The sequence below is a fragment of the Pantherophis guttatus genome, chromosome 8 (genome assembly GCF_059756535.1).
Source record: "Pantherophis guttatus breed Tessera chromosome 8, ASM5975653v1, whole genome shotgun sequence".
NCBI classification, from domain to species: Eukaryota; Metazoa; Chordata; class Lepidosauria; order Squamata; family Colubridae; genus Pantherophis; species Pantherophis guttatus.
Genome location: NC_142070.1, coordinates 36,960,296 through 37,104,474, shown reverse-complemented (window position 1 = coordinate 37,104,474; position 144,179 = coordinate 36,960,296). Strand labels below are relative to the sequence as shown.

At 35.1% G+C, this 144,179-nt stretch overlaps 2 long non-coding RNA genes across 3 annotated transcripts; one reads left to right on the top strand and one right to left on the bottom strand.

The window, feature by feature from the left end:
- The first annotated feature begins 39,575 nt into the window (after window positions 1–39,575).
- LOC117680254 (uncharacterized) lies at window positions 39,576–75,230 on the top strand. 2 transcript variants are annotated; one of them, XR_015729197.1, is made up of 3 exons: window positions 39,576–39,811; window positions 66,006–66,172; window positions 72,211–75,230. It is a non-coding gene; the product is annotated as an uncharacterized LOC117680254 (long non-coding RNA). The 2 variants fall into 2 exon arrangements; XR_004595600.3 differs by lacking the exon at window positions 39,576–39,811 and adding an exon at window positions 49,368–49,739.
- On the bottom strand, window positions 61,531–134,268 carry LOC148112587 (uncharacterized). Its single transcript, XR_015729198.1, has 2 exons — window positions 134,226–134,268; window positions 61,531–61,831 (listed from the first exon to the last, which is right to left on the bottom strand). It is a non-coding gene; the product is annotated as an uncharacterized LOC148112587 (long non-coding RNA).
- Between the last annotated feature and the right edge of the window lie 9,911 nt (window positions 134,269–144,179).

Sequence of the window (144,179 nt, the reverse complement as noted above, 5' to 3'; positions counted from 1 at the left end):
GTGAAGTAAGTCCATCTCTACATACAGATGCATTGAAATGCAACAGCTTGCAAGCAGGGGTAACCATATGTGGTGAAATGTTTAGCAGAATCTTAACAGAGGAGCGAAAAGGAACATTAATGCAGGAGACATGAAAAATATGAGAAAGAGACCTAGATTAATCCTGCCTTAAATACACTAGGTATAAATCTAGGTGGAGAATTGCAGGCTTCTGAAATTATGTTATACTATCTATTAGCAGTAACAGCTATTCCAGAAATCCAGGTGTTTTTGTTACCTGTTTGATAGTTTTGCAGGGTTTATATTATCTGATTACAAATTGAGATATATTCTCTGCCGATATTATTTGAGAAAAATGTGTTGATGTATGCTGATTTAATTTAATAAATTAAGAAATGCATTAAAGAGGTAACTATATTCAATAAATGAGGTAACCTGATTCAATAAATCTATGCAATTGTACTGTGTGTGCAATCACATGTTGATTAAGTCCACTGGGAACGAAGACCCTGAGAAGGAAGAGAAAAATCTCTCTACATTTTCCCCTTCTCAAAACTAAAGCTTCATGCAGAAATTACAGCTTCTTCATAATGTATTTCATATAACCATGTTTACTTATAAATCCTTAAAATATTCAAATCCCTGGCACAAGGGCAATGGAGCTGGCTTCATATCATAAATTGTTTATGTTGAAAAGGGAAAATACAAATATAATCACAAGGAGTATGTCTGGGAACAAGTTCTGTTTTGCACAGAATTATCGTACGAACATTTAGTCATACAGAAGTTTGGACGCTGATTCATTACAAGTGCTTTTTTGAGCAACATAACTAATGAAATATCACAGAGGCTTCCAGTGGGAAATCTGTCTGTTTGCCTTGAGGAAAAAATATTTATTGCTGGATTCATTGGCTCTGAGCCAAAAAAATCTGCTATGAAATCATACTAGTGATATATACACAGAATGTTCGGGATAACATTTTCCCAATTTAAAGTCGAACCTCAGTTGTCTTAGAACTTTTTATAGTCCTATGTCATCTACATTTAACTCCATCATTATACATTTCCATAGATGTATAAGTATGGAATAGAGGCAGAAGGAAAAAGAATTTAACTCTCTGCAAAAGTTTCCTCCACCCCCATCATAATGTAGCTATTGGCTCAGAAAAAGTAGGAGTTAAGAGCAGAGGACAAAAAGCATTTTTCTTTATTTGACTATAAGGACAGTTGAGATTTACAGAGAGAGTAGCATTGCTTAAGTTTCAGTTTATCTAAACTTATAGATCATACAGCAAGGACACGGTTTAAAGCCTCTGGCAAAATGAATGTTCAACTCTGATTCTAGAGAATATGATAGATTCCTTAGCGTAAAAGAGAGAGAAAAGGCAATTTGGTTCAAAGATGAGCAGAAACACAATATTTTCTCTGGTCTTTCTTCTTCCATGTTTATTCCTGCCTTAATTCCTTTGTTCCTTCCTTCTTTCCCTCTTTCCCTCCTTCTCTTCTTTCTCCTGCTCCTCCTCCTCCATCCCTTTGTTCCCTGTTTCCCTTCCTTCTTTCCCTCCTTTCTTTCTTCTTTCTTCTTTCCTCCATAACTCCATCTTCTTCCCTCCCATTGCTTGCTTGCTTCCTTTCTCCTTCAGAAGCACATCCTTCAAGCCATGCCCACCAAGGCATACCCACAGTGTGTGTGGGAGAGAGGGAGGGAGGGAGGGAGGGAGGGAGGGAGAGAGAGAGAGAGAGAGAGAGAGAGAGAGAGAGAGAGAGAGAGAGAGAGAGAGAATTATGATGGCGGTTATTGTCCATGCTGTCATTTTAAATGGTTGTTTTTAATAATCTTAAATTATATATTGTATGCTGTAAACCACCCACAATCTTTTGCAGTGGAGGAACTATAACAAATCTTTCCTTCCTTCCTTCCTTCCTTCCTTCCTTCCTTCCTTCCTTCCTTCCTTCCTTCCTTCCTTCCTCTCCTTCAAATTAGCAGCCCATCAGCTAATCTGGCCTAATCTCTCTAATGACTCTGGTAATTTTGAAAAGAACAGTGAAACAGCCATTTTACCACTCTAATTTTCATGGCTGGGCCCAAACATTAGCTCTTTGTTTGGTTTGGTTTGATTAACTCTTTTATTTCCTCCAACAGCATTTAGTTATTTCCTAATTTGTCTCATCTCTCAGTGCGCCTTCATTATCAGGCGCATCCCTAGATTAGCAAACTGGAAAAGTTTGCTCAAGCATATTCCTGTCCAAAGTCATTATCACTTTCCAATCCAGCAACCCGTCACAGTCAACCTGTTCTAGCATCTTCTATATCAGAAAATGAACTTAGAATATTGTATATTTTCTATACAACTATTTGGGCAGCAGAAAAGCCAACTGATTCTGTTTATAAATTTGTGAAAGGCATTTTAATTAAGACATCAAATCAAAGCATGTTTTCAAAGCTTTACAAATATAAATAGGTCAAACATGAGGCTTCTGGAGCTTTATAAATATATAGAAATATATAGATAGAAAGAGAAGCTTGTTTGGTCTCATCAGTTCAAATGGATTTTTTAGCACCACATCTCCCACCTGGCTCCAGTCCCCAGGAATTGTTTGTGCTTATATCTTTTGGTCTGGCAACCCTGTTCCAATATTGTTATATTGTCTAATTTATATTGTCTAATTGTCTATGATGTATAAGTTAATTACAGTTAATAAAAACTCCATAGTTTTTATTATTCATTTTAGTTATGACAAAATGCAATGTTCTGAAAAAAACAACAACACTATTTGTGGAATTAGATTCTACTTTACTGTGTTTACAGTTAGATCCCTGAAATTTTGGTAGCTACTAATTTCACTTTATTCATGGTTGAAACATCTTAAAATGTGAGATGCAATTAGGTTATTTAATTGCAAATTATGTAGTGTTTTCAATGTTACCTTAAATTTAAAATCCTTATCTGCGTCATAATCCAATCAACTCTACTCAGTCTCACTGACAACATTAGAAGTCACTTTGGTTTATATGATTTTCATTAACAATAGATTACCCAGTTGTTATTATAGGAAATGACCACTTTGTGAGCATAAAAGCTATGTTGCCATCCTAGCATAGTATTTGTTAGATTAAGTGTTAAGAATCTGAGATCATAAAACTCCTGTAAATGGCATCTTCCTCTGCCTGTATTTATTTAGTTAGTGAGATTAATTCTAAAATCACTCATTTGTCTGGGCTCTGCATGCCAAACCATTATGTAGTTTCAGTTTTATATTCCTTCAGTAATTGCCTCTTTGTAAGAAATCTTTCTAGTTAAATAGGTGATGACTTAACATAGGAAGGATTCAAATTTTGCAGGAGTTCAAAGTCTTTAAGGAGGTTTTTAGAAATGTTTTATGCCTGGTTTTAGCAACATGGTGTTTGTATTTAGCAAGAATAAGCTAATAAAAGGGAAGCTTTAATGTCATAATACTCTACAGCTCATTAGTTTAGGACTGTGGTGAAATCCTTTTTACTACCGGTTCTGTGGGCATGGCTTGGTGGGTCTGGTGTAGGTTGGTAGCTGTGGCTTGGTGGGCGTGCAGGGGAAGGATACTGCAAAATCTCGATTCCCACCCCACTCCAAGGGACATATACTGCAAAATCTACATTAACACCCCGCTCCAGAGGAAGGATACTGCACAATTTATATTAACACCCCACTCCAGGGGAAGGATACTGCAAAATCCCCATTCCCTCCCCATTCCTGGGGGAAGGATAGTGCAAAATCTCCATTCCCACCCCACTCTGGGGCCAGCCAGAGGTGGTATTTGCCGATTCTCCGAACTACTCAAAATTTCAGCTAGCAGTTCTCTGAACTGCTAAAAATTTCTGCTACTGTTTCTCCAGAACTTGTTAGAACCTGCTGGATTTCACCCCTGGAACTTGCCCAACACATATTACTATCTGTCCTTAATGGAGTTTCAGCAGCCCTTTTGTATTTTATATCGGGATAAACAGCATGTAAGGCAATGCCTATCATGGTTGCAACTAAAAGAAAAATCTCAGATAGATAGATAGATAGATAGATAGATAGATAGATAGATAGATAGATAGATATAGATATAATGTGTATATACAAATATATATATATATATACATACATACACATACACACATACATACATATATATATATATATAGTGTGTGTGTGTGTGTGTGGTTGAAGTGATTCATTTTATTGTTTGAATATAACATATTAAATCTCATTTGTAGAGAAGTCAACTCTCAACTCATGCGTGGCATTCATGGCAATTTGTTCCATTGCCTTGTAATTAAAATAGATTGATCTCAAATAGTAACATGAATTTTGGGTAAATCCTAAAGTTATGATTTAAATTAACATCTTATGGAAATTAACTGGAAAAAAATCAGTCCAATTTTTACATGTATTTTCCACCAGGAGTAGTCCTCACTTACCAGCTGCTCGTTCAGCAACTGTTTAGTGTTCTGATTATACCAAAGAAGGATACTTACAACTAGTCCTTGAAATTATAGCTGTCATGTTATCCCCATGATTACATGATTGCAAATCAAGAACTTGGCAACCAAAACACATTTTCAATAGCTGCAGCATCCCATGGTCACATGACCATCACTTGCAACCTTCACAGCTGGCTTCTGACAAATGAAATCAATGGGGAAACCAGCAGGAAATAACAAGTTATAGTCATGTCACATTAGACTTCACAACCAGAGCCAGAATTACTGTCATAAGTAGATATAGTGATATAGTAGATATTATGGGACATTTTGCTTTATTGCTTTACAAGTAGGTTGCCTGTTCCAGTTGAAGTTGGTGAGGACTACCAATATTTATTTATTATTTAAATTTATTTAGCCACCCACCTGAAATTAATGAGTTTAGGACTGGTAGTTTTATCTGGATTGGAAATCTTTTTTATTCCTATTGTATATTGTCCAATTATTCATTTTGACCATTTACTGCTAAAAACTGGATGGAATAATGCTTTGAGGCACAGCTGATGGGGAAGGGAAGATAGTGAGGGGATCAATGGTATGGGCCAGTGTAAGGACAAATGCACTAAAACAGTGGAACCAGTGGCAACTTCTTTCTCCTAACCAGGCTCTAGCTCAAATTAATGCTTTCTTGATGCAGAACAATGGAGGGGGAAAAGTTCTTTAACATTTCCTAAAGCTGTTGCTGACATTGATAGCCATCAAAGCACCATCTTCATAAACCTTTTTCTTCTTTCTTACATTTGTTACATTTTCTCTGTAGTTACCCACAGGAAAGGGAAAGGGAAAAATTATAATCAATTTTCTTCATTCCCTGTAAACAAAATCGATCCTAATTACTTCACTTAGGGCTCCAGTATTGCAGATTTGGGCAGGGAAGCCGGAAAGGTAAAAACACGACTTTCTTGTTTAAGTCTTTTCATTCCTGGTTGATTAATGTAGTCAAATGCAGACTGGCTTCATTGTTAAGGGAGATGGTCTTCCTTGAGCAAAAGCTATTTTCTTATATGGGTGAAGTAGGAGGTGGAGGTTTTGTAAGATTTCCAAATCTTGGATAGATGACTCTTATCAAACATTAGATGGGAAAATAATGTCACTATTATGTCTATGGAAAGTCTTCAAGGGAAAACAAAGGAAGTCCAGTTGCCTTTTGAAAAAGCACCTTTGAGACAATGGCACTATTACCATATTTTTTGGACTATAAGACGCATCAGAGTATAAGACGTACCTTAGTTTTGGGGAAGGAAAATAAGAAAAAAGCTGATTGGGGAGTGGATCGGCCTCCCGGTAAAGAGGTCAACTTTACCAACAGATTTGTTGGTTGTGAGCTCTGCACCTTGCTTTTTTTTCAGCCTCTGAAACTTCTGTTTCAGAGGCTGGGCGGGGCTAAATTCAGTGTTTAAGGCGCACCCAAATTTTCACCCCCCTTTAGGGGGAAAAAGGTGTGTCTTATACTCTGAAAAATATGGTAGTTTTCAACTTTTCAACTTTTGATACCATAAACCTGGAACCAATATGGCAAGATTAAGCCTCAAACTATACCATTGACTAAATATTAGTATAGTATTATGCTAGTAAAAGATAAAGGTAAAGGTTCCTCTCACACATATGTGTTAGTCATTCTCAACTCTAAGGGGCAGTGCTCATCTCCATTTCAAAGCCAAAGAAACAGCACTGTCCGAAGACATCTCCATGGTCACGTGGCTGGCATGACTAAATGCCAAAGGTGCACGGAACGCTGTTACCTTCCCACCAAAGGTGGTCCCTATTTTTCTGTTTGCATTTTTTATGTGCTTTCGAACTGCTAGGTTGGCAGAAGCTGGGACAAGTAACAGGAGCTCACCCCGTTACGCAGAACTAGGGATTCGAACCTCTGAACTGCCAACCTTTTGATCAACAAGCTCAGCATCTTAGCCACTGAGCCACCTCATCCCTCATTATACTAGTATACTAGTATAAATACTAGTATAGTAAAATATGGTGGCTGGACTGTAAACCAGCATAAAGTACAGGAATCATATTATGTCTGTACTAAAGGATTTGTCCTGCTCACTGCTTCAAATTTAGAGATTAATTAAAAAATGTTCTCCTACATGATCACTGGCTACGTAAGCACTTCCAAATGTATTCCCTTAAGAAGAATGTTAAGTTCTCACTTTTTAATATTTAGGAAAATAATAGCCTTCTAATAATAAATTAAATATCTTAATTAAGAACTGCTTGTTGTTATTTTAATTATTGATTTTTATTTTAAGTATATTAATTTTGCTTTATCTTAACTTCATATTTTTCTATTATTGTAAGCTGCCTTAAGAGGTGGAATAAGAGAAAATCAGAATATAAAATCAGTAATGCATGAAAAAAAAGAATAAACTTGTAATTATAGAAGCAGCACCCTTTGTTCCTTTTAGTATTTATTTATTTATTTATTTATTTATTTATTTATTTATTTATTTAAATTTGTATACCGCCCTTCTCCTGCTGGACTCAGGGTGGTGCACAGCCAAAATAAAAAACATCCCAATACAAAATTTAAAATTTGTTAAAAGAATTACCCAACTTTGGTCCAAAATTTAAAACATCCCAACTAAAACCCATATACAATTAAAAATCTAACATCTCAAAAAGGGGGGAGGTTACGCTATTCCTGCTTGGTGGAAAAGAAAAGTTTTTAGGGCACGACGAAAAGCCCAGAGATCTGGTATCATGCGTATCTCCGGGGGCAAATCATTCCAGAGGGCAGGTGCTGCCACAGAGAAGGCCCTCCCCCTGGGGGTCTCCAGCCGACACTGCCTGGCTGACGGCACCCTGAGGAGTCCTTCTCTGTGGGAGCATACTGGCTGGTGAGAGGCCAGAACGGTGCCCCCCACTCCCAACCCCTCCAACCGGCGCAGCATGATACCATGGTCAATGGTATCAAAAGCCACTGAGAGATCTAATAGGACCAGGATAGAGGAACAGCCCCTATCCCAAGCCCTCCAGAGATCATCCACCAACATGACCAATACCATTTCCGTGCTGTACCCAGGCCTGAAGCTGGACTGGAGTGGATCCAGATAGACAACTTCATCCAGGTACCCAGGAAGCTGTCGTGCCACCACACTCTCAACAACCTTCGTCACGAAGGGAAGGTTGGAGACCGGATGATAGTTAGCCGGATCCAGAGCGGGTTTCTTGAGGAGGGGCCTCACCACCGCCTCTTTCAAGGTGGGTGGCAAGACACCCTCACTCAAGGAAGCGTTAATAATCCTCTGGAGCCAGCCTCGCGTAACCTCCCGGGAGGCCAGCACCAATCAGGAGGGACATAGTCTATAAAATGTGATCTTAAAAAGCAAGCATCTTTTTTCATTGTATTCAATAATATTACCAAGGTTGGCTATCTCTTCTAGACAGAAAAACTTCTGAACATTTATTTTAGAGCTCGCCAATTTACAAAAAACTACAGATGTACTTCAGACTAATTAGCAATATGAAGATGATACAGAAATACTTTAAAAGGAAGGACACAGAGACAAATACATATACACCAGATGAATTCAGAAGTTGAGAATAACAACTTCTCTAAATTTGACCATCACCATCACTGGAGCTAAATATCGTGGGTTTTTTTTTCTTATTCCATTTTTCATTTCTTTCTTTAAAATGAACTAGTTTGATATATTACCTTCTTCTAAAGGCTATTAATGATGTTTGTTTGTTGCCGTGAGGATGGACATTTTTGTCTGGCATGTACATTTTTAATTTTGAAAGCAGGCTTCAGGCAGTTTCCAGAAACAGATGCCTTGTGGGAGATATTGTCTATTCAAACATAGATGCTATAATATGTGTAGCATTTGTAAAATAACTATTTATCAGACTGCAAACTGATGAGATTACAGTTTACCAGCCCTCTAAATCCAGAAAATAGTCTTTACCATTCCAATTTACTATTAGCATGAGTGCCAGGACAGATGTAGCTCTTGGCATTAGGATACTAAGCATTCCTTGGTATTTGGCAAATTTCATGGAACCTAACACAGAGACTTTGTTGTTTTCTGCTCTCTGCTTGTCAGAATTCTTTACTGCGGTGTTACAGTGAAACCAGAAGTAGCTCTGGATCTTTTCTCTGTGCTGATTTTGCCACAATACAATACTAGCTTGTGGTTGACTTCAAATGAAGTCAAAATGCAGTCTGTGGTTTTGTATGTTATACAAACAAGTCAGTGTAATTTTTAAACCATGGTTTATAGTTCAATGTATGGTATGAACTAAACCAAGTATTCTTTAGTCCATAATCATAATTAAACAAATTTTGGTTCAACAACATCAATGTTCACTTAAAGTGGGAAGTTTGAAAACACATGCATCTGCATAATCTTCATTGCTACTAGAAAGGAATGGAGAATACAATAAGTTTGAAAAGAACAAAATCAGTTAATAGAGAGGTGGAATTGTAATATATGTTAAAAAGAATATGTTCTGTTCAGAATTTTGAGTGAATAAAATTTCCATGCTGTAGACAGTATTTAAAAATAAGTGGCAGAAAAAGAGAAAGTTGTTTGAATGTCCTGTTCCCTGTTCATCCAAGAAGACATGGACCATTTTCCTAAAAGCAAAAGGCATGGCATAGTAGCAATAATGAAGTCTTAACGTAGTTGTGGAAAACAAATTCTTAATCATGTTTTTTGTTCAGCATTTTTTTAATGATGGAAGAATGTGCAATGGATAGCTATCTTTGGTGGTTCTAATGAACAGAAATGACTTTTTTGTGATCAGCTGAAAACAAACAAAAGAACCCATATAGAGATACACATATACATACATACATACATACATACATACATACATACATACATACATAATGATTGATGTATTTTTGTTACAAATAAAAGGTAAAATTACTTATTTTGGCTCAATTTATTTGAGAAGAACATATGTGTTCTCTCAACCCTTGTGAAGAATAGCACTTACACTTGTACTAATAGAAACCTGATAAGGGGGCTGCTATTTACCTTGAATGAAATGAACTATCTAGGATAGTCTCTACCCATCCAATTTGATCTAGTAGAATCTACCAGAAGATGGACCTTTTCTGCAGTGACCTCTGGTCTGTGGAATAGTGTCCCCCCAGGGATTGGAATGGCTTCAACCCTGCTGGTCTTTTGTAAGGTTTTAAATACTTGTCTGTGTACCGAGGTCTATTTATTTATTTATTTATTAAATTTATATACCGCCCTACTCCCGAAGGACTCAGGGCGGTGAACACCAAAAGATAAAATACACATAGTACAAACGTTAAAAAACCATTTAAAAATACATTAAATACTTTGGCCCAAAACAGATTTAAAACACCCCAATTTATAAAACAAATTTAAAAGCAATTTAAAAGGGAGGTTAGGCCAGACCAGCCTGCTGGAATAAGAATGTTTTGAGGGCACGGCGGAAAGTGCACAAATCCGGGATCCTCCGTATCTCCGGGGGGAGCTCATTCCAGATGACAGGTGTCCCCACAGAGAAGGCTCTACCCCTGGGGGCTGCCAGTCAACATTGTTTGACCGACGGCACCCTGAGAAGACCCTCGCTATGGGAGCGCAGTGGTCGGTGAGAGGCTACTGGTGGCAGAAGGTTGTCTTGTAAGTACCCCAGTCCTAAGCCATGGAGCGCTCTAAAGGTGGTAACCAAAACCTTGAAGCGCACCCGGAAGACCACCGGGAGCCAGTGCAGCTCGCGCAGGAGGGGAGTCACATGGGAGCGCCATGTCGCTCCCGTAACCACCTGTGCGGCCGCATTCTGGACCAGTTGGAGCTTCCGGGTGCTCCTCAAGGGGAGCCCCATGTAGAGAGCATTACAGTAGTCCAGGCAGGAAGTGGCAAGGGCATGAGTGACTGTACGTAATGAGTCCAGATCCAGAAAGGGCCGCAACTGGCGAATCAGGCGAACCTGATAAAAAGTCCTCCCAGCCACAGCCATCAAATGATCTTCTAAAGACAGCCGGGAGTCCAGGAAGACACCCAAGTTGCGAGCCCTCTCCGTGGGGACCAACGACTCACCCCCAATAGTCAGTGATGGCACCAACTGACTATATTGGGACGTCGGAAACCACAGCCACTTGGTCTTGGATGGGTTGAGCCTGAGTCTGTTTTTCCCCATCCAGATCCGTACAGCCTCCAGGCACCAGGACATCACTTCAAGGACATCATTGGGGTGATCCGGGGTGGAGATGTACAGTGAGTGTCATCAGCATACTGATGGTACTTCACCCCGAAACCACGGATGATCTCACCCAGCGGCTTCACATAAATGATGAACAGAAGGGGCGAGATAACCGACCCCTATGGCACCCCACATACAAGGGGCTTCGGGGTCGACCTCTGCCCCCCCTGTCAACACAGACTGCGACCAGTCGGAGAGAAAGGAGGAGAACCACCGCAACACGGTGCCCCCCACCCCTAACTCTTCCAACTGGTGCAGCATGATACCATGATCGATGAGAGGTCTAATAGGACCAGGACAGAGGAACAACCCCTGTCCCGAGCCCTCCAGAGATCATCAACCAATGCGACTAATGCTGTTTCCGTGCTGTATCCAGGCCTGAAGCCCAACGGGAACGGATCTAGATAAGCCGATTCATCCAGATACTGAGGAAACTGTCGCATTACCACACTCTCAACAACCTTTGCAACAAAGCGAAGATTGGAGACTGGACAATAATTAGCCAACACTGCCGGGTCCAGGGAAGGCTTGTTCTATAAAAGTGTTACAGGGCTATATCGTGGCCTTAGTATTAATTGATTATCTTGGCTGCAGTATATATTTATTTTGGAAATTGGAAATTTATTTACGGAAATTGAATGAATAGCAATAACAATAGCACTTAGACTTATATACTGCTTCCCAGTGCTTTACATCCCTCTCTAATCTGTTTACAGAGTCAGCATATTGCCCCCAACATGTGGCACTTGTCAAATTCCAGTTTACATAATGTGTCCTATTCAGAAAAGAGCAATGAGAATAACTTAAGAGACTGCAAAAAATATCCTATGAAGAAAGATTTAAATATATGACATCTTAGTCTTGACAAGAAAAATGAGTAGGATCTAACACTCTTCAAAAACTTGAAAGGATGCAGCAGAAAAGAACACTGAGATCTGTTTTTTGTTAGTCCAAACTTCTGGAAAGAGAAAACTGGGTTTAAACTACAGGAAGCCAGATATATATATATATATAGTACATGAGGGAAAATGTACAATGCAGCAAGAGCAGAGGAACTAATTACTCAGAAAAGTGCTGGAGTTTCCTTTACCGTTATAGTAAATATTAGGCAGCCATTTCTTCAGGATTGAATTAAATGGTCCCTTAGAACAGTATTTCTCAACCATGGAAACTTTAAGATGCGTGGACTTCAAATCCCAGAATGCTGATTCTGGAAATTTGAAAACTGAAGGCTGCACATCTTAGAACTAGCAAAATTTAGAAACATTGCCTTAGAAATCTTTGAAATAGGAAGATGTGCGTCTAGCTTCTGAGCATGTTAGAAACAAATAATTTGCTATCCGACAAACAGTTCGGCTTTAGGAAAAAACTTGTCCTGTAATTTACAACTTTTGCACTGTAAAAGCATCTGGACTACATGTCTTGATCAAGGTAAAGCTGTTGATGCAATTTACATAGATTTTTGTAAGGCTTTTGATACAGTAGTCCATGATAAACTGCTGTTGAAATTAAACTCATACAGCATTTCTGAACCTTTGCACAAGTGGATTGCTGCTTTCCTGTCTAATAGACTGCAGAAAGTCAAAATAGGGAACTCATTGTCTAATGCTGCATCAGTTAACAGTGGTGTTCCACAAGGCAGCGTTTTAGGTCCCACACTTTTTTTTTTTCTCTATATCAACTATTTACATGATCAACTTAAAAGTAATTGCATTCTTTTTGTTGATGACGCAAAATTATTCAATTCTACAGATAATTCTGTTGTTTTGCAAAATGATCTCGACTGTGTGTCTGAATGGTCATTTATTTGCAACTTCAAATTTCGATTAATAAATGCTGTCTTACATATTGGTAAACATAATCAGAATGTCAAGTATAAGCTAGGTAGCATTGATCTAGCAGATGACCCTCACTTTGTTAAGGACCTAGGTGTACTTATCTCTGACTATGCTCCAAAGCTCACTGTAACAGTGTTGCTAAAAAAGCATTAAGAGTTGTAAACATAATTTTGCAAAGCTATTTTTCTGGAAAAAAATTGTATTGCTAATTAGAGCTTATAAAACTTATACTAGACCAATTTTAGAATATTGTTCAACTGTTTGGAATCGCCACCATATATCTGACATCAGTACAATTGAGCGGGTTCAGAAGTACTCCACAAGAAAAGTCTTGCACTCTTCTGTACACAATAGAAATTCCTTATGCTACTAGGCTCAACATTCTCAGTTTGGATAACTTAGAACTGTGTCGCTTGCCTAGATATTGCATACAAAATTATACATAGTAATGTTTTACCTGTAAATGACTTTTTCTGTTTTAATCGCAATAATACATGCACGAACAACCGCTTTAAACTCAATGTAAATAGTTTTAAACTTGACTGTAAAATATATGATTTCTGCAACAGAATTGTCAAAATCTGGAATGCCCTACATCTCTCAACTACAAATTTTCACAGTTTCAGTCACAAATTGACTTCCGTGGACCTTACTTCATACTTAAGTGGTCAGTAGAGGGGGTGTGCATAAGTGCACTAATGCGCCTATTGTCCCTGTCATTGTATTTTTATTCTTTTATTCTTGTTCTCTATTTTGTTTGACAAATTCAAATAAATAAATAAATAAATAAATGTTAATTTTATTTTCAACTGGCAATGGGCAGATTTCTAACTATGGCTATTAACTATAAAAGCAAGATTTTTAGGAACAAATCAGTGAGGTGAGCTTTTACATCTAGTATGTAATATTTATTAAATATCTTATTTACTAAACTGTTTTATCTAATGTCATATTAGAGAAGATTTCTAACTTGATTTTGTACATATTGACCATAAATAAAATTGAAGCTTTATCTCAATGCATGCATTGCAGTTTTTAAAAATGACGTTTTAAAATTTTTGGAAAAACAAAAATTAGTATAGATTTTACAAACAGAGCATACGTATATATTCTTACTCACTCCAAAAACAAACAAAAAAAAAGTTTTAATCTACACAAGAATGTTCAAGCTAAACCTCTTACACCAGACTCTCTATGCTTTTTTACAATGTCAGACAACAACTACATTCAGTGGGGCTAAAATAATTACAGGGCTCCAGGAGATTCCCAGAAGTTTTCTTCAGAGTTTTTGTTTGTTTGTCCAATGTAAGGCAGCTATGCAAGCTACAATCAAGATCAAGCAATAGCAAAAGGCTTAGCATGAGAAGGAAATGAGTAGATTTTGTAATGAGAACAACCTGTAAGGAAAGAGGTTTTTTTCAAAAAAAATCTTTGTCTTTACCCTCCTTCATATAAATATTTGATTGGCTCCTTGCCCTGGGTACCTAAAGGTTTTATTTTTTAACCTGCAATAGGAATATATGCTTCTTTGAGAAAAGGAAACTCTGTTCAAGCAACTGTCAGATCTGTGGATTTTCCATTTATAACTACATAGAAATTTTCATAAATCTGGATCTCATAAGGAAAATTAGCTTAGCTACCAAATGCTGAAACCACTGAATTTTTCCTCTGCAGAATCAAGGATAGCTGTTCAGGATATATGGCAAAGAACTGTAGCATAATTCAGCCAGTAAGCACAACAATTCCTAAGGAGACAAGTATATTAAACGTTGCCATCTCCTACCACCTAGACACATGCAGCCTTGTCTAGTAACTTGGAAGGCTTCCAACTAAGACTTTGAAAGCACAGCATTGCACAATTGCTCTTCCTTATTTATGGAATTTTACAGAGTTCCAGATGACCTCTGTAAAAGGAGATATATATATATATATATATATATATATATATATATATATATATATATATATATATATATATATATATGTGTGTGTGTGTGTGTGTGTGTGTGTGTGTGTGTGTGTGTGTGTGTGTGTATAATATCCAAATTTTTATATCTCTTTTCTTTAAACAGGCAAAATTAGGAATAAAAAGGCGAAGTAGTTGCAACAAAGTTAGCAGATTTGATTAAAGGCCTGCAGAAATGATCTCACTTGATTAATGTTTTAATGACCTGTCAAGCACTTAGCAGCAGGGGTGGGCTTCAAAAATTTTAGCAAGGGGTTCTCTGCCTGGTTACTTGGTGGGCGTGGTCATGGTTGGCGTGGCCTAGTTGGCCTCCTGCACCATGGCAGGGCTGTGTTTTTGCCCTCCCCAGGCTCCGCAGTTATTGTTTATTAGGGAATGTCATCTGGTGGAATTTAGGAAGCCAATTTTCTATATGGCTGAATTGTCTATGTGAATATGACTTCGTTCTTGTTTGAAATAAAGATATTACTTGATCTAAATTGTGTTGGTTTTCTACCAAACAAACCAATTCTGGAACAAGGAAATAAAATTTACAACTGAGCCTGGTGTGAAACCTGACAGCTAGATATGCCACTCGTCACTATGCTAGCAGACCCTTTTTAAAAAGGAACTTTTGGACCATGAAGGAAGTTTTTTTGCACAGGTACCATTTATTAAATCTGACCAACAAAAATTGCAAATTAGAAGGAAGTTGAGAACAAGTTTCAGGACAGGTGGGTATAATGTTTCTTCTCACTGCAACTTTCACATTTTTTAAATATTCTTTCATTGTAGAAAAAACAGACTACCTTACATGAGCCAGACTATTTCTTCCCCGTGATCCTCCTATTTTCAGCAATTTTCCCTTACCCTGTCCTAACCGTGAGCTCTTGAAACTCTCTAACTGAATTAGAAATATGTTATGAATTATAAGATGGTGCTTTCTCTCAACATCCCTGTGAGTAAAAAAAAAAAAAACCTACATTGTAAATGGATTTTAAAATCAGCTGAACGGAGCGTCTTATTTTACTTCTGTACTTTATAGAACATTAGATAGTAGCGATGTAGAAAAGATGTAGAGACTCTAGAGTGCAGAGAAGAGCAACAAAGATGACTGGAGGCTAAAACATATGAAGAACGACTGCAGGACCTGGGTATGTCTGGTTTAATGAAAAGAAGGACCAAGGATGGCATGATAGCAGTGTTCCAATATCTCAGGACCTGCCACAAAGAAGAGGGAGTCAAGCTATTCTCCAAAGCACCTGAGGGCAGGACAAGAAGCAATGGGTAGAAACTAATCAAGGAGAGAAGCAACCTAGAACTAAGGAGAAATTTCCTGGCAGTTAGAACAATTAATCAGTGGAACAACTTCCGTCCAGAAGTTGTGAATGCTCCAACACTGGAAGTTTTTAATAAGATATTGGATAACCATTTGTCTGAAGTGGTGTAGTCCTGCCTAGGCAGGAGGCTGGACTAGAAGACCTCCAAGATCCTTTCCAACTCTATTATTCTGTTGTGCTCTTTCTTGGAGGCCACAAAAGGTATTTAAAGGGGATTCATGGTGAAGAAAATGTTGAGAATCACTCCCTTAGCATAAGGTGTGAACTCCATCCGTTTCCCTTAATGTGAACATGGCTGTTCCAATTGGATCAAAAAAGGAGGATTTAAAGTCTACGCTTAGCACCACATGTGAATTCATTCATTGCCTAAATATCTTAACTATGGCAATAAGCAAAACTATGAAAAACATACAGACTTATGCTGATGTTTGGAATTGTCCTTCTTAAACTGGTTAAAGCCTTTCTGGATCCTATATACAGATTTAACTTTGATATAGTGAGTACATAGATGAAGACCTCCAAGGTCCCTTCCAACTTTGTTATTCTGTATTCTATTCCTCCACCACCATCATCACTGGCTTACAAAATATGCTATTTATACTGTTCACATTGTTTCTATTATATTTATTTTATTTATTTATTTATTTAATTTGATTTATATGCCGCCCTTCTCTGGAGAATCAGGGCGGCTTACAATGCGCTAAGCAATAGCCTTCATTCTTTTGTATATTTATACAAAGTCAGCTTATTGCCCCCACAACTGGGTACTCAATTTACCTACCTTAGAAAGGATGGAAGGCTGAGTCAACCTTGAGCCTTGGCGAGATTCGAACCTGCAGTAATTGCAGGCAGCTGGTCTTAATAACCAGCTTAATAACAGGGTGCCTTAGACCACTATTATAGCATATATTTATTTATTTTATTCATTTATTTTATTTTATTTCGAATTTATATACCGCACCTTCTCCCAAAGGACTCAGGACGGTGTACAGCCAGATAAAAACATACAATACAAACATTAAAAACAATTAAAAGGATATATATTAATTTGGCCCCAATTTAAGATAACAAACCAATTAAAAATATGTTAAAAATATGTTAAAAAATATATTAAACCAGCCCGGCTTGCTGAAAAAAGAAAGTTTTAAGGGCACGGCGGAAGGCACCGAGGTCTTGGATTCTCCTTATGTCTGGGGGCAGCTGATTCCAGAGGGTAGGTGCCCCCACAGAGAAGGCCCTTCCCCTGAGGGTCACCAGCCTACATTGTTTGGCTGATGGCACCCCGAGGAGACCCTCTCTGTGGGAGCGCACAGGTCGGTGGGAGGTCATCGGTAGCAGCAGGCGGTCTCGAAGATAATTAGGTCCTATGCCATGGAGCGCTTTAAAGGTGGTAACCAACACCTTGAAGCGCACCCGGAAGACCACTGGGAGCCAGTGCAGCTCACGCAGGAGCGGTGTTATGTGGGAGCGCCAGGCGGCTCCCGTGATTACCCACGCGGCTGCATTCTGGACCAGTTGGAGCCTCCGGGTGCTTCTCAAGGGAAGCCCCATGTAGAGAGCGTTGCAGTAGTCCAGGCGCGAGGTGACAAGGACGTGGGTGAATGTGCACAGGGAATCCCGATCAAGAAAGGGCCACAACTCGCGGATCAGGTGAACCTGACAGAAGGTCCCCCTGGCTACAGCTGTCAGATGTTCCTCCAAGGGCAGCTGCGTATCCAGGAGGACTCCCAGATTGCGCGCCCTGTCCGCGGGGCCAAAGACTCGCCCCCGATAGTCAGTGATGGAGTCAACTGACTATATCAGGATGCCAGGATGTTGTAAGCCCATAATGATATGCACATCAGGGGTGAAATGCTACTGGTTCGGACTGGTTCAGATGAACCGGTAGTAATAAAAGTTACCGGTTCAGGCGAACTGGTATTTCTGATGATCAGCTGTACTGCGTTATTTATATTTTCTAAAAAGCAGGAAATCCTGCTTTATAGCGAATCTAAATTGCGTGGCACAGCTGATCCCCCCCTCGCTGTTCTACTTACCTTGGAAAAGGCATCTTAAGCCTTCTTTTTCAGTGCTGCGCAGTAGCGCCTGCAATGCGCAGGTGCACAAAACGTGCATTTGGCATGCACCACATGTGCGCGGGCAGCAAACTGGTAGCAGACCTTGGAGAATTTCACCACTGATACACATGCATGAGAATAATGTACAAATATGTGAAATAATGGCACAAGAGTTTAAAATCAATGCTTTCTTTACAGTGAAATTATAGTGAGGTTATCTATAAATTTGTAACATTGATATTTCTTTGATGGTTCATATTCTGTTCTTAAACATCTGGCAATACTCCTTTTTTATCTCCTAAGCCCCTAACTGCAAAGCATTTAGAGTGATTCTGAGATCGCCAATTGATATCAGAGAAATATAGCCATTATGGCTTTGAAAAATGGGATAGTATTGGCTTAAATACTGCCTACAATTCTCTAGCTATCACAATTCTCAAAAATATTAACTAGAAAGATAAAACAGGCTCAGTATCAAGTGACATTCCCTTGTATCTGATTTGCTGAATCAACCACATGGCATCTTAGTCCCTTAATCTATTTGAAGAAAACTGTAAACTACATTGTATTGCCCAATTCAACAATAATGTTTATTGATCAACATAAATGATCATGCCTTAAATGCTTTACTTTTTTTTAATACTAAGGTTGCATCTTTTAAAAAAGAATATGAAATGTATTGTTTTCCAATATGCAACATCTTAACTTTATTGTGGAAAGATAAAAGTATAAAATCATATTTTACAACCGCACCTTTCCAGATGATGAGATAATGGGGTTATGGCAAGCACAGCAAGAAAGATTTCCCGATAGCATAAAACTTGACACGCTGGCCAAGGATGAGCAAAAGCTGCTTTGCAGAGTCTTCCAGATAAATTGTTTGCTCTTTAAAACAGCATGAGTATAAGAGCTTTTTCCCCCAGTGCTTTGCTTTCTGTAAGAAATCTCCATTGTTGAATAATAATTGATCCCAGCATTCCATCTGAAGAAAGCAAAATTCCTGGGGCCTTCCCTGCTTGAAATTAATTGCAGACCAAGCAGAGCTGAAAGTCCAATTGTCCAGGATATTTTATTACAAAAACATGCTGCAATGGTTTCATATTCCAGTTTTTGACAGGCTGGCTAAGCAAATGGAAATCTATCATCATGTTTATCTGTTTTTGAATCCTTGTTGTAAATTCTTGCAAAAATAAATGCCAGAATCTTAGCACTGATGACCAAAAACTCTATCCATATTGTAGAAAAGCAGTAAAAGTACTGTGACTGAAAACCCCAAGGGTATTTCTATAATTATTTGCTTATAACAAATTGTTTAATTGAATAGCCAGGATAAAAAACAAACTTCAATTTAGGTTGAGTTGCTAAGGTTTACTTTTTGTTGCTCTTGCAGCTTGAGAAAATATTGCAAGAGTTTATGAACGCTCTGAATTATCTGAACACATGCTTTGCCATTTCGGCCAGGAAGTGTCTAAAGGGCATCTGGAAAGCCAATGTAAATGAAGGTACCAAAAGCAACCTTTAGAAAAAAGTCAGACGAAGCATGCAAGAAAGGGACAATTCCCCTGAATATTATATCATACAGAATAAGGGTTCTGCCCAGTGCTGGAAGCTATGATCTTGTTCCAGGAAAGCACTTAAGAACATAATCAACTTTAATCAAATGCCTAGTTCCATTTGGTACACTTTTCAAAAACCATATGGCTCTGATATTTAAAAGCATTCTTACAGCTTCCTTTCAATAGGATCTCGACTGGAGCACTTTGAGGGCACTAGTTTGTTTGTGATGTAAGAGTCCATGTGTGACTAATTTTTGGCAGGATTTAGAATTATGCTTAAACTATGTTTTGATGGAGAGGGTAAAGCCTGATTACCCAAGTTCTTTAGTCCTTATGCTTGAAAGGAATGTGCAAGTAAGAAAACAAAAATAGAACTAACAGAGGCCAAAATTAAGGTCAAAGATTTTGAACTACCCAACCTTCCACAATCACAATGAAATACATTCTTATGGCTGAACTCCTGCTTTGCAAAAGAAATACATTCTTATAGCTTAGCTCCTGCTTTGCAAAGGGAAAACGGCACTAGGCTTATCAAGGTTGAGAAACACATGTTTAGGGAACAGGGATGCTAAATATTATCACCAAATATTTTAAATCTATGCAGCCTTCAACCTTATATTTCCTGCAGCCTTCAGAAATATATCTTCTCTTTGTATTCCCTGCTTCTTAGCATATTATCTATTATGCCGCTTCCTCTTCAGAAGACTTATCTCTGAATTATATATTCTTTTTGACTTCATGTATTCTGAATATTCTATACCACTTCCTTTTTCAATGAATAATAAATATAACAATTATTAAATCCAGGGTGGAATTTTTCCATCGCTAACTTACTTTCTAATTTCATAACCTAACAGCTTCCTGTTATATAGCTGATAGTTTCCCCTTGGTCCTGGATATTACAAGATAACAGTTACCAGCTATTTGTTCTGTAGGTTTTAATTCCCAGATCAATTCACTTTGAGGTTTGAATGGTTTGAAGAAGAACTTGTTTTTTCACCAACCTAGTTCTTCCTCATTTCTTATTTCTTTTAATAACTAGGGTTTTTTTTAGTATGACCATATATCCTCTATTTTTTACATTAAAAGATGCTCAGGTATTAATATATTTACCTTAGTTTGAGGATTTTATCAGAAGCAGAGAAAGGAAAATCACAAATCATCCCCATAACCTATAATTTAGGGGGATTTGTAGATCATGGAGACAGTGTTTTCAATTAATGTTTTATGGAAAAAATGTCACAATAACCACATTGCTTATTCAGTTGCATACTATTCTAGCTGTAAATGTCTACTGCAAAACAGCATGTGACACCAATATCCAGATGTGGAATTTAACTACCACAGGAACTATTTCAAATAAGTGTGGTATCAACATCTTTAAAATTCCAAAGCTATATCCAAGATACTGATTGCTTCTGACACATGATGTGAAAGCCATAGAAACCATTTTACAGAATGTTAGCTATTCATTATCATTATTTTTCTGGGTTTTTTTGTTTTTTTTTTAGGTGAAGACATATATTTGCTACTGTTTTTTAAATCCCTTGGCTGTGCTGGAGTATGTTGAAAAATATATAAAGTATTCAGTTTAAGAGAATGACACTTTTACATGATTAAACACAATGAGATTACCACTGGAACCTGTTCAAAAAAATCATTGCTATAGTATACCCATCAACTAACTTAGAAAGTCAACAAGTAGAAATAAAATTAAGTGTCATATTATGGTGGCATTTACCATCTTAAGTAACATTCAAGTCTGATGAAATCAAGTAACCTGCCAGCAGTAAAAGCAAAAGAAAAATCTAAATCAAAAATTAATTTTCATAAAGAAATACGCACTAGGACTATGCTTTAAATATCCTAGTACTTTATCCTTTAGGGATGTAAAACAAATCCCAGCATAGATTATTGTCTAATAGTTGATTGTATAATTGTCCTGACTGGTGTTTCTCACTTTGCCCAATTCTAGATACAGAAGTCAACTGATGAGAATAAGAGTTTAATTTTAATTCAATGCTGGCTCAGTGGTGTCTCTCATGCATCAACACACAATTCTTCAATGATTTTATTACCCCTTATCTGCCAAAACAGCTGGTCCATTCTGCCCAAAGTAGAGATCAATCTTGCTCTAACATTAATTAATTGCTTGATTATTAATTAATCTCACCTTTCCTGCAGAAGCAAACTGCAAGTGTACTCTCCCTTCCTCTATTTTTACACAAAACAATCTTGAAGGATAGGTTGAGCTTGAGACAATGGGTTGCCAAAGTTGTACATGTTGGAGGATGCATTATAAGTTCCAGCTTTCCAAGTCTAACCTAATCACTAAGCCTCACAGGTATACGTGTAAACTATATCTGTCTAAAAAGAATAGAAGTGATCCCAAATCTCAGAATGTATTTTTTAAAAATATGGCAAATTTTTGTTAAAATATTGTGCCATTAACTCTTTATTTAATGAAGTATATCCCATCTTCTTGTCCTATTTTTCTAATTATGGATATAATTATTTTTGTGGAACAAATCAGGACTCAAGGGCAATAAAAGATTTTCATTTTTTATATACAAATTAAAGATTTAATGTGGTGCAGCTCTGGAATATGACTGGTTCATGTGTAACTTATTAGATTTGTTCTGCATATCATTTATTTAAATTTTTAAATACTTGGATGCAAGTAATTGGCAGAAGCAAAAGCATGAAGATATGGAACGTTCACCAATAAAAATTATTTTACTGTATGTGTGTATATGTGTGCATGTATTGCATACATGCCATATTATAAACTTTGATGGTACAATTTGTACTATATTTCATTTGTTTATAAAATGGCCAATTTATTTATTTTATTTATTTATTTTACTTCAAATTTATATACTGCTCTTCTCCCTGGGGACTCAGGGCGGTGTACAGCCAGATAAAAACACATAATACAAACATTAAGAACAGATTAAAAGGAAATATCTCAATTTGGCCCAAAATTTAAAAGACATACGAATTTAAAAACCATTTAAAAGGATTTGTTAGGCCAGCCGGCTTGTTGGAAAAGGAAAGTTTTAAGGGCATGGCAGAAGGCACGGAGGTCTTGGATTCTCCTTATCTCTGGGGGCAGCTGATTCCAGAGGGTGGGTGCCCCCACAGAGAAGGCCTTCCCCCTGGGGGTCACCAGCCTGCATTGCTTGGCTGATGGCACCGCAAGGAGGCCCTCTCTGTGGGAGCGCACGGGTCGATGGGAGGTCGTCGGTGGCAGAAGGTGGTCTCGAAGATAACTAGGTCCTATGCCATGGAGCGCTTTAAAGGTGGTAACCAACACCTTGAAGCGCACCCGGAAGACCACTGGGAGCCAGTGCAGCTCGCGCAGGAGCGGTGTTATGCGGGAGCACCATGCAGCTCCGTAATTACCCACGCGGCTGCATTCTGGACCAGTTGGAGCCTCCGAGTGCTCCTCAAGGGGAGCCCCATGTAGAGAATTTAGACATTACATTGTCTATCTAAGCAAACTGGCCCTGATCATTTGCCTGGGATTTCAGCTATAATCAATAATTGATCACAGTTATAGACTTTAAGATTATAACAATTTGATAAAAATGTTATTATCATCCAGATCGTGGAATTATAAAATGCCAAATACCTTGTGTAGGGAGTAAACATCAAGTTTTACGCTCTAATGACTTCAATTATACAAGACAGAAGCTAATTTATTTAGTAAAAATAAAAAATCCAAATGGAAAGGAATTCCACTTTTTTGTGGATTCCAACATGAACTCATCTGATCTGCTTCTTTAATATTAATGTGAATATTTTAATTATTATTCTAATTTTTATAGCTTTTATTGTTATTACAATAATAATTTGCTATTTGATATTGCAATTCTGTATGCTTGGTGTTATAGGTAGATAGTTTGTTTTTGGTATGGTTTGTTTCTGGTATCAATGGTTAAGATATTGAAGCAGAACTGGGAAGGAACCTTCAGTTTGGCCAGGCCAATTATCTCACAGGGTAGATATTATGAAGGACAACTAGATAGATAATATTGTGTGTCTAGGCAGAAGTAGATTTCTGCTGTTTTCACAAATCTTGCATTGCCTGAATCCCTATCATAAAATCTATTTCAGAGCCATTGAATAAGACTCTATAGGAATATAAGAAGTTGCCGATCTACACATTACAAAAAAGATGTTGAGACTTTGGAAAAAGTGCAAAGAAGAGCAACTAAGATGATTAAAGGCCTGGAGACTAAATATATAAATATATATAAATAAAATATATGAAGAACAATTGCAGGGTTTCAGTTTGGCTGGCTAGAGAAAATAATGACTAGGGTTGACATGATAGCAGTATTCCAGTATTTGTGAGGATGCAACAAAGAGGAGGGAGTCAACTTATTTACCAACAGTATCTACCTTATATAAAAGACATTCCAAAATAAATTATAACCTTGCTTAATCACAGAAATTAAGCAAAGTTACATGTAGTTGGATGAGGGACAACCTGGAAATATAAAGATTATTGGCTAAATTGGAAAATCAACAACCATCTAGGAGAAGCCAATAATAAACTATTCAATTAATGAAGTCACCAGGATCCCTCTGACATTATAGACCTTCATCTTTCAACAACATACAAGTCATTTATTTAGAGAGCTGGCATGGTCACAGTACTATCAACCTGCCCTTGTGAGAGGCTATCCATCAGTGCAGTCTCTGTTTAATAGCCAGGCTTGAAAGGAGTCTAGGAAATCTGTTTCATCCAAGATTCTCTGAAGCTGCCAAGTCATTGTCTATATCCATAGATGCTTCTGACAAAAAGCTGGTATTTTCAAGAATCAGTTTCTTTTGTTTCTAGTGTAGTACTGTATTTCCAAATAGCAAATGGTGTTATTTAGCCTGGTAACAAAATGTTCGGAAACCAACCCACAACCTTGGAGAACTAACCTTCACCTTCATCCTACACCCGAGCTACAGATATTAGCCAATATGTATTTATTTATGTATATACTATATGTCAGGGGTGAAATCCAAATTATTTCCCTACTGGTTCTGTGGGCGTGGCTTGGTGGGCGTGGCAGGGGAAGGATATTGCAAAATTTCCATTCCCATCCCCCTCCAGGGGAAGGATACTGCAAAATCTCCATTACCTCCCTTCCTGGGGGAAGGTTATTGCAAAATCTTCATTCCCATCCAACTCTGGGGCCAGCCAGAGGTGGTATTTGCTGGTTCTCCGAACTACTCAAAATTTCTGCTACTGGTTCTCCAGAACCTGTTAGAACCTGCTGGATTTCAGCCCTGCTATATACGTATGTGTGTCTGTGTCTGTGTGGGAGGGAGGGAGGGAGGGAGGGAGGGAGGGAGGGAGGGAGGGAGGTAGTAATGTTTTTATAAACATTATCACGTTATGAAGACCTGAAGTTTCAAGATATATTGCAAGTAAAAGCAAGATTTTAAAAAATGACAAATTGCAAGAAATGAGCAAACAAAACAGTTGTACTTAATATTTACTAGATTAAATCATTGTTTTGAAAGTTGTTTTTAGAACAAAAAGACTGCAATTTCATTAAGGATTGATAACCCATACTGAAAATAAAAATTGTAGCTGAATGAGTAGCAATCCATTTTATATCATGAAAAGTTATAAAGGAGAACAGCATTTTTATTTTAGTCTGTAACAATGTATCAGCAAGCAATCAATCCTGAACCTTCTATAGGAGCCAAGCAGACAGAGACCAAATTTAATATAGCTACATGCAAGGAAATTGAGAAACAAAATGACAGTGGATCACTTCCAAAAATGATCAGTATCTGGGATTAGAAGACAAACATCAATTTTAAATTCCAGACGTCATTTTAATAAAAATGGCCTAAACTTTTCTGCTTTCCATGTGCCTTTTAAACTTTGCCTCCTCCCTGCAGTGCTTTGGAAATGGCTAGCTTATAGCACAAATAAACATCAACTTTCTCTGAAGTTATTGCCATGAAAACCTCCAAATGGCTGGGATACCTTCTTTGCAGATCACAAAGCAGCATGTATCTCTCTTGGCGCTTGTTTCCATATAGCTTTGAGTGCCTTTTTTTTCTCTGCTACTTGTTCTTGAAACATGAACAAGAAACAAGTACTGTATTTTATTTTTTTTATCCACATGTAGTAATGCTATTTTGACACCTCTCTCTCTCTCTCTCTCTCTCTCTCTCTCTCTGACACACACACACACACACACACACACACACACAGATCAGTTGCATATCAGTAGGCAACCTTATTTTATTGGTACTTAATTGGTGCTAGTATAACCCTTGATATATTAACTAGTTTTTGTCTGAAAAGAGTACGTCCAGAGTACGTCCAGAGATATATGCATAAAATTGAAAAGAATAAAATAACTGTACAAGAAAATAGTGAAGAAAAAGTTTTTTAAAAAGTGTTTTCTTGCAAGAATAGTCAATTTTCAGTTCAAGATATGTCTAGAAAAACTTGGCAGATTGCATTATATGTCTTCAGCTAAACTCACCTATAGTGTATGATGAGTTGGATGGCCTGGTCCAGCACTAGGCCCCACATGTTCTTCCCCACTCTGAGATACTTCATGTACATTTAATGACCTGTGCATTCAATTAACAAATGCATTGGGAAAGCAGGAGTGATCACGTTCATTTAACATGATTCAATCAAACAAATTGTCGTGTTACGAATGTAATTGGCAGGCTCTATTACATTCGTAACTCAAGGATTTTCTGTATAATGAGAGTGAGGGTGGGTCTCAGGGAAGTTCTGCCTTAACACTTTGCCACCACAGGTGCTCCTCCACATGAGTCCCATATCATGTCCTCATGGCCATGCCCAGCCAAGCCTCATGCCGCCGCCCACCCGGCCTCCAAGGTCAAATACCTTGATAGTACAGTGGTCTAAGCACCCTGTTATTAACACAGCTGCCTGCAATTACTGCTGGTTCAAATCTCTCCAAGGGTCAAGGTTGACTCAGCCTTCCATCCTTTCTAAGGTAGGTGAAATGAGGACCCAGTTTGTGGGGGCAATAAGCTGACTTTGTATAAATATACAAAAGGATAAAGGCTATTGCTTAACGCATTGTAAGCCGCCCTGAGTCTCTGGAGAAGGGTGGCATATAAATCAAATTTTTTAAAAAAACACACACAATCCTGATATGGCCCTCAATGAAATCAAGTTTGACACCTCTGGGCTAGACCATGTATGCAATAATGTATTCATTTTGAGTTGCCACAGTAATTGCATCTGTCTTTCCCAACATTTCTTTTTTTCTGATTTTTTTTTTAAATTTAAATTTTAAATTAGGTAAAACAAACTTACATATGCTGAACATACATACAATAAACCACATTAAAGCAAAGTTGAAACGGGCCTGGTGGCTCAGCAGACTGATAGCATTGTGATTAACACCAGCTGTCTGCAATTACTGTAAGTTCAAATCTCACCAGGCTCAAGGTTGACTCAACCTTCCATCCTTTCTAAGGCCCCCAGTTTGTGGGGGCAATAAGCTGACTTTGTATAAATGTACAAAAGTATGAAGGCTATTGCTTAACGCATTTTAAGCTGCCCTGAGTCTCTGGAGAAGGGCGGCATATAAATCAAATTTTTAAAAAATGAAAGTATTGATTTTGAGCGTGTATTTCAAATTTTCCTATCTTTTTTCAATGTCCTTTCTTTTTTTTATTGTTCTTTATTTTTCCACTGATTTCCAAATATATTAAGGCATTCTTGAGATCCTTTTCTATAATTGACTTGTCTTTGTACATTGTTAACATTTCTATTAGACTGTCATCATCCCTTTTTTCTTATTAAATAATTTATATTAATAGTAAATGTATTAAAAATTAAACTTACAATAATAAAAAACTAATACAAACAAAAATAAAATAATAAATATTTTAAAATAGGTATAGAAAAAATAAAATAAAACAAAAACAAAAATATTATCAAGAAAAGAAAAGAAATATATAAATAAATAACTTCTCTTTATCACAAATATGAACAATATTATTAACTTATCACCTTCTCTTCAATACAATACAAGTGAACTCTTTTTCCCATACCCCATCTCTTATCTATAAACAAATCTTTAAAACTCATAATTTCAACCCTGATAAGCACTGATTAAGTCCATTAAGAGTTACTAGAGCTAACAACATATTTATTTTAACCTTGATCAGTAAATCAACTTTATATTCCTTCTTTTACATTTGTTTATTTGTTTGTTCATTCATTCATTAAATTTATATAGTCATCCATCTCTTTGAAAAAGTGACTCTGGCCAACATAAAGTAATCCAGTAAAACAAGAAAAACATAAAACCCACATTATCTAAAACAATTGTATAATAAATATTAAAAAGCATTAAAAACTATAAAAGCAAAACTTAAAGAGGACATAAAATAATACTGAAGGAATATTAATAATAAGGGACTAATTCACTCCTCCCCTGGTGTCCCCAAACCTGCTGGCACAATAAGGTCTTAAAGAATCTCCACAAGCTTTAGAGTGATGTGTCCAACCTTATCTATGAGGAGGGGGGAGAAGATACCATAATCCAAGTGGCAGAAAAGGCTCACTACCTGGACCTCACCCAATGAAGCTCCCTAGATATGTAATCTGTAGCATGCCCCGGGTTGTAAATGTAATTGGAAGAGACAATATCTCAAATAACCTGGTCCTGTGCCATGTAGAGCTTTAAAGGTCAACACCAGGACTTTGAATTGGACCAAGAAACAAACTGATAACCATTGCAGCTAGTGCAGTAAAGGTATAACATGTGCTTTATCCAACATATACATAACAGCTCACACCACTCCATTTGATATCAGTTGAAGTTTTTAAATGCATGGATAGTTATGCTCTACATGCAATGCCATGTACAGCATAACTATCTTGATCTTTAGTCTTTTCAAATAATGTTGTAGAACTTGATTTCTTTTCATTTTTCTTTGTAGCTTCTGAGAAAATTCTTCAAAGCTTTAACAAGCCTCTTTTGTAATTCATCATAGGAGAATTATAAAGGCCAGTCTCTTGTTTTGTTCTTTGTTTATCTTTTTTATGATGAAGACATCAATCCATTTCTTTTGTATAGATGTAGCATCTTTCTCCATTCTTGTAGTCCATCATTTTAAAATCCACTTTCAGATCAGTCTCAGTCTTATCAAGTAATCATGTCCTTTGCTCCATTATGTCATAGTAAGTCAAATTCAAGAGTTCTTCTCTTTTAATTGTAATTTTTATTTCTTTTTATTTCCATTAAGGCTCCAACCTTCAAAGACCAATCCTCTTATGAGCAGATCTTGGTGGTCTTTGAGCTTGGTTGTTTTCTCGCAGACATTTCATTACCAAAACTAGGTAACATTATCAGTGCCAGTAAGGAGTGGGGTTTGCTCTATTTATATTCTAATCATTTGTCCTGCCAGTAGGAGAACCACAGGTTCTGTGCTTTAAGCTGTTTACTGTTAGCTTGTTTGGGAGTTTCTTGATTGGGGCATTGGATTTTTTTTTTAATTGTTGGTCTGATGTTAATCTTGGTGCTAATCTATGCTCATCTGGGTGTTGATTGTTGGTGGTCTTTTTCTTCCCTTTTTCTTCTCTTTTGTTACAAAACCAAAGAGCTTTGCCACAGGAAGGATTCTTATAATGAATTCCAAAATTTTATTTCCAAACAATTAGTCCATTTGTAACTTTTCAAAATCAAACTTCTAATCACCATTTTGTTGTATATTTTTTTAAAAACCTTAAACTTGTCTTAAAGCTTATTTTGCCAAAGATTGAGTGGAAACACACCCAGTGCTATAAAACCTGTCAGCCCAAAGGCTCCTAATAGCTGAAAAGTAGTTAATAAGGAATTTCTGAAAGTGATTATAAAGCAGGGGTGTCAAACTCACGTCATCACAACATTGTCACATGATGTATCATGACTTTTTTCCCTTTGCTAAACTGGGTGTGGGCATGGCCAGTGCATGACGCATCTGGCCCGAGGGCCACGAGTTTGACAGCCCAGTTATAAAGGAAGAATGCAAGCCTAGTCTCCTTTAGAAGATGTTACCTGTGGTTTGACCAAGATGCCTATTATCTCCTCTAAACCTACCAGAGACCACTTTCTTGCAGTCCTCTAATGAGGAGCAACAGTCAGAAGTTGTGAGTGATTTCAAGTTTTTTCCTTGTCCAGAGATAAATTATAAAGAGTGAATCTACTAACTGCCTATTCACTCTGCCATGGTCATCAGCTTTGCTTTTAGTGGAACCATCTGCTGCTCACCATTTCTTCACTGGAAGTCTTGATTTTATTCACTAAAATAATTTAGTAGAATAATTCCCAGGATAATTTGGAACTAGTTATTCCATATAACATATTGTTCTTCTTGTCATTTTAATTATGTGCTTTCTGTATTAATGTTCCTAAATATATATTTTTGTATTTTTATGACCATATAAGTGCTAATGTCCAGTGCTTCCTATATGCAGTTATACTCTCAGCAATTTCAATTCAGTTGAAGGCCATCATCTTAAAAATAATTTGTTTTGCTGACTTTATTCAACAAAGTTATACTGCTATTTATTTGTATCATCTTGGTTCATTTGAAACTAGCAAAGCTATTTAAATACTGCATATATATCCACATTTAATTCAGTATCATTTTCTATATTTTCAATAATCTGTTATAATTGTAATGTGTAACGATAACATCCTATATGAAGAATGAAAGTATTTGGGTCATAAGAGAAATCACCTGAGGAATTAATGTACACTGCACAATTATCTTAACCGTGAAATGCCTAGTGGCCATGGATATCCTCTTGCTTTTTAAGAAAACCACAGTCTTTATACAAAAAAACCTACCATAAATATTCTTTTATAATGTAACTGGAATCTGAAGATGTATTTAAAATCTACCATGTGCAATAAGCTGTGTCAGATGCTTTAGTATTAAAATAAAACTAGTATTTTCTGACAAGCCAACATTTTACTTCAAAATTATACTCCTGCTCCTGATAAATGTCTGTGGAAATGAGACAAACATAACATGCCAAGTATCATTGTTTTGCCAAATGATGTGAAATGAAAGAGGATCAAGGAACATCATCTCTCCAGTACGGTTAACCTAGATAACATCTTCCAGACATTTGCATGAAATTAAAAGGGAGTTAACCTAAACAGAGAGGAGCTGTTTCTTTCCAGCCTGCTGATGTTTCTTCTGAAATGTCATGTGTGACCTAGAGACTCTGGGAAGCACTTAACCATAAGCTTTAAAGTGCAGAGGCTGTTTTTGACATATAATGAAAGATGCATTGAAACACTGCAAAGACAAATCATGAACATAGCTTTAGTTCAAATAATTGCACATGACAAAAATAAAGAAAGTAGAATAGATGATAGATGGATAGATAGATAGATAGATAGATAGATAGATAGATAGATAGATAGATGATAGATAAATATAGACATACACAAAATCATCATATTCCACTGTAACCAGGTAGCCCTGTGATCACATGCTCAGAAGCTATAGTGTTCATCGTGTGGGCACAATCATCATAAAATCTGTATTAAAAAGGGATGGTCACTCCTTATTGACCAGTTACTAACTTTTAGCAATAAACTGTCCCTTGTTTGATAACTGGATTACTATGCTTGTTATCATAAAGGACAGGATATGGGATGTGACAAGGGATTTATACTGAAAATAGCCTAATTGGCAAAGCTCTTTGCAAACTAAGAATTTTCATGTAGCCCTGGGTTTCTACTATTTTGAGCCACCATTCAGCAACTGTACTTTTTGCAGTGTTTAAATATTCTTATGCAAGAATAATTTTTGTATAGGTATGGGTATAAACCATCAATTTCTATGGAAAAAGTAAACCGGGTTAAATGTGACATGATTTAGTGGGGACCAATCTACTTCTGTGTTGTTTAATGAAGCCTAGAAATTGATCAGAAACTGCCTCTCCATTTGGTTTCCAAAGACTCTAATCCAGAAATCCAACATCAGCCTTATAAAGGAAAAGAAAAAAAAAAGCCTTCATCATTTGAAGGCAGGGTCAAATGAAATAAATTGAGATTCTTGTCAAAATAACAAAACAACATTGTAATCTCACAACACAACTTTTACCTCTTACGTATTTTGGAGTTCAGGATTATTAGGAGACAGTGCTTATGAATATTACTCCTTCCCTTAGTTCTCTCCAAATATGCAGATTTGATTTTTTGGTCAGGGATTTTGCCATTACTTCTTATAAGAGAGTAGGGAGTTCTTTCATGGGAAGATGGAAGAAATAGATAGACATACCATTGGAAGAATTATTGGACTACAAATCTCATCAGTGCTGATCTCCTTGAATGTAAAAAAGAAAAGAAAAATATTACAAATTTGTAATATAATTTTTTAGGGATGCAGTGGCTCAGTGGCTGAGATGCTGAGCTTATCCATTGACAGATCGGCAGTTCAGCGGTTCGAATCTCTTGTGCTGCATAATAGGGTGAGCTCCTGTTACTTGTCCCAGCTTCTGCCAACCTAGCAGTTCGAAAGCACATAAAAAAAGCAAGTAGAAAAAAAGGGACCACCTTTGGTGGGAAGGTGGGAAGGTGGGAAGGTAACAGCATTCCGTGCACCTTTGGCATTTAGTCATGCCAGCCACATGACCACGGAGATGTCTTCGGACAGCGTTGGCTCTTCAGCTTTGAAACGGAAATTAGCACCGCCCCCTAGAGACAGGAACGACTAGCACATATGTGCGAGGGGAATCTTTACCTTTAATATAATTTTGTATGGGAAGCCTTTTGTGGATTTTCTTTTGAGTAAGGGAAAAGTAATGCAATAGCACTTCTACATCAAGAAAATGTGATATAAAAACCCTGATTTTCAGATAAACAGAAAAGAAAAATATGTTAATCTTTTTGAGCGCTATCTCTAAGTGAGATCATTCAATAGGAAGCTGTAGAAGTTGGCCATCTGATTTTTGTTCCAGAGAATTTTATAGTCTCCTTAACAGAGTGGACTTCAACCTGGTGAATGTGATGATAAAGTGACCAAGGGATTGTTCTGCACTGTGGTGGACTTGCAATTATAGTTCTAAGGAAATTACTGGAGTTTCCCAGAGCCTGTAAGGAGACATTTTAATAACTGTCTCACAGGAACATCCTCTGACATATCACCTGGAATCAGCTTTCTGGTCTAAAAACATCATGAAGTCAGGAAACAGTCATTTATGTTGACTATAGTTACACACTCCTTAAGTTTATTGCTTTGACTTTGGCTGATCTGAATAGTGGATAAGTTGATAAACACTCTGGAAAGAGCAAAGATTTTTTTTAAAAAAAATATATTGGCAACAGCGTAGGTGTATACTTGATAATACATAATGGAGGAAAAATATCCAGTGATAGAATACAGCACTATGATTTCTGGAATATTTGTGGTTAACTTTCTGGCACAGATATATTATTTTCAAATTCATATTTAAATGTTCTACCATTTTATAAACATTTGTCTACAAAGTCAATATATGGTCAGCTGCTAATCAGCAAGATGACAAAGTAGTGTTGACTTAGGGGTCAATTATTCCCTTCCCATAATTTTCCGTTTCAAATATCACATCCTTTCAGGAAATAATCCTTTTCTATTTTCTATTCAGACAATCTATATAGTCATATGTGTTAAAATTGACATGTAACTATCACATCGTACAAATAATCCACAACAATTCCTGAAACAATTTGTTCAGCCTCCTTGGTTTGTTACAAAAAAACCTCCCTATTTTTAAAGAAGTATTATAATCATGAAAACCTAAACAGTGGAATAGATTTAACCTATTATTAAAATACTGTCTACATAACAATTATAATTTTATAATCCATAAATAAGCATATTTTTTTTAGAAAACTTTACTTTTCAAGGCTTTTCCACTAAGTCCTAGGAAGTGGTTTCAGTCAAGTATATATAATACACACACATACACAAACATACATACTGTATACACACACACACATACACATAAAAACACATAAATGATAGATAGATCATTAGATCAGACAGACAAAGATAGATGTAGATTAGATATAAATTAGGGTTAGATATAGATGTAGATTAGATATAGATTAGATTGTGTTGTTTCTCTGTGATATAATATATGTGGGCATATGCATACTTTTGTATTTATTTATTTATATTGTCATGTTTAAGTAGTGTATTTAGAGGTGGAGACTCTTTGAGAGCTGTATGCAATGAAATTTCATTTTAATATATGCCAATTAGTGTATATTCAGTGACAATAATTTATAAATTCTTATTTTTACTTTTTATTTTTATGTATTCACTTTTGATGGTTTACATGATAGAAAAACAATTTAAAATTCCCAAGGTAGGTATAAAAGCATAAATAAAATTTCAATAATGATAATATAAACCAAATATATTTTTTTAAATGGTCCAATCACATTAAAATGTTCTTTGGAATAGTTCAACTTTATTTTCTTCCTGAATGCAGTTGGATATTGTTCCAAGTTGATGTCATTTGGAGACTGTCCTAGAGCTGTAACTGAGAAACAAAGCCTCCTGGTTTTGTTTTTTTTTTACTTCCTGAAAGTGGAGTATTAAGAGTAGATCCCCCTAGATAACCAAATATGCCAGACCATTTCTGTTGGAACAGATAGGCCTGTAGGGAGCAGGGTGGGAGAGAGGTGTTCAGTCTGGAAAGTAGTGGGAGAGAACCAATATAACATATAAGAACAGCTAGTTAACAGATCAAAGTAGCATCATTCACAGATACTTTTAATTTGTAAGGATGCACAAAAGATATACTAACTTCAATATTTTACTAATAAACATAGAAATACGTTATTCATGAGACCTTAATTCTCATTCCAAAACGCACTGCTCAAGCATCATCAGCACCACTGGATTTTGCTGCAGTAGATTATCTTCTACCAATTTAAAAGCTATTGATAATTTAAAAGTATAACTGGAAAGTATGATTGTCCCACAGATAAAATATAGTCCAGCAGTAACAGTTTTCAGAAATTCAATTCTCTCTCTCTCCTTCTGCCCCCCTCTCTCTCTGTTGTTATTCCTAGTGTGTGTATGTGTGTGTGAATAATATAAATCCAGTTCCAAAACACCAATTTTACTTTTAAACTTTGATAATCTTAAATGTTTAAAAAATATAATGCAATTAAAAACATAAACATCAAATCATTTCAAAATTGTTCTCTGTTCCCTGAAAGACCAACATGAATTAATCTTGTTATTTATCTTGCTTATATATTGTCTTGGCTATAATACTTTTGTTTTTTATATACACAGAATTACAGAAAAATTGTTTTAGCATATGTTATTTTGCTTTTATCTTTTACTTAACTTTCTTTGTCTGACATGTTAAACAGCTTTTTCCTAGAAAGCATTTTAGTGAACCCAGTAAGATGAAAAGTATCTAGTGATAATTTTATTGATAAACATATGCCTTTTACAGATTCCACACTTTCTTTCAACTTAAAAAGAATTATATTTATAGGACATATGCAAATTCAAGAATAAGGAAAATTAAATGCAAAAAATCCATTCTTGTATGTCGATATTACAGACAGTAACATAAAATGTTGGATACATTTATGTTCAAAATATACAATATTTTTAGAAGAAATTCACTAAGAGTTTGACTGAGTAAAAATTATGTTTGTCAGAATTATATGTAAACACTTTCACTACTAGTATTTAACTATCTCAACAGTGCACAGCTGGTAAAATCAGAAAGAAAACTGAATATTATTTTTCATTTCATTTAAAATGATACTATATTTACAAATTAACTACATCAAAATATTCTGTGTCTCTTATCACCAGTCTCACCTATCAGTAATTAATAAACTTACAGAAATAAAAGCAACCTATAGGTGTGGATCTTAGCTTATTTAAGTCATATATTTATCTTTTAGAACTGAATCTAGAAGATCTCTAAAAAGAATCTGTTATTCCTGAGATGAATCAGAGGACCTAAAGTATATTCCTAATCAAACATTATGTTCACACCTGACCCATGAGATCAGTAGTGGGTTCCTCTTACCTTCACTACCGGTTTGGAACTGTAGAGCGTCCGTGATGATGTCCGGGTGGGTGGGCGGAGCCTTCTGCTGCCGCCACTACCACATGAGATACAGTTTGGTGTATTGGTAAGGGTTGCAGAATGATGGATCTATATATAACAGGAAAAGCCAACATCTTCACTCTCCATTGCTGTACAATAAGGAAAATCAGAAACATTACCAAAGAAAATCTATGACATCCTAAACTTGAGTTAAAGCAATTTTCAGTGAGAAGAAATCCATTTTAAAAATTGTAAATCAGATTTCAATGCAATATATGAATTTAATTCATAAATTTAATTCATAAGAGAACTGTACCTGTAAAGTATTATTGAAGAATATCAAAAATATTCTTAACGAATGTGAGTATACCTGCTATCAATGTGACAATTAAGAAAGAACATTTCTTATTTTACTTATTTTATTTAGCAAGTATATTAACTACTACCATATTTTTGGGACTATAAAACACTCCAGATTATAAAATGCACCTAGCTTTTGGGAAAGAAAACAAGAAAAAAATTCTGCGTCTGCCTCCCAGCATCCATCTGATATTCATCTGGCCCATTCGCTGCAACCCGTTCACTGCTACCCATTAGCTGCACGGTCCATTTGCTGCACCCCATTTGCCACTGCCGTGGCCTATTCGCCACAGCCCATTCACCACAGCTCGTTCATTGCCACCATGGCCTGTTTGCCACCGTGGACCATTCTAGAACAGCTGATTGGCACCATTTTACCCCTCCCCCCCTGACGCAATATTTGCTGTGGAAAAGTCTGTGAGTCTTATACAGCGAATATTGCGTCGGGGGGGCCCACAGACTTTTCCATCCACTTTTTGGGGGTTGGGGAAAGTGCGTTTTATACTCCGAAAAATATCGTTAAGTCAGCAGAAATCATGCTCTGGCTATATAAACTGTGCTTTATAATTCATTCCCACAAAACTTTATTCCTGTTTTTAGAGATGGAGTGTCCATTCTTGCAATTGTTGACATTTGATCCCATTGTTGGCACTATTATTTATCAGACTGACATGGGAATCTCTCCTAGCAATCATAGTGGCATAGTGGCATTGGAAAATCTTCAGAAATGATATAAAGTATTTTACTGATATCATCTATATATCATTGACAAAGAAGATTGTCTACAAATAGAATTGCTAGAAAACAATAAAATGTTCTTTATATTCTAACATAATAGCTTTTGGCAAAGTAAATACGTTTTTCATTTTCTTTTCCTGCTTTAAATTAATTGCAATTGCTTTCATTTTTTTCATACATGTAACAATTTCAATTCAAACAAATGTATGCTTGAAGGAATTTTTCAGGCCAGTGGCTGGCTGGCAGACAATCAAATCCTAAAATGCTACATGCCAATTTGTTGTTGTTTTTTTTTTAATTGGGTATATTTGGCTTCTGACAAGGATTATGGTAGACTAGACATATCTGAAAGAATGGGGAACAACATGCCAGAGTGAAAATGCTCGATCATATAATCTCTTCAGATATAGGAGAAATCATGACATAACCCACTTGTACTCCAGATAGCTGCTTCTTGTACTGTAAGTTATCTGAAGGAATGAATGTTTTTGCAGTCAGTTAGTGAATTTAACAGCTGGGAGTTGCAGTATTTCATCTAAACCCACAGCCGGAAAGTAGCCCATATGGATAATAAATTCAGTCATCTTTATTTCTTAATCATATTTGGATTTAATTAATCTACATATGAGATATTTTCCTTATTGCAATAAAAGATTCCTTTTGGTGAAAATAAAAGAAATGTTGGTTAAACTAGAATGGAACTAGAATCCACCAAACCAAATAGTTTGGTGTCAGAATTTCTCTAAAAGCTACCTAGTAAACCATAGTATATAGGCATGCAATTAATATTTTTCTGCCTTCTAAAGAATTAAATTGCAATGTTTTTGGTTGATTATCTGCAACTAAAGTATGTGAAAATATTAAAGCCCCATGCAATAATACTTCTCATGTTGAAATATTCTACAAATGGAAGACACAAGTTATCTATCATGTAACTTGGACATCATTTAGAATAAGATGAGCTCCATGCATACCCTGGAATATAGGATGTGGCCCTGTAGTAATATGTTTCACGGGTATTTTTTTTATTACAAGAGAAAGAATGTGAATAAATGTTACTCTGATAGAACCTCGGTTTCTGAAATATATTTTCATGTTCCTGGCTGAAATTATTTTCCAGGTTATGAGCATAGTATTTCCACCCACAAATTGTAATAAGACAGGGCTGGAACAGAAAGCAGGATAGATCAAGTTCCAAAAGCAATCTGGGATTGAGGTTTAACAGTGAGTATTAAGTTGCTTTTATCAATATGCATCCAACAAAGTTTACCACAATATACTTGTTGTATGCATTTTGTATTTTTCTTTCAGGCCTCAGTGCTTTTTGAGAGAAATTTTACTTTGATGATAAAACAGCTAGATTATTGCATTTGGCAAGAGGAAGCTGTTTACTCAGATTTAGCTTGGAAGACACCATAGCTTTTTTCACTTTTAGTGTCTACCTCAGGGCATACTAGAAACTGCTGTAGCACACACTATAGACTTCACAGTTTAAGCACCATTTCACACCCTTGGTTTCGATATTCTTGCTCCAAAATATATTTGTGGAGCTTATTGTTATGCAAAACGCTTATATCTTTAGTCAGCCTTGTCCAAATTGGCATACTGATGTGTTAAGACTGCAACTCTGGGAATTTCTGGTTGGCTTCGCTTGTGACAGACTGGATTAGACATATCAGTTAATTTCACACAATGTAACATCATTAACCAAAACTCCACACTGAAACAATAAGATTTCATACTGCACATTCTAACTAATCATCCAACTCCATGATCAAACTATCAATTAATCTTTATTGCAATTTTTGGTTTGAAAAATAGAGATATGAGCCTGATAAAACCAAATGATTGCAATTTTTGGTTTGAGAAATAGAGATATGAGCCTGATAAAACCAAAAGATTGATACCTGATTTATTTGATCATACAAAAAAACAAGGTAGGAGAAAGCGAGTTTTCTTCTTTCTCTAACACTTCCAGCCAAAACTGCTTTATGAATATGCCTAAATAAAGTTTTATTTCTTTTTCTTATCTTGACACATGGTATGTTTGTTTGTGATACATTATGAAAATACATTTGGTAACTTAATTATAGAAAATCAGCCTAGATAATCTTTGACTTTTCTCCAAACTATGAATGTTGTTCAAAATATAAAGCTTATATTTCTATAGTTACTTAGAGTAGATCGAGAGTTAAGAATGTGTAATATTTAAACCTTAGAACCAGGGAATACCTCCTATTATGATTTTTGTAATCTAATACTTTTTTAAAGTGCAAAACCATCATACTTTCACTACCTATTGATAAAGATAATGGGATCTCCTTGATTTTGAACATATTATTTACTTAAGAAAAAGAGGAAAGGTGAAATGTTACACTTGCATTGTTCTGAATTATAACAAATGCTGTCCTTTTATTCCCATATTTCCATAAGTATTCAGTGGATCAAAGAGATTTCTGTAAATGAAGGGGAAGTATTTAGCATAATACAGGTAATTTTCACGTTATGACAATAATGGCCTGCCAATTACTATGGGAGGTCAGGATAAGCATTAAATTAATCACTTCATTACAACTTTCCCATCCCTGCTTGTTTAAAAAATGTGCAGGTTGTTAAGTTGCAGGGGGTGCCTCAGGGAGGACTCTGGAGGGCCTAGTGCAGGTACAAGCCCACCTATTATGAGCCTCCCATGGCCTTCCCCCATCCCGAGATACCCCGTACTCTGCTTCCCAACCCTTTGGAGCACCCACAGCCACTTGAGCTTCCTCCACTCTTCACAGTTGCACACTTGCCTTGTGAAGATCTCCCCTGATTTACAAGATGAATTCCACAAGTGGCATTTTTTTTCAGTCCAAACACCTGTGCAACCTAGCAATGAACCTAGCTAGCTTGGCTGCAAAGGTATGCCAGCAGGGAGGCAAAAGGGCTGTTTTGCCCAGAGTTAGCTCATATTTCAAACAGCAGAGATTTCACTCCATGGAGAGAAAAGGACTGCTTTGCAGCTGAATCAAACGTTTCTTTGCAAAAACAGGTCCTTTGCTGATAATGCTGCTCAACTGTTTCATTCCTAGGCTGCATGAGTGGCTGCAACAAAAAAGATGTCATTTGTGAAATTTTCCCACATGGCCCAGCAAGAGAGGCCTACTCTCCTTCCCTCTCCCCACTTCCTGATCTCTGCAGATTTTCACAAGGTAATTGAGCGATTGTGAGGGGTGGAGGACCGTGTTGAATCCAGTGGAAGGCAAGCAGGCCCAGTGCTTTTGGGGACCTGACACGGCAGGATTGGGGTGGGATAAATATGTGAATGTGTTGCAGCATCTCTCTGGTCAATCATAAGAGTGAATGACCAAGTAAACTCTGAAAATTCATAACTTTGAAACAAGGTTGTATATAACTTCTGGGTGTCTATTTTGAATGGTTGTTAAATGACCTGTCGTGCCTCAAGAACTATCAGTACTTAACTCTTCTTATTATGCCCTATGACTTTTAAGGAATGCCATATGCAAATATTTATTCTGGAATAATGAATCCCATGATATCATAAGGGTACAGTCATTTAAAATTTTATAAATGTATTAATAGCTGGCTGTTTCAATAGACTTTTGGAGTCCAAGAGCTAGTTTTGTCTCTCTGGGAGAGTACATGATTGATCTTCAGAGTTTGGGTAGTTATATTGTGATTTTGTTTTTGTTTTACTTAGTTTTTAATCTTATTACTGTTTGGGAAGTCTGCAAGTTGTTCAGGGTCAGACATTTGGTGCTTTCTGACTTTGACTCTCTCGCTCCACAGTTTTTTCAAGAATTTTCCAGTTTTTATTTTCCTGCCTGGTTAGGAATTATCACTAAGAATGATTTGCAATATTGTTTTTTTAAAAAAATCCCAATTTTTCTTCGTACCTATGTTGCAAGTCTCAATGTAAAATCAAGGGTCCTTATTTTTTTCTAGTTACATCGGTTATAAGAAGAATATTTCTGACCTGTTAAATTGTTTTTAATTGTTTTTTTCTCTTAGCTGGATATACTTCACTTTCATTGCTATTCTAGTTGATGAAACAAGTTTCATTGTATTTTTCTTTCCAGCAATTTTCCCCTCAAATTCAGGCATCTCTCTTCAGTTTTTGTGACATAGTAAATAGTTCTCTAACATATTACATATTTTATAAATTTAGCATTGACTCATTTTGTTCTCTCTCTATATGATTTCAGTAAAGGGCCTGATCGTTATAAATTGTTGCTTAATCCTCACTATAATTACAATCTTCTTAAACTTTTTTGAAGATTTGTCATTTCCACACATTTCTTTGGGGGACAAAGTACATTTTCACATTTTGTCTCTTGAATTTAGTTACAACATATTTTTAAAAAAGTCAAGTTGTTTATGTTAGAAACAATGTTCCTTTTAAAGAATTTAGTATGTTGCGGCAAGAAGGAATATGATTCTATGGATCTGCTATTGTATTTGTAAAAATTGTAATAAGTAAAGTTTGTATATTGCCAATGTCATTTAATACATGAGGTTTCCATTCTGTTGCCTTCAGTATTTTTGGGATCAAATGAAGTTGAAAGATCTTGGAAGAAAAATTCAGTTTTTTTGCACTCCCTGGTTTCAATTAACTTTAAAAATGACGCATAAGCTCTGTTTTTAAAGATATGTGACTGAAGCGCCATATAAGGATTTTTGCTTTTTTTGAAATACATGTGGTTGAAATCTGAGACCAGATGACTGCCAAGTTCTAATATTTGAAATAGAATATTGGCACAGGAAAATAAGCCGTTGTTCAGAATATCATTTTGAGAAGGACTATCATACATAAGGAAGTGTTTTTACTCTAGCTCATAGCTGTTGAGCAATCCAATAATCCTTCATTAACATTGTAAAAATTGAGACAAAAATTTTAATATTATTAGAATTATTTCTACATTAACTTTAAGGTCATCTTTTAATATAAAACCATCCATTAATCTCCCTACCTTTTGAAAAAAATAAAAATCTGGAAATATAACCCTTGACTGTAAGGGCAATTATGGAAGAATATTTAAATTGAAGGTTGGGGAAGGAAGGGTGGAAAACCTACTAATAGTAAGAGTAGTTCAACAATAGAATCAATTATTCAGAGAGATGCCAGACAACTTTCCACTGAATATATTCAAACAGATGATAATTATTATTGGGATGATTGGATATGAATTGCTGGTTGGACCAACAGTGAGCATTGATTACCTAAATATACCTACCAATTTTATTTATCTATTATTTTAAAATATTAATGGGATGGGCAGTTTTATAAAAGATAAATAAATAAAACATCAAGCAAACCAGATATAAAGTGGTGTAAAAAATAGAAATCAAAATATAAATTCTGCCAAGTAAATGAAAGTTGTGAAAATGTAGGTGAATAATCAAAGATTTGGAAAAACCTGACAGAGGATAAAGGAATTTAAATTCAATAAGAACAAGTTATAAATATGTTTATAAAATAATTTGACCTCTTCTATGAGGTTATAATTTGTCAAATTATTTATTTTGTGGCATTATAGTGTCACAAAGGAACAATTATCAAAGTAAATGGGAGCAAGAAGAGAGTTCCATAAGGGCTAATCTCAAATTAGCAAGTAATAGCCTGGATATCTAGTGCCACCAGAAGCTGTACTAACTCCTTTCATGACCAATAGGTTTGTCATATCATAAGATAACAATTGATATTTTTATTCCTTTCAATTGTGTCTCTGCATTTTCTTCCTGTTAGATAAGAAAACATTTGCAAATAATAGAGTATATTGCACTCATTAGATTTTGAAAACAAGTGAACCTTTAATAAGAACCATTTCAAAAGTTTTACCTAAGGATTGATCAGTTAAATGCTATATCTATTTGAAGAGATATTCTTAAAATGTATAGTTACATAAAACAATTTGTGGAAGACAACCATATGTAATTCCATTATTCAACTCTTCTCCTTTTTCTACCCTCTCTCCCACAGCCTGTATCTCCAAATTCTGGAAAGTCCCAAAACTCTGTAATAAATTTTAAGTGAGCACACAAGAGTGTAGGAGCAAAAAGATAGATCATTCCCCTTTCTGGTTCCATTGATATAAATTCTAACAATCAAAAATGTAAATTTGATTCCCCAAAATAATTTGTTTTTAGATATTAAACTGTGATAAAAGTTTGCTCCCAAAAGATAGCCAAGAATCTTGTGTGATGCAATAATTTTATCCAAGTTAGATAACAGCATTTACTGGGAATTATGAGAATTTCTAGGATGTGATGGCTCACTGTGAAAGATGCTGGACTTGTTGGCTAGAAAATCGGGAGCCCAGGTTCAAGACCTGTGCAACAAGTGAGCTCCCACTACTTGCCCCAGCTCCTGCCCACCTAGCAATTCAAAAGTATGTGAATATGAGTAGATAAATAGGTACCACTTCAGTGGGAAGGTATATTATAGAATATAACTTCCGTATATTATAGAAATCAATGTTTTCCAGGCTTTTCCTTCTTTAAGAAATTTCATTCCATGTATTTTTTCCAAATAGTTGCCTTTTTTTATTTAGGCAGGAATATGAAAGAAAGTAAGCTTACTATGAGATCAAAATTCTACATTTGGCCTGATATTAAAGCTTTAACCTTAAGATTTCCCAATGACACTGTCAGATCCTCCCAATATCTCAGAAGTTGTCTTCTCATCTCTAGGGTTGCCAGGTCTGCTTCCAAAAAATAGCGGACAAGCAGGGGAGGGGGCTGTTAAGTAGTAAAAAAAAATTTAAAAAATTTACAATTAAATTACATATTTTTTCTTACAAACATTTTAACACGTATTAAAATAATCACTTCAGAACTTTACTTAAAATTCAAAACATCAAATATATTATAATAATATGTAAAATATTAAATTACATTTTACTTTGCTGTCGTGTGTATTTTTTATTTGACTGCACAGCTTTGATCAATTCTTTGTGTTTAAGGAATAATTCTTTAATTTCAGTACAATGTTGAGAAATATTAAAAAATATACAAAGTTCACTTCGAACTGATAGTACAAACAGTCGGTTACGTTCGTTAGTCCACAAAGTTCGCAGTCCACAAAGTGACGCTGAAAATTCATTCAACGTTTGCATTTGATACCGGAATTGATGCACAATACTGGAACAGTTTCAGTAAACTTGGATCTGGCTCTTTCTTGAAAAAGTACGTCCACTTATCAAGGGATGAATCGCCCTGCAGATGAATATAAACTTCTTCTAAGGCAGAAATTTCATCGAAGAGAGCGTTGGGTGGAAGTTCTTCTCGCCATGGTGATAATAACCAGATGTTCGTCATTTCTTCTAAAGTTGGAGGATTATTGCGATCAATTAGATTGAAACAACTTAGCGTCTCATATACTGAATCGGTTAAATTATACCACTTTTCTAGGTACGCAGTGGCTCTTTGATACATGTTGATGGCTTCTTTCTTGAACTTTTGCATGGCATTCTCAGGCAAATTTTTTTTACGTAAGGCAAATAAAACTTTCATTCCAAAAAATGCTCATCATATTTTTTTTGCAAAGAATCACACAGCTTACACATGATAATGTGAAGATCACATGCAAGAATTTTCTTGCTTTCCAGCTTCAGTAGGGTGTCTTGCATTATTGACATGAAGAAGTGCGTGAAATATAAATACAATTCTGAAATTGTTGGTTCATCGTCCTTTGCAAGTTCATTTTCCTGATCTGAAATAAGGTTCCAGATAACCTTATGGCACTCATCAGATCCAAGAGAAATAAAATACGATTTTAGAGGTATCCAGTTTAAAAGAAGTCTTTCGACCGCTTTAAACAAACTTAACCACCGTGTTGGAACATGGCGCAAAACTTCATGGAATTCTGACTCGCAAAACTCAAAAAATGATTTCAACTCTTCTTGTTTCTTCGCAGAATTCGAAAATTCGACAAAAACCTTCAGCACTACATTTTCGATATCAAAAGATAACTGCTTTAATGCATTTTTTGCGCTGCTGTGTAAAATGTGATTATTGCAATGAGCAGCTACAATATTGTCATTTTCCAGCAATAATTTTTGGTAAACAGATTTGTTCACTCCATAATTGACCGATGCATTATCTGCTGAGTAAGCTGAAACATTATTTATTTCCAATTCGTTATCACTAAGAACTCGACACAGCTGATTTTTTATTGATGTAGAATCTTCGAAAGAATCCTCATAAAAGTCTAAAATTTTCACACACAGTCCTTTTTCACGAGTAAAATATTATGCAACAACGGGATACATTTTGCAATTTCTTTTGTTCGATGCGTCAGTGGAAAGAGAAAATGGAATTCCAATTTTAAGATCATTGAGAACCAACTCAATAGAAAAAGGATACAAAATCTCATTGACAATAGCTGATGATTTGGTTCTTCCACAAGAAATCTTTTTTACAATTTCTGAATCATCAAAAATTTGCTTCATAAACTTAATACCACAATCTTGAGCCAGGAAAGAAATATGGTGTTTGATCCCATGGTAAGTTTCAGCCATTTCAGATACAGTCACTTTCTCACTGAAAGAGGAGTCTTTAACAATGAAAAACGAATTGATTCGCTTGTTGCTGGAAGCTATTTTCTCCTTATCTAAATTATTTTTTGTGCTTGCATGCTGTGTGACAGCTTTTATACCATTATATTCAATTGTGAACGATTTCTGACACAATTTACAGTAGGCCGTCGTATTTGTTCTGTCGGTTTCGTTGTTGGTAATCCTTGCAAAAGTAGCTTCCCAGTCTTTGGTGTTTTTGCACACTCCTCTCTTTTGTTTTAAAGAATTCGAAATCTCGCTGCTGTCACTCTCATTACTCGATGCCATTTTAGGTCAGTCGACACAAGCTACAATACATTTTAAAAATGTGAACTGTACATAATTTTATAATATATTTTTATTTTAATCTCATTATTAATTTTTTTCAGAGAATTAAGTTCAATGGTTATTCGATCTTCGTCTCATTCTAACTTATGAAAAAAAAGACAAAACGCAATTCTCCTATAATTATTCTCTTAGACTATACAGCTTTATATTACGTACCATTTCATCATAAAGCTTTTGAATAAAAAAAATGTCCACTATTTTGTGAAAAAAAATAGTGAACATAATGTGAAAAAAGCGGACTGTCCGCTCAAATAGTGGATACCTGGCAAGGGTACTCATCTCTCCTATTGTTTGTAGAATTCTACACAAGATATTTCCACTAGGAGAAAATATCTAATGACAAAACTATTACCATATATATACTTTATTAAGTATAAATATGCCTAGACTAAATGATGGTGATTGTTTAGCCATTAGCCAGATAGTAATAAAACCTACCCCAGGCATAAAAAAATTTACAAATAATTTTTTTCACATGCAATTCCTTTAAAATTTTCCTAGAGGAATACATCCCTGTTCCCATTATTTCGTTGTACAAGTTTTCCTTCCCTAAAATTGTCTTCTCATGTATGTGAAATGTATCAAATAGCAAAATCCACAACTAGGAAACCTAAATTTAAATGATTCACCAAACAGCTGGCAGTAAATGTAATCAAATGAATAAATTTCACATTTCTATTCCAGAAAGCAACTGGTACCTGTGGTCTTTAACAATAGGCTAATGAGTGTGAATAAAACACGTTTTGGTAAATGGCCAGTTTAATTTAGTGTGACAACTAGTTTATTGTCATATATTATATGTTAATGTCAGTATTTTCCATTTAGACAGTTGTGTAACTTACTGAAATGCACACCATGTGTACCCAAACCAATGTCTAAACATTACTGGTAAGAGAAATGCACTGTACCATTTTTTGGTGTCTCCTGACACTGATTGGTTTTGTAGGGCCTTCATTTTCTGTTCATGTGGTTTTGAAATTTTGGCTCATCTTTCTTATTAGAAACATAAAACTAGATAAATATGAGTTTCGTGAAATACTTCTGTTTACTTTAAATGGAAAAAGAAGCAATCAACAAAACATATCAATCTGTGAACACATATTTCACAATCACATCCAGACATTTTATGTTTTGTCGGAGTTTAGAGAAAACATGACATGTAAAGTATATCTCCTAAACATGTTTACATATGAATGTAATGTGAAGCATGGGTCTTGTTTTCACCATTTGAAGAATGGATAACATTTAGAATGGCAAGAGAGTTCCTAATTTCCTTCACAATCTAAATGCCATATTAATTTTAAAAATAGAATTCTTCCCAATGGCCCTATCAGCATCTTTGAGTGAATCATCTTTTCCCATCAAGTAGAAATAATAAATATAGAAAGAATTATGTATTTTGAAGATATTTTCATATTCTCTTCTTTGAGGAATTTGCCAAACTACAACCCAAAGTTTATAGGTACTTTATATTTGGACAATATTTCAATTGTCTAATTTTAATATATTTCATATTTATTTTGTAATTCCAATATTTTGGTATACTGTTGTAATGGGAGAAACTTAGTTTAAAACCTTAACAAATATAAAAATGAAGTAAATCCAGAGCGTCAAATATTAAGGAGTCATGAAAAGGCAGTTCTGTTCAATTGTTTAATAACAGCGAGGTTAACTAAATTCAGTTAGTTAACTGATTCAGGTTAACTGATTCAGTTTGCTGAATCAGCCAGAGGTGTGATAATACTGATACAGGAAATAAAAAATTACAAGGTAGACAAATAGCTATACATACAACAAAGTATAAAGACTCTTAAGAGCATACAACAATAGAGTGATAATCCAAATTTTCACTAGTCTTAAATCCTCAGCATAACACTGAATATCAGTTGCATCTTTTATCGGAAATTCAAATATTTGGATGTTCCAGCTTTTCCTATTATGTTCATAAATGCATGTGTTTTCCATCTCCCTATTCTCAAATGCTTTCCAGCTGCTGTTGTCCTATGTGGAAAGATTTTCAAATCAGGCATGAGGAAGAAGTAATAAAGAAGAAGTAATAGAGGATAAGACTCAATTATGGATAGATAAAGAATAAGCTATCACTGGTGGACATGAAGTTTGGGGTTTGAACATAATGAACACAAATCAGGTTAAAAGAAACAAATACTTGATAAACATATCCATATTTTAATATCTTCTCTATATAGATTCCGGAAAAAATATTATCTATTTATTGCTTGCCTGCAGCTAGATTTCTCTTAATTATGTAAACTACGTAGATGGAGCAAAAGAAAAGATTTGTTAGACATTCAGAATGAAGCAAAAGACTTAGAGAAAATACAATTAAGATGAAAACATATTACTATACTTACTGTGTGCCAGTTATAAAGAATACTTTTTATTTCTGCTATTGAATTCAAAGTGAACTGCCAGTAGGTCACTGGGAATTTGTCCTGTTGGTATGTCAGATCAGTTAGCCCTAAGCTCAAAGAAGCAATGCAATGAGTTTGCAACTTGCTCTATGATTAAAAACTGCTGAAATGTGTCAAAATTTATACAGATTTATGGAAGATGGCTGCATACTGTCTAATTAATTATTGTACACCTGAACATCACAAATGTAGAGATTAGAAGTAGAACTTGAAATCTTCTGTATGTAGCTCTTTGATGTAGTACAGGGCTGTCAAACTCGTGGCTCATGGGCCGGATGTGTCATGCGCTGGCCACACCCCCATCAGGTTTAGTGAAGAGGGAACAGTCCCGATACGTCACGTGTCGACGCCATGATGACGCGCATTTGACACTCCTGATGTAGTACAACCTGTTACTAGAGTTGAAGTGTTGAAACCTGTCACCTGAATATGAAAGGGCGGGTATCTTACATAACATATCATATTCATCTTCAGCTTAATTAAATAACTATCTGATCTGGTGAACTGAGCTGCAACTCACAAAATTTTTTTCATAAGGTATTACTACCAGACTTTTGATAAAATAACTGCCTGGATATTATGTACTTCTTTAAGAAGAATGTGTGGCAATAAAGTATATGTCTATAAGTCCCAGTGAATTCAGAAGCACTTTTACAAGCAAGTAAATATGCATTTTCAATCTAGGTTTTTCAAAAAAAAAATGCTATTGGAGTTAGACCTTTAAATCATGCATGTCAGCATGCAACCACAGTCGTGCTCTACACAGTCAGTACAGATGGGATTAATTGACAATGAACAAATGTAAATTATTATTGAATGGGAATGGCTTTTTCCTTTGCTAAGCAAGACTTGGCCTTCCTAGTTAGGCTTTTAGAATCTGGATTCATTTCTGGTCATGGCAAGTGCTTCCAACTATTCTGTGCACATTGGCATTAGCCAGGGACAATTCCAGGAAAAAGAAACCTCAAACAAGTAAATGGCACAACATTCTTTAGTTTCAGCAAAAAACCTCCTGAATGTTCTCTCATTTAGCAGTTGTAGAAGGTCAAAACAGAAGAGAAGAAAGTCTGAGAATGATGTTACTTATTGATTCTGTTGAAATTGTCCAGGTTGGCCTTCTTCATTGTACTTATAACTAGCAATTCCTTTCGGTAGAGGTCTCCTTGGGATCCTGTTATTTTATGATAACTGTCCAATAGTTAAGAAACAGAGCAAAGAAAAACTACTTCTTTCTGACCCAGAGAGCATAAGGGTTAGAATGCTGTACAAAGTATCCACAAAAAAAACAGAGAACATTTATTCAACCTCTCAGAAACCTTTCAAAGATAACCCACATTATTTTCATTACCAATCTTGAAATGTTCAGAGCTCTCTCCAGCTGACAAAGACCACAAAAACTGGCTTGCAATCTCATTTCACATTCTTGCATGCTATGTTCATGGTGATTTATAATAAATTGGACTGGCCACTGTAAATGGAGCTGCAAAACCACATGGCACTTTTCCTTTTGGCAGTTTGAAATGACTGGTGAAGTTGTAGCTTGGCAGTTGATTTTTCTGTGGATAGGAACAGCACCCTGGAGTTGGGAGAAAGGGTAAGGCAAGAATGCCTACCTGTGGAGGGAAAGGCTCATTCACAAGCCTATACAGATTCAGCATTCCTACTGCAAAACTGCTTTCCTAGGAATTCCTTCTCTACCACAGCTGATCCCAATGATAAGTGAAGTCTGTGAGCAAAGAACTGATCCAGGAACAATACAAAGTACCATATCCCTGTGAGAAAAGGTGACTATGACTTACTTTTGCCAAATACCAAGTTTTTGACGTAATTTCTTATTTGTAGTGGAAGGATTTATAATAAACAATGCACATGAATACTATACAGGCTAGGGAGGAGAAAATAGCATAGGCAGGTCAAACTTAGTGCTAATTCAAACTTCATTTTCAGCAAGCAAGTTTCTCACAGAGTGAGTAAAATCCTGAGACAACTCAAGAATCATGTTTAAAGAAGATGCCTTATTTGTTCCCTCTACTAGTATTATTAATCTCACTCTAGCATTGGTTCATTTCACAGGAAAACCTTTGACAATGTGTCAAACCTTTTAATGACAGGGATGTTGATATATAAGTATTTTTCCAGATTGTATTGGACAGAGATTGTGCATTAAGTTCCCAACAGATTTCATAACAATAATAGTCTCAAGGTTTGGCTAGGATTTATTGCTTCGCAGTCAACATTTAGCAAAATAATGCATGTAATAGTTGCATATCAAAAAGGAAGCAAATTCTTTTAAAAGAATTATCATTTATAAAATATAATATTTACTTTCTAATGTGATTTTTATATAATTGCCTTTATATGGATTCATCCATATGAAGGACACCACCTAAAGTCAACTTAAATAAATTTGATCAATAAATAAATCAATAAATAATAAGGAACAATTTTTTTTAAAAAAATCAAAAATGTTAAAGCAATGTAATTTAAAATAGTATGCATTAAAAGGGTTTGTATTTTAGGATATGTGAATACACTAATATTTTAAAAGAAAAAACTCAATGAAATATTTTTGTAGAATACAAATAGATAGAAAATTGGACTTTTTTCTGGATGTAAGCTTCTGAAATATATTGATCATGTATATATGCAAGATTATTTTTGATTGTTTTATAGTGTAGGTTGAATTTTGTGTTAACATAAAGTACAGAGAAACAAGTCAAGGATAAAAGAAAAAATCACAGGATATAAAAACAGTCATAAGTCACTTTTTCAGTGGCATTGTAATTTTGAATGGTCACTAAATGGACTATTATGAGACAAGGACTGCCAAGAGTTGAAAGTTCAACTGTCAGTCATTTATTTTACATTTTCAGATTTTTACATTGCTTAATCCTTCACAAAAAACAAGTTTAATATAATATCTATTCTAATGTAATATCTGTTCCCTTGCTATCGGACCTCTCCCAGTTTCTTGAGATTATATCTGTGTTTTGTCAGAATTTATTTAAAGTTTGGAAAGATAATACCCTAAATTCTGTGCTAAGGTCACAAAGTTCATGCAACATGAACATATTAAAAAGTAATGTGGTGTTTTTAAATAGATTTAACTTTTTAGTAGGCTTTTGCTTTGTCAGGATTGTACAAACGACTTCAAAGTAAAGTAATAAATCAATTTTTCTGGACCGTCCTTTTCCATAAACCATACTGGTCATAATAAGATTCTTCTAGTTTAAATTTCAGCTAGGAAAATTTTTAATGAGTCACAGCCAATTTACTTAATCAAGCAGCTAAAAATATATCTTGGAAATGAAATTAATTGCATTATATTTAAATTTAAAAAATAATTTAATGGTCATCTTAATGTTCATTTTGTAAAGACAAAATTCTTTAGTGAAAAACACACAATAAACAGTTTTTAAAAATGATACCACAATAACAGGATCTTGAAAAAACTGGTATAAGCAATTATCTCTGGATAGTATATCCATTATTGCTCCAGTACAGGTATTCTGTTTTTATACTTTGTATAACTTCCACAATTGTATGTCCTGATACATATATTTCTTATTCCAATAATACCCATAAGACTTAAGCATAAAGTTTTTTCTGCACTCACAGAAACTCTGTAAAGCTTTATGTGACTATGTAGACAGTAGATAAAGTATTATCACGTTTTTCATTACAGTTTGCATTCCATGTTAAAGAATTTGCAAATAATGGAAAGCACAGAATTATCCTTTTTGTCTTATGGAATGGTAATTAGGAAATGTTTAAATAAACATGTGAATCAAGCGAAACTAGACAATTCTTTTTATTGCATACTTGATTCAAGGGGATCAAATATATTTCAAGCTATAAACCGTTTTATATTAGAGAAACAGACATCTTTAAAATCACACAATCCTTTTTATTCTCTTTAAGACAAGCTATAAAACATCCATTTTCTATGAGTACTTCTGTATCATAAAGTGCATGGACCAGGATATCATTTGCTAAGAGGTGCTACATTATTCCTGTGAAAGATCAGTAACAAAGCATTTATTTTGTTTGAAGTTCTACATACTGTTTCAAAAATCTAGATCTGAAAGGGCCAGAAAATAGCTCTGCCTGAGATATTTACCAATTGCTGTCTGACAATGATAATATAAGATTTTTTTTCCCTATGTTCAGGAACGATGTATGATGAAATTGTTCATTTTTTGATGAATTAATCTCTGGATAGACCACTGATGCATAGAAAAACTATGCACTTGTAGAATTAAATATATCCATTTATGTTAAATAATATCACACAGCTCCTTAAAGGGGAGTGATGTGTGAAATATGTGTGAAGCTGAATAGGAGTATATACTAATTATTTATCATTTCTTTTCTGTGTTTTGCATATTGTTTCTTAGCTCAAATGGAAACAGCATGAAGGGGGGGTATGTATGTATGTACATGTATGTATGTATATTTCACACATTTGTTACAGTTGAGGTGTAGGTAAGAAAACTGCCCTGTAGGATCTTTCATATAAACTTGCCTCCTGTAGTAAAAGCTTAGGATCCTCTGATTTGGCCTCACAAAGGCCAAATACAGAAAGAATTCTCCTATATGATTAGACAGAATATGATTTCCTTAAGCAAAACTGCTATTGGGGAGGGGTGGAGTTGATATTTTTCCAGTCTCTTGCAGTTCTCATCTATATTTTTCAAGTCTAGCCAAGGACCTTTTATTTTCCAAGTTAAAATAATATTATTTTCCACTTGATAATATGAACACAGAGGTTATTTAAAACAATTATGCCTGTATGTGACTTGTGAATTAAGATTTTCCCAGTTGCTTAGAAATTGCAATTTACTTGTGATGACAACATACCTAAAGGCATTTTGAATCTTTTTAGCCCATTAACATTATTATACTTTTATGACTTTGATTTCTGCCAACACTATTGATTTGAGAAATAACACATAGTTAATGGTTCAAGGGAAGTCTTATTTCAGTAGAAACAGCTCAGAGCAACTAGTCTTTTCTGTGCTTTTCTATGCTATCAGCTGCTGTGTGCTTGCCAACTTTTTATATTTACTTATTGATTGAAGAAAGTGGGAAGGAAGTGATATTCTGGTTTATCTTCAACAGTAGTCCAAGCAGGAAAATAATTGGATAGTTCTGTTACACAAAACAAAGTGGAAATTTGCTCACAGAACTACCATGAGTCTCTCACAATTAGTTAAGTGAGCAAAGAAAAGTTGTGTAGACACCCTAAAGGACTGCTACCATTTGGTAGCTTTGCATTTATACAATTTATTAGACCTTATTTTTATTCCTAATATTCACCATGAACTGTGAACCTGATTGACTGAAGCTGGGGAATCTAATCTGGAACTCCGAGATATTTTCAGATTTTGGTATGTTGTTACTAAATATTTAATAAGCAGTAGAATACTTTTTGATTCATATAAATACTAGAAGACTACTCTCTATTCTTTCTTTAGTTAACAGATTTTGTACTTCAAGCCTTGATATCCTTTTTTTCATATCAAACCTATGTAATTCTCGACTAGAAAATGCATTGTCCAAATTGAGGACCCGGATTGTGGAGGCAATAAGCCAACTTTGTATAGAACAACACCTCTTAAGGGGGGCCGAAAGCCCTAATAAGCAGGTATATACAAAAAAAAAAAAGTATGCAGGCTATTGCTATAATGCGTTGTAAGCCGCCCTGAGTCTACAGAGAAGGGCGGCATATAAATTGGACAAACAAACAAACAAACAAACAAATAATAAATTCAGTAAACCTAGCTAAATATTCCCACTTTAATGACCCTTCACAGAGGTAAATTCAACCCTCCCTATTCTTACTAATCACCATACAGCCTGGGAAATTTTCGGGTTTAAATCCACAGATCTCAACATCTCTAAACTAGAAATGTTGATCTAGGTACATTCAGATTCCCCATACAATCTGACCTGATATTGTACTACAGTTACAAAAAATTAGTTCATTTAATTAATCTAATTTTCTGGGTTCACATAGCATACTATATCATAATGGGGTTCCTATAGTAGTCATATAATACAATAACCTAAAGTGCATTAGAGTATTAGTAGCTTCATGTGCCATGCAATCACAGACGATGACCTTTGAAAAAGGTTGTGCATCATTTCTATAAATATTTTCTTAGAGTCATCCAATACAGGGAAAGATCAATATATAAGAAACTTTTAAAAATTCCCCAGAATCATTGGGAGTTGGGTGGCATACAAATTTTAGTAATAGTAATAATAATCCATAATCATTTTGCAAAGTCATAAATTGAGCTATCTTTCAAGAAGCACAGACTATGACCTCTACAAACACAGATCTCAAACTAAGGGCTTATAATAGAATAATAGAGTTAGAAGGGACCATCGAGGTCTTCTAGTCCAACCCCCTACAAAAGCAGGAGACCTATACAATTCTGGACCAATGGCTGTCCAATCTCTTCTTAAAAGCTTCCAGTGATGAAGTACCCACAAGCACCCACAATTTATGAAGGCTGGTTAATTGTTCTCACTGCCAGAAAATTTCTCCTTAATTCTAGGTTGCTTCTCTCCTTGATTAGTTTCCATCCATTGCTATTTTCCTGCCATCTGGTGCTTCAGAAGGCTCCTTTTAGTAAACTTAGATTTGAGAGAGTTGAGCAAAGTAGTATTTACTAACTTTAATATGCCCCAATTGACTTTAATATTTTGTCAGTGAATTAAAAGTTCTTTACTTTTAAAGCTAGACTGTTGCAAAGAAAAAGCATTATTTCCATTAGAATCAGCTTGATGATATTGTTTGAAACTAAAATAGTAGAAAGCTGAAGTCCAGTGCTGTATTTGGAAATATGGCTAACTGATCAGATTCAAGATCAGAATCAAGATAAGAAATGTGAGGAAATCAACCTTATCCACTTTCATTATGATAAACAAAAGTATGTGATTAGCCATAATAACAATCATTTTGTGGACAGGTAACCCTCCTAATAGCTACTTGTAGCCTATCAGTATTCCAAATATATTACTGGTACATGAAAGTAGATTGGATATATAAAAATAAAGTAATAGGCATGGTGTAAAGAAGTGAACATGGCAAAAGAAAACAAAAATTAAAAAATGAGCAGATGTTGAATTGTTCGGATTGAAGACCAGCACAAAAGACATTAAGAAGGTTTGGTCTCATAGACAGAATGAATGAAGGTCAAAGTGCAAAGCAAATATATGAATAAGTGGGTTGGAAATAAATAGAAAACAACAATGAAGTGGCTCTTTGAAATTGATGAGATTGTCAAAAAGAAAGTGAGAGGCTTAAAGAACAACAGTATATATGAAATGAATATTGACATGATGGACATAAGTGGCTTTCAAGAATAGAAAAATATGAACAAGTGCAGTGAATGGTTCTGCTATAAGCGAAATTAGTTTTAATACTTCTTCTTACTTCATATTTTTTACTTCATTTTTACTTCATTTTTCTTACTTCATTCTTTGGCTCACTATTATTTTCTACTTTTCTGCATTTTGCAGATCATTACTAATTTTGCAAAGGAATAGAATAAAATGGCAGGTAGAGATGTAGATATTTGTCAGTTTGACAGTTGCTCGTTTGCTGTTATTGCTAATATATTTTACCGTAAATAATATACAGGTATCAGGTCCATGTAGTTACAAAGTAATTAACTGATATAGTGGCTCTAATACAGGTTTGGTTATATAAAAACAGAAAGTCACTGTCTTCTAAAACAACCAAATTAACAAGTCCTAACTTTAATTTGCAAATGAATTAAACCATCTATAAACTATAAACCATTTTCTACATCTTTACCATTGATTTAAATGTTTTATTTCAAAATACTTTTTTTTATTGTTCAAGCATCACTGCTCATATTTAGTTTCAAACTTAACCATTGCTATGAAAAGAGAGGGAGAAATGAAATGCATTCAAATAATGTAAATATTCCTTGCCTTTCTTTAAATTTGCTTAGATTCAGGTAGCTGGAATTAAAATTCGTCCACAAATTCATTTTTCTGGCATTTAATCATATGGAAAATGTGGTAATTTAATTAAAACAAGTAACATCAGTTAGATATCCCTTAGAATTGAAACTGAGGGAAAATAATCTATTCCATCAGGTTTCCATTTTGAAAATGTATTAATATTAGACCACAAGATCACCACAAAAAAGAAAAAAAAGTCCATTTACAATGCTGTAATCTGATGCTGAAACAATTTAAATTGAGGAAGCCAAAACGTATACTGTTCTGTTTCAGTTTCTTCATCAGGCACTTGTCAAAGTATAATGTAACTTAGCAAAGTTTTATTTAAAAAATACTTTGAAAAAGGCAAACGTGGCAGTACATTTTATTAAGTATGTGCTTAACAAAATGCTTTAACATTATTTTAAAAAATCCAGAATAATATTGAATGACAGAATGATTGTAATGATGGAAAGAAAGATCATAGACACATTTTATTAGGGATCTTAAGAAATAAGATTTCTTTTAAAGTTAGAATAATGATCTAAAAATCATTCTCCATGTGAATGGCTGAATTTCGGTGGTCTCAAAAACTACAAGAGCATAGTCAAATTACTGCTCAATAGGCTCAGCTTAATCGCGTTCATATACTTGTTGAAAAAATGTCCCAGTGTCAAAAACCTACATTCATATACTTGGACTATATCCACTTGTGACCAATTCAGTGTTGGTCATCTTCTCTAGTTATTGTAGCATTCCAAACTCTGGGATTCCTGTGGGTTGGGATGGGATAAAATAAGTTTTGTTTTTCTTATTATCTTGTAAAAAATTACTGAGTTCATGAATCTAATGGGTTCAAAGATTTGTCTAAAAATCTTCCATGTTCAGAAATACTATAAACCATTTAGTAAAGGTAAGGATCAGTGGTGGGTTGCTCCTGATTCTGTCCGGTTATTTAGAACCGGTAGTAAAAGCAGCAAGAGGCTCGGCTGACCCACCCGGATGTCATAATTGACGATCTATGCATGCACTCCCATTGCGAATTGGTAGTAAAGGTAAGTAGAACCCACCCTTTATAATGGTACAAATCATTGGTTCATACTAGAAAGGTAAAATAAATATCAAGGATTTTTAAGGGAATACATTTGTGAATTGAGAATGATTCCATCCATGGTAGGATAACAATACAATTTTTCTTCACTGGAGTGCTTCTTTCTTTGGTCAAAAATAAATACATGGATATTTATGACATACATGATACATATATACATACGTACACTTTAAAAAAATTAATTTCTGAAAATTAGCTGAAAAAGAATTGCTTCCACCAACACCATCAATCAAACATTTTTCCTCACAATCATACTTCTCCTAATTACCTGTTGAAGAACAAAAGACTGGCCTGTACACCCAGCATAAAGTCACAAAACATTTCCCAAATTTAGTTTACTAACAGTTTTTATAATGTTTCAATTTGGATTCAGGTATTCTCTCTTTATAATTATAATACAGTATATCAGTTAATATTTAAAATGATATTTAGATTTGGTATTTAAGGATTTCTTAAAATCAAATTGGCTTAGATATATAAATTATTTTTCAGAGATTATTCTCCACATCCAACTATTTACTTGGTTCATAATTATTTATCACTCCAGGTTATTCTAACTTTAACTTTCTACAATTATTTTAACTAATAATTCTCACATATCCTTCCACCCTGATCTTCCAATTTTCTCTTTTCTAGTTGACAATTAGAAACTACTGAAACCTTAATCATTTTTGTTTTATATCTTTTTCTTCAGTAATCCAATTGAGAAGAAGCACTCTGGTTTAAAATTCTTTCAGTAGTACTCTGTTTCCCCCAAAATAAAGCATCCCCTGATAGTAAGCCCAATCAGACTTTTGAGCGCATGGCAATAAGGCCAACTGTTTATTTCAGGATTCAAAAAAATATAAGACAGGATCTTATTTTCAGAAAACACAGTAATGTACTTTGTCAATACTCAGTTTCAATCAATATTCTTCCAAACACCATGCAGGGTCACTTAACTTTCTTGTAATTCTTACATTCACTCTTACCACTTTCCCTTTTATGTAGGACAATAATAGCATACTTCCAATCATCAGACACAGATACATACACTCTTCAAACATATATTGAATAACTTAACAGGCTTTCTATAACCAAATCATATCTATTGTATGTTTTGATATTTTTCCAGTTATATTGATTACACCTGATGTAAAATTTCCACCAATCTTGCCACATTTATTACTTTCCTTTCATCATGGTTTTCTTGATCAACAATTACAGAATTCATTACATGTAGTGCTCCATTTACAACAGTTTATTTAGTGACCATTCAAAGTTACAATGACACTGAAAAAAGTGACTTATGACCATTTTTAACACGGCATTTGCAGCATTCCCATGATCATGTGATCAAAATTCAGATGCTTGGCAACAGATTAATACTTATGACGGTTGCAGTGTCCCACGGTCATGTGATCACATTTTTCAACCTTTTGGCAAGCAAAATCAATGGAGAAGCCAGATTCACTTAACAACTGTGGCAAGAAAAGTCACAAAATGGGACAAATCTCAGTTAACAAATGTCTCACTTAACAAGAGAAATTTTGGAATCAATTGTGGTCATAAGTCAAGGACTACCTGTACACTGTGCAATGTATCCCTATTATCTCATACAAATCTGTAAAGGATTCACTTTAGTTTATCCTCACTTCAGTTTCACACATACAGTCCCACCCCCATCTCCAAAATAATCATTTTTATTCTTGTTTTAGTTCACCTTGCTAAAGGCTAATGGTTTAGACCAGTGGTGAAATGTAAAATTTGTTACTTCGGTTCTATGGGCATGGCTTGGTGGTGGTGGGGTTAATGTGACTGGGTGGGCGTGGCCAACTTTTTTTTTACTTTTAAAACCAGAGGCTTTTTTTTAAAAAAAAATAAAATTCTACAACTTCTTGGGCGAAGAGGTTGTTAAAAAAAATGCTTTAAAAAGCCTCTGCCAATCAGGCAACTCAGCTGGGATCGTCAGAGGCTTTTAAAAGCATTTTTTCTACAACCTCTTGAGGTTGTAGAAAAAATGCTTTTAAAAGCCTCTGACGATCCCAGCTGAGCCACACGATCATCAGAGGCTTTTTTTTTTTTTTACTTTTAAAAGCATTTTTTTTGGCCAAAGAGGTTGTAGAAAAAATGCTTTTAAAAATAAATAAATAAAGCCTCTGATGATTGCACGGCTTAGCTGGGCATGGGGGGGGGGCCAGGGATTTTTGCTACCGGTTCTCCGAACTACCTGCCTCCATCGCTACCAGATCAGGTGATCCAGTCCGAACCGGGAGCATTTCACCCCTGGTTTAGACCCTTTCATCAACTTCCTAAATATTTTTTTTAAAATCCACAAAACTTCTATGCAACTTGTCTGTCTTTTAATCTTAACTATTCATTGCACTTTATGACCACAGTAATTTTTTTCCCTCAAAATATATTTATTTATTTACTTATTTATTTAAAATATTTATATAGCTGTTCATCTTTCAGCCAACTCTGGGTGACTCTCAATCAAAGATTAAAACAAAAAACGTATAAAATAATTTTAAAAACTATAAAACTCAAATAGGAAAACCTTGCATTTTTGCTATATCCTCATTGTTTTTGCAGTATTCCATTATATGCATTCTGTAACATATTTGTATCACTCTCCTTCAAGTAGCTTTCATATCATGTTGATTTACATTCACTTTTCATTTTTTTTACGTTGGAGATTAATCTGTCTTTAAATACCTATTTAAATACGGCTTATATTTCACTCTTTCACTCTAGTTCTCTTGTTTTTCTTTTTTTCAATATCTATTTTTCTCAAGATCCAAATAGTAGCAAAAATGATTGTTTGCTTCACATTTAGAACCTCTTATCACCCTGGTATCTCAGTCTCATCAAATAAATCATATTTCCATATTACTTCTTCTATAGATATTTGGAGGGGGGACAGATTTTAGACAGACACTCATTAGAAATAACCATAATCATTTATTCTTGGGTCTTCAAATTACCCAATCATTTTTTTTACTGCATTCTTTAATCTATTTTCTACCTGTCACCTAACAGAATGACTTTTTCATATGGATGTGGTCCTTAATAGAACTGTATCTATTAGTTATCTACTTTTAAATTATGACAATATTTACAAATATATACAGAATAGTAATTTATATAATTAGAAACTATGTTAATATGAGTGATATCGATACTGAAACGCTGTAATGAGTGTAAATGTGGTTTTTAATGTTGAAATGTGTTTAATAAAAATTCATTAAAAAAAAAGAACTGCATCTACATGGAGGGAAGTATGCAGTAGGGTACCCCAAGGTACTCTACTGGGTACTCTGTCTTAGGCGCAGTACTATTCAATATCTTCATCAATTATTTAGATGAAGGAATAGAAGGAGAATTTATCAAATTTTCAGACTATAAAAGCTGGTAGGAAAAGCCAACAGTTCAGAAGCTAGGCTGAAGGATCTTGACATTGGGCCCTATCTAACAAAACTTGAACATTGGGCCCTACTAACAAAATAAAATGCAATGGTGAGAAAAGTAAGGTTCTACATTTAGGCAAGAAAAACCAAATGTACAGGTATAGAATAGATAGTATCTGGCTCAATAGTAGTAACTGTGAGAAGGATGTTGGAGTCCTAGTTGACAATCACTTAAATATGAGCCAGCAGTGTGCTGCAGCTGCCAAAAAAGCCAATGCAGTCCCAAGCTGCATTAACAGAGGGATAGAATCAAGATCATGTGAAGTGTTAGTTCCACTTTATAATTCCTTAGTAAGATTACACTTGGCATATTGCATCCAGGTTTGGTCACCACAATATAAAAAAATACTCTAGAAAGAGTGCAGAGAAAAGCAACAAAGATGATTAGGGGACTGGAGGCTAAAACATATAAAGAAAATTTGCAGGAATTGGGTATGTCTACTTTAATGAAAAAAAGTACTAGGGGGTGACATGTGTTACAATATTTAAGAAACTACCACAAAGAAGGAGTCAACCTATTCTGTAATTCTTACCGAATAAGAAGCAATGAATGGAAACTAATGAAGGAGAGAACCAACCAGAAGCTAAGGAGAAATTTTCTGACAGAACAATTAATCAGTGGAACGATTTTCTCCAGAAGTTGTAGAGCAAGTAAAAGTAAAAACACTGCAGAAGTAAAAACACTGCAGGTTTTTGAGAAGAATTTGGACAACCATTTATCTTAATGGTTTCCTGCTTAAGCAGGGGGTTGGACTAGAAGACTTGCAAGGTCTCGTCCAACTCCAACTGATAATTTATTCTGTTATCACATTTATTTAGCATCTTTTACTATTTGTTCAAGTATTACTATTAACTAAAGCATACGTTTCATGGCTCTTTCATTCATAATGATATCTAATTTCATTTGCTTGCAAATATTCATAATCTCTGCTCCTCAAAATCAGACCACCTTCATATAAGTAGCTTATATTTTTAATTACTCTTAGATTTCCACAAAAATATACACAAAAATATTTACTTTCTTCAATGTCATTGCATTAATTCATTATTTAATTCATTGTATTTCGTTCGTTTTTCATACATTCAAAGTCACAATGTTTCATAAGCCGGTCTCTATTGGATGGGCCATAGGTATTATTCTCTGCCACTAAAAATTGGCTTGGTTCAATCATGGCTTTCATGTTGTACTTTTTACAGTAATTAGGTAGAGAATGTCTGTACTAGGATGCAGGTTTAGTTGTAGACAGGTCATATGTAGTATTTTCTCTTAATGGTAAAAAAAAACCACCTTCAACTGATTCCAAGAATTGGCTCAGATTGGATCCATATATCCCTAGGAATAATCAGAAATGTTATTTTTATATTTTTATTATTAGATTTATAGTTCATCTTTAGTTTTTACAACTCAAAGTGGAATAATATTCCTGTCTCATATTATACCTACAGTAACAATCCTGTAAGGTAATTAGATCTGAGAAATATTTCTTTTCCCAAATCACCCAGTCAACTTTAGAAATCATAATCTCCAATGTTTCTCCAATATTTCAACACTTTAATCAGTATGCCACACTGACTTATAAGAGACAAGGTTACATTTTTCAGAAGACATTTTTCTGATATTTTCTTTTACATTTTAATCAACATAAGAATTAAGAATACAGAAGATTTTTCAGTATGTATTCATAATGCTATGGTTTGGGCACCATTTTCTTCACCTATATGCAAGGTATATATATATACCTATATAAAGGACACAAAATCACTGGTAACTTGTTATGGAAGTAGAGGAAAATACATCATTAAGAGACTATCTGCCTTGTACAAATGGTCATGAAATGGTCCAGTTTCTTTGTTAACAAATAAGATAGAGAATTTTGGAAAGAAGTTTCCACATACTGGCTATGTCATGCTTTTATTTATTTAAAAAACAATTGTTTCTCTTTTCAAAATGGTCTGTTCTGTATTTATTCTTTTCTAAATTCAGGAATCAGGAGTTTCATTTTTGTAATATAATGTTATATAGATAAAAGACAAGTAAAGAACACTTCTCAGTCAAAAGCTGTGATACAATTTATGAAAAGAAACAAAGCTGAAGAAGTATGCAGGTACAGCAATAAAAACAGGCAGGATTGTACTGACTAAAGAATGCAAAATATGCAATCAAAAATATAAATATTTCTTTACCACAAGACAGATGTAATTCAGTATATACCTTCTTAGCAGAAGGAAGAATCACAGCTTTTGGAAATTCAGTGTGAGTTTATATATATTTTTAATTGGCCACTTGGGAGATAAAACCTCTCAACAATAGCTCCTCCTCTGAATAGAGAAAGAGAACCAACAGCTTAGCAAGTCCTTGGCAAAGCAAAACAGAATCTGTTTTAAAGTCTGGTATAGCAGATGGTAAACAAAAAAAGAAAATATGATGAAACTTGAAGCAAAGCCATATTCATAAGGGATCAGATGAGGGTTCAGAGTTTGCATGCTAAAAATTCCCCTTTACATCTTTACATCAAAAGATAATTTGGTAAATGTAAAAGAATGTTTTGCAGATAGTTTCAAGGCTAAATTCTTAGCCTCCCACCTTTGAAATTTACAAGTGACATGCCAGAGAAACTAAAGGAATTATTCAATAATGAACACACCACAGAATATTACTATTCACTCCCAACTATAACAGGATAGTAAGACCAATTGTACAGTCCAAGTCAGTATATGTTAAGTTTAACCTCATATTGGTCCTGATTGCTGTATATCAATTTGAAGATCAACACAGCAATTATTAGTATAGAAATGAAGAATTTGACTCAAAAAGTTCAGAAGCTATGCATGATCTGGGATGTCTCTGAACTGGTCGAACAGTTTCACTTGGGGGACAACCGTTGCATCTTACCTAATTGCTGCCAAATTCTTTAATCCATTTTCTTTAAATCATTCCTCTTCTCAGGTAACATTCAATAGCTTCATACCTGTATTTGGCTCCACTTACATTTAAAAAGGAAATAGAGATTGTAGCAATCTATCTAGAGCAGGGGTATCCAACTCAAGGGCCAGGGGCCAGATCCGGCCCACTGGGTGCTTAGATCTGGCCCACTGAGCCTCCCTGGAAGCAGCGAAGGACCAGCCCATGGTGCCTCTGCCAGCAAAAATGGAGTGGCCCTCCCGAGCTCTGTTTTCTCTGGCAGAGGTTTGCAGGAGGCCATTGTGGCTGAAAACAGAGCTTGGGTGCCCATTTTTGCTGACAAAGCACTCGGTCCAGCAAAAATTGAGCTCCCAGAGGGCTTCAGGAGGTCGCCACAGCTGAAAACAGGGCCTGGGGGGGCCACACACACACACACCCAAGCTCCATTTTCACTGGCAGAGGACTGCAGAAGGCCGTTGCAGCCAAAAATGGAGCTTGGAGCCCATTTTTGCTGGCAGAGTACTTGGGCCCCCATAGGTGCCCCTGACACAAGTGACTTCAAACTGGCCATGCCCACCCTGGCCTCACCCTCCCCAGTACCCAAGGTCAAAAACAAACCTGATGAGACCATCAATCAAATTGAGTTTAACACCCCTGATCTACACTGAAAAATATGACATAAACTTTGTTTTTTAAATTATATTCTAAAAATTCAACAAAAGGCTATTTTGATTGCCAACCTAGACCAAATTCAAAAGAAAAGTTGTCAACAGAATCACCATGCCTGTGTAGTCAAGAAAAATACATTATTGTGATAAATTAATTTTCTAAAATTAATTAATTTTAATTAATTAATTAATTGACTTAATTACCATATGTCATGGTATACTATATACAGTACCATTACAAATAATTTGGCTTTGATTAGAGCTCTCCTTGGAAGCTCTATTAAGATAAATATTGAAAAACTTCCATTGAACTACTCATGTCAAAGGATTCTTTGTTCTGAAAGATACCATTGCCGAGAATAAATCTATGAAGCTCTAATGAAGATATTAGAATTGAATTGTTTATTCAATTGCTATTCAAATGATAGCTGACAATAATATGTTTTCCTAACCAGCCAGCTAAACTTTTTTTCTATTGTTTTCCTTATGGATTTCTAAATTTGGGTTCCATTGAGATAATTTTTTTATTTTTGTCAATACTTCAGCTATTATATCCTTTCATGTGTTTTCTTTTTAAATTCACTAGAATTACCCTTACAAAATTCCTTAAAAAGTGAAACTCATAAACTGTTCATCTCTCCCATATACCATTAAAATAATATGGATTCCCATCCTTAGAATAGCTTCTGTGTTTTTAAAACAAATACTTGTAGACAAATGTAAGACATTATAAGAAAAGAGTAATGTAAATAGTAATGTAAGAAATCAAATTTAACTCTATATTAAATGCCACTATGTCTTAACGATTTTAAGTTGGGTTCAACTATCTCAAGAACTCTGGAGTCCCAGTTTCTGTCAATCAGAATAGACACCTGCAGTCCTAATAATGTAGACAGAGTCCTGTGGGAGCCTCAAATAGTATTGTGTCTACCAAATCGGGAATTGCTTCTGTCTGATAGCTACAATTAAAAATAAATATATGGAGAAATGAACTCTACTCAATTGCAGTCAGTACAGTAAGTGACTTCCTTTGTTTTAATTTAATTAGACTAAGGAAGTAAGTGATCATGAGACTCTTTTATATTATTAATTTCACTCAGATTTCTGACTGCTTGTCTTGGATGTAATCTAATGTTTAGAATTAAAGCTTGTAAGTAATACTTCATTAAGCCACATGCTTCTATTCATAGCCACCAATTGAATGGTGGCATTATGAAACATTAATTTCGTAATTAACAGTACGAAAGAGTTCCATTCTGTTCATAAAATTATTAGAATACTTTGTCACATCAGAACCACAGTCCTATGTCCCTATGTCCCAATCAGTTACTTCTGTAAGCAAGAAGTTACGATAATAGTCCTCTTGGACCATTGCTGTTTTCAGTCACTAATGATTAGTGGTATTCTTGCGCTGAAATTGAAAGTTATACTTAAAATGGAAAGCTTAAAAAAACTTATATTATCACTTTATATCTATATTATGCTGAGTGGTATAAACGTTTCTTTGATTGCTTTTTGTTGGCAGGAAGATGGGGTTATTGTTTTCACCCTTTGTATATTGGGTTTTATTTTTTGTAAGCCAGCTAGAGTCACTGAAAGTGAGTGGGTGGCCTTATCAATTAAACAAATAAGTAAAAATAAAATGCATTTATAACTAAATGTTCTTGTTTTCCTACATTTCTGTTTTGTTTTGCATTGTGGATTTTTTTTAACTAGAAGCCTAAGTAAAGGGAGGTATGTAATCTGTTCTGAAAATCTTTCCAGTTGAAGAGTGATTATAAACAGTACATTCAGTAAAGCTATCATGATTCATCACTTATACAGGGACTTATTCTCTATAAATCCATCTTTTTCTAAATGAAATTCCTCATAATCTAAACTCTATTTTTAATGTTTTGTTGTAAAATTTACTTCTTCTCAACCCATTCTACATCCAGGCAAGAGTTCTGGGGAAAGAAAGCACCATAACTGGAAGAAGGATGCAATCATTGGTTTTTATATGAAAAGGTACAGAAGGTTACAGAAGTTCTTTTCTGTGAGGACATACCCCGGCGCTTCTGATTCCAAATATGACGAAAGCTGTAAAGAATGCTGCTCAGAAGCTGTATGTATATTCAAAATCTACTTAATGTACACATAGTAATTCCTCATAACGTTGTGTGCTTTTTCCCCCAGAGTCTCAGTACAAACATATCAGTCTAGATATATTCTAAATATTTTTGCTTGTCTTGTTTATTGATATTTATTGTTATTATTTATTCTTCCACAAGCAAATGAATGTGGAACCTTCAACTTTCCCCACAGTAATTTTCTATCTCATGCTGTGGTTTGAGTTGGGTTGAGAAAAAGTGACTAAACCAAAATCATTCAATCACCTTCCAGGGCTACAAATGGAATCGAACCTTGGTTCTCTTTTTCTAAACCAGCATCTTAATTACTATTCTATATCTATATTTAATTCCTGGAAAAAAAACCTAATGCCACCAACAAAGAGTTTTCTAATTTTTTGTAAATGAGAATATTTTTACACTGATTATGGCAATAAGCTCTGCAGACTTGAGAAGTCTAATGCAATTTGATATTAGAAGATTATTTTTATACAACATACACATGGAGAAATACATCTACAACACACACAGAGAGATAGAGAAAGACAGAGACACACAAAGAGAGAGTAATCTCCTCCTTTCCTTTGGAAAGTAAAATACAGTATACTAATGGAATGTGGCAAGAGGTTATGTCATGTTACATTATGTTGTATCATAAACAAACTGTCCATAGTACAAATAAGAGAAATGAACGCAATAATAAAAATAAGTCATTATTAATTTAAAATCAAAATAATACATAAATAATTCCTACAGACCTATCCTAGATGTATTTTAAAAGTTTTCCATAATAACTCTATTTTAATTTGCTTCTGGAAGGCCAGGGTCAGGGAAAGTCTAGCTTCTGGTGGAAAATTATTCCATTGGATGGGCAAGAAGCACTTACTCATAATCTCAATCTCCTTGATTTCACAATTTCACAAATTCATCAACAATGAGATGACCATACTAAATAGAATAATTCTTTTGCAATTAGATAATAATAAAAACTGGACAGATATATTACCGGAGAAAACTTTACATTTTCCATACACTGTAGATATTAAATTATCTTATCTAAGACTGATTTAGGGAAGACTGTTTAGAGTAATCCGTTTGTGGCACAGAATAAACCTTGTAATGGCAATGGAAGTTTATGGGATTAAAGAGAAAGTAATAAAACAGGCTAGGAAGGTGGTCATGTTTGTTCTGAGAAATTTAGTGGTATCTTGGTTTTTGGGGAGGTATAATGAATTGAAGACATTGATTAAGACAAGATATTGATCATTGATCAAGACAAAGATAAAAAAAATTGGTGATAGACCCATTCTTTGGAACGTCTCTGAATAAAGAGAAGACAAGAGATTACACATATGTGGTCTGGAGAGCTGCTGTCCATGAAGAGACTTCAGGTTTTCTACAGGTTTGAGTGCCAGGAGACAACAGGGTTAGCCATCTTTTCAAGGAAACTAAGTTATGAAACAGCAAAAAGCTAAATATGATTTTGATGCTGGAAAGTTATAAAGAGAGTGATCTGGATTTTTTTTCCTATTGTGTTACAAAAAGGAACTTGTTAACGTCTTGAAGATCTCTGTGTGATAAGACAAAGAAAAAATGAAAAGAACTCAAATCCTATCACACTATTTGAATGAACTAAAGATTAAGGCTATTAGAAGTAAAAAGGAGCAAAATAAAATTGATTTATTTGATCATAGTTAAAATAAGATATATTCTTACTTCTGTTTACATTTTATGGATTTTCTGTTGACCCCAGGAATGAAAAAATGAGCTGTAAATCAATATTCTATATTTATTGTTACATGTTACATGAAAGGCAAAATACTCATGTATAAAATATATGGGATAGGAATTAGGTGATATAGTGTTTATGAAGGTTTTTAAAAACATATATTTCTATTAAAGAATAAAAGCAATCAGTTTATTAGCACATGGCGAATATAGTAAAAAATGACCAAAGAAGATATAGAAATATGATTGGCAAAGAAACACAAATATGATTCATAATCATTCTCTTTTCTAAATCTCTCTGATCATTCAAAACATTAAAAACTAATTTAAAAGCTAGTAAGAATTCAAATTCTCTTTAGAGCCTGAACTTTCAATTATATCTAATAAATAATAACTAAAATCTGAAAGCACAATTTCTTTTAAATGCTCATTTTATTATAAAATAATGATGCCCAAAAATATAGTTTGTATGCTTCTAAAACGCTCATCTTCCCTTTGCCAAAATTTTCTTTCTGTAGCCACCTGAGGATACCATGTTTTAAAATTCCATGAATTCCATCATGATTTTGTGGCATCTAATGCCCACTATCCAAAGTAATAGTTGAGATTAATTTAAAATATATGTACTTTCAATGCTTTTCTTTTAAAAATAAAATCTAATGTTGTATCAATACCATACAGTGAGCCAATGCTTTGGAAACTGTTATTTAATTTTTAAATAGCTTGTCATGTTTACAAGGGGCTATTGTTTCAGAAAACTATATGCTCTTAGGCTCATGAAACTAGTTTTGGAAGGTAGCCAGAGCAAACTCACAAAAATAATGCTGAAAAATGAATGAAATTATAAGTCTGAAATTTGCTTTTATGTCAGATGCCTTAATTATTCACTGAATTGTCAACGTAATTTATGTGTAAATTAGAAACTAAAGCCTGTTACAGAACCTAACACTAAATTTCTTTCTAAATATGTATTAGACAGTATGAAACTTCTTTAAATAAATGGCAGTGTGAATTACTGAGAAAATTAGAATTAGAATTCTAATACATAAAATACTAAATTAAAATAATTAATAATAGTTCCTTAACACAATATTTTCTTCCAAAATGATTTATGTGCACTCTAGTTGTAAACTTTCAAACAAACTTCTAAAATAAGTCAGTGAGCGTGTTTATGAGTTATAATAAGGGTGAGAAAGGACATATAACCAAGATTACCATGTAAATCCTTAAGAGAAATATTTCCGTCATTTCAAGGACAAATCTACATTAAATTATATGTAAACATCTTAATAAATTCCCCTTTTAAAAAAACCCTATATATAATTTAGCATATTTATTATGTTAAAACTGTGTTCAAATATATCCTCTAAAGAATGGAAATTTTTCATTGACTGTTGTAGTATTCCAAAGCCGCTGTTCCCAAATCATAACCCTTGCCTTTAATTGGCCTAAATTTCATATTTCAATTTGGGATTTACTTTTTTCTCATTTTCTTTCTTTTTTTTATTTTTTATTTATTTAAAACAATACATCAAAAAAAAGAAATAGTCAAACAAATGATCGCGACAGGAACTTTACATGATATTTACACTTTCTACGGTATGTAGGCTTCAGTCAGATTTAACATATATTAAACATAATCCTGGTTATACTTGACTTTTTGGGCATCTGTTGTTCAACCAAACGTACCATTTGTCCCAACATTGGAAATATACGGAGTCCTTTTGATCTCTCAATGCTTTAGTCAGTTTGTCGGATTCCGCATAATCCAAAATTTTCTCCAAAATCAAATCTTCAGCCGGCAGGTCTTTCCCCTTCCAATGTTGAGCGAAACATATTCTTGCTGACGTGGTGATAAATACACACAGACACCATATATTTGTGCCTATGTTGTCTGGCCTGATGTTCAGTAGATAGTACTCTGGTTTCAGAATTAGGTTATAACCTGTGATTTCCATGATCCATGCCTGTATAATTTTCCAGAATTCAGTCGTCCTGGAGCAGATCCACCACATGTGGAAATAGGTGCCAATCTCCCCACACTTCCAACAGTCTGGTGAGAGATTTGAATACATTTTAGAAAGACGAGCAGGTGGAAGGTGCCATCTATACAGGATTTTGTACACATTTTCTTTGTATTTTTGTACTTTTTTCTCATTTTCTTTCTATTTCAACAATCAGTTTTAATCAACAAAATCAATAAGATTTATGGATTCGCTTTTTCATGGCTACAAATATAAATTCACCACAGTACAGAAGAAAGTCAATCATATAAGGAAAAGTCTGGGAATTTTTGCATCAGCCCAAAGAGAGGATATCTAAATACATATTTACTAAAGAATATTATCATCATGAAAGAGTTGAAGGCCAGTACAAAAAGTGAACACAATGACATTTTGTTTTATTACAGTAACAGGGAGACATAAACAACTTGCCAAACGATAAAAATGGAAACCAGATAATTATGGTTTAGATGTCAGAACTAAAATTTGTGGGGGGAAGATTTAATTTTCAGCTCAGTTACCATTGAGGAAATCTGTTGAAGACTAAAAGACTACTTTCACAAAGTGGGGTGCCTAACTGATCATCAGTTCCAACTTTCTCACTTTCATCTCTGTGAGCCTGCAGAGAGGAACCGATATCTGTGCCAATCACTGGCCTGAGGGTCTGCCCTGAAAGGGCGGCAGTTGGTTAGCCTCAAGACAAGTGGTAAAAGACTGCAGCCAGCTCTGCAGAGACAAAGCAGCTGGCAGGAGTGAGTAAAAAAGGAAGAAACTTGTGCCCATCTGCCGGGAAGAACAGTGACAGGATAACCATAACTCTAAAAAGACCTTCCCAATATGGGATGCCTGAAAAGGAAAGAACAACAACAACAAAACCCACCTCCAATTACTGCTTAAGACAATTTATTAATCTAGAGAACTCCTGACAGAATGTCTATTCAGTCTTTATCCAATGTATTCTGCCTAATGGGAACCTTATTATGTTTGACACTGCAAGTAATTACCCTATGAGAATTTTTGCATATGAGAGAAACAAATGCTTTAATTTTCTGCAGGTGTCTTGCACACATTCAGTGTGCCAAAGAATGAGGTGTGCATTCTTGTTTTCCTGTAGTGATTTCAAATTAGAATGGTTCATGCTTGAGGAAAATGTCCTCAATGTCAGGAAAAGATCATAACATATTATTTATCTGACAAAAGTCACAAAAGCCAAGAAATTGCTTTCACAAAACACAGTGAGAAAAAAAATAAAACATTGAGAATAGTATTAATTTACAGATAGTTTTAATGTCCTTTTTTAAAAGGGACTGTTTCAAAATGCTCCTTATTTCATAAGCATCTGTTTCTTGGTTATACAGTTCAATCATTTTCAGGGAAATCATTTCCTATTCAGCTAATTATTGATGTTTATTTTATTAAAAATTTGTCTGGTGAAAAGTATATTAGTTCTTAGTTCCAGAAGTGAAGTATTCATTGGAAAGAAAAACGACAGTGATTCCAAATCCACTATCTTTTGTATTTTTTAATTTAAAATATATTTGTTATGGGGGAAAGAAAGCAGAAGAAAGTACGTGTATTTCATAGTGAAGTAACTCGACTGCAGCTCAAATGTCTGAAACAGATGGTGGAACAGTTTAAGTCTGCCATCCAATAGCAAGTAGATTTTACAAGGCTTTCTTGTTCTGTTATTAAAACAAGATGTAAAATAAAGCAAATTGTGTTACTTGAAAAAGGTGCTGTTTCTTGTTTTAGTAATTAGGTTATTTAAATTACCAAGAATACAGTATATCACATTCACAATTATAACAATGGATATACTTTAGACTGAAATACTTTAGACATTTCAATGATTAGGAATGATCAAATTGTAGGTTAGGCAAAATTATTAGGGCTATTTATATTTCAAAATTTATTCAGAAAGCTTTGAACTCCTGCCATACTCTTTGTAAATGGAGGATAGAACTGAAGAAAGTGATAGGCAAGGCCAGAGTCAAATATGATAAAATCACAAATTTCTTTTTAAAATTTCACTACCTTAGTTTTCTTTTGTAAACTGTATTTTATTTGGTGTCACTAACACCAGATGATTCTAGTAGGCTTATAGTACACTAAACAATATAAAAACAATTAGAAATAACAAAAAATGAACTAGAACAAAAGAAAAACAACAAAGGAATAAAATATATCTAAAAGCATGAATGGTTGAATTGTTTATGAGAAGATGAGACAATTAGTAAAGATTAGTATAGCCTGATAAATGGTTCTGAATGTGGGAAAATGGTGTTTTTTGTTTTTTTTTTCAGTGTCAAAAGATGGTCTTGGAGGGGAAAGTGCACATAAAAGAAAAGAAAAAAAGAGTGAAAGAAGCAAAAGTTAAAGTAAAATGATTGCGGAAAAAGAAAGTTAAAGACCAGTATACAATTTTTAGAATACAAGTAAGTCTTCCAAAATAGAATTGAAAATACATGAAATCAAGCAGGATGTGAATTTGCTTAGAACAGCAAAAATCCCACAGAATTCCATAAAAATATGAAAGATATGCTTGATGTAATGAAGAAGTATATACATATAAAAGAATGACTACAGCAAAGATGTATTGCAATATGTGTAAAAAGAAAACAATCTTTCTAAAAAATGTATTTGATGATATCACGGAATATTTAAGAATGCAGCATTGTTTATATGAATAAAAGCATAAGAATGGGGTAATATTAAGGAATATTTGTGGATTGTATGTAATTTTGTATACAGACAAAGTCATGTTTTGGGCTGAGAACATGAATGATTAAATTGATCAGTTGGTATAGCTCTGGAAATCAACATATCAAACAGCAAGGTTATGTTTCACAGGAAGACTGGAGCAAATGATTGCAAGTTATACATTCAGACTGAGAAACTGGAATAAAACAAATAGGAAAATGAAAGAGGTCAAAGGAAGCAGAAGATGTGGAAGCTATGGTTGCTTGGGGTTGATAAAATCTTTTAAAAGAGAGTGGTAAGAAGTTTAAAGAACAGAAGCAATGGATAATGTAATGATCTAAGGCAGTGGTGGGTTTCAAAAATTTTTACTACCGGTTCTGTGGGTGTGGCTTAGTGGCCGTGGCATGGTGGGCGTGGCAGGGGAAGGATACTGTAAAATCTCCATTCTTACCCCACTCCAGGGGAAGATTACTGCAAAATACCCATTTCCTCCTGATCAGCTGGGTCTCGAGAGGCGGAGAATAGATGGGTGTGGGGCCAGTCAGAATTTTTACTACCGGTTCTCCGACCTACTCAAAATTTCCGCTATTGGTTCTCCAGAACTGGTTGGAACCTGCTGAAACCCACCTCTGGTCTAAGGACCTGGTGGAAGCAAGGATCATTTTCAAGGCTAGAAATGTACTAGAAATAGTAAATTATTTGGAGAGAAACTACTTTTAGTTTTGTACTACTACTTAGTTTTGTGTTGCTATCATAACCATTTCTTGACTCTGCAAAATATTGCTTACTCCAGAAGGAAATAACACAGTTTGTGTATGTATGTGTGTGTCTCTGTGTGTGTGTGTAATTGGCACAGGCATTTTCACTCTCTCAGACACAACCAAGTGTATAACACAAACATAAAGCCATTTCCAAAATTTATTTTAGTTGGACATGTATTGCCCAAATCAAATCCAGCAAAACAGAACCAGACTGATTGAAACCAAAATGTGATCTCTCGCCCCCACCCCTGTGAAGCTAAAAAAACCCCAATGGCATTCCCTTTTTTGGACAGCTTGTTAAAATGACATTATAAGAGTTGGGGCTATTTAGGAATACTTACGTCATGAGCAAAAACATGTTTAGACAAGAAGGGAAAAGAATATATTTAAACCTGCTTGGAAGCTTTAAAATAAGCCTAATTAACATTTTGGACAAACTAAATGATGCTAATTTGTAATTCTGGCAAGATGCCTCATAGCTTTTTTTTTTTTTTAAGTGCATCATTATTTCTTAAAAGTCTTTTCCATGTGAAATGAAAATAGAATGCCTTACTGTTGGGACAGTTTTTTAAAAGGATTTAACAAATAAGCTATAGAAACCAACCCCAAGTTGTTTAGAACTTTGAAGGACAAGCATCAAGGGCATTGTAAAGCATTAAATAAAAGGATAACAGCAATTAACCCCTTTAGATGGGTTTATGCAGTAAGTTGTTTTGTCAAAAAATGGATGCACCCTAGACAGGCTGGCTCTGCAGTAGGATCAAGACCAGATGGAGTTTATAAAAAGTGCATAAAACCCTACATGATATGGATAATGTCTGTTCAAGAGCTATTTTCAGTTTAACAAAGATGATGGAACAAGAGGGTATACATAAAAATTAAAGAAAATCTGATTGGAAACAGATGTTAGGAAACCCCATTTTAATGCAAAGAAACATAGCTGTTTTGAATAGTCAAGAAAGCAAAATTGTTCAGGTAGAAACACTAGTCTCATTCATAAACAACTAAAAGGCAACCTGGGATGTAATGGAGTATGAATGACTAATGGGTCTCATTTAGCCAAGGATTCTAAATTTGCAATTGCCGTGTAATATGTTCAAAAGTAGATTATAGAGGAATTCATAGGTTGAGATGATTGAATTTTTTTCCCAGTCAGCATTTGTTCAGTCAGATTTAGATTTTTTTTTCCTAATCGTCAATAGCTCCTTTATTCGTGAGTTTTCAAAACTACAGAAATTAAATTAACTGTGTGTGTCATTGCTTTGCCTTTTGTATCTTTTTGTTTGTTTATTCTCAAGCTGAAGAAAATAGTATATATCAACTGATTCCCTTAGATGGATGCTTTTTGGGGCAGTGGGAAGACAACTCCACAAGCTTATTACAGTATATATCATTATTTGGGCTTTTTTTTCTTTGTGCCAAATTTTGCATGTCAATTTAAATTGCAAAACTACAAGCCTGGTTTTCTCAGAATTTTAAGTTTACAAATAGCTAGGTACAAAGCTCAGACTAAAGGAAAGCTGCAATTTATAGATATATGCAGATACATATATACATACACACACACACACACATATATATAATATTTTATATATATGCAAACCAGTTACTAAGTCTGCATTACTATTAATCTCAATGTTCCTATTACCCATTTCCTCCCATTTATGACTGTATGACTGTAACCTTGTTGTTGGTATCCTTAAGATTTATATTGACTGTTTGCCTATGACTATCATTAAGTGTTGTACCTTATGATTCTTGACGAATGTATCTTTTCTTTTATATACTCCAAAAGTGTATGCACCAAGACAAATTCCTTGTGTGTCCAATCACACTTGGCCAATAAAAAATTCTGTTCTAAAGAATTCTATTTTAAATATGCCTGCACAATCACAGCAAGACAAAACAATCACAATAATCTCCATATCTATATTTCTTCAGCACAGAACACTGAAGCAAAATGGCTTTCATAACCCACAAATAAAAAAAACACAATCAGGACAGGATACCAAAGCTCAATGGAAAGCAGAACACACAGCTTTATTTTCAATGCTTATTGTAACATTCAACGGAACAGAAATCAAACAAACCAGGAAAAGTAGCTTAGCTTCCCAAGTTCCTTACCCTTTTGCCAGCAATGGCCATAGTAGGCATCTGCATTTTCTTCTCTGTAACAAAGTATTGTGTCTGTCTGCATGAATGTTTCTGCTTGTTCTATTGTGTTCCATGTATATGAAATGAAATGTACTATATGCACTGGGAAGCCCAAAGTAGTTTTCTGTACAGAAATCCATCCCATTTTCAACCCCAACTCTTTCTTTACTACTTTCTTCCTGATGAGCACACAGAGTTCTGAGCATAATTTATTTATGAAATGTATTTCCAACATTCTACTGGGGTGAAAACAACAACAAGTATATTTAAATTAATCTAGAAGCACTAAAACTTTGATTACATGCATAGATGTTAACAAGTTTGCTTAAAAAAATAAATAACAACAAGGAGTCTACTCGATGTTGCTGGCTATTTAGTTGAGAAACTGTTTTTACTTAGAATAAAGAAGGCTATTGTGTCTGCATACCTTAAGTAAGCCTTTACTTTCTCTTGCTAAACCACTTCTCTAAACGAAGGACTTGACCAAACATGACAAGCAGAAAATCTACATGAATCTTTAGCAAGATACTTTGTATTTCAGAATAACTTTAAATTTATAATCAAAGTAGTATGTTAAACAGTATGTTAAACCAAGTTTTTTAAAGCGTTGATCATCTAATCTTTAATCAACACAAAAATGTATTACACTGTATATTTGAGACTATTTGGAAATGGCTCTAATGCTGAGAAAAATGTAAGGAAAGGGAAGAAGAGGACATCCAATACTCACTGGTGAATGCAGCAGTGGGAGGACTTGAAAGAATAGGTTAGGATCGATAATCGTAGAGGAAACCTATCTGTTACCAGAGTCAAAAATGACTTGATGGTACCCAATCAATCAATTTGAGGCTAGCTCAGCCTTTTATTTTACATCATCTCACACCCCAGAAAACAGGGTGTAGCCCCACTAGATAAGCATTTCAAACAAAAAAAAAGAAAGGAAGTCCAGTTGCCATGACTCATCTTCCATGGATCCCTTAAAGCTAGTAGTCCTGCTATAAATGTTTTTCTTTCTTTTCATTCTCCCAATTCTAGCCAAGTTTTTAAAGTCCCTTTAAAAATGAGCTTTCAGATTATTCAATAGCTCTTATCAATAGCTGTAACTATTAGATATCCACATTTATCCAGAGTGATACAATGATGGCATGCATTCTAATTCAGACTGAAAAAGAAAAAGGGAATAATAGTTTCTCACACTATCCAACATAGTTAATATAGAAAAAAATTATAGCTATCATTTGTAACTACTAAAGCCAAACTGTAAACTCATAACAGAAAGTAAAACAATCATTTGATAAGTTTCATTCTTATTGCCTTAAAGGTGACATGGATGTATTTAATAAATACATTGTAGAAAACTGTTTTACTAATACCTATATTCCATATACTTAAAAAAAAAAGTTATAACACAAATTGAGACTGAAGTCTACTGTGTAACATTGATTAGGAAGATGACATTCAGGCCACCATTTAAGAGAAAAAATAAAATCCTTGTTTATGTGTGCAAAAAAAAAAGGATGTTCTTAATTCTATTCTAGTAAAGCAATAGTCTTACTAGAGTATAGAGTAAAGAAGGGATTCAGTGGCTCAGTGGCTAAGATGCTGACCTTGTCGATCGAAAGGTCGGCAGTTCAGCGGTTCGAATCCCTAGTGCCATGTAATGGGGTGAACTCCAGTTACTTGTCCCAGTTTCTGCCAACATAGCTATTCGAAAGCACATAATAAATGCAAGTAGAAAAATAGGGGGAAGGTAACAGCATTCTGTGCGCCTTTGGCATTTAGTCATGCCAGCCACATGACAGAAACGTCTTTGGACAGCGCTGGCTCTTTGGCTTTGAAACGGAGATGAGCACACCCCCTAGAATCGGGAACAACTAGCACATGTGCGAGGGGAACCTTTACCTTTAAGGCAATAGTCAACTAGTTTGCACCCTTGATTGTTCCCAGAAAATTTGACATATAGCATAGAGTCATCAATTTTAAAATGCCTCCAACAAAACACCAGTAATACAAATCTTTTATAATTTCTATTTTTTAATATATAATATTTGTAATGTCAAATATAAATTATGCAAGGTTAGGTTTGTATATAGCCAGGAAAAGCACCATTTTTGGCCAAGAAAACTGGAAAAAAAAATTATAAGCACTCTGGCTCATCCTATCATGATTGCAAAATTGTAGTACTTTTTCACTCAAAAACAGATCATAATGACTTATCTTTTGGGTATAAAGTACCATGTGCAGCATATTTAAGATGATCAGTATAATTAAACTCTGGAGAATATTAAGACCATTGATCCATTTATAATACCATGGTTGCCCTATTATTCATCAATATGCATGATGCAAATATGAAACTATAATGCAATCTAAGTTTAAATCATTCATGCAGAACCAATATTTTGTTCAATCACAGTTTGGTCTTTCGCAATCTGAAACTGACTTGTATATGTATATGTATGCATAGTTGGAAACATGTGGAAAAGCCCTTCATTCTGCAGTGGATATATACCGGTAATCATAATTTTACCCATTGTCTATCCACTACAAACTACAAGTATAAAAAGCATAATAAATATCCTAAAAACCTAGAATAACAAACCCTAAGTGAAGGGAGAATAATATATCCCTTCCCCACAACTATGTAGCCATCTAGACAAGGCTCCTTTTGTTATTTCTGCAAAATGAATGAAGATATCATGCTTTAATCGCAGAAGGATCAGCCTTAGTTACTATTTGGATAGGAGAATACCAGAAGACCTTAGTACTGTTGCCCGGTCTGGAAAGTTAAAAATATTTTTAAAAGGAGGGGAAAAACCCTTTCATATTTATACTGTCTAAAGAAAAAGTCAAAGGAAATGGAAAAGCACTTCCATAATGCAACTATGAAAACTTTACAGATGCTATCTCCAGCTAAAAGATGCTTTCATCTTTATCAAACTCTGAAATAGGAATCATAGATTAAAGAGTTAGGCAGTCTTGAGCAAAAGATTCCTCTATCCTTTGACTAATATATGCTAAGCTGGTTTCAGCTGATGGTATCCAAAGTATAAAAGATCTGAAAGGCAGCAAGATCCCTTTTTCTGGGTTAAGCAAATGCGCTCTATGAAGAAAATAAAAACAGGAAGCAAAATGCAGAGATGAGTATAGGGAAAGAGAAGGGAGGAAGTATTCTTATTTCTTTCCTCCATTCCAGCCATCATCAGAAGGGTTATTCTCAAGTGGCAGCTAAAAATAAAACCCAGGAAGGAGAAGAAGTACTCCTTCCTTTCCTCCTTCCCCTCCAGTTTGTAAGAAAACACACTTGCCACTTGTTTTTTGTCTTTGATGAAAAAAAAAAATAGGGCAAGGCCCATGAATAATACTTGACAGATATATCCATATGTATGCATTATTAGCAATGATGTATGCTGATATTAGAACTAAAATGACAACATAGTGAGAAAAACTGAGAAGAGATAGTGACTAAGAATAAATCCAAAGAGAATTGTATATATGCACGGGAGAAAACAAATTGATACCAGCTGAAAGCCGACAATACAAAATGACAGCCAACAGGAATGAAAATAACTACTCAGCAGCAAGTCTTACTAAACTAAGTCAATGATCATGAAAGGAAATGGAGGATAAGGTAACATGTAATGAACAGCTGCTGGCATCAAATGAAAGTTCAGACTAAGAACTAATCAGAAGTCACCACCCATGTACATCACCATATAGGAAGCCTGTCTTTTCCAACTTTCTTTGTGTTCTTTGACTAGTAGTAGTGAAGCTTAGTTATATCAATGTGCAAGCTTGGGTAATTTAAACAAATGTAATCAATAAAGCGAATATCGGAAACAATGCTTCAACAGAAAGAGGAATAGATTATAATATTGTTGCTTAAGTCTGCTGCATAGTTAGCAGTACAGGAACTTGTACAACTGCCTTAGGTACAATGCATTACTAAAATGTCCAACTTCATGTCTGACGATTAAAATAAATAAAACCTCTAGTTAGTATCATGTAGTGTCTGGAATTCCTCTTGGAAGTGTTCCTGACACTGTATTTCATGGAACATCTTTTGTTGATTTAGACAGTGAAATATCAAACCAGATGTTTTAAAAAAATCACTTGGAGGCGTTAAGAAAAGGAAAGAGACAGTTTTCATTAACAAAGACTACAGCAATGAAAGTGCAGCTTCATATTCATTGAACAGATTATGCTTCGATATATTTCCTGTTTTAGGACTTGGATTATTCCATTCTTTCTTTTCTACTGTAGCTATTTTCTGAAATGTATTAGAAAGTTGAAACATTAGTCCACAACAAGTAGTATAACTGAAATATCTGCAAGATTAGTGTGCAAAATGTTAAGCAGCTAATATACCAGGTTGTGTATATAAAGGTACTAGAGATACTAGAAAAGGCAACAAACCTAGCGGTGAAATCCCCAGGTTCTATCTGGTTCGCTGAACCAGTAGCGCTGGCGGCAGGATGCTCCACCCACCCACTGGGACATCATTACGTGAAGGTTCTGCGAATGTGCAGAAGGTTCTGCGAATGCGCATAAAAGTGCATGCATAGCACGCATGTGCTCCCATGCGCTCTCGTTCCCGAACCGGTAGCGAAGGTAAGTGGATTTCATCACTGAACAAACCTGATCCAAAACCCACATTCACCTTCATTGTTTCATTGCTTTAAATTTCACTGCAATACAAGATAGAATTCTGGATTAGTACTTGAATTACAATAATTTCCTTTATCCAGGAAAATACTGTGGGTTTGTGGGGTGGGAGGATTTAAAGAGGAAGAAAGGAAGAGAGAGGTCAGTAGAAATCCATTCTATCCTATTGCCTGTGCAAGGAAGACAGTACAGGGAGTTTCAGTACATTGTTGTACTATGATATTTGTTTAGAATCCATATACCTTTGTGCTTAACTCACCCAAAGAAATCAATTAAGAGTTCTCCTTTGAGACACAAATGATGAGGCTCAAATTATCATATTTAAGATACATTATGCAAAGATCAAATTCTCTAGAGAATTCTATACTGCTGGGAATTTGGAAGGAAAAATAAGACAACTAGCAGCAGGGAAATGGTTTCTAATTTCAATGATGATGGATACATTGTCAGAATATCTGAAATACAAAGACAAGGCCAGATCATTCTGCAGAATCTACCTACATGGTCACTAATAGTCAATTCTGACTTGAGGCCATCTAATTAATTAAATCAACAATAAAGCCTGTGCTGTGAATGTCAAAAAAAATATATCATTTCGTGGGTGTCTAAGTGGACAGCTAGGGAAAAGGACATGAACGGGCAGAGTTCTAAGATAAAAATAAGACATGTTTGATCCTTTGTAATAAATAAATTCTGTTTAGTTCATGTCCCAAGTGAAATAAGCTTCAGTAGGCTATCACTGGGGACATACAGATACTAGTACAGTTTTGTATTTTAATTCTTTTTCTAATAAAATATTTGAATTGAGAATGTTTTACCTATTGACACCTTTGTTCTCCAAAATATTCTAAGGAAAGCAAATATTAACACTATAGCACATGCATGTTTCTAATTTACTGTATGTGCCCAGCCCTGATCCCTAATTTCTACCGTAGTTCTACTCCTATTTTTCTTTTTAAGGTCAAGGAAATGACTTAATTAATTAATTGTCATTACGCTCTCTATTCTCATGACAAAGAGATTCTGGAAACTGTTTGCTTAATTTTTGGTATATAATCCTTTGACCTTGCCTTCATCATGATCAATCTTAAAGTCATCTGGTTGTATGATTTCATGATGCTTTCCCCCTTCAGCACTCTTCTTCCCGAATTGTGCTCTCCAATACTTTTGTGAGCTTTCTCTCAGTTTTACCCACCATTCTATAAATCCTTGTACATGTAAACAATTAGGTCCATTTCATTTTTATCGTCATCATTACTTACTCTGGATAGAAACCACCAGATTACAGACCATTTTAAACATTTATTAAAGATATTGAGTTCATGTTAGCCTTTTTAGGACCTTTAGCTGCAGCCAGCTGCTCTAGACTTATTTCTTCTCCCCAGAATCCTTTTAGATTTTAATGTGTCACTTGAAAGTTTTCAAGTTGATCCTAATTTCATATCTTTTCTCCTTTTTTATAAACACTATATCCCAATGAGAAGCTAAACTGTTGTCTATTTCCATTAAAGTAAAGTTTGATGTTAAGAGAGCTTATTTGGGTTAGTTGCTCTTTTCCCAATTCCCATTCTAGGATCCACAAAAATGTGAGGAAATATGAGTAGATTGCACCAAAGTATGGCTGACTGCTGGCTTGTCACAATGCCAGTCTAGTCCCTTGAAGTTGAATATAGTTAGTTTCACTTCTATATATATATTTCCAGCATAACTAGAAATGGTAACATAAAGTGCTTACCAATGTAATCCCCCTGTTTTTATCTTCATTGGAAAAGCATAATGTTCCTTAGAATCAAAGCAATTGGCCTTGAAAATAAACAGGTTGACTACTGTACTGGTTGAGTTAATTACTATTTTCAAATTACTACAATGATCCTGAAAGAGGATCTAAATGTTAAATCTGTGGCCCTCTACATTTTCTTTGCCTACCTAATGATATATGCTGTATGCATGTGGTTGAAAAACAATTGGCATCCTGGCTTCCAGCTGAGATTCCCTACCAATGTCAAACTGAAGCAATAAAAATGACCTTTGCAAGTACAGGATTACTAAAGCATTCTTTCCCAATGTAGCTCTAAATAAGAATCATACATATATACAAAAAAAAAAAGTAAAATACTCATTACCAAACCACAATTATTGCTACTCCTAAAATCCAGATGTTATCTTGAGTCATAAGTAATCCAAGGGATTCAAAAAAATCTCAGTTTGTCTGATGTTATATATAAGAAAATTTGACCTGCAATACCAGCTATAAAGCCAAAGATTAAAGAAACAAATTCAGTCATTATCAAGAACAGTTATTTAAATCTAAGGTTCTTATTAATTTCTTTACCGCACAAAAAGAATCTTGGAATGGTGAATGTAATTTGCAGTATATAGATCATTTATTCATTATTACAAGTGACTTTTTAATGAATTCTTCAATGAAACAGGACTCATCTTCATTGTATCAATCATAATACATCTTGATCATTATGATCTTTAATTTATATACTCTCAATAGAAACAAAATATAACAAAACAATAAAACAAAATCTGAGCTGAGGATTTTGCACAATTTCTGCAAGATAAAATCGCTCAGATCTGGACCGGGTTGGACTCTGACTGGACAGAGTCCGCTGAGGAGACTGGGGCTAGTCTTGATGGGAACACCTGGATTGAGTTTGAGCCTGTTTCGCTGGATGACATGGACAGGATTATGGGTAGGGTGGGGTCCTCCACGTGTTTATTGGACCCTTGTCCCTCCTGGCTTGTTTCTGCAGCCAGAGAGGTGACTGGAGACTGGATCCAGGCTGTTACCAATGTTTCGTTAAGGGAAGGGGTCTTCCCCGCTGCACTCAAAGAGGCAGTGGTTCGACCCCTCCTTAAGAAGCCTGGCCTGGATCCTGACGTTCTTAACAACTATCATCCAGTCTCCAACCTTCGCTTTTTAGCAAAGGTTGTTGAGTCCGTGGGAAAAAGGTAGCATATAAATCGCAATAATAAATAAATAAATAAATAAATAAATAAATAAATAAATAAATAAATTTAATACAATTTAAACATAATAAAAATGTAAATTGTAATGGGGTTATTCAGAATACATGGTTAAAATGATAAAATTTATTTCATTTTCTCAATATTTGGAGATGTCCCTCAAATAGATGCAAATTTTCTGGATAAGTGGCATAAATGGAATACTCTGCTTTCATTTGGGGCAGCAATAGAAACAAATTGCCATGATTACAGAGAAAAGCTTTCACATTTCTAGCACTTCCTTTGGAAAATGCAAAAAGGTATTTTATATTCTAAATATAAATTAAACTCAGTTATCTTCTATATGTGATCAGATTTTTTAAAACCCTCTTTTTAAAATATTTTATGTACTATACTCCATTCTGGTTTTCCATGTTCTATTTATTTCAGGGTTTTTCCCAGTTATCTCCAATGTAATAAGTGATGTAATTCCAATTTTATTTTTGTCCATCTAGCCAACTGTTTCCTATTCTTCTCTGATTAGTTATGTCTATCAATGCAGATATTTTTATATCACCCATCGGTTACTTATTTCATGAATTAGAAAAGTGCTGAATTTGATATTATCTTCATTTGAAGCATATACTTTTGAACCTCTAAAGTCTCTTTAACTTACTAAAATTTCAGTCAGCACTAATGAAACAGTGAAATAATATATTACTGTCAGTGGTGGGATTCAACCAGTGTAACAAATGGTTTGCTGAGGGCACGCTTCGTGCAGGCCTGTTCGCTTCACTCACACACATGCCAAACACATCCTCCGCCCGCGTGCAGTGCATTTGAAAACAGCTCTAAAACTTACCTTCTACTGCAGCCCCAGTAAATAAAACAGCTGAGGTGCGGCAATCCGCTCTGCAGCGCCTACCAGCTGGGCTTCAAACAAAGGAAATATAGTCAGTATAGCGCAGGGGCAGGCAGGTGGGCCCAGCTGATTGTCAGAGCAAACCAGTTCACTCTCAGCTGATTGTCGGAGCTACTGGTTCACCTGAACTGGTCCAAACCGGCTAAATCCCACCCCTGATTACAGTGGGGCAAAGCCCAGAATTATTGTGAGACATAAGTGCCTTGTTCAAAGGCCCATAGGAAGAATGGGTGCTGTTGGAAAAATATAAAAGACTATAAAGGAGGTAGCGTGATAATGGCATATGGGTCAAAATGTTAATTACCCCAATGTGATTATTATTTATTAGATTGATTTGGTCCCTTCACTGTTTTTTTATGATTTGTATTATGTTGTTATCATTGTTTTTAAATATTGCAAGCCTCCCAGAGTTGCTATTGTGATATGGACAGCTATATAAAATAAAATAAAATAAAATAAAATAAAATAAAATAAAATAAAATAAAATAAAATAAAATAAAATAAAATAAAATAAAATAAAATAATAAAATAAAATAAAATAAAATAAAATAAAATAAAATAAAATAAAAAGATTAAAGGATCTGAGATTAGTTGAAGATATGGTAAGCACAGTTTGGGGAAGGAAGGAGTTGTATGGGATTGATGTATAGTTGGAAATTTGGAAAAATAAATGGAGTCAAGGAAACAGGAAACGCTAGCAACTCCTGACTAGGACCATATAGGTTGAACCTTAATTCAACATTTCTTAGAAGACTTAGAAGACTTATTTTAGAACCTTGGAAAGAGAATCTGTCCCTTTTCTGAAGTCTGATAGTGTGGAAGGAGGGAAAATGTGTGGGAAAAAATGAAAGAAAAATAAATTATAAAATGGAAAGAATGATGTCAAAAGACTAGGGAAAGTATCATCATCATGATATAGCAGCAAAAAAATAATAATAATTGAAAAACAAATATACTGTTAGGGAGAAACAAATAGTTCATTTATAAGTTAATTGGGTTCATTGAAAAGTTATAAACCCTGAATCTAATTCATAGCGAAAGAATGTTAAGCTTATGTGTCTCTGTATCTATTTTAAAGATGAAATTACACTGATCATCAAAAATTCAGATGTTATGTAATGCTGAGAATTATATGGAAACTCCACTCAGTGAAGCAATAACTGTTCTTGCTGCTTTAGATTTTAAAATCAATGGTGATTTACATTCATAACTTCACTAAGAATGTCTGTTATCTATTTTTGAAAGAAAGACTGGTAGAGTCCTTGGAAATACTTTCCCTTTTATTAAAATATGAACATAAATCAAGGTTGAAAAACAATCCTGCCTTCCTTGCACAGTTCTATCAGCTGTTCCATAAATCCAGAACTTTTAAGTAACCTTTTTAATGTATAAGGATCAGCCAAATTTTATCTTCTTGGCTGCTTCAAAAAAAAAGGGGGGGGAGGAGGGGAAGAGTTTTGCCTGTTTGCAGTTTATCATATGGGGTGAACCAGCCATTGTGATTTATAAACATTTTGCAGTGGAGAGCTAAATACATGTTGCAGATGTTAACAAAAAGATCAATACTTATGTTCAAGGAGACATTAGCTACCTGGGGAAGTTATATTTGTAAATACCCATTATATCTCTCCTAATGGTATTATAGAAATATAGTTCTCCCCTAGTACTCAGCGGACATAGAATTTTCAAATGAAAAAATCATACTCTTCCTATTCTATTCTGATCATCAACATGCAATTTACAGGCACTTCAGCTGACTGTCAGAGGGCACCACACAAGAAGCCCAGGGGAGAAAAATTGCAGATGAGGGCCACACAGTTTAAAAAATTATTCAAAAGAAATGCTTCATAACTCACACAAATGCAAATGCAACACTGTTGTACATTCAGTAAAGTACCTTGTCTTTTTTTTTCCAGATTCCCATGTGAGGGATTACATTCATTTTAATGGCAGCAGCAGTATTTAGACTTGTATGAAAGCCTCTCCCTCTCAAAAAAAGTAGCAATTTACATGAGTAGCAGAGAGATGCTGTCCTCACATAAGATCCAAAGCTCTATGCAAAAATATTTTCAAATATGCAAGCCTATTGCAGATTTTAATTGCCTATAGATTCCGATGGCATTTTGTACAGTTTTCTGGAAGCAAAGCCTCTTCTGGATTTGAAGTACGAAAAAAAATTATAAGGTAGCAACTTCAGAAGCCAAGAAAAGAAACTCACCAAGGAGCAGTTCACTGTAAAATATTCTTAGGTCAAAACATTTTCCCTTTTTATATTATACACTTTTATTTCAATCTACATAGGTTTTTGTTTTCTTCTTTTTAATGTGACATAGATACATTAATATTTATCTATTAGCTCATTAAATATAATTAGAATCATTAGTAATAATACATGTATTCTTTTTCTTGAATGTAGCAAAAATGGGAAAGACATGAATGAATTGATTTGTGTTCAATGATTATCAAATCTATGAAATGAAATCCAGTTCATTAAAATCAATCCAAAATTAACATTACTGAATGGTGCAACAGAAAACTTTCTGGGAAATAGTCAGTTAGAAAGTCTTGATAAATGTATTCCAGGATAATTTCAGGAATAATTACTACAGTTGCCTTCACCCCAAACAATCACTACTGCTGCTACAGATTTACTAAATATGGTATGAGCTGAAAAACATTATCTGAAATGTTAAGAAAAAGAATTTCTAACAAGCATTGGTTCATTGTTGAGACCTAGCTGTCAAATCTAAACACTTTTTGAAACCATCTCAAATTCACCCTCCCAACTTCAAAGAATTACATCTGTCCTATATGTAGTATGTGAGACACATGGAGAAGAAATTATAAATCTCATACATGATTTTTAGAAGATGAGGGTGGGTTTTTTCTACAGATATATATATATATGAGCTATATGTCCCCTTTAAAAAAATAGCTGAAATTAAGAATTTTATATAGATAGTTGATTGTTTTAATATAATAGTAGTGTGTTCAGTATTAGGGATGTTTAGCTTTTAGGGATATGGTGGTTCAGTGGCTAAGACACTGACCTTGTCGATAAGAAGGTCGGCAGTTCAGCCATTCGAATCCCTAGCACTGGGTAATGGAGTGAGTTCCCATTACCTCCTGGAGCCCATTACGACGCAGAGCTACAATGAGACCCTGTCCCACTCGCCCCTGGCAACAGCAGCAGCATTGGCCGCAGTGTGGGACAGGGCAGTGTCTTGGGGCAGAGAGTAGGTTGTGTCTCCTGAGCGACAGAGGCACGTCCAGCACCAACAAAGGCCGGAAGTAGTCACCTGCCATTTCCTGCTGCAGTCTGTCGGGCAGTGAGACCCAGCTAGAGATGAGGTGCCAGAGAATCAGAATCAGAATGAGAGAGAGAGAGAGAGAGAGAGACAGAGACAGAGACAGAGACAGAGACAGAGACAGAGACAGAGACAGAGACAGAGAGACAGAGAGAGAGACAGAGCACACAGAAGCAGACAGCATTTTTGGTTTGCTGCAGATTGATAATTTAAGTTCAGCTTTTTATTTCATAAATACAAGGACGACTCAAATAGAGTATTTTATTTGAAAATAACCTTCAACCCAGCGTCTTTTTTTTCGGAGTTCAAAATGTTTTTATTGCATGCAGAAATAAAAATTTGTTTTCTCTGTAGCAGTTCATTGATTTCATAAATGCAACACACTATAGTTTTTTTATACATAGCATAAAGGTAAAAAATGAATATGCAGTGTTATCTTCATTTTAGATGTCAAAAGGGTTTTGTGGCTCCCGGTGTTTTCTTTTTTGTGGGAAAGGGGTTGAAATGGCTCTTTGAGTGTTGAACTATCTAAACTTTGCTGTCTCTTCATCCTCTGGAATACAGCTGCTCGTTACTAGTAATCCAGGTAATATTTTACCACCTCAGTTCAGAGAACACGAGTTCTAGTTCCACCTTAGCCACAACACCAGTTAGGTGACTTTGGGCCAATCATCAAGAGATATGGCAAATCAGTTCTGAAAGCTTGCCAAGAAAAGTGTGTGTGTCTGTGTGTGTGTGTGTGTGTGTGTGTGTGTGTGTTTCTGCCATGGCCCCTGGCCTCTGGAGCATCTTGCTGCCAGAGATGAGATCTGCCACCACTTTTTGCTTCCAGAAGGGCTTTAAAACTTAACTCTGTGGTTGGATTGGGGCCTCAGTGGAAACACACTATGTTGGAGTTGCATGTTCTTGGTTTTTAGTCTTTATTTAATCATGGCTAATTTTAATGCTTTTATATTTATGATTTTATTGCATTGTATGCTGCCCAGAGTCACTTTGGATAGTGAGATGGATAGGATAGGGTAGGGTAGGGTAGGGTAGGGTAGAGTAGAGTAGAATAGAGTAGAGTAGAATAGAATAGAATAGAATAGAATAGAATAGAATAGAATAGAATAGAATAGAATAGAATAGAATAGAATAGAATAGAATAGAATAGAATAGAATAGAAATTTTATACAACAATAGACTGTATTTTTTTCAGAGTGCATTTTTTCAGGGTGGTTTTGCAATTTATTTTGAGAGATGCAAATTCTGAAAACCTGCACAATGTTTACTTCTCATTTTGGCTCTCCAAAACTTACAGAGGTTCACCATCTCTTTGCTAGCTAAATATTCCATTTGTAATGTTGTGAGGAAAAACAGAACAGAAAATACTGGCAGGAGATAATATAAACAGGTTGCTTATATCCAGTTCTTATGATGGTAAGCTGTGATAATTAAGCCAGTTTAAAAAGTCAATGAATTTATGTCTCACATATATTATACATAGTTCCTTTGGCCTAATAATTGCAATGCCACTTGGATGAGACGTACTCTTAAGGAACCAACTTGGTCTTGCGTCTGCAGAACTGAATGAGCTAAAAGGTCTTTTCTGAACAAGCTGCATAATATCTTTACATTGCTCTTAAAGAGAAAGGGGCGCTTGAGAATCCTTTGCTACATTGTATTATGCAGATGGAAGCTACACAGCAGATCAGATATTTCTGAACACGAGATTCCTATGTCATGATAATCTGTGGAAGTCTGTTTCCTTAGCATGTGGAGTCTATTTGTTTAAATTAATATCTCAGCCAGAATGTATGACACTGTAGCAAGAATATTTGCAGCTGATGGGAGTTGGATAAACACAAATTAATCCTATTGGCTCTGTGCTGATGTTCCTGGAAAGCGACAATGCAAAAAAACATTTGTTATACTATTTTGGAAACAACAAGGATTGTAAGGGGAAATCATATAGATCATTTGACATTTGTAGTTTAGTTTTTAATTATACACATATGTGCACACATCCATGCACACAGTACACAGAAAGTCTAATTAATAAGACCTTGCCAGATCAGTGGCTTGTTATCGCTGCTTATGAATACAACCATCAAAACAGTTAGTGTTTAATTTATCTAGTTTATTTCTTTCAAATCTAAGTCTTTTCAAGATGGTTTACTGTATGAAATATATGTCAATATCATAAATAATTTCATAAAACCATAAATCATTTCCAACATATTCAACAGTATCTTCCCTAAGTTTAACAAGCCAAACCAAAAACTTGAAAGAAAACATTTTTTAAAAAAGGTTCATTTACACGATTTTTTTAAAAAAAAAAACAATCAAAATATTGCATGTGACTTCATGCATGTATTCTGTACATGCAGCGGTGACATTCAGACTGTTCCTATAATGAATAGTGAGATATTTCAGTTAACGGAAGGCATAGTTGCCCAAGTCACTGTTAGAACTAAATGTATCAGTAATACTGTATAAGTTCCATACTATCAGTACTGGGGTTTTCAGTGCTCACATTATAGCATTTATATACACACCCAGCCATACATTTATATATATTTATACAAACACCCAGCCAAATATTTAGCTATGTGATAAGTAGTTGAGCATGGGTGGCCAATATATGGCCGTCCAGCCAAGGGCCTCCATGGGTGGTGAGTAGTCAACAGCATCAAAGTGACATGCATAATCAGAGAATTAGAACCAATTTTTCTCCCATTTGATTCTTCCTGTGGATCCCTCTGATCTAGACATCGTGCACTTACATACTTAGTCCCATAATGTTTTTCCATTATCTTGTGCATCCTACTGCAGGTATTAAATAATTAAACTACAACATATCCAAAATCTATGATTCGCTGTTGAATTTCAATGTTGAAATTTGGAGAAGGATTCTGAAGGAAGGCCATAAAAATAGAGCTTTGTATAGCATGCAGCATGCAGGCTGTAGGCTGTCCATAATTCTTTTTGCTTCAATCTTCTTTGTTGTTTTGCTTTCCTAAGTTTGCTTCATTCTTAAATATAAGCATCTCTAAATTCCTCTTTCAGACTTAGGGTGGCCATTTGTGAGTCAGCAATTATGAAGGAAAACATTCTATGACATCACAACAACTCATATTTTTACTGACAAAGGGTCTGATTAAATTTTTCAGTAAGCCACAATGTAATTTATAGTGTTATAAAACATTTAAATTGGATTATTCGGTCTAAGGGAAAATTCTTATTGAAGAGTAGGGCTCATTTTCCAGCTCTCTTGGATCCGTTGGTGAATATCTGATAAGTAAAATAGGGAAGAAAAAGCTTAAGAGTATATTGAATGCCACTATTCTAAAGCTCCCTGGAAAATCTATTTGTTTGATCAGAACTGATAATAACTTCTTATGAGAGCATGGTTGAATGGTTCTCCGTGCGGGAACTCTCATACCCAATATTTTTTTTTCTTTCCATCAATGGATAACTAATAAAAGCAACACCATATTGTTTCTTAATGCACCCTAATTTATATAATATGTCTTTTAAACTGAAACTTTGGACAGGTATTCCTTAAACACTCTGGCAAGTTTGTTTCCACAAACAGACATTCCCTACAGACTACTGCTCTGCTAAACCTGTTGCCAAATACGACACATATTTATTTATGTGCAAAGTTCTCTCCCATTCCTTATGGAGAGCACTAACAACCACCACAGAAATGCAGGAAAGAGATGCAGCTGTGGCAAACTTAGCACATTTCCGACAGGTTCAGCCAGAGGGAGAATCTTTCCTGGCTTTCTTGGTAAAGTTATGCCTTTGAACCATGAGGGTTTCCTCTTGAATCTTGGCTGAGGAGGTGTGGGGCTAAAGTCCAGCCACACCCTCCAGACAGAGAACTCTGCTAATTGGTTAAGACCTCTTTAATGTCTGGCCACCATTTGGCAGGCCCAAGAGGCAGCTGCAGCACTGATCTCCATTTATAAGACACTCTTGATTAACACCATATTTTAATACAAGGCCAAATGAAGTTTCAGCAGAGCCAAACATCTGTATTTGTACATTCCTTTGGAGAAATCCTTTCTTTTCAATTGCAGAGTTTGCTGTCATGCTTTTTGGGGAACACATGGTGTAACCTGGCTTTTGTTCTTTCCACAAAAATACTCAACCATGAACGTTAAGATCCATAGCTCCAAATTTTCATTGTTACCATCCAGCTGTCAGCTCTCTTCCAGAAAACCACTTTCAGTAAAGGAATAACTCCAGCAATTTTAGTGGGATTCTCTTTCAACTTTGTCCACAGCCATAAATGCTTCATGAAGCAAAATAAAGCATCATAACTCTATGGCATTATCCCTCTCTATTCTATTCCAGCAGACTTTATCTCCATCTCCTCTTTTTTTCTAGCACAGATCTGCCTGATATTAACAATCAGTTTATTGATTAGTATGGACACTATTAATCCTTAACAAGACAGTAAAGAAGCCAGATTTTTTTTAAAAAAAAAAGTGAGCAAAACAGTTCACAACACTTAACATAAAAGGATTTGCTACAATAGTACATATCAAAAACAGTAGAATATTTTTGTAAGAAGAGCAGCAAAAGTACCAATAAAGAAATACAGCTACTTAGGGTTAAAGGTTCAAATGAATACGAATGATTCAGTTTAAGCTGCAGTCTTATGTAAAATCTCTTGGCAGTAAGACCTACTGTGAACTCAAGAGGATTTACTTCCATGACACATTTCCAAAGTCAGAGGCTAAGGGTTCATCCAGATAGTCACTTCAAGGTGCTTTCTTCCTATGCTTGTGTTGGCAGAAAAATATGCTGATATAAATTATTCTGCGCCGTGCCTGAGCTTTACTGTGCCTCAGCAATGAAACTGGACGTTGTGTCTCACTGAAATGTGAGACAGTTTCAGAGCAGCAGTTGGTGGATTCCCTGCCACTCTTTCTCTTCACACTCAGTGTGGCCTATCAGTGAAGAAAATAATCCCTAATTGCTCCCAGAATGTGTGGCAGAGTGGAGTTTAGGGAACTCACAGAGAAGTCAATCAAACTGGTATGTGTGTAGTTGCATTGGAATTAGCTCTTCTGAGACCAACATTCCTTGACAGGGCAGATGAAGGTAGAAGCAAAAACACAACTACAACCTTAAAGGAAAGCATGGGATGAAGAGACAATCATGCAAAAATGTGCAATGTCTTAATTTCTTTGGGATAACTTCTCTGGCCTCCTTTCCTATTATCTCCACCACTACCATTTTCTTTCTGTTTACTCAAGAGAGTTTCAAAAGATTTCTTCTTTGCCCTGGTTTTATTCAAGGCACTTATTTTTACCTCCAAGGAAGCTTCCCCCCCTTTTTTTTTTACCAAACCTCCACAGTAAACATAGCCCCCCCCCCAAAAAAAAGGGAAAAAGAAAAAGAAAAGTTAGGTCCTGCAGGAATTGAGTTAATTGGTGAGGATGAGAGTTTAGGATTTTTTTTTTCTCCATTCCATTTCTCTTCTTTCTTTAACATAAACAGTTCTCATTATCTTGATACAGCCAGTGACATCCTTTCCCAGGCCAATTGATTTCTTTATTGATCTATCACTCTGCATGCCACTGTTTCCCATTGGGAAAAAAACTATCAATTTGCTTTGAGATTGATAGTGCTGAGGGGAGGGACAGATAGGTTTTGGAGAGAGAAAAATGGTGTTTCCTGCTTTTTCACTTTTCTTTCACCATCTTTCCCCATGTGTCTTACTACCACAGTAGTTAGCAAGGTTTCTGACTGCCAATACTTCAACCATAGCAACAAAGCAATCTCTCTTTTCCATTCCAAAGTAGATTGTTGAACACCCTGGGGAGCCAGGGGCAATCTCACTTACAGTATTTTCTGATTTTCAAAAGAAATCCTGACGCTTGGAAGCAACATTTTTTTCATTCTAAGTGTGGATGTCAGGCTTCTCATAAAGGTCTGGGCAGAACTTGCTGGCTTGTCATCTGCCATTTCAAATAGGGAATCACACTAAATAACTGAAGGGGAAACAAAGGGTGAGGGGAGAGCATGCAGTGCTACAATTAGTAGGCCCAAAACTCCTTTAAGTTGCATTGGCTTTTTAGCCACCAAGATGATAGAATGGCAGTAGAATTAAAGTGTCCAAAAAGCATAGGAAGGAAAGGAAATACACTTAGGCAGCCAATTTGAGTTGGATGGATTGCTGCCCCTGACCATGTTATTTCCAAGTTCATCATGAAGGCGAGCTGGACTGCAGATTTTGTATGGAAAGAATGAAACCATCACTTTCCACAACAGAATAAATGAATATGCCTTTTGTTTACATCTGAAGAGAGCTGAGGAATCAGCTTCAGAATTATCCTCATAAAATGTTACTTTCTGACACCTGTGTATATTTCCTTGCAATGAGATTCATCCTGGTGAACAGAAATCATGCAATTTTAATCTGTCCACAATACTGTAGCATAATGTAGCTCTCAGAGCTTTTGACATAGTCTTTCTATTTCTATTTCTATTTGCAGATTTTGATATTTTGTTATCTTCTCCAGTTCCTTCTCTTCTATTCTGCTGTTTCCAGGTAGTGCCATGTCCACCAGCCATACTTTTTTCTCTTTCTTATTGTTAATTGTTAAATCTGACGTGTTACACAACAGGTGCCTGTCTGTTTGAATTCTAAAGTCCCAGAACAAGTTAGCTTCTTTATTTTCTATGACTTTGTCTATTTTATGGTCCCATCAGTTCTTGCTTGCAGGCAATTGATATTTCTTGTAGATCTTCTAGTGCACTGTTGCTGCTTTGTCATGTCATTGCTTGTAGACAGTCTGGGAGATCTTGTTGCAATAGCTAACCAGGTAGTCTACTATTTCTTCAGCTTCTTTGCATAGGCAGCACTTGCTATCTCTTGCTGTCTTCTCAATTCTGGCTTTGTATGCATTTATTCTTAAGACTTGGTTTTGTGCAGCCACAATTAGCTCTATTTCTTCAACTTTCCTTCTCTAAGCCATTGCTGGGTTCTGTTATTATCTGCTAAGTCTGCTATTTTTTTAATGGAATAGAATTGCCCAGCTGTTGTTTGCCTTGATCGTATTTCCTCCACTGAGTTTGGATTGTAAGATCTTCTTCACTCTCTTGATGTATTCATTTCTAACCTTTTCTTTGACTTCATTGTGCTTGATGTTGGCAGCTTGAAGGATGCCCAGGTAGTGATCATCTTCATCCAGACTCTTGATATTATTTCCATAGGGCATCTTGATTCCATCAATGTTCATTATTTTCCCATTTCATGGCAAGCATCACACATTTGTTCAATCTAAACACCACTGCAATATCTGGCTGTATATATGGACAGTGTTGAGCAGCAATTGTATTTCAGATGGTGTTTTTCTATATAGTTTCAAATCATTCATGTAAAGGAGATGGCATGGCATGGCATATGATTTTGATGTTTGATATCCATGGCCTGAGTTATTCAGTATTGTTGACAGAGGAGTCAGTGCAATGATAAACAGTAGTGGTAATAGTTGGTCTCCTTGGAAGATTCCTCTCTTAATGTTAGCCACTTTCAGTCTATCACCACTGACCAACAACCATATCTTCCATTGTTCCATTCATCTTTGCCCTAAGCTCCTGATGTATCTACCAGGTTTTCCTGAAAATAAGACCCTATCTTATTTTTTTAGAACCCTGAAATAAGTGCTTGGCCTTATTGCCATGTGCTCAATAAGCCAATTCGGCTTATTATCAGAGTATGTCTTATTTGGGGGAAACAGGGTACTGATTCCTGTGATTTCTAGGCTCTTGATTATCCATTCATGTGGCAGGGAATTGAATGCCTTCCTATAATCAATCAATGCTCCATTCAAGTTGGTCTTCCTTCTCTTGCAGTTTTCCAGAATCATCTGTCAATTAGAAGTTGATATTTTGTTGTTCTGCTGTTTGGGAGATTTCCTTCCTGCTCAGCTGGAAAGACCTTATTTTCAAGTACATGCTGCTGGACTGCAATGGCTAACATACCAGTTAGTAATTTGAAAGTTGTTGGTAAGCAGGTAATTGGCCTGTAATTGCCTGGTGCTGCACCTTTTTCTGGCTCTTTCATTATCAGGTTTTGCTAAATGTTAGCCACTCTTCAATTTCATTTCCTTGCAGCATGTTGTTAAACCGCTTGGCAACAAGTGGATATAGACTAGTCAGATGTTTCAACCAAAAACATGCAATTCATCTTCATTGGTGCTAACCAATTCTTAATCTTCTTTGCCCTTTTTTCCACCATTTCTGCTGTTATTACAAGTTCTTTCATCTCACCTTATTTTTATTCTTATCCGACTCTTTTAAGCAAAGCGGCATTCTTCTTGTATTTATTTAGATTATCCCGTAGCTGCACTCAGAACTGTACTGTTTCTTCCTTGTCAGCTACTGACTGATTCATTGCCGGTGAAGTAAGTGTACTGCCCCCACCCCACCCCCAGGTTGGAAAACTCTAATCTAGCACATTACATGACAATGTCACTAAGAAGGAATGATATCAAATTTATTCTTTATGTTAGAAGGCTGGGGATTGCTATAATAGTTTATTTTTATGTTCTTTATTGTAATATACACCAATATAATGGTCAAGATTATGGAATAGTTGAATTTCTTATGTTGGACATTTGTTTAATATAACAGATAGATAGATAGATAGATAGATAGATAGATAGATAGATAGATAGATAGATAATCGTTCAGTGAATCAAAATCAGATGTGCTGCCTTTTAGGAAAGTGACAACATCTGTTTTCTAAAAGCACTGCTGGTGGGGAAGGGTAGAGATAACGAAGAAATAATTAATTATCAGAGAAAAATAAAATTAGAATCTGCACCTAATTAGCTGCATTTAAGATGCCAAAACATACTTTGAGAAACATAATTAATGAATTAGTAGGAATTCTTGGCAATCCCTTATGATACAACCATAAGGAGGTATTACCATCTGTTTGGCACGCCTGGTGGGCAACGATCTGTAATGTGATACTTGCCAAGAGTAAAATTGTATTTTTCAGTTGAAGAAAATGGGTCAGATTCTTTTTCATTTCCCTTTTGATTGTGTGAGGCTAATTAAAAAAACAGCAAGTTACTTGCATAACTTCATTAATCCATGACTAAATTACTTTGCCATAATGCTGCTGGGGAGGAAATGCACAGATATATGTAGTTCGGTTCAGTGAGCTCTTTAGACTTATTCATGAAAAAGTAATTATATATGTCCCCAGTATCATTTGATAACATAATTATATCTTTTAAATTTCTTTAGGAGAGCACTGAAGTCAGCTCTTAAAATGTGTACAAGAATTGAATAAATGTATTAGCAATAATCATTCCTATTGCTGATGTTTTAGGGCTGCATATCTTTTATAGAATCTAAACCAGGATTTCTCAACCTTAGTGACTTTAAGAGGTGTGGATTTTAACTTCAGAATTCTGGCCAAAGTTGCCAAAGTTGAGGAACATCCATCTAAATTCAGCTGTGCTACTGGATTATATTAATTCTCAATTAGTATGCAGTCCAGGGCTGATGGCAGCAGGGGTGATATTCAGTTACCTTTGCTACCGGTTCGCAAATGGGAGCGCACACACTCATGCGCTTGCTTTGTTCGTGCATGCCATCTCCACACATGCGCAAGACCTTCTGTGCATGTGCAGAGCATCAAAAATGGAACATGATGACGTCTGGGCAAGTGGGCGGAGCCTCCCGCAGCTGCCACTATCTATTCGCCCGAACCGGATATAACTGGCTGAATAGCACCACTGGATTGCAGGTTGAGAAACCCGAACAATATATCATTTTAGGAATCTTGTTATATATTGGTAGATTATTACATGACTGCAGTGTAAAACAATTGTGATTACCACTGGAATTTCTCAAAAAGTTCCATTTTGCTACAAGGCCCTTTTGAAAAGGAAGTATAATGATAGCTTCCTCTAGAGCCCTAGCCTCCAAACAAATATGTTGTATATTCCTACCATGACTGATACACTTCTTTAGTTATGAACTACAGGCTATTTTCGCTATTCTACTAGGACTTCAAAATTAGGAAAGACTATGAAGCACTGACAGGCTGTTCTACATGGTTGGCAAGCTATGTTCAGTTTGGCAGGCCAATGTTACTCAGTCTTAGAGCAGGAATCCAAGCTTCTGTCATTTTTACCCTGGCTGTTTCCAGATCTAAACTGTATTTCACTATTGCTTTATTGTTATTTTATATTATCCTCATATAAATCTTGCATGCTGGCAATCTAGGAACCCTTTTTATTTTCTCTTTTTCTTATAAGATCTTCATGGAGATATGCGCACTAGAAATTCAAATAAGACTTGGCAAGCATAACTGAGTTTTCAAAAGGTAGCATAGCAAAAGCAAAGTTGTTAAAATTAGCTGAAGCCAAAGAAAGATACATTCAAGCAATTCTACTCATTGTTACATAATATTAATAATAAACTTTATATCAGGAGGTAAGTCTATAAATTAGGCTATAGGAACAATGCTCCTGATCAGACCAGTAGTGGGTTTCAATTTCGTTCGCTACCGGTTTGCTCATGGGCACGCACATGCATGTGCGCGATGCTTCTGGGCATGAGCAGAGATGTCTGCTCAGGGTGGGCGGAGCCTCGTGCTGCCACTGCTACCAGTTCGCCCTATCCGGGGCGAACTGGTAGGAACCCACCACTGGATCAGATGAAGGCTAATTCTCATCCAGGAGTTTCCCATAATGTTCAAATAAGATGCTTCTGTGGCGGCTGACTGGCATGGAAATTTCTCCTCCTCCTCCTCCTCCTCCTCCTCCTCCTCCTCCTCCTCCTCCTCCTCCATTGATTTCATTTGAATTACACTAAGAATTTGCAGTCCTTTTGTTTTAATTAGCACAGGTCTATCCATTTTATGAAAGAAAACTTCTTAATTATTAAAACTTCCAGGACACTACCAGAGAGCCATGCTATACCTCTTTCTAGACTTGACTGACCCTTTCTTATATTGTGGAATGTATTCTAACTGAACTCCAATTATTACAATTTTTAGCAATCTTCAAGCGTTCATAGTTTCATCCCTCTTAACATTTAAATATCATTTAGGTACCATTGTCTCATCCACTGATCTCATATATCATGCATTAATTTACTATGCAGATAAAGTCCCAATTTTTTACTATTACAATAGCGCACTCGCAATCGTATATTTAATCCTTAATCTAATGATAATGTGACCTAAGTAATGTTCAATATTTTCTGACTCTCTGGTTTGGTAGTCAGTGAAAATGATAAAAATAACAAATATATTTCAGTGAAATTCCATGTATATTTACCTTGAACAGGTTAACAGGTTCAGAACATACTTTGAATAGAACTGCATAGACATCAACTGGCATTCCACCATTCAACTGGTGGAAATATTTTAAAACAGAAGCAGGGTCAAGCTGAATAGGGGCTAATGTGAGATAAATTCTAAACAACCTGGAACATATCTATTCCAGTTTTAAAAGAATAACAAAAAACAAAAAACAATGGAAACTTTCCTTACAAGATGTTAAACACAGGGGCTTCTGTTGACTTAATTATACATTTTTTTCATCCTTTTAAATAAGTTAATAGTATATGCTCAGCAACAGAAAAAGACATTGATTTGCTATTTCTATAAAATGTCCATTATCCTGGAATATGGACATTGACTAAGTGAAATGAAGTACGTCTAGCCATTTCTAAAAATAGCTCAAAGACAGCCATGGAAAACAGAGCTATTTCACACATAATTGCCTTGAATGTTTCAAAACATAAAAAAAAGAAATGGAAGAAAAATCTACTCTCCAAAATCCATTTCCCATAAACCACAAGCACTAAAAAATTGGCATGCCTGCATACATCTTATCTCCTCAATCAGCATCAAATAATTCAAACTCTTGGGGATTTTTTTGTTTTGTTTTGTTTTTTTGCAAGGTCTTGAAAACTGCCCTGCTATACGCACATTTTGGTCAGTCATTCTTTGTGCGTACTAATCTATGAAACAAAAATGGACCCCTGCCTCTTCCATTCCTGACACTGCCATGCTATCATAGCATTATTATTGAATGAAATGTTCTAGAGGTCACTTGAAATACCGCCCACCAATCTGGTATGAAATTTGAACATTGTTTTTATTTTTTCAACTTTTTGTCAGCTTCTTTGGTTGAACTGGAAATTTCTGACATTGGAAAGAATAACAGGGGACACTGAAGGAGTCAGGGACCAGGCTAAAAGTGACTAAACAGCCAACAGATTTTCTATGTTCCTTTTCTGCCACACCTAATAACTGCCAAAAATTTAGACCAGCACTTGAGTTGGACTAAATTTATTTCCTCTTATTGCTAGCACCAGACAATATTTATTTTAAAGAGCAATACCAGGAGAAGAAAGAAAAATCACCAATCTCTTTGTCCTTCGTTCTGTCATTATGCAGCAAGCAGAACCTTGGAAGCACTAATGCTATCAATGAGCAGTGGAATTGCTGTACACATAAGCAGTATTCCACAGAGTAGCCATGTTTGTGTGTTACAATAAAAACCTTGATTTGATTGATTGATTGATTGATTGATTGATTGATTGATTGATTGATTTATTTATTTATTTATTTATTTATTTATTTATTTTGTCGCATTTCTATTTGTTGAACTTTGTTCTGACCTAGGCTTCCTGAGACAATAAAAAGCACATGATTAGTCCCAAAAACTCTCTTTTTATTTCAACGGCTGTGAATTATGTTCATTCACAGCCCATACTGAATCACAAATAGTTTGTAAAGAGCCCGACAGAAGTCTGCCACTGTCCCTCGGGGACATAAGGCTGATAAGCACCCACCTTTATGTCCCTTGACACACTGCCAAAGATCTAATTTGCAATTAGCTTTGTAAGGCCACACGGAGCATAGAGTCAAAACGGAGCTTCCGAATTTAAACTGACCAGAATGAACAAAGTTGCTTCCTGCAAAGTCTCACATGCCTTTGCTCCTCCTTTATGTTATATAGGGACCAATCATCTCCAAGCTCTACTCCCAAATTGTCCCTTTTGTTTTAACTGTTCTTGCCTTTTGGCAGCTCTGCGCATGCGCACATTGGGAACAGGCTCCCCCTGTTCCTTTGCCTCGCTGATGTCTGTCTCTGGAGGCAGCACATAACTCCCAGATGGTCCTGGCCCTCTCTCTGCCTCCAACGCAGAGCCCTCGTCCAAGCCTTCCCCAGACTCCAGGACTGGCCCATGTTCCTCCCCAACCTCCTCACTGTCCGGCTCTGCAGGCCACCGGCGGACCACAACAAACGTAAAGTTTTGTTTTTTAAAGAGAAACTGAAATCATTGCAGTATTTCTTCCAAAAACAAAGATTCTTTTTTTTTTCAGACCAACCTCCAAAAATGTAGACTGCTTGGCTACAGCTCTACTTATAGTATATGAATTAAACATAAGAGTGAAAGGATTAATCGATCATATTGTTTGCAAATCAAACTAGTTAAAATTGACTTAGGTTTTCAGCAGCTTTTTTTTTTTTCATTAACTGCTTTGACTGTAAATAAAAAGTTAATCATTTTTCAAACTAAGGAAATATTAGAATACAGCTTCAGGTATAACACTGTCTTAAGTTTCACTTAACAGGCAGTGATGGAAAATAGCTCTCAATAGAGTTGCCCTATGTTCAGGGTTACCTTTCCCAATGTTAACTTAAGAAAATGCTTTTGCTTGTTGTTTTCTTTAGTCTCACACTGAATTTCATGTCTTTAGGTTTAATTTCATGCAAGGAATTAAATTACAGCACCAAGTCAACATCTATTTCTTGGCTCAGAAAAAGAATCCCTTCATTCTTCATTTAAATTCATTGTTTTCTATACTGTTTACATTTTTCTAAATAACAGAACTCCACCCTGTTTACTTTGTTTCCATACAACTTTGCTTAGCCAACAACATCGTGCTTAAATGAAAATCCTAGTGGGAGGCAGCAGTTGCATCACAAGATCAATTTATGGAAAACAGATACTTTTTCAATCTGTATTAGTCTTAAAGCAAAAATAGAAAAATGACAAGCACCTTTACTAAATCTTTTTTATTATTATTCTTTTTCATTTGTTCAGTGGGCATTATGAATGTACCTGTATACCTAGCGGACTGCATACAGTTTCTTATATGATTGGATAAATCTAGTTTTACCTTAATATCGATCACTCAAATATGTAGAAGCACCTGTCATAAAATGTTGATGTCTCCAACTGATGAATATTAGAGGAACGGTATTTTAAATCTGGAAGAGTAAGGAATTTGTAATGTTTTTATGTTGAAATTTCTGGTTCATAATTTGGACAAACAATGGAATAGCATATTTGCCACAAGTATGTCATGTATTGGAATATATAACTCAGGGGTGGGTTCTAAATTTTTTTACTACCGATTCTGTGGGCATGGCTTATTTTGTGGGCATGGCTTGGAGGTCATGTGACCGGGTGGCCATGGCTATGTGTATAGGGACTACTCAGAAGGCTGAAAAAAGTCATTTCTGACAGGTCCTCGCACTTTTGACTGGTTCTCACACTTATGACCATCCTCACATTTATGCCCGTGCAGCATTCTTAACAACCATGTCACTCATTTCACAACTGTTTCTCTTCACCATGGTGACAAGATAGGGCAAAAAACGTAAAATGTGAGGACAGTCGTAAGTTCGAGGACTGGTCAAAAGTGTGAGGACCAGTCAAAAATAATTTTTTCAGCCCTCTGACTGGTCCATATGCACAAATGGATACAGCAATAGAGAGGGATGAAGGAAGGAGAAGAGAGGGACGGAAGAGAAGGGAGGAAGGAAGGGAAGGGAAATTAGAGTAGGAGTGAGGGTAAGAGAGGGAGGAAGAGAGGAGGAGAAGGAGAAAGGAAGAAGAAGTAGGGAGGAGAAGAAGAGGGGGGGAAGAGAAAGTAAGAAGGAAAGAAAAGAGAGAGGTGGTAGGTTTGACGAGAAAGATTGCTGTACAATAAAAAAGATGAAAGCGAAGAAAGGCAACCCCAAACAAATATAAAGATATTAAGATAAAGAATGAATTGTTAAACTTTAAAGAATAAAAGAGAACAAATATAAATAAATAGCAATAATTAGAAACACACATACAAACATACAATGTATTGTCGAGTGTCAAGTCAACTCGACATAAAATGGAGAGGGGGAGTCTTCGCAGATCCTACAATGAAGGACAGGATCCTACCAGACAACGATGTTCACGATGATTGTACCATGGTGGTGGGGGGGTGTCTCCGCTGTCCACAGCTTTGCACATTGGTGATGGGGAGGGGCTCGGACTCAGAGGCGGTTGGTCACCCCGTGGCCGGGATAGGGCAAGACGACTGGAGAGGGAGGCGTTCCCAGCTGCTGCAAAAAGAAGGGCTGAACCAGGAAGTAACACCAATTGGCTATTGGCCATTCCCGGGCTAATTGAAATACAGGGATACAGGGGCGCGGGGAGGAGCCCAACCTCAACACCGACTTTGTGTTTTCTTTAACGTTCGTGTGTGACTGCACCAAGAAATGAGAATTAAACCTGCTTACAACCTCGTGCTTTGCCTGCGAGTCGTGTTTTCAGCAGTTCAAGCCAGCTTGGTGAGCAGCATACGACATGTATTTTCTTTGAACAGAGTATTTGGCCGGTTCACAAATTTAAACAGTGTTTAATCATTTCAATTAAATTTACAATTTCTATATTTTCTTTTTGCCATATTTATTCTTCATCTATTTTTTTAAAAAAACAATATTACCCTTCATCCTTATCTCTAATCTTAATCAAATTCAATTTTTCCCTTCTATTCTATATTATACCCCTTCCCATTGTCATCTATTTTTATATCCATCCATCCTGGTTAATTATGTAATATTACAGTTGTTTAATACAAATTCAACATTTTAATATAAATCAATTAATTATATAACTATCTTTTTTGTATATTAATCAATATGAACATGAATATTCCAATTATTTCCATTCAATCCAATTTCTTACAAATCAATTAATTATATTTACCAATAATAATAAACCAAATAATTTCCCCCATATATTCCTCCAAACCACAACTTAACCATTTCTGCTTTCAACACAATATACAATTAATAGTATCTCAATTATTACAATTCCCTAGTTAAATAGAGCTTTTTTTCTTTTGTGTTTTAAAATCTTGAACTCTCCTCTTTTGCCCTAAATTTCCCATTGTTTGCACCTACCTTTTTTGGTGAGCAAAAAGAAAAAGAAATCTCTCCCTGCCTCATTTTGTCACATTGCAGCAGAGCCTGCTTTACTTTCAGTTTTGTTTTTTCCCTAGCATAGCTACTAATTTGTTTTCTTTTAACACTGATCAGCTGTAGGGCGGCCCTTTGAAGCCCTGCGGCAAGAGTTTAAACAGTTTTTTTCCCTCTAGCCATCAGCTGGGACTCAGGAGGCAGCAATAGATTGGGAGTGGGGCCAAATAAAGGATAAGAGGGGGGGAGGGGCGGGGGGGAGAACCAGTTCGGTGACGTCATATCATCACTGCTACCGGCTCGCGGGAACCGGTGCGAACCGGGAGCAACCCACCACTGATATAACTTCATCTGAGAAGTGCTTTTGTTCATTATCTTAAAGGATAGATTCAAGAACTGTATAAAATGGAACGTTTACATATCCTACCTGATAACATCCAAAATTTCCACATTTCTGCAAACAGGGTTATCGTGGCAGCTTAATACTGTATTACCAGTTAATTTTATTTTATTCACAAACATTGCCAATTTATTTATAGCACCATGGGTATATATAGATAATATAAACATAATATAAAAAAGAAATCATCTCATTTTCTGCTTGTGCAAATATAAAGGTATTACATTTGGCTCTGGAAGGATGCAGATTGTCAAGGGAAAAGGTCAAGTTAATCAGAAAAATTCACTCCAGAGGGTAGATAACAATCTTCTAAATTTGCTTATTTGTAGCGTCAAATAGCTTAAAGGTGCATACACAGAAGTCCTTAACCTAGAATTTCTTTTCTTATTCTCACTTTTCTGGTGCCACCTAGTGTCTTCAATTTACTACTAAAATTGCTAAAGTTTGTGTGTTATTTCATCTTTCTCCTAAAGAGGCGAGGCAGAACAACAACATAGAACAATATTAACAGTAATAAAAACATCCTCAGGAGGATTTAAATTCATAAAAATGTTATGATTTAAACTGGAGCGTGTGGATTAGTATTAAAGAAGGCGGCAAAATTGTCTATAAGGAGAGTGACATGTTCGCAACTCAAACTTATCCTCTCTATTTGAATGAGAATTAGGATGCACTATGGTGGTGCCTAGAGACTCATGTCTTTTCATTTATATGTTTGTTTTAGGAATTTAGCTAATACTAAAAAAAATTTTTACAGCAATTCAGCAGGGTACAAAAATTGAATGTAATTAAAAAGACAATTGAAATACAAATCAAATGGCAGCATTGTTTTTTTAAAAAATATATACGATGGCTGAACAGAAAACTAGATTCAAAATCAACCAGATTCAAAATCACTTTAATGCTTCTAAAACAATTCAGAACAAAAAATGTTTCTGGATTTCTTCAGATGACAGTTCCAAAGTGGAAGTGCTATTGTGAAAAAAAGTGCTCCTAGTAGACACCAATCCATTATTTTAATCTTCATTTATGAAGAAAATGAGAGGAGGACCCATTAAAAACATTGTGTAGATCCTCTAATTAGACATACCCAGTATGGCCCCTGCCTGCCATACTGCAGGCAGGAGCAGGCAGCCTGGTGTTTTCCAGAAAAAAACCATCTGTTTGTAATCTGGAGTATTGATAAAATGATTGTATGATGAGCATTGCTTGAGATTCTGTTTCTCTCTCTCTCTTATTTAATTTGCTTTTGCTCCGTATATATTTATTTCTTTTTTGATATACAGTATGATGATAGAGTACCAGTATAGTATAACAAATAACATAATGGGTCGTGACCAGGAAGAATGAATTTCTCCAATTAAGGTTGGAGTTCTCTGGATGATTTTTAACCAGTTGTTATTTCTCAGCCTTCCATTGCTGCTTTTTTTTTCTTAGCTTGTTAATAGATTATAGAATAATATAAGGTCACTAAAATAAACAGAGAACATAATGTAATATATTGTGGTCCTAATACAATATTGGTGATCAAAAGAATATATATGTAACATGTGATCAACTACTCTGAATAATTTAGGAGTTTAATGAGATCACAGGTTAGTCCCAAAAGTTCTTCATGCTGCAGATAGACTAAAACAAAAAACCCATTATCATATATCACAATATTATCCATTGTAATATGTGACTCTTCAAGCAAAACATTAGATTCCTTATATTCTCAACCCAAAATCCAGAGTATTTCATCATTTGAGATTTACAAAAGTTATAATATAGGGTAGTAGAGTTTTAATGTAAACTTGTCCTAAAAATGGAACAAAATTGAAGGAAAAATATATTTGACAGAATTGCTTATTTCTAACATCACCCTAACTATACATAAAATGGGTTGTATATTTTTTATAAAAGAGAGATTTCAAAAGTTATAGTCACATAGTCAGAAATGCTACTTAAGAAGACCATAGATAATTACCAGTATTTCACTGTTGTATAACATTGACATAATGCCATCTATTTATTAATACAAATAACAGATAGAGAAATTATACTCCATAGACTACATGATGACTTGAATCCATTTTTATACTTCCTTTCAAATTAAATAAAATTTAGTGCCTGTGATTTTCTATCAATTTTCAAAGTAAACTCAAAGAAAATTGGCAGGCTCAGAACCTAACAGGCTTAAAAGATGAAGTTTCTTTCAAGACATGCTTGACTTCTGGTGAATACATCCATACTATTTTCTTAGCTACAGCGCGGAACTCATTTGCTACTGTCTTCTTCCGGGATCATTATTTTTTTAATCCTTGATATTTCCTGCTGTTTGATTGATTATGTGCCAAACAATCATTGTCAACTCCTACTGCTGATACAATTTTCTCCATGATGATCTAATCCAGGGATATCAAACTCACGTCATCATGTTGTTGTCCAGTGACTTTTTTCCCCTTCGCTAAAACAGGGGTGGACGTGGCCAGCACGTGACACATCTGGCCCGTGGGCCACAAGTTAACACCCCCGATATATCCCTAATCTGGTCTTTCAGGTTTTCCAAAGCTGAACTCATCATCACTGTAACAAAATCCAACCACCTTGCTGCTAATCTCTTTCCATCTTACTCAGCATTACTGTCTTTTCCATCCACAAACTAATCAGGTCTGACTCTGCTTGAGTTTTTTAATTCAGCCAAGATCAGCTAGGTGCCACTGGATTGTCAGACTTAATTCCCCTGTGAATATTTAAAATAATCTTCATTCGTTCCTCATACAATAAGATTCAGACCCACCTTCTCCAAGACCACCTTGTCTTCTGTAGCTTTCAGTTAGCAAAGTAATATTTACAGGAAGACAGAAAGTATACACTAACCATTAGCCTGTTTCTGATCTAAATGTGTTATTTACTTTCAGATGCTTTGTAAAAGGCAAAATAGTCTCCCTGTTTTGTATGTCATTTTCTAACAAGCCTAAGTTTTTTTCCTGAAGTGTTTTTCAAGCCTTTTACAGGATTCCTAACCAGATATACAGAGTGTATATGGAAACTACAAAAGTAGGCTGTGCCCTGACCTATATTTATTTATTCAATTTATTTATATGAAGACACCTCACTGTGTTCTCTCATTGGTTTAGATCCAGGTTTAGCTGCATATGACTAAGATGATATAGATTGTTACTCTGCCTACTCACAGTAGCATGTCTGGCTCTCTGCTGAATACTACACCCATTTACTAAATGGATAGATTGTGATGTAAAGGGGAAAAGAAGACAGTCCCCCTTCCCTCCCCAAAAAAGCAGTGTGAGGACCTTTCCATTAGTTGGTTATTCCACACCAAATAATAACCCTGTGTTATGTAATTGCTGCATGTGAATGACATATTATGGCCTAGAATTGAAAACACCTACCTCAAAACTTTGGATAAACTTTTAAGGTTTCCAGAAGCTTTGTTTTTACAGCTTCCTTTGCTGCCCTTTCAGACAGCCAATGTAAGCCTTAGCCAAATTAATTTTTTATAAACTGGATTCTTTTTTGCTCAACTCAAACCACATACATTTGGACAATCTCAAATAAACAGACATGTGAGAAGTTTTGGTAAAGTTTCAGACAACTATTCTAATTTTCATTCTTTTGGAAAAATACAGAAAGATTTGTTTTCCTTAACATTAATTCTTCTTCCATTTCTTTCAATTTCCCCTTGAAAATATAGATATGATTCTCCATATGTTAGCCAAAGGATGTGTTCATGTATAACTTCCTTTGCTAAACACACTGTTGTGAAGAAGAAACAGATCAACTGTCTACAGAAGATAAAGTTAGCATTCTGAAACTATTCCAGGAACATTAAATTAACCTAGAATTAGATTTGTCTCTTGCCAAGATTGAAATTAATTACAATGTGCTCAATTCATCTTTTCCATTCTTTCATAATTCTATCAGTTTTCAACGTTATAGAGTTTTATATCCCTTTCCATGGTGTATGTTATATGCTGTTTTCTTACATTTCATTTACATCTCATTTATTAATTATAGCTTCATCTGACAATTAATTTGGTAAAATTGCCATCTTCCAAATCTAAGATAATCCCCAGTACTCAAAAACATCTGGAGAACATCCAGTGCTGCATACACATGGTTGTGTTTATGTTTGTATACATGGGCATCCATGAAGCAATAAGTGACATTGTTTGCACAATGAAGTCATCATACAAATGACACAAATTACATATGTGCATGCACAGAGTAATCCAATTACATAGTTTGGATCATTTACATATTGGATCATTACACACATTGTATGTTTTGGTGTCACTATACCTTTTGGATGCCTCTCTTTCTTTCTCTCTTGTGTGGTGTGTGTGTGTGTGTGTATGTGTGTGCGTGTGTGTTGAAAACCCACAGGTCTCACTGATGATGTATTCTTCATTAATAGATTATACACTTTACAAATTGTAAGTATGTTCCTTTAATATGGAAAATTTAGGCAACTCTATAATTTATATGTAGATTTTTTTATTAACAGTTAGACAGGTTTTAGATTGTATTTCCTCCTCTGACATTTAAAAACAATTTAATAAATACTAGAATTTCTGTTCTGGTCTAAGACTGTAATAATAACTTGTATTGTATTGACTAGAATTTCAATGTTTAAATCTTTTTCTTGTATTAAGAAAAATGATGTAGGGCTTTGTGAAAATCATTATATATAATCATCAACATTTGGCAGCTTTAAGTATATGAAAAGTTTTGGAGCACTTTGTTCAAGATTTTTTTTTTTAAGTGCCTGTTCATCATTGATCAAAGGTTTTTTTTGTCTCTTTAAGAGCCTTCTTAGTGTCTTGATCCAGCAGTTTTAAAGAAAAAGAAGCAACTTGCAGATATATAGACCTAAACAGGAGAGTTTTTAACCTGCTTTATTACATGATTATAGAATTAGAACTTAGAACAGACTACTGTAACAGAAAAAGATATATCATCTGTCATATTCAGTTGTGTTACAGCATTATTCTTGGAAAATAATGTATATTAAAACATGAATTGTTAAATGCTGACAGCTTTCTAAGTGCCTCTAAAAAAATTAGAGGCAAAAATGTGATAATTGATGTTGCATGAGGTGATATGTGCTACCAATGCCAAATTGGACTTAGATTGCATACATTTTTCCACTTTATACAATCCCTAATTTACCAGTCTTACTTGTGACATGAGTGTCTAATGGAGATGTTGACAATAAAATAGCCTAGTTAACACTTCATGATTTATTGCTCATTCCCCACATCCTTGCAATTTAAAAATGTATCTTTTAGAATCTGAGTATATTTTTGTAGGCTTTTAACCAGTATAATTAGACCATATATATAATGAAATCACAGTTTTATATTATATAATTCTTGAATTAGATTGGCTTGAAATAATATGCATTTATGAAAATCATCTTACTGAGGCAGTTATAAATCTATTCATAGCAAATTTGAATATTTTGATATACATTTTTCATATGACATATTTTATATGCAGAATTGTCTCTAAAGAAACTAGAGATACAAAAACATAAAGGAAGAAATGAAGAGAAGAATTCCATTGCCAAGTTTATCAACCACGACATAAGATGAAATCCATATTTCAGCTGTTGTCAAACTTTAAGAAGCACTCTCTTTATGAATCACAAACATAATTCTCCTAATGAATAAATGAATCAATATTTAGTGCATATTATTACAATATTGCCAAACATGCATATTAAAATATATATTATTGTGACTATGGCAGCATTCCCACATAATTCCTTGTAATTTTTTGGGAAAAATCACAATTTATTAAATAAGTTATATTCCTTTTTTTTTCACATAATGCCAAGTATAACTTTAAGAAACTGTCTTTCGCCTGTTCACACCCCATACTGTGCCTCCTCTAACTATGTCAGCCTGGGATACACAACAATTATTACCTTCAAATGGTATTTGCTGCCACTGTATTATCTTCTTCACCTTAACCAAATCCAAAATAAAGAAAATGTTTTCCTTTTTCTACTGCTTCAGAAACACTAAAACAAATAAGACTATAAGACACTCTGAAGTATAAAACTATGGAGTTTATCTGAAATCATCATTTAAAAAAAAAAACAGATCATGGCGGTCTAGTTTCCCATGGACATAATAGAACCAAAAAAGGGCAGATTTGGAGATTTAGTGGGAATACCAAGGGAAATAATTTTGGTCACATTTGTGCCAATGCCTAATATGCCCTGACTGGCAGTAGCTTTCCAGATTTCAAACAAGGTCTTTTCATATCTTATGCCTTTAAAGCATGTGCTCCACACATAGCTAAGTACTTCCCTTCTACTCAAAAGAAAATAAAATAAAAACTTTAAAATGTCTTATCCTCTTCTCATGTTCCAAACACCCTACCTTTAAATATTTTTCTGATCCTGTCAACATTAGCTAACATTTATTAAAATAATTTATGTTCAACTGAAATTTAACTGAATAATGTTCATGCTCTTAATGAGGGAGTAGCTACAAATATCTTTCCAAATGGACTGCCTTCAGACTTCCTTTTTAGGAAAATATTTATTTGCAGTGGAGTTATTTTATCGAATTTATGTTTTCTATTACTATTTAGGAATAGTATTTAATTTCTACTTTTGAAGCTTTTAGGATCCAGTTGCCAAACCTTCTCTCCATAACTAGAAGATTAAGATGGGAAATCAGAAACCATGCTTATCTTCACTATATAAATATGGTGATTATCTCAATTACATGTAGGTTTCTATGAACATAATTCTCTATGAATATTACCTTTATGTATGTAATTCAGTTTCCAACCATGATTATGTGATTAATGAAACTGTACTTGAGCTGCAACATTAAAATAGCATGCACTAAAGTATTATCAAGAAAATTTACAAGTATGACATTTGCTATCAAACCATACTAAGTATAATTTAATACTATCCAAATGAAATAATTGATGATAATATAAGAAGCTATTCTCATATTGTATATCTAGTAGTACAAATCTATCATAGTTCATCTTTTCAAATAAATAGCAGAAATCTAGATATTTGAAAACTTGGTGGAAGATTAATTGGTATAGTTTTCTATAGAATTACAAAAGCTCCCTGATAGCATTTAATATTTCTAAAATGTTTGCAACAAAAAATCAGTATACCAGTCACAAAATTCAGTCTACTTTATCAGTGGTCTTCAATATCTTCTATTGAAAACTATGATTTAATATTTTTACAGAAAAAAAAATAATTTCTCTGTTATGGATGGATTCAAGAAACAAACACAATAGGCATAGCAGACACAACAGCCCAAACAAAATATAGAGGCTCTGTTCCAGGCCTACGCTGTACAAAAGAGTTATAGACAAGATGAGCAAGAGGGAAGAAAATATGCTTATCACATTTGTACAAAATATAAAAATAAGGGAATATTATGTATTGGGCCTACAGAGAGACAAATTGTCTGATGTACTGTAGTAAAGAGGCAGTTTCCCAGGAAGGAGGGAGCCACATTCCAAGAAGGGAGATAACACAGCCTGGAGCAGGATCAGAGATAGAGGACCAGAATTAGGATAGCCATTCCCTAGAATGTCCTTCGGGGCTCAATGGCTCAGTAGTTAATGCTGGAGAGTGAACAGCCCAGTTCTAGACCCAAGCTCCACGCAATTTTTTTTAAAATTTGATTTATATGCCGCCCTTCTCCGGAGACTCAGAGCAGCTTACAATGCATTAAGCAATAGCCTTCATCCTTTTGTATATTTATACAAAGTCAGCTTATTGTCCCCACGAACTGGGTCCTCATTTAACCTATCTTAGAAAGGATGGAAGGCTGAGTCAACCTTGAGCCTGGTGAGATTCGAACTTACAGTAATTGCAGACAGCTGGTGTTAATCACAATGCTATTAGTCTGCTGAGCCACCAGGCCCATGGGAGCAATGGAGTGAGCTCCCATTACTTACCCCTGCTCTTGCCCACTTAGCAGTTCAAAAGCATACAAATGCAAGTAGATGAATGGGTACCACTTTGGTAGGAAGGTAACAGCATTCCATGCACCTTTGGTGTAAAGCCAGGCTGGCCACATTCGGACAACACTGGCTCCCTGGCCAAGAAATGAAGAAAAGCACGATGCCCTAGAATCAAATATGACTGACAAGGAAATCTTTACTTTAGATTTACTTTACTCTGAAGGTTTATCCAATTGGGAGAGACTACTAAAGGTTTCGTCTGGCAAGATTCTATCTCTTTGGAGAACGCAAATAAAGAACTGAACTGTCTGGATTGTTCTGTGTCAGGTGTGTCAATTTGATGACCTGCGGATTGGATGCATCACATACAGGTCACACCCACCCCAGCTCCGCAAATGGAAAAATGTCATGAAACGTCATGTGACAGCAATGTGACACAGCAAGATTGACACCCATGTTCTATGTCATTCTTGAGCCGGGCTTGACAAGTGATAGTAATACCTTGTAATACCTAGTATATATCTTTATAGTAAACATCTTGAAAGACAATATCAAAATGCCATAAGTTCTTGACAAGCTGGAATAATGGGTAAAAACCAGAAAGACACATTTTAACAGAACAAATGAAAAGTCCTTTATTAGGTAGGGAAAATATAAAGCATAAATATAGGATTAGGCAAACCACATTGGGTACGCAGGTATTGAAAAATACAGTATTGCATGATTTCATGGATCATAAACTGAACAACAGCCAACAATTAAAAACAGACACTCTGTTTCAGGATACTGAAAAAATAAGCACATCTGTAAAAGACTGACCAATATATAATTCCTGTAAGGTGAAAAAAACATATAAAGAATGATTGGGTGCTACTGTCAACTTGTCTGCTGTCTATATCAGCCACCACCTTTTCTAGGGTCTGATCAGTGTTGGCATTAGCGTCGGGATGAACCAAACGCCTTAACTGGGCGTTTGGTTCACCCCGTAGTGCCAGTTCTGCTTACCAAAAGTGGCCCACTAGGCATCTTGCATTCCATGCCCGGCTCCATGCCAGCGAGCCAGGATTCTTACACATTTAAAGTTTGAGAATAGGTTGAAATTGTTTTGGCCCCAAGACCAATCATCTAATCATTCGCTTGACTGGATAAAACTGTGGCAGCTTTTTGCCCGCAACTTCCAGCTATCCTGACGGAAACTTCAGAGGGAACCAGCTACTAGATGGTTCGATTAGTCTTTCACCCCTATACCCAGGTCGGATGACCAATTTGCACGTGAGGACCACTATGGACCTCCACCAGAGTTTCGTCTGGCTTTGCCTTGCCCAGACATAGCTCACCATCTTTAGGTACTAACACACACACTCACACTCCACCTCTCTGACAGGGCGGACAAGATGGGAGGGGTGCACCCTCCACTCGGAGCTCTTGGGATTCCACTTTGGCCAGCGCATGCCAGCCCTCACTTTCATTGCACCACAGGGCTTTCGTCTGCAGCCTCTGACTTGCACATGTATTAGATCCTTGGTCCATATTTCAAGACAGGTTGTGGGGTGGCCGGCATTGCTACGGACCCCGTGCGCCCTGCATGGTCTGATCTTTCTCAGCAGCACGAAGCGGTCAGGGCGCACTGAGGACAGTCCATCCCGGAAGACAGTCACGTCGGGGGCAGAGGGGCCTATTAGATTCCTGCACTAGCCCAGGAGCTAGGTTACATGATGCCCAATTTCACATTCTACTCATACATTCGATTTAAGGATTATACAATTAAATATATCTTCATTCATTATAAGGAATACAATGAATGATAAAAAGTTCATCATCTTATGGCAACGACAATTGAAATATGTGCATTTTCCAACATAACTCCAAATCTGACATTGACTGTATAACTGCTTTTTGTTTTTAAAAAAAAAACAAGGAAAAGGGTGATAGACCATTTCTGAATTTGATATGTATGTCAGAGGTGAAATGCTCCCAGTTTGGATCGGATCGCCCAATCCGGTAACGATGGCATGGGTGGTTCGGAGAACCAGTAGCAAAAATCCCTGCGTCCCCCATCATGCCCAGCTGAGCTGCACGATCATCAGACGCTTTTTTTTAAACTTTTAAAAACATTTTTTCTATAATCTCTTCGGCCCAAAAATGCTTTTAAAAGTAAAAAAAAAAGCCTCTGATGATCGTGCAGCTCAGCTGGGATCGTCAGAGGCTTCTAAAAGCATTTTTTTTCTGCAACCTCTTCAGCTGAAGAGATTGTAGGGAGAAAAAATGCCTTTAAAAGCCTCTGGCGATCCCAGCTGAGTTGCCTGATCGTCAGAGGCTTTTAAAAGCATTTTTTCTGCAACCTCTTAAGGTTATAGAAAAAATGCTTTTAAAAGTTAAAAAAAAAGTTGGCCACACATACCCAGTCCCATTACCCCACCACCAAGCCATACCCACAGAACCGGTAGTAACAAATTTTACATTTCACCACTGATGTATGTCTCTGAATTAGCACATCTACAGTAACTGGATATGTAATTGAAAGGACTTGTCTCCTGTACTTAGTAGCTTGCCTGGCAGAAATTCCCTTTCTCATATTTAGATCTTCAACAGACTGCACAGATGTGAATGATCACTAGGTGGCAATCAAGAAATTAACTCTTTGCTACCACTTACTGGTGTTTAGGCTGCAGAGTCAAATTTTGAGGAATTAAAAAGAAATGGAGTTTAGTAACCAGAGATTGTGCATGACAATTGGAGAAAGTTTTCCACATGGTAGAAGATGTTGAATGGGGCTGGAATTTCAGTTGAAGAAACCACCAATCACAACCCTTAGAATATTCTGTGAAAAGGTGTATGTGTTAAAGCACAACAGAGTTCCATCACTGGTGCATGCTAATGGTAAACTGTAGGGGCAGAAAAATTTAAGACTGTATGACTTTCTGTCATACAGAAAGTCATACAGTATGACTTTCTGTCTCCATAACAACAATGCAGCTATGTAGGTCTGCTCCATAATAACTAACATGATAATGAAATGTCTTTTAATAACGATGACCTCAAACAACCAATGTAGTTGGTCATAATGTATCTGTAGTTCATAAAATACAACATTATATCAGAAAATTCCCATTGCTATTTGCAAAACTTCCACTACTATTATATTATTGCTTTCAGTGCAGTACTGCTAGAACAAGGACCGTATGCTGGCTTCTCTCGTCTGGCCTGACTCTCCCTTCTATGCAAGACATTCCTGTTCTGGGAACCTGCCTCTTCCATTTTGTTCAATTGTTTTACACTATTCAGCTAAATAGAGTGCAATGAAAATGTAAGAGACTTAAATATATTATTTCATCATTTTCCTACGGTACAAACTAGCTGAGAAATTGAAAAAAATGAATTTTCAATATGCAGTTTCTCAGATAAACAGTGATCATTTTTGCAATAAGATGGTAGGGTGGAGATAATACAGACCGTCTCTGTGAATTCTATTTTTAGAGCCCTGGGAAAAAGCAGAGCAGCACACAGAATTGGATTTATCATATGCAAGAAAGAAATGAAGCAAGAGAGTGGGGTATAACTAAGTAAATATATGAGGAGATATGTTTAATGTGATGTATTGTACCTCTGCAGATGTATATACTTCTGACATTAGCCGACCATTGGTTCAAATTTCACCAGCAAGATGGGGAAAATTCCCATCTCTGCTGTGGAATTCAGTGGTTGGAAGAACCACTGCTTCTTATTTGATGCTACATATAATAAAGCCAATGACAGAATTAGTTCAAAACCAAAATACGATATATATATAGATAGATAGATAGATTTTTCAAACATTTAAAAACAAAAATTGAATGGGTAATAACCCTGATTTATTTAGTGAACTACATTATCAGTTTCACATAAGCAACTGTTTCATTACTTTGTCTTAAACTTGTCAAAGAAAATCTTTTTGCATAGTAAGCAGTACATACTTTCCTAACAATAAGGTGAAAGTTTAACTGCAAAAATCTTATTCTTAGTCAATGTGGTATTTTTGTTGTTATATATGAGCCCAAGAGAGAGCTAAAGTTGCTGCTGTCAGCAAATAACTTGGCTTTGCAGTAAAGGTTTATAAGCCTCCCTGTGAAAGACACATAGATTTCCACCATTTTTTCCAACAAATTCTAAGACATACAGTAAGATATGTCTGTCTATCTGCCTGCCTGCAGACACACAGTGGAAGGTGTTTTCTTTTGTGTGTGTGCATGTGTATGTATGTGTGTAAGGGGAGAGGGGAGTACATATGGACAAAATGAGGGAAAAAAGGAGAAAGTGTCAAAGCAAAGAAAATTAAGAATGAGGATGCTAAGGGGCCTCAATCTAATTTATTAACTAATCACAATTGTTTTAATTTGAAATTAACTTTATAAACGATAAAGGACAATATTTGCATCTCGGGGTTGAAATGAGAGATCCTTGGTGCTCTCTGAGCTTGGTTGCTTTCTTGTAGATGTTTCATTACCCAGATTAGGTAATATCATCACTGCTAGTAAGGAGCAACCAAGCTCAGAGCATCAGGGTTCCAAGTAACACCCCCAACGAAAGAAGACTCAGAGGCTTGACTTTCCTCAAAGTTCCATTTTATTGAAGATTACCAATGACCTCACTTTATAAATGGGAATTTATTGTTGGTGAACAGATGTGGGTCGGGTATGCAATGTTGTGGCCTTGTTTTCACTGGCTGCTCCCTGATTACATCCTCAGTGTTTGCTATCAGAACACATTGTTTTTCTATTTTTGTCTTCAGAAACCAAACACTAATAGTATGCACAAAATTAGAGCCTCGGTGGTGCAGCAAACTAAGTGCTGTTAAGTGCTAGCACTTAGCTGCCAGCTGTCTGCAATTAGTGTGAGTTCAAATCTCACCAGGCTCAAGGTTGACTCAGCCTTCCATCCTTTCGAGGTAGGGAAATTGAGGACCCGGATTGTGGGGGCAATAAGCCAGCTTTGTATAGAACAACACCACTTGGGGGGGGCGAAAGCCCTAATGAGCAGGTATATACATAAAAGTATGCAGGCTATTGCTATAATGCATTGTAAGCCACCTTGAGTCTACGGAGAAGGGCGGCATATAAATTGGACTAATAAATAAACTAATAAATAAATAAAATTAATGATAGGAATCCTGAGATGACACATTTCTGCCACTTGATAACTTTTGTGTTGAAAACCTTCATCTGTTTCTAGAGATAAAAAAGGAAAGATTATAAACCTGGTCATTATTTCCCACTTAAGAACATTCCCTACCTCCATTTCAAGACTTTGTCAAGTAAAGGTTCCCCTTCACACACACAAAAATTGTCCTCTAATTTCCAGTACGTCAAATAAGTAACCAAATAAAAAATATCATAAATCTGAAACATTCTTTCCATTCATTCTAATATGTTCTGCAGCTGAGATAAACTCCACCCGCTATTACTACCAGGGATTGCTTTTTGCCTAGCTGTTCTTTTACTTACTTTACCATACTTTGCCTACGGTACCTGGGTCCAATGTTATTGGTATATATGTATATCCTGCTAATTGGTTCCAGTGGGCTTATGAGAATTTATTGCTTTCTGTTCCTATTTAATATTAAATGCGAATATGCAGCACTGGTGAGATTGTCGATATCACCCTCAAGAAATGAACATAAAACAGCATAATTGTAGCCCTGTGCTAATAATCACACATTTCTCTATATTCTGACTGCTTACTTGTAGAGTTCCATAGGTATCCACATGCTCTTTGGAAGTTTATGTATATAAATTTTTGAATAATAATATATTATTCTTTAATTTTAATTTTACTCTAGAACAATTGAGAACATATTTCAGAAATCTACACATGTGAAGTCATTGTTGAGCTCTAGCTCCAGAAGGGCTTCAAAGGAAAGAGATTATCTGGAGTCTTTTGTGTTGTATTTAAGGATCTGGAATCTGAAGAAAAGTTCAATGTTTCCAATAGTTCCTTGCATGACATCCTGTGTATAGCAGTTCTAATAACAACCAAGAATAAGTATATTGCAAAGATTGCTGTATAGGGTATGAACCAAACTCTCTAGATATTACATTTCTAGACTTTGGAAGCATAACCTTATGGGTCCCTGAAGAATCTCAGCCATATTTTGTTTCAAAGCCTGGAAGAATAAGCCAATCAAGTAGCTAGATTCCTAATCGGACACTCACTCACTCACTCGTTTTTTTCAATTTATATGGCCAAAAACTCTCAATCTGCTATTTTGGTCAGCTAACTTAAAATTAAAATACAGGACAAAAATGAACATTAAAAAATCCACAATCCAAACATGATCACATTCCAAAATTCCAGGTAGGTTGCTCCAACATTTTAGATTTTTAAAAAAACTTATAGAAGATTAATAGTATTCTAGTTACAAAGAAAATTCTTGTCACCCTCCTTTCATCTTCCATCCACAAACATTATTTTATTCTCCATTTTCATGTGATGTGATATTTCTACCACTTAGCACAAATGTGTCTAAATGCATGTAAATCTCTTTCTCTCTTTGCTGTGGCAAAAAGACCCAAAATTCTGATTCTCTTTTCTGCAGCAAGAGTATGTTTTTCTTTCTGACTTCTGTTGCTGAATATTAATATAAATGGCTTCTTTAGATTTTCTCTCTTATCCCTTCTCCCATGTTTTTATGTCTGTTGGGAATCAGTATGCCATTTTCTGGTTTCTGGGTGTTTCTTCCACTGACTGAATGTGGAACTGTCCATGCTCAGTGCCTTTCTCCCAGTGAATTAAATCTGATTCTTTTAGAACTAAACAGTATACCAACTTTGCAGACTATTACTGCTTCTTATTTGGCTACATTTGCCATAAACTGTCAAATGCTTATTAATAAACTATTTTTATACCATTAGTTAATACATTTTTAGGATAGTGCTTAGTTATAGTTGAATTCTTGTTCAGGAACAGTAGCATAATGTTCCCTTCAGAACTGCTGCTGTGGCAGACCACAATTTGTAGAAGCACAGGATCTGGATTCTGACTAATACTAATTTCAGCTTATTTTAATCATTAACCTTCTCCCATATTTCTGCAGTTCCAAACTAGCTGCATGCAATTGTATTTGGTGACCTGTAAGTAATCTTCTATGATTATCCCTGCATGTATTACTGGTTTGTTTTCAGATCTTCACAAAACATTTTGGGCAACCACATTGGATTCTGCTTCTCCCTTTCCACATGATATTATTTCCAACTGTGCTTCATGTTGTTTGTTTGTTTGTTTGAAAAAGTATTTATTTAGAATTCCTTTTCCCAATAATTTCTTCTTCCATGGAATTCTATTTATTCCTGACTTTTTAAAATCTATTTTTACAATAAGGTAAAGTAAAGGTTCCCCTCACACATATGTGCTAGTTGTTCCCGATTCTAGGGGAAAGTGCTCATCTCCATTTCAAAGCCGAAGAGCCAGCGCTGTCCGAAGACATCTCCGTGGTCATGTGGCCGGCATGACTAAATGCCAAAGGCGCATGGAATGCTGTTACCAAAGGTGGTCCCTATTTTTCTATTTGCATTTTTTACGTGCTTTCGAACTGCTAGGTTGGCAGAAGCTAGGACAAGTAATGGGAGCTCACCCCGTTACACAGCACTAGGGATTTGAACAGCTGAACTGCAAACTTTTCAATCGACAAGCTCAGCATCTTAGCCACTGAGCCACTGCACCCCTTCTTTACTCTATACTCTAGTAAGACTATTGCCTTACTTTTACAATAAATATATACCAATATATTCATCTTAAAAGTAAGTCTTCAGAATCAAGCTTGACTCGTATTTAACTACATGGACACATCCATGTTGTCTTCTTTGCTATCATATGGAGATGTTTTGCCAGTGCCGCCTTCTACCATGTTTCTTTTCAGTTTTGAGTTTAGTTTATAAATTCCACATTTGAGTAAACCAAAGAAAGATACTTGCAATATTTTTCCCTTTTGATTCTTTTTTGTGAAGTGGAAGGAAAGATGAAAAAACAGTTAATCATCCTCCTTTGCTAAAGATTCCTCATGGAATAATTTCCTAAGTAATTTTGGTTTTTCCTCACATTTAAGGTCAGTGATTTTGGAAGAAAACAGGGATTATTTGTCTCATTTAACCTGATATACCATACTGCTGGATAATTATTCTATTTTATCTGTGGAAGATTTTATGTTGGTTAGTAGCCTGGAGAAAATGGCAGACTACACAATATGCTCTTTCCATTTTCCCACCACTCCCCCTTTGTATCTTAAATTGGATGGGGAAAAAATCAAAACGTTCTCAAAAACAGAAAACAGAAAAGAATGCATTTGAAGACTAAGCTGGGACTCAATGTTCTGAGGTACCATAGCCCACAGATTTATGTATGTTAGATTTTTGAATGATTGTCAAATTCTGAAAGTAGAAATTAATATGGGGATATGTCAGCCAAGGTTGACTGACTTTGTATAGTTAGGACCTTTTGAAAATCACATTTTCTTGGCTATAAACTATTTAGTGTCCTAGTATTTTCATACTGGTCTGGCAACAAGAAAGGAAAATTAGAGGTAATAGACTGCAGGAACTAGGTAAAATAAATCCATCATCATTTCTGTTTACCTCATTCAATGCAATTTGTATTTAATTCTTTTTCAAGGGCTCTGTGTTAATTTACTAACTGCTTATGCACGCCCCTTACAGACCTCGTAGTTGATGAAAGTCTCATGAATCAATGGCACTATGTGTTTTCTATCACTTTGATAGCTTGCCTAGGAAATATTGCAGTTAGGATTAGAACAGGGAGTTAGCATCCAAGGCCATATAAACTATTTCCCTAAATAACAGAAAGGTCATCTAAAACAGGTTTGTTTGGCACTTATCCTTTTTAATACTCATTGCACCTCCTGGAGACAATTAAAGATGAGTATTGAGGTACCACTGTAGTTTGGTTTCAATGAAACTGCACTTTCTCTTTCTTCTGGTATATTTTTTTTTAATTTGATTTATATGCCGCCCTTCTCCAGGGCGGCTTACAATGTGTTAAGCAATAGCCTTCATACTTTTGTATATTTATACAAAGTCAGCTTATTGCCCCCACAAACTGGGTCCTCAATTTACCTACCTTAGAAAGCATGGAAGGCTGAGTCAACCTTGAGCCTGGTGAGATTCGAACTTACAGTAATTGCAGACAGCTGGTGTTAATCACAATGCTATTAGTCTGCTGAGCCACCAGGCCCCGTATATTATTATTATATTGATATAAATTGCCCTTGAGTGAGTTTATTTTGCATAATATGATTATAATCAGTATATGCTAATGGATAACCAAATCAAAAACAGGAATCAATTAATTTATTATCTTGGGAGCCATCCAGAATTAGATGAAAGATGGATAGCTATTTAAATGTTTTAAATAAATAAATAAAAAGAAAGTTAATTCAAGTCTCTGTACCATTTATAGTAAGGTTTTTATATATGTTTAAAACTAGAATTTTAAACTTCTTAGTTAGGAATAGGCCTAATTTAACACAAGTGTAGTCTTATAGAGGTTTCTACTATAATATTTTTTTTGAATAATATGACAATAAATGCAAATGCAAACATGCACACAAAGAAATAATACGACACAAATATTGTGCTTGTTAGTATTATTAGTCATAATAGCAACTGCAAAAGTGATAGGAGTACTTTAAAGCTTAGTTTCAGGTTGTTGAATGAACCATACAATTCTCTTGGAAATTGCCATCTCATTTTCTAAAAGATGAAAGGAATTTAAATTAGCATAAAGTATATAATTATGCCAGTAATTATAATTAAAGAAATCAGATGTAATTAGAGTTAGTAAAGAAAAGTTCAAGCTGCAGAAACACCAAATTAAATCCTCATTAGTAGAATAAAACACTTTTTTTTTTTACTACAGTTATCCCATCTGGAAAGAATTCAAAGTTATACTAAATAAAAAAGACAGCAATGCAATATCCCCAAACAAATTTAGCAACAAAGAGGTGTGAGATTTAAGATTATTCTTAAAAGCCATTATGCTGTCTGAAGACTCTCGTAAATAAGGAACTTTCATCGAGTCCCAGAATGAAAGGGCTGGAAGGGAACTTTATAATGGTTTAGTTCACCCTCATGTCCCCTGCAAAAATCCACTCCACAGCATCCTAGACAGATGGTCATCCAACCTCTGTTTAAATGCATCCAACGAAGAAGAACTGACCCTTTCCCAAGGCAATTGGCAGTCCTTCAGAATGTTACTGACTGTTCTGTTCTCAGCCTCCCCTCCTGGTCATAACTCCAAGTGGAAGTCTACCCTGTGCTTCTCAGTGCATCCATAGATAAAAACATGCAAAGATACAATATCAAAGGACTTCAGGAAGACACACATGCAGCATGTTACCTTGATATGCAGAAGACATTACAGATACATCTTAAGGTCTCTATTCATAAAGGTACTGAAAAGAATTCCAGAAACCATGTTTTGTATGCCTTTCCCTTCTTTACTTCCTGCTTTTGTCTTTGGTTTCCACCCAATTCTTTAAATCTGATATAGATAATATAAGACTTAAATATCTTGAATATGGAAGATTTGAATATCTTGAATATTCAAGATATTCATAGATACCTTGAATATTCAAGATATTCAAATATGTTGAATAGCTTGAATAAAGATCAGACTTGAATTCTTACTGAATCAGCATGGTTATGCTGAAACAATTTTAAATTTAGCGCACAAATTTCCCTGCTTGTCTAAACTGTTAATAAGACAGATTGTTTGCTTTTTGTCTTCTGTATAGAATCAAGTAGATGGAGCAGCATACACAAAAGCTCCCAAGAGTATGGGAGGAGGTAAGACTGCTATGGATAGAGGATTTAGAAGCCTATCCCTTATGGGAGCCAGAGGGGCTAGGTATGTAAGCAAACTATAACTACAAATCACTCTAGCTATTGCGCTCACCATCAAGCACTCATAGGGAAAAAAATTACACAATAATTGTAGTTTTAGCAGCTATAGCAGGAATGCATAACCTGCACATCGTGAAGTTTGTGGGCAATTCCCGTCAACACATCTCCATAATAAATATAAGGATTTGTATGAGCTATCATTAAATATGTAGAGAGCACCAACTGATATTCAAACTGATAGGGATATGACTTTTACTGCTACTTTAAGTGTATTTTATGTTCAAACCCACAGTAACTCATTGGTGGTTTATAAGTAGGTAGTTACCCCATACATGGCATCTGCCATTCCTGGATTTTTATTTTTATTTATTTATTTTGCCTCTGTAATTGTATACTCTTGAGTAATTGAGCCAGTTTAGTTCTGCAAGTCTAGAGAGTAAAATACTGGTGCCTAGACAAGTACAACAATTGCAAATTATCAGGAAGCCAGACATTTTTGGAATAAGTCCAGGTATGCTAAATAAAAACCCCACAAATCATACTGTGGTTTAGTCATAGTTTAAATTGGAATGAAGCATTAGATATATATCTTAATCTTAATATTTATTTTTTCTATGGTCTCTCTGCATCTTTTATGTAGAATTTAAATTTCAAAATAATGATCTTAGCAACACATTTGAAACTGGGGTGGTAGGATACATATCACTTATCATATGAAGAGAAATCCAACAGCACTTCCCAGTCTTCAAGGATTATCATCTTCTCAGCTTTAAGTCATGTGGCTCTGTAGACACCTAATGTCGGTCATTGCCTCATTCACTGGTTTACTTTTCTAGCCTGCTTACCTTACATAGCCATGAGTTGATTCACACAGTTCTCCAGTAAAGTAGTCCTTCCTAGAAGCAGATCTTTAGATGTTCCATGGTTCGTGATAAAGAAAGATACCAGTTTCAAATCAAGGCATCATTTTTAGGGCACTTTTTGGGGAATCCTTTTAAGATACACAGAAAGCACATTTTTAAAAGTAAAAATGTTCTATTTTCCAGTTTTTATGAACTGATAAATAGTGTTATATATTCTATGATATGAGCAGAGATAGTAGCTTTCTCTTCAAGCTAATAGTTTGTCCAGATTAATAACATTAGTTGACAATTTTACATCTTACCATTAAGAGAATCTCATTTTTATTTGATAATTTTATTAAACTTACAAAGTATAAAATACAAAGGAAAATAGTGAGAAATGGGAAAAGAAAGAAGTGTAGGGTAAAGCAAAAACAGGGGAAAATATTGACTTCTGATTATTTTTAGTTCAGTAGGATAACATTGCAGTAGGATAACATTACAGCCTCAACTTTTAACTTTGACATACAGGTAGTCCTAAACTTACAACCACAATTGAGCCCAAAATTTCTGTTGCTAAGCAAGGCAGGTTTTTTGACCCCATAATCCCTTGCATCGGGGTGGAGTTGGAGCTGAGTGTTTACTGGCCAGATGCCCTTCCTTTCGCCGATGTGGAGTTTGCAGCAGATATATTCTCATTGTGCCGAGAGAGAGAAATATCTGCCTCTACCTAGGATCGAACTCACAGCCTCCTGATTATGAGGCGAAAGCTCCACCCCAGGCCACCGCACTCCTCTTGCTAAGCAAGACAGTTGTGAATAGAATAGAATAGAATAGAATAGAATAGAATTCTTTTTTGGCCAAGTGTGATTGGACACACAAGGAATTTGTCTTTAGTGCATATGCTCTCAGTGTACATAAAAAGACAAGATGCATTTGTCAAGAATCATACGGTACAACACTTAATGATAGTCATAGGGTACAAATAAGCAATCAAATCATACTAGGAAACAATATAAATCATAAGGATACAAGCAACAAAGTTACAGTCATGCAGTCATAAGTGGGAGGAGTTGGGTGATAGGAACAATGAGAAGATTAATAGTAATAGTAATGCAGACTTAGTGAATAATTTGACAGTGTTGAGGGAATTATATGTTTAGCAGAGTGATGGCATTCGGGAAAAAAATGTTCTTTTGTCTAGTTGTTTTGGTGTGCAGTGCTCTATAGCATCGTTTTGAGGGTAGGAATTGAAACAATTTATGTCCAGGATGCGAAGGGTCTGTAATATTTTCACAGCCCTCTTTTTGACTCGTGCAGTATACAGGTCTTCAGGCAGGTTGGTAGTAATTGTTTTTTCTGCAGTTCTAATTATTCTCTGAAGTCTTTGTCCGTCTTGTTGGGTTGCAGAACCAAACCAGACAGATGACAGACTCAATAATTCCTCTGTAGAAGTGAAAGTGAAATTCACTCTGTTAAGTGAATTTTGCCCCAATTTACGATCTTTCTTGTCACAGTTGTTAAGTGAACCACTGCAGTTGTTAAATTGGTAACAGAGTTGTTAAATGAATCTGGCTTCCCCATTGACTTTGCTTGTCAAGGGTCATAAAAAATTATCACATAACCCTAGGACACTGCAACCATCATAAATATGAACCAGTTGTCAAGCATCCAAATTTTGACCATGGGGATGCTGCAATGATCGTAAGTGTGAAAAAGTGATCATAAATCACTATTTTCAGTGCTGTTCTAACTTCAGATAATCACTAAATGAACTATTGTAAGGCAAGGATTAGGGATGCAGTGGCTTAGTGGCTGAGCTTGTTGATCAAAAGGTCAGCAGTTCAGTGGTTCAAAACCCTAGTGCCATGTAACGGGGTGAACTCCTGTTACTTGTCCCAGCTTCTGCAGTTCAAAAGCACGTAAAAAATGCAAGTAGAAAAATAGGGACCACCGTTGGTGGGAAGGTAATAGCGTTCCATGCGCCTTTGGCATTTAGTCATCTGGCCACATGACCACGGAGATGTCTTCGGACAGTGCTGGCTCTTCGGCTTTGAAACGGAAATGAGCAAAAAAACCCCCCTTACAATCAGGAACAAGTAGCACATATGTGCAAGGGGAACCTTTAGCGTAACATTTTTTAAGGCAAGAATTATCTGTACTTAGTATGTACTAACCATTTCTATTACAACAAACATATCTAATCAGCAAAACCCAAAGTCAACATTATATTTTTTTCCATCTCAAGCACAAAATCCAGAAGTGTGTTCCAAATAAAAATGAAGTTGGATGTGTTTCTTTGATTAAAGCAGTTAATTTAGCCATCTCTACTAGTTCCATCACTTTTTCCAGTTATTCATCCATTGTGGGAATTAAAGTATCTTTCCATTTTTGTACATAAAGCATACTTGCTGCTGTCAACATATATAATAATAAGATTCCAGATTTTTTAAAGTTCTTTGCCTCTAAACTTAAAAGAAAGATCTTGGATTTAATTTTTATATTCACTTTAAGAATCTTCTGTATTAAAATATGAATTTTACCTTTTTATCTCTTTGCTTTATCACAAGTCCATCAAAGATGATAAAAAATTCCTTCTTTACATTTACATTTCCAACATACGTTTGAAATACCTTTGTGTACACATTTTCTTTTACAATATAATTTAATGCAAATTTTAAACCTTTCATCCACATGTTTTCCCATTGTTCAAGCATTATATTATACCAAACATTATTTGCCCATTGAATCACATAATGTTTCACATAGTCATTCGCCAAAGTCAATTTCAATAACAATTTATAAACCTCGGCATCATTACCACGGCATTCAGTTTCAAATCCATTTTGTACAAAGTCAAACCTGTAATTTTTTCCTTATCTAATTCAAATATTTCTTTCACTTGTAAATATGTAAAGTTTTCCTTATCTAATTCAAATATTTCTTTCACTTGTAAATATATAAAGTAGTGCTAGACATGTTCTATCATGTCTATCAAAGACTCCAACTTTTTTGGGGGACTTGAGGACAGGTTCACCTTGATTAAAAAAAAATATTATTTGACAATTGGTCCACTGGCTTAGCATCACATCATTTCTTTTCTTTAAAAAAGGCTTCTTAAGGTGTCACCAAAAGAGGTATCTTCATAGAGAGCCTTGTTTTATATTTGTTCCAAACCCTTAGGATGATACATCTAACAAAGTGAATCTTAAAATCAACATTTATAAAAGAGAATTTCATTTTTTACATTTCTTTATGAGGAGAACATTTCCTATATTTGTGTCTAATTTAAAAGCATTTTATACCCTTCAGGTGTTGACCCACAACTTCCAAACTAATTTGCATGACTGAGTAGGAATTGTGTAAGCTGCTAGTCCAATATATTAAAGGGCATAGTATGCCCTTAAAAATTCTTGGAAATCCTTCTGACATCAGTTTAACTCAGTACATACATAAATCAGTAAATAATTACATGAAATGCGCTATATACCTATACTAGAATTAACCAGTCTGAACTGCAAAAATCCATATAATGGCAGCAGAGAGATACTTTTTTGCTCCCTTCTAGTGGTTCCCTGGAATAAATGTCAGATTCCAATCAAATGCCAAGTGCTAAAAACTTCCAGTCAAATGACCGCTATCTGAAAAAATTCTCTTTTACTAAATCAAAATCATAGAAAGGCTAATGACCATGAAATCAAACCCTGGCTCCAGAATAAAATATCCTATATTGATGGTTGCCCTACCTGAGTATACCTGGCAAAGGGAAGCTCATCATCTCTTTGGATAACCACTTCTATTGCTGAACTATACTACTAACACACAACTGTGTTCTTGTAACTCAAATATATTATTCCATACCTGGCATTCTTAAACATGATTTCTAGTTCTGACTCATCTGTCCCTACTCCATATTAGTATTTTAAAGTGTATAATGTATAGTAAATAAATATAAATTAATAAATTATATATATATTGTGTGTGTATAATTAATCCTACAACAGATCAAACATTTATCTAATCCAACATTTCATGTTCAGAGAACAATATCTCCTTTATATTCTTTAAATTCTGATTAAAAACAAGAAAGAAACAGGAAAAGGCATGGATTTGTTCATTAAGAGGAAATTTGAGAAATGCAAGAAACTGGAGACAATAAATTAATCAGTATTGAGATATATGTGATTGGTTTGATGTTAAGCAATTAGAGTGATTATTTACCAGGAGACATTTACTTTATGTTGTATTGGTATATTCCAGAGAAACTGCATCAACAGCCCAGAATGAAAAAAAAAGACAACATACATTTATAAATTGTGCAACATCTGTTTGTTTCATCCTAGTCATAATTGATTCTTGGGGAAAGAGGACCCATTCTGTACCTCAGAACTGAATATAATCACACAGCAAGAAGCATTTTTCACTAAGAATGTATCTGGCAAATATTTGCCTTTGACTGAGTTATGAAGACCTTCTACCTTTATTTGTTATTTAGAGGTCTCCTACTTCTTTGAACTGCTTGCCTGCTTTCCAGGCCAAAGCACATGTTTCTCACAGGCATCTTTCTTTGAGTCTCAGTTGGAATCTGAATGTGCTTATCTGCCCTGATTTTGCCTTCACGTGAAATGCCTTCAAGCTGCATTCTCCAATTACATTCATCTGGATACTTTAAGTCTTGGTTTTGAAGCAATTTCCAAATTGCTTTCTGTCATAAGTTTGTAAGTTATGGTTTGTGGATAGTTCTGAGTTTTGAGCTGCATTAACTCTTTAACTATTACAACAATCAGAGACAGCATCAGAGCAAAATATAAAAGACAAGCACTACAATAAACCTATTTAGTGTTGGCAGACATAGTTGTGGTATATGAACAGTCTCAAGAGATGACTCATATTTTGTTTGAAGGAAGCTACTGGCAAAAAGAAAATCCTCAGAGCAACAAACTGTTATAAACATATAGGAGGTTTATAGCACTTTAGCAGAACTTGCAAGCACATTGGCTTTGACTCAAGGGTCTTTATTCTTCACAGGAAATTCTATGTATCCACTGTATATTGTCTTAGCTAGCAGCAGCCATTATGCACACTTCTAACAAGAGGAGAACCTCCTTGCCCGAGAGCCTTAAATGCAAAATACTGTGACCAAAAGCTATGTTTGTACATGTAAATCTTTCCTGCCCAAACCTAGACTGCAACCTATTATTTTACTTCTTATGTGCCAGAAAACGCACCATGCATGTTGAGGATGCATGGAAGATCTTTGTCCTGCCATGTTATCTTCACACAAGGTTTTATACTCATGATGAAGGGGTAGGCAGAAATGGTGCCCATTAAACCATAGGCTGATTTTGATTGTTGTGCATAACTTAGGATTCGTTTATATCCTAATTCTATTTGCTTTCTATAGTCATTTGGGACTGAATATTTAAAATCCGTGAGAGTAATTGTAGAAATGCATTTACTGTGGCTTCCTTATTTTATCAAAATTATACATTCAAAAATAAATTCTGATAAAAAAAATTAAAGATGAAGCATGGTCAACCCAGTTGTTTCAATTTTATAGATAGAACATTTCTTTTCCCACTATATACTCACCCACCTACTCACATTAATTGACTCACATATTCTGTTGATGCTGTTACTGATCCAGGAATTTCTTGGGGTCTGCTACATTGCTACATATAACCATTTGTAGATGTTAACAATCACATCATAAAACCCTGTATGACACCTAAAAGCAAGTTTGGCACCTTTAAAAAAATAAACCGTATGTGAAACAGTTTAAAGCCTTGAACATTATAAATATTCTAAATTTATTTGTGAAACTCATTGTTCCTCTCATAAATATCCAGTGCTTTTTTTTTTCTTTTTTTTTGAATTTGTCATGTACATTCAGCAGAAAAATAACTCACCTATCATCTGCAAACAAGGTAATTTTGTTTAAGGCTTTTAATATTCAGTTGGTCCAATTTGCTAAGACCAAAACTACTGTGAACTACTGATATTTTACAATTAATTTTTTATTAATGCCTAATTATAAAAATCAGTTTTATAACAAATACCTTATGATATATTAGCTGTTCATGACTGGTGAAAAGTCTATTTCCTAGTGTAATTCCAAGTAGAGTTAGGAGAATTCAGGGGTATCCATAGAAATGGAATCAAAAATGTCAAAATCATGCAATGGAAGTCCCATCTGAAAAGTTGGAGCTTTGATCACATGGTAGTGACTAACAACTTGGTATTTTTTTTACCACCACTCCCTCTGAGCACATACCTGGGAAAATGTGCTAATTTTAATTCATGTTGGATTATCACTCTCATCTTAAAATAATTTTATAAAGGAACTTTGTAGGAAGATTCATCTCTATTTTTATGCATATTTATAACATTTTTATTTGCTGGTTCCTTGAAAGACTGCTTATTTCCTATCATTTCTGCCTGCTCAGTGTGTTTCATCAGTGGGTGAACTCCAGGTTCCTTCCATAAAAATTGCCATCTTGTGGGATTTAGGAGGTATGCTTTCCCTGTTGCAAACCCACCCTAGCATCTTCCCAGAGATAAGAATTGTGCCTTCTCAGTCTTAGTCTTAGTTATTAGTCTTAGGCCTGGGTTGATGTTTCTCATGGTTTAATGCCCCTTTTTGTGGATTTTGTTAGCAAAATATTTTAGTTTTGACTGCCTGCTGGTTTAGATTTTCTGGGAGTTCTTCTGGGTTATTTTAGTTTTGTATGCCACTAGGAGTCCCTTGGAGTTGTGCAGCCAATACATTTAAATAAATAAGTAAATAAATAATTTATTTCTTCTCAATTTTTATTTATTATATACTAAGATGCTGAGCTTGTTGATCAAAAGGTTGGTATCATTTTGAATGATAAATAAGTCTGTTCAAAAATATTGAATTCAATTGAGTATATGTGTGCTTATGCTGATCTGGATATAAGAACTGGTTTTTATTCCAGCCTTATAGAATTCAAACATAATAAGGCACCAGGCTAGGATATTGAAGGCTATTTAATTCTATATTTAATAATGAAATAAGGGATTTATTTAATGCAGAAGCAAATAATCTGTGCCTTCCGGTATTTGGTACAGTTGCTAGACTCCCTCAACAATTAATGTGACAGTACAGAAATGTTTAAAAGATTGGTAATGTATTGATTTTAATTTAGTTCCTGAAGTTCTCCTGAGATTACCAACATTCCCATCAATCAGTAATAGGTTATACTGACCTATAATTATAGATCAGCCATTGTGCTTCATTTATTTAAAGCACAATTAAGTTATGTGATTTATATCAAAATAGATAGAGAACTTTCCAAGAGGAATTTGATAAACACTCTATTCCAGTTTAAACAGGTATGCTCTGGAACTATTATGATGTTAAGCTAAACCTTTGAGACTGTGTGTGCATGTGTGTTTTCCTGTCTACATTGTTTCTACAGCTCTACAATCTCTTAGACATGATCGCAGTTCACACCTTGGCAAACATATGATTACAATGTGTGTATTTAGGATTACGATGGTACCTACATCTTTATAGGATGAAGATCCTATCTTTCAAAACCACAGACCAAGGCCAGATGACTGCTTATTGAACAGTACATTTTTCATCTCCCCAAATGCATTTTATATGAAACCTTTTCTGAAAAAAAGTCTACCAAAACTCAAATCCTTTGATTCATGTGTGCTGTATAAATGGTGCTTTTGGTATAAAGAGAATTTATATTGCTTCTCCAGGATGTGTAGATATAGTATACATTTCATACTTAGAAAGCCACAGGTACCACAAACAAAATTGTAGGTTTCTATGGAGAAAAGAACAAGGCAACAAGGTAAAAAAAAAAAAGGTTAAAAATATGAGGTCATATTAGTTTCGATTTCTTGGATTCTTTTTAGCAGAGAACAGGGATCCTCTCTTTTTTTGTATAATTATATGGTAATTCTAGCCAATTCAAACCTAAATTTCCAAATGTATATGCAATGTATTAGCAACGTAATATATTACATTCTGCCGGTGCCTAACCAAGTCTGGAGAATGCAAGCTTGACTGATTGAATCTAAATCAAGGCTCACTGGCAAATGGTAACTCTGAAAAGATCCACTTACCAGGACAATTCGTTTTAAAAATAAGGAGCTAGATTCATTGGACTGGACATTACACTAAAAATAAACAGCTGGACTTGCTAACCAAAATATGTACTAAAAAGAAGCATGTGGACTCATTGGGTCACAATCAATGCTGACAAAAAACATCTAGGTTTATTAAGCTATTGCCACACTTAATATAAATAAAGTGATAAACTGCTGGCTGAAGTTGATGACAATTGGCTACTGCCCTGCCTACACAAATCACAAATCCAGGTAAGTAAAAAGAGATGATTCTCCAGGGGAAGACTACTTGTAATTTTCATAGCTCTTGACAACACCAAGTATTTCACTTTGCTTATCAAGGTATCTTTTGATGCTAATTGAATCATGATGGATAGTTGAAAGGTCCTCTAGTGTATGACTGCTATAAAAAAGACAACTTCCATGTTTGCAATCAGTAGAAAAGTAATTATTTGTTCAGTTTTATAGGACAAAGTTGTATGCAAACAAATTTAAATAATAGTAATGAATAATCACGGATATCAATATGTGATTGCTTTGGGCTAATAACTAGTTCTGTATTGATGTAATGGTAAGATTGAGAAACATTATTTCACATGCTCAAGATTTATTGAAGAGTTTTACTTATCATTATATTAGTTTTCCTTATTTTATGCATAATACTTCTTGTTTTATCTCCTTTTGTTTCTCTTTCCTCTTTCCTCTTTTTATGGGTTTTTTTTTTCCTTTTTATATTTTTTGACTAAAGAAGCACATAAAATAAAAAGAATAACTTTAACTGAGCATCCATAGAGTAGATAGGCCAATCTTCTATTAAAACCTCCCAACACTTTAATTTGCTTTCAGAAAATACTTTATTCTTTGAGCAAGATTTCCACTCACAATCTTAATGAGTAGTTTTTCCCCATTCCCCATTTCATTTGTATCTGTTTTTCTGTTTTAACTTCTAATATATATACAGTATATTCACAAGATTGGAAAGATGAAAGAAAAGAAAGAGATGAGTTTAATAAAATATTAAGCATCATTTTATGCTGCAAGAAGTATAGCCTAATTTTTCATAACATTTTCCAGCCAATTGAACCAGTTTGCTATTGTAATCACTTAAAACCAATAAAATATCCAACTCCATCTTTATTGCATTTTAAAATTGTTTGAAAATATGCTTTGCTCAAAGAATGGACTTTTCCTTCCTTCCTTCCTTCCTTCCTTCCTTCCTTCCTTCCTTCCTTCCTTCCTTCCTTCCTTCCTATTTATCTAAATCTTGGCAATGTAACAAGAATATACATTCTAATGCCAAAATGGATATCTCATCCTTGCTTCAACTGATCCATTATGTGATGTATTTTAATCAAGCTTTAGAAATCTCTAGTAAAAACCAAAGGCGTGAAATGGAAATATGATAAAACTATACATATTCGATGAACTCAAACTACGAAAAAAGCTGTTCTAGACTGATGCCTTTCTGCTTACAGGACCTTTTAAAAACACCCTGAATTCTAACAAAGACTGAACCAAATTTAGATATTTTTAAAAGTGTGTTTCCTTTTTTAAGTGGACTAGATATTAGAAGACTTTCATCTTGAACTGCTCCCTTGCATAAAATCTGTGTGTTGTTACATTTTTGAAAAATGAAGTAAACTCAATGAAGAAAATTACTTTAAGCTACACATTAAACTGTTTCATTATATGCCTACAGTTGTACTGTAAATCAGTGCAAGACTGATTTGAGGACAAGAATAAGTGAGCTTGAAAATCAGACTTACTATATATTCTGGAACACTGACATTAGCTACCTTGAAATCAATGGAACTATTCATGTGCCTAAAATAAAGCCTTTGTTTGTAGGAACAAGCTGTTTAAATGTTTTAGTAAACCACCCTAACATTTGGTCCAATAATTGAAGACTTAAGCAACATAAAAGTAACAAAGTTTTTTTTTTTTGAAGGAATAACTAGCTATTTAAAAAATATATCTTTAGCATGTTAAAACATCGTCCAAAGTGGTATTTTTTATTTATAATTGATCTACCATATGTGTTGCATAACTGCCTATTAAAAGATTCCATTTTCATTTTATTTCAAATGGTGCTGCTTGGCAATTTGTCCATAGTTGTTCTTCCAACTGCCTTAACAACAGAGTTTAGGAGCATTTTGTGAGCTCAGAAGCAAATGGAATAATCATTGCAAAGACCAATGCCAAAAGCTACAATTTCCTATAATAAGAGACAAAATTTGCCCATTAGCACCATAGTAAATATATCTATGCTATTTATGCATTGTGCCTTGATTAATTTGATTGTCAGCTTATTGAATCAAAGAGTGTTCTTGGCAATAGGCGATAGATTACTGATGTCAAGAATTCTCACCTGCAAGCACCCTTTTATCTGAAATTACTATTCTGTAGAAAGACAAATACATACCTGAATGAGTGCGTGGGGGGGGTTTCTTTGAAATTCTGTAACTTGTGGGAAATACAGCAAAGCAGCCTTCTTTGTTACATGAATATTGCCACTGAAACAGAATAATAGAATAACAGTTGAAAGGAAGGCTTTCAACTTGGAAGGCTTCTAGTCCAACCTCTGCTCAAGCAGGAGACCATATACCATTTCAGACAAATGGCTATCTAGCCTTTTCTTAAAAACCTCTAGTGATGGAACACCCACAACTTCTCTGAAGGCAAGCTATTCCACTGGTTTATTGTCCTCACTGTCAGGAAATGTCTCCTTGGTTCTAGGTTGCTTCTCTCCTTGCTTAGTTTCTACCCACTGCTTCTTTTTTGCCTTCTGGTGCTATGGAAAATAGGTTGACCTCCTTTTCTTTATGACAGCCCCTCTAATATTGGACTGCTATAATGTTACCCCAAGTCCTTCTTTTCACTTGATTTGACATAACCAATTCCTGCAACCGTACTTCATATGTTTTAGCCTCCAGCCCTCTAGTCATCTTTGTTGATCTTCTCTGCACTCTTTCCAGAGTCTCAACATCTTTTTATATTGTAGTGACCAAAACTGGATGCAGTATTCAGAGTGTGATTTTATCTAGGCCTTACAAAGCAGTACTAACACTTCACGTGATCTTGATTCTATCCCTCTGTTAATGCAGCCTAGGGTTGCATTGGCTTTTTTGGCAGCTGCAGCACACTGCTGGCTCACATATATGTGATTATCCACTAGAACTCCAAGTTCCCTCTTTCAGTTACTGCTATTGAGCCAAATTTCATGTAATTTGCACCTGTACATTTGGTTTTCCTCGTCTAAGTATAAAACCTTACTTTTCTCTATGTTGAATTTCATTTTGTAGATAGGGAACAGTGTTCAAGTCTGTCAAGATCCATCTGGATCTAGAGCCTATCCTCTGGAGTGTGGGCTATTCCTGCCAGCTTGATGCTGCCTGCAAATTTGATGAGTTCTCCTTCTATTCCCTCATTTAAATTATTTATGAAAATATTGAAGAGTACTAGGTCTAGAACAGAACCTTGGGGTACTCCACTGCTTACTTCCCTCCATCTAAATCAGTGGTGGGTTGCTCCCAGTTCTGTCCGGTTCTTGCAAACTGGTAGTAAAAGCAGTGGGAGGCTCCGCCCACCTACCCAGACATCATAATTGACTATCATAATTGACTATCATAATTGATATGCTTGCTCCCGTTGCGAATCGGTAGTAAAAGTAAGTAGAACCCACCCTTATCTAAATATAGTTTCATTAAGGACTACACATTGAGTCCAGTTTGTCAGCCAATTACAAATTCATCTAATGGTGAGGCTATCTCTCCCACATTTTTCTAGTTTACCAATTGATAAATAGTAAATATCTATGGACATATGTCTTGATTAATTTGTTAAAAATAGTTTTGGATTGTTTTCAAGGAGATTATAGTTAGCCTAAAGGGAAATACTGACAAGTAAGAATGCATATTGCTTGCTTAGATAGCAGACCAGAGATTGTGTCTTCTAAGCTAATGGTACCAGATTCTATATAATTTGAAAAATGCCTGATCCCTCTGAAACGCTAGCTACAACTTTATATCTTCATATCAGTGGAACCCAAATAAATAAAAGGTTAGTTCTACTTGCTCTCTTTAGAAAGTCCAATAAAAAAGATACTATATTCAAAAAAGGTTAATGTGCCTTAATGATATGAAAATATAAGATTTGTATTTATTCTCTTTCAATAACTTTCATTTCCAATTTTGTTTGTTAATAGTTTCATCTAGAAAAAAAAAGACTCTATTGAAATGATCTTCCTCAGAAGTCAATTTTTGATAGCTTTTAATTATTTTTTTGGCTCTAGCGGTTGTCATTTTTCTTTCTTCATTGGGATGGAACAGCCAAAAGAGGACTTCTGTAGTAGAAGTATGTATTGGAAGTCTAGAACATTCAAAATGTACATTCAGTCAAAGCTTAATTAGAACCAATCAAAATATAAAAGAACAGCCTAATAAATAACAATAACAAGAAGAAAATATACAGTACTGGGCAATGTTGGAATAGAATTATCAAATCTGAAAAAATTCACTATCTCTGATTTTCATGATCCATTGAGGGTTGCTTTCAGATCAGAGGTGGGTTTCAGCAGGTTCTGACCAATTCTGGAAAACTGGTAGCGGAAATGTTGAATAGCTCAGAGAACCAGTAGTAAAAATTCTGACTGGCCCCGCCCCCATCTATTCTCTGCCTCCCAAGTCCCAGCTGATCGGGAGGAAATGGAGATTTTACAGTATCCTTCCCCTGCCATGCCTACCAAGCCATGGCCACCAAGCCATGCCACAGCCACCAAGCCACACCACAGAACCGGTAGTAAAAGAATTTGAAACCCACCACTGTTTCAGATAACATTTTGCGTAAAATCCATTTCCTTTATATATGTACATAGGGATAACCTAACACTTGTCTGACATACCATAAGCTCTGATCATTTATGATAAGCCATATGGACTTTTCGTTTTTCATCATATTTTACATTATTGTAAAATATAAACCAAAATGTATTGGACATTGTGTCCTTTACTGTAAGCGATATTTAGATGTAAATGAGAACAATCCTTTAAAAGAATTGTTACTTTAGAGCAATTCTGAAAAAGAGATTGTTGCCTTCCTCCTGGATTTTGTTTGCATCTTCTTTCTGTCCCACTTTTATTATTCATTTATCCAGACTTTAAATGAAATGGAAGAAGCACCTATTTTATGAAGTTGCATAAACGAAATTAGATTTTTAAAAATTATTATGCCTAGTGCCTAAATTTATGGCTTAGTTCTAAAAGCCCATACTCTCTACTATTTAGCATGCAAGGTGGCAAAGCTTGTAACTGAGCTACCTCAGAATGGTGCAGAAAGAATTTAGAGATTTATTGTATACTATCAGCAGTCACAAAACCCTTTCTAGTTCTCTGTATCTCAAAGTACAATTAACTGCATGCTCTACCTACAGCACAGTTCTACTAGGGTCACTTACAGCAGCCTCCATGTTCTCCACTAAATCTAACACTTAATTCTCACTTGATTAAAGAACAGTTAGGACTTCCTAAATCTTAGTATAGACACAGAAGGTGCAGGAGACATGCTGTTTTATGTTTCTCCTTCATCCCCTTGCAATACATGCTATGGAAAGGTCTTTTCAAGCCTTCTTGCATAATTTTCAAATTTCAAATTCCTTACAATGTTTACTGTCATAAAAAAATGAGGTAATTGTGAATATATCGTTTTACGCAAAAAAAAAAATGTTTTGAAAAATTACTTGTTTTGTATTGTCAGTTTAGCCAAGAGGAAACCTTGAAAAATAGGCCAGTAGTGAATAGTTATGGCTACCTTTATTTATGTTACAGACACTGAATATAAAATAAACATAGAAATGTATATTTTTCAGAAAGCAATTTTTATCCACATTTTACTAATTCCCTCATGATGTGAGCAACTTTTATATCAGTCCACATTACATTCACTACAGAAAGACAATAAAAGCAAATGCATCTGAGAATTATGGTATATAAATGCATATATGATAATAAATGTATCTGCCTTTATGCTATTTTTGTTGTAGTGAAGCATAATGCCAAGTGTAAGAATATTTGCCATACTGAACAAAATTCAGAATATAGAAGAAAAAAAATTCATAAAACAACCTATATATTGGATTCTGAGCTCTCTCTCAATTTTAAGGCATTGACTACCATGCCTGGATTAAGCTTCAGTTTGTCATCCAATGCAATAGTTCACCGGCTTAAAAAGATCTATGCATATAAAATGAAATCCATTTTCAGGTTTCTATCAAGAATTTATATTGCAACTGCTGATAAAATTTTGTTCAATTTCATATGATTATTATATTTGTACCATATTTTAAGTAATTCTTCATGATAAATATGACCAGGCCAGGTATATGCCATCCCTCAAGTTTTATAACAATTTAACAATATGATCTTTCTAACATTGTTTTCCAATATATAAAATAAAAAGTAAAACCATGAGTGATGTCGGATTTTGATCTGGATTCAGAAAAGCTGTCTGTCTAATATAATTTGCCAACAGCCACATTTTAATATACTAGTCTCTATTACAGGGAGGAATGATACTGAAAATTTAAGAACAAAAGACAAAAGCTTCCATAAACATGACCTTTTTACTTTACTTTCAGAGCTTTCTCACCCATTTCAGAAGTCAACATAGCCACCCATTGCTGATGCTAAATTGCCTGTGACTAATTATCAGGGCTTTCTACTTTATTTTTCCTCAGTCTTTTTAATACTGTTGAGAAAGTATAACAATATACAGAACCAAAAATCAAATACAACAGCACAGCACATTTTACTAATAACAATCTCCCTCTCTCTCTCTCTCTCTCTCTCTCTCTCTCTCTCTCTCTCTTTCATATATATATGTCTAATTTTCAGGCCTTATACTTACATTTGACAATAAAATGCAGTCAAATCATGTAAATATGATGCAAAAAGAAGCAAATGAAAGAAACAAATTACAGATTAAGAAAATTGTTAAGGTCAATAGTACAAAAGTGTGGTATTAACTCAAGTTCTGGATTACTTTTAAACCATTATTTAATATAAAGGAAAATTACATGCTTCCTGTTTGTGAATGGTCAGTATTCAGTCACTGGATTGCATAACCTTGTTTGAAACCATGTGACAAAGAAAACATTTTCTGATGCCAAAACTTTATTTATAAAGTTGAGAGAAACTCCAGTGCATTGGTGGTCTTCACTAAGCGAAGGATCTAAACAAAGACTATTAATTCAACTCTCTTTGCCATAGCATCGGAAGTTACAAAGAATAGAATTAATGGTCTTTTCTACTGCCTTTCCTACTGCTTTGACATTTTCACATTGTCTCAGTGTCTTCATCCTACTGCTGCAGACTTGTTAAAAAGCAAAACTTCAAATTACGAGGCTCTTAAATCACCCTGTTTAAACATTAATTCTATTTTTGTTTGATACCATAAGGTGTGCAAGAATTCAGTGGCATATCAAATACATTACTCTGTGACATTCAAAGTTTATAATCTATAACAGGTATGTTTTGAAAAAAAATCATAGGACTTCTCACAAGTAACGTAGTTATATGTATGTTTTGTAAAAGAAAAGTCTGTGAGATAATTCCTGACCCCTTCATGTTTACAGAAGGAAATCAAATAAATCATTCAGAGCTCATTTCCATCCAGCTTTCTCTTGAGAAGAAAATTCAGTTCTATACTTATGCTATATTCAGTTCTTGTTCCAATAAACAAGAAACTGATGTCCCATTTTTTTTTTGGGACAGTTGGAACTTTCTAGAAGCAACATGTGTTACTTTACATTAAAACAAAAAATTGTGTTTAGTGGGGAATCTCTCAAGGCAATTAAATATGACTGAATTTTCCATAAAGTCATAAACAACCATTAAAATGGGGCTGCATTCAAATACGTTTTGGCTCAACTGACTGTTGTTAAACCCTTCCTGAACTCACTTTCTCCTTGAGGTGTACAAACTTATGATTAGGTTACTATGAGAAATTCCTTGATGATTCATCATAACATTTGAACATATGGAGAGAGCATAGCAAGTTTCAGATTTAATTCTTCTACAATCTATGCAACACCAAGTCCTAGCCAGTCAGTGAAACCATACAGCTGAGTGAGAATTAATGAGAAGAATTTCAATGGAAGAAGAAGTAGAGAAGCTTTTAGATACATGGGTAAAACATTTTTAAACATGTCTATGGTCTCTTAAGATAGACTCACCTTTGTTATATATATAACCAGCATGTGGTTCCAATTCTGACAGCATTGCATAATTGTTCACTGGCTTTTAACTGCACAATTCACTGTGTTTAACTATGGCATGCCCCAGACTCCCCTGTAGAGGTCAAGAATCTGGCATATGCTTGCTAGGTTATGGTGGTTATAATCTTAAATTTTACTGGGATAACATTAGACTCTTTGAAGTTTAGAAATTGTAGTTATACAGAGCATTTATTCACTAGGGAGGAAGAGGAAAAAGAAGGAAGGAAAATATTTAAAATCATTCTGATATATTGCAATTTTAAGAATACCTTTAAATGTATTCTACCCTTCTGCCTCAATAAAAAGGCTACATTTTCACTTTACTAGCCACTTAAGTAAAAATAGTTTCATGATGAAATCTGACATTTACTTATTTCTCTCACAAAATGTTACAGCAATATCCCAGTTTAGTTAGCAATTACCATAAATTAGTTCTTTTGAACAGAGGTTACAAATTTTAAAATGGTTTGTTTTCTTTGACCAAAAAAAAATAAAACACACTTGATTTTTTTTAGTGTATAGTGAAGTTAAAGCATTTATCAGCCTATATTCAGTCAAAGCTTCCTCTTGACTGTTCCACACAAAACCTAAACCAAGACTTTGTGCTAGCTTTGCTGATGAGCAAAACATGGGAATACACATTTATAAAAAAGGGTAAAAGTGGACCTTGTGCAGTTCTTCTAAATAATGGGAAGCTGGCAGAAAATAAGTCCTTTACTTTGAATGTGAGCAACTTGTACATCTTGATCCATTTTATGAATTTCAAAGGAAATCCAAACCTATTTAATACAACATATGTGCTGTTTTTATATGTTGTCAAAATGTTTTTCACCATCTAACCATAAGATTACAAATTAATCTTTCATTTTTATTGGTTCATATTAAACCAATATGAACCTTGCCTAGTTTTAATAAACTCTGCTTGGTCATTCTAAATAACAAACAGTAACACTTGTAATCTACAACTCGACTTCCCATAAGAGGAGCTGCATATTAGTGCATAAGAACATTATTCAGATAATGTTCTTATGTACACTGAGAGCGTATGCGCCAAGACAAATTCCTTATGTGTCCAATCACACTTGGCCAATAAAGAATTCTATAAGTACAAACACACTAGAGCAACCCAGAGCACCAGAAAAAAGAAACAGATCACCTCTATAACATCTTCCAACAAAATAGATACTCAACTTTTATCAAAAAGTATCTGACCCACTCAATCCACTACAGCACAAACAACACAAGTTGGAAAAGGATAATACTGCCATTCATCAAAACATTTCAGATTACTACAACCACATGACCAAAGCACAGAAACCAACTAAAGCCCTCCGAAGTATCTTAAGTACACCAAAATACCCAGTAGTCCAAGAAAAAACATGTGTCATTTATAACATACAGTGTAAGAATGGCAACAGCCACTATATAGGACAGACATGCAGAAGACTAACAGAGTACATCCATAAATATAGATTCATCTGTGAGCATCCTAAATTAAGCTTGGCATTTAGGCAAATCAACCATTAACATAAACCACATTTACACACCATTCAAAACAGACAGTGAAAAAGCTAAGACTAAAGACCAGAACACATCCTGTTCAGCAGCTAACACCTAGATAAGTAGGGATTAATAAGTAGGGATTAATCAGACAAAAAAATCAAGCAGAAAACAATATCCTTGTCACGTATTATACCATTTTATTTTAAACAGGGTTAGCTATGACAGTTAGTTTTAAATTATAATAAAAATCAGTATAAGGCTATATTATACAATATTATTTATTGCTTGCAGTTGTAGCTATATAGCTTAGTAGCTGCAATATGAATATACAATAGACATCTAGTAAAAAGCATAATGATGCTACATGTGTTATAAAACAAATATGTTGTCCAATATTTTGTATAGTGTGCAAAAAAATAAATTTTAATTGATGTGTTTTGTGTCATATATACACACTGTTGCTTATCACTTTATTGCCCCTTTGGAGAAGCCCATGAATGATAATGCACTGAATAATTAATTAACTGATCCCAAAAAAGATTTTGATCTCCTACTCCAGAAAACAGAGTTTCAAGGATACATTTACCAGGTTTCTGGTATAATGACTGCTATATATACATTTTTAAAAGGTGACAATTGGAACTACATTATTTTTCTATGCTCCCTGAACATAATATTTTAATGTATTGTATGAAAAATCACCTCCAGACACAAACCATGAATGGAAAAGGATAGAAACCATGTTAATGCACAAACCAAATAATTAAAAAACAATAGCATCACATTAATTTTTCCAATAAGATTCAGGTCATCAGCCTATCTCAACCACCGATAACACGCCACACTCAATCGTTTTTATTTAAACCACCAAATCATGTGACAAAGAGAGTAAAATAATATTCACATAAATATATGGAATTTGATAACACACATGAACTTTATAAATATAAAATTATAACCCAAAATGAAAAGTTTTACTTTTAAACTTTTCTGTAAGGGCAGTCATGCTGTGATCTGTCGTCTCACTGAGTGCAGGATTGATTTGACTGATCTGCCTTTATATAAAGGCTTATATAAAGTTGAAAAGGATCAATTACTAGTAAAAGCAAGGTATTCTAAAGAATGATAATATGTCATGTTGAATGCAGGATGAATCTTGCTTCTGCATGAACATGAATGATTTGCGTTCTTTGTTTTTAACATTATGAAACGTAAATTTCTTGATATGAAAAAAAATTATTTTAGTATCTATCGATAGGATTATAGAAAAAATATATTTCACATTATATAGATCCCCACATAAAGCATTTTCCTTTCCACAACTCAGTGCAGATGCTGCATTGTGACATTTTTAGATGTTTACCCAATTACACTTCGTTTACATTTTTTATTTAATTTCCTTCTTCAAAGTGAACCTTATAGCCTTTGAAGCTTTGCAGATCTTATTTTTTCAAAGTCTATAAAAGCAAAAACAAAGCAAAATATAAAGGAGCTAGGACTGAATCATATTAGTAATGCAAACACCATTCCCAGCTTACATTACGTATCACTGATAAACTGAATGAGATGGAACCAATCCATAACAGCATGTGGTTGCGATCACAATCCTTCTGATACAGATTATTAGACACACATAATTTCTCAATAGGATGCAAGGGCTGGAGCTCAGTACTGTGCATTAAATAACAAAGTAAAAAGGAGCAACTGATTTGATCAATATGAAGTGAAGCAATGTCTCTTTGAAAATTGATTGCAGTAGCTTCTTCTGTAATACTGTGTCTCACATAAAATGAAGCATGTTTTGTTCATTGGTAACAAAATACATGTCCATGACTGCAATCCAATACTTGAGAAAGTAGCTGTAGTAAAATTTGTGTTTGTTTTCATATTACCAGTAATATCTGAATTACATAGTCTTCTGGCCCCCATATATACTTAATATCCTTATTGTCCTATAATTGGCTAATATTTTTGCTAACATGAAAGTCATTCATATGAGGCAAGCCTTGGGTATTAATCTTCTTAAATCAGTCTAAATCCATGAAACCATTATACCTTAGACAGGGAGCAAGAGTTAGCATTTTCCAATCCCTGTCACCTTTGGAGTGTGTGTTATACTGGACAGAAATGATCCCCAAATTAGCAATATGAATAGATAGAGAACAGATAGAATAATAGACAAAGAGTGACACAGAATAAATCCATAATTATTGATGCCCTACTGCCACGTATATCCAGTAGACTGTGATGTATTGGACAGTAGTGTCATTGAAGTCACACTTCCAACAGAAAGCAATTCAATCAAGATAGAAACATGTTAGTTTTGTTATTTTAAATAATACAATTTCCTTCACATTTCAATTTTTGTTTTGAAGTAGATTAGTATCCATACAGGACTTGCAAATTGATAGATAAATGTTTTTGACTTTCAATCAAAACCAGCATGAAAAATTATGGTCCATAACTTTCAATGCAGATGCCTTCAACCTGCAGTAGATTGATTAAGGATGATGATGATGATGATGATGATGATGATGATGATGATGATGACAATGATGATGATAGTGATGAAATGTGCATTTATTTTCAATGTTAGATCAAATA